This window comes from Vulpes lagopus, chromosome 14 (genome assembly GCF_018345385.1).
Source record: "Vulpes lagopus strain Blue_001 chromosome 14, ASM1834538v1, whole genome shotgun sequence".
In the NCBI taxonomy this organism is placed as follows: domain Eukaryota; kingdom Metazoa; phylum Chordata; class Mammalia; order Carnivora; family Canidae; genus Vulpes; species Vulpes lagopus.
In genome coordinates this window covers 18019238-18163416 of record NC_054837.1, presented here as the reverse complement: position 1 = coordinate 18163416, position 144179 = coordinate 18019238, and the positions used below count along the sequence as shown (strand labels likewise).

General features: G+C 49.3%; 1 protein-coding gene across 4 annotated transcripts; it reads right to left on the bottom strand.

The window, feature by feature from the left end:
- Window positions 1-23658: 23658 nt before the first annotated feature.
- WSCD2 (WSC domain containing 2) lies at window positions 23659-141057 on the bottom strand. 4 transcript variants are annotated; one of them, XM_041729365.1, is made up of 9 exons: window positions 140832-141057; window positions 76921-77854; window positions 65846-65960; window positions 61700-61884; window positions 48240-48361; window positions 45312-45486; window positions 38910-39074; window positions 31961-32161; window positions 23659-25669 (listed from the first exon to the last, which is right to left on the bottom strand). In XM_041729365.1, exons 2-9 carry the CDS (start codon window positions 77297-77299, stop codon window positions 25317-25319), a joined length of 1695 nt encoding a protein of 564 aa, XP_041585299.1. In that variant the 5' UTR covers window positions 77300-77854; window positions 140832-141057; the 3' UTR covers window positions 23659-25316. The 4 variants fall into 4 exon arrangements, with proteins under 4 accessions (XP_041585299.1, XP_041585301.1, XP_041585300.1 ...); XM_041729367.1 differs by lacking the exon at window positions 140832-141057 and adding an exon at window positions 139548-139592; XM_041729366.1 differs by lacking the exon at window positions 140832-141057 and adding an exon at window positions 122520-122622.
- Window positions 141058-144179: the final 3122 nt, after the last annotated feature.

Sequence of the window (144179 nt, the reverse complement as noted above, 5' to 3'; positions counted from 1 at the left end):
CACATCTTGAATAGCTAGAGGCCAGAGGGTTGATGGGGGCCAGCTTTGGGGTCAGTCTGACCTCAAAACCTGCCTTCTCTTGAGCCCAGCAGGAGGACGGAGAACAGGTATGTGGGGGCATCTGGCAGGGGAGGTGGGCCAGGGATGCTTGTAGTCTAGGAGCCTTCACTGGCATTTCTTTATTTTCTCTTTATTTTCTTTATTTTATCTTCTATGGCTGTTTTACATTTGACTCTGTGCTGCGATCGAGCCTCTTCTGGTATAAAAAGAACCATGCCCGATGTTTTTGCTGCAAGCATTTTTTTTTCCATGTAACTAATTGGCCATAGCACAATTTTGCCGTAAAAGATAAAATCACGAGAAATAAAAGAGGGCATTCATTAAAAAAGACATCATGAAACATAAAAAATGAATAACAAAATTAAAACTGCTCTATTGTGGAATAACAAAATATGTGAGTGCATTTCAAGTGTGTGTAGATTCGTGGCAATGCTATGGAAACGACGAATTTTATTTAAAGGGCTGTACCTAAGCACTTGACTTCAAAGTCTTTCATTAATAGTATTATACTTTTTTCCCCTGGGTTTGTCATGTTCCACATCATGCTTTTTCTTTTCTCACTAAAATTTCTTCCTTCGTTAAGAGAGGTATCACCTTCCAAATATCAGGATACGTATTTGTAACTGAGCTTTGTTTGCGTTGTAAAAGCCATCTACACCATTGTTTGTTTCTTGGCACATTGTCACATGTTCCTTGATAGATCTTTTAAAGTTCTGTGGGAAATGTGGGTTCCAAACTCAGTGCCAGTGTGTAGACCATTAGGAGAGCTGAGATTTACAGAATATACAAATGGGAGCACTGTGTCGGTGGAGAAACCAAGAAACTGTCCACCAACTATTTTTTTTTAATCTTTTACAGCAAAATTGCCTTACAGCTAATGAATTATGCAGCGAGAACATTTGTGGCAAAGATGCTGTTGGCAAAAGTACCTAGAACCAAAAATCACAGTCCCCTCCATGAAGATTCTTATATTTTAGTAAAATCGATGCTCCAGGAAGCAGCGACTCCACCATACAGTTCCTCTGATGAGTGATGGTCATGTGTGATTGCTGGGTAGGCACTTCTTTACTGGCTCTTCCTGGGCCTGTATGGTCTTCCCTGGGCCCCATCTCAGCCTGACTATATTAACTCCTAGAGGCATGTATCCTGAGACACATGTGGTAGGCTTTGTTAATTCAGGAATCTAGCATTGGGAGGATGTTCTATAGGAAAATCCCAGCACCATGCCTCTGATTGAAAATTTGTGTCTTTGTTTTTTTAGAGAGGGGAGGAGAGAGTGATGAGACATGGAAGTTGTGGAGAGAGGGAGGGAGAGAGGGAGACACTTAAGCAGACTCCTCGCTGGGAGAGGAGGTTGTGGGAGGAGTCTCACAACCCTGAGATCATGACCTGAGCCAAAATCAAGAGTAGGACATTTAACTCACTGAGCCACCCAGGTGCCCCACTGTGCCTTTGACCTTGTCAGTCAATTGGAGCTCTGTTATGAGGCCTAAGTGAAAAAGGGGGATGCAAGAATGAACATACACCTGCTCATTTTAAGTGTTCATTGAACATATTATCACAATTTGAACATAACTTTGTCAAAAGCCTCAGTGATAATATAAATAGTGATTCACACATTTGTATGTTATACGTATGATACTCTGTATCCTCACAATAAAGTAAGCTAGAGAAAAGAAAATGTTATTAGGGAAATCACAAGAGAAACTACATTTACTCTACTGTGCTATAAAAAAATCTATGCATAAGTGGACCCTTATAGTTCAAATCCATGTTGTTCAAGCATCAACTGTACAGTTTTATTGGCTGACAACCATACCCATTCCTTTATGTGCTGTCTGGTTGCTTCCATGCTACAAAGACTGAGGTGAGCAGTCTCAACAGAGACCTTATGGCCATAAGGCCTCATATATTTGCTATCTGACCCTTCACATAAAATGTTTACTGATCTACTCCAGTGCAGTGCAAACTCTAATTAGCTGATATAGGGGACATGTTCTGTTACACGTTGGGTTTTCACAAAAGCAGGCTCAGAGATGGAGCTGAATGTGCAGGACATTCTTTAAAGCATGCTTTTGGATCACCACTTGGGGAAGGTGGGGAAGGAAGCAGAAAGAGGTCAATCTGCATGCCAGGTTCAGTGACAGCCAGCTGACCCCATAGAAAGATCAGATAGCCTTTGGGGGTTGTCCCAAGTTGGGCTAAGGTGTTCAAACCTTTAAACCCAACATTAGTCAGTTTTGTTGGATGTGGGCTACCCCAGGAAGGGGATGTGTGGCCTTAGGCAAGGTGGCTCTCTGCAGCTGAATCAGTCCTTAAAGGGGCTAATAGCTGAGGTCATGGCCTTTACTGAAAGAGTGTATTGAAGGGAGGCAGCAGATTCCAGAGTCCTCCCTACCCCACAGCTGTTCTTGACCTCTTCCTTGTCTATAGACTCTTGATTTTGTTTGGGGCAGCAACACGTCCAGTCCCTGGGATGCTTCTTGACCCTATTAAGCCTCTCATCCCACTCCCTTTTTCCTGTACCACAAATTTACTCTTTTCAGCCTCCTTTACAGCCAGCAGTGGTTTACCTGAGTCTAGATCTGGCCAATAGAGGATAAGAGGAAGCCTGCAAGGACAGAGCAATGTGATCCTGGGAAAGATAGTTTGTTTTCTGATTAAAAGGAAAAGATATGAGAGAAAGAAGAGTTGGTTGGCAGCCCCTTTCCACCTTCCTCCTCCCCTAAATGCAGGCATTGATGCTTTGGGCTATGGCAGCCATCTTGAGGCCATGAGGCAACATACATGAGTTCATTAAAAGATGAGCACACTACGAATGGCAGAAGGAAGAAAGGAAAGAAAGAAAACAAAGAAATTCGAATCCTTGGTCTCATTGAAACATTGAATTGGACCTGAAACTCTCTACCTCCGGCCCTCTTGTTAAATGGGATAATAGTTATTGTATAAAGTATTGCAAGCCTAGGCTTTGGGGGTCAGAGCAAGGTTGAATTCCATGTACCTCCAAGCTGTGTGACTTTGGGCAAGTCACCCTCCTCCACCTGGGTATTAGGTTTTCGTTCCCAGTCTGTAAAATGGGATAAGAATAAAACTTTCCTTGTAGAGCTGCTGTGAATCATCAAATATCTTGGCATATTTGACGTGAACTATATGGGAAATAGTAAAGCTCAGAAGGATTCTATGGTAACTGAGCTAAAGAGAGAAATGAAAAATATAATAAAAGCCATCATTACCAATGAGAATCACCAAATTCCTAGAAATAAGTTAGTTGGCACCTCAAGGCAGTTAGCTCTATGAGATTTTTTTTTGCCTTTTAAATATATAATATATAATACAGATATGCATATAAAGATATGTGTTACTATATATATACACACACACATATGCTATGAGTTAGATATTCTAGTACTTACTGTCCAAAGCATTCCAAACAGATAAGGCAGGTAATTGTTTTGTCATATGAAACCCTGCACAAAACTTCAACACGTAAAAAGAAAACTAGCCCTATTCCAGTTAAATCCTCCTGATTTTAAGCACATGACCTTGAAAGCTCCATTAAACCCTACCTTAAAAAGATAGCTTTTTCTATTTCACTGGCTGGGCCACATGGTTTTGGGGGTTATTTCTTAGGGCTTGTGCTGCAAAAATTATGAGCTCTCAGATGCTCAGGCCAGCTAGTTGTTGATCAGTTCCCCTATTTGTATGACTATAAATATGACCTATTCACCATCTGTATCTCTAAGCAGAAGACTAGAAGCATTGCTCTAGGGAGATCAAAGAGCTTGTGACCTCTGTTCAAATTACCTCGAGTGGAGGGAGGCGACTTGTAGTTCAGACACATGGAAGGACTATCGAACATTCATGAAACCAGCCATATAAAATAGTGAAACTTAAGGCACAGTTCGACTTGTTCTGTGATGCATAATTTCATCAAGATGAAAAGGAAAACCCCAAGCATGCTTGTATAACTAACAGAGGCTGGCACAGCAATTATGCGCTCTTGGTGTGGGGCTTGGTTTACTTTCCTGCCCCCAGGGACTTCTTTGTGTGGCACCCACACAGCTTTGTGCCCCTGGGTGCATGTGTTCTTACTCTGCTTCATATACTTGATTTTCTAGTCCTGCTCCCATGTGGTTTCTTTCCTGGGAGCTGCTGCCACTTGAAAGATTTGTCCAAACAAAAATCTATCTTCCCTTCATTGGTCTTTTAAGGGAACTGTCTGCCTCTGTGCATTTATGGATCTTATTTTTATTCATGTCTCTCATTCTCTCTTTTACCTGGATTAAAATTCCCAGGAGGGTTGGCTTGAAGTTATGGGAGTCTTGAGAGGAACAGTTGTTACTTAGGCATAAATGATGTTTCAGAACCACGGACAGAGCACCGCCCACTCTAGATATGGTATGCCTACAATGCAGCCTGTAGAGAGCAAACCTGTTGTTTAATTTTCCTCTGTGTAGGGTACCATCTCATCCAAAGATTGTTCGGTGGTTAACAGCTTGAATCTGGGGTTAGAATATCTGAGTGTAATTCTGTCAGCATTCCCCTCTCTTCCTGTGTGACTCGGCAGTTGTTTCTCATCTGTAAAATAGAAATCATTAATGGTGTCAACTCCTCGAGTTGTCAGGATTAAATGGAATGGTACATTGAATTATTGGCCCCAATCCTTCATCCCTACTGGGTTGCAGGCTATGTAACTTGGCAGCTAATTCTGCAAGAGTCAAGAGTCAAAGCCTGCCACTTGACCTTGGCTGTATGGCTTGCTCAGCCTGTAGGATGTCTGCAGATGTGTTGTAAACAGTGACCACAAATATGCTTGGAAATACTCTCTTGTGCTTCTGTCATTACCATGGGCAAAGCTTCCCCCAGGGAGTTGCTGCCTCCTCAGCTTAGGCCCTGGAATACACATATGGGAACACATTTGAACTCAACCCTCAGTCTGGAGGATAGAGCCTGGAGTCCAGTCTATCCCTACCAAGTTTCAGCCCACACCTAAACTCAATGAGAATACATGATTGATAGACTGAATCACTGAGTTTTAGGGGTATCTTCTATGTGGTATTATTGAGGCAGTAGCTGACCAATAGAAGTAGAACAAATCATGTAAGACATTTAAAACTGCCTGTGTGAAGTACGGGTACCATTCCTTTTGGATCTCGAGGTCGTCATTGTCAGGAGGAGATGTGAAGATCAGTGGTATATTACTTAGATCTGGCTGTCTGAGCCTGGGCAGGTCATTTAACCACACTGGTCCTCACTCTGCTCATGTACAAAGTGAAGCTAGGAATCCCCCTTCTGAGTATGTCTGAAATCATCAAAAGAGGCATGAACCTAAAACAGTATTGGAAACTCTCCATTGGTCAACAATGAAGGCAATGTGATCAGGTGCTTCTAACACATCCTGTGTGTTAGAAACAACCCTCAGTTTGTGATATCCAGTCTGAAGACACAGTAGTAACAATGGAGCAACAGCCATGAAATCAAGAAGCTACTAGTTTTAAATTGTCAACACTACACTTTCTACTGATCTGACACTAATTCCCAAGTACAGTGTCAGGCCTCATCAGAAGGCCTGATGAGTAACCCACATTGTGTAACTTAGCATCAGGAGATGATCCAAGTAGCTCCCACCAGTGTCTTGTGATGGCTGGGCAAAAATGCTTCCATGAGCACCATTCTCTTGGAGTAAGGCACTTGCTTTTGCAGATCCCCTTGAAAAAGTGTTTAAGTTACTAGGAACAAAGACACAATGAGAGTTACACTTCCAGCAACAGATTAGCAAACTGTCTGCCAACTGGGAGAGGGAATGAGATGAGTGTAGATGTCTTTTGATGGTGGGCTGGAGGGACAAAACACAAAGCATGAAGTCAGGTCAAGGAGGAGGAACTGGAGGGAGAACGATGGAAGAAACAGTGGTGTTCGTGGAAGGTGGTAGGAATTAGGCCTCAATATGCCTGAGTTTGTATGTGAAATTTACACAAAGATTTCTTCAATAGGATACAAGAAGTACAAACTGAAACAGAAGAACTGATAAGTTGGGCTTTGTTAAAATGAACAATTCTTCCTCTTCAAAGATAATGTTGGGAAAATGAAAAGGAAAGTCGCAGACTTGCAGTAAAACCCTTATTCCTAGAATATATAAAGAATGCTCTAATTCATAAGAAGATAACACAATTTTTTAAGGGGTAGAATATTTTTATTTTAAATTCTAGTATAACACATAGTGTTACATTAGTTACAGGTGTACAATATAGTGATTCAACAAGTTCATACAGTACTCAATGCTCGTCATGATAAATCTACTCACAATCCCCTTTGTTTGTATCAACCATCTCCCCTCCTCCCCGCTGACAAACACCAGTTTATTCTCTATAGTTAAGGGTCTGCTTTTTATATGTTTTGTATCTTAAATTCCACATGAGTGATATCATATGGTATTTGTATTTCTCTGACTTATTTCACTTAGCATTATATCCTCTAGATCCATTCATGTTGGTGCAAATGACAAGATTTTATTCTTTTTATGGGTAATATTCGTGTGTGTGTGTGTGTGTGTGTGTGTGTGTGTGTGTGTGTGTATGTGGACGTACCATAACTTCTTTATCCATTGATCTATGAATGGCCATTTGAGTTGCTTTCATACCTTGGCTATTGTAAATAATGCTGCAATAAGCACAGGGGTGTATATATCTTTTTGAATTAGTATTTTCACTTTATTTGCTTAAATACCCAGTAGTGGAATTACTAGATCATACAGTGATACTTTTTTTTTTTTTGAGGAACCCCCATACTGTTTTCCTCAGTGGCTGCACCAGTTTGCGTTCCCACCAACAGTTAACAAGGATTCCTTTTTCTTCACATCCCCATCAAAACTTGTTGTTTCTTATGTTTTACATTTTAGCCATTCTGACACATGTGAGAATGTTTCATTGTGGTTTTGATTTGCATTTCTCTGATGATTAGTGATGTTGAACATCTTTTCATGTATCTGTTGGCCATCTGTAGGTCTTCTTTGGAGAAGTATATGTTCATGTCTTCTGTCCATTTTTAATTGATTTTTGGTGCTGAGTTGTATAAGTTCTTTATATATTTTGCATAATAACCCCTTCTCAGATACATCATTTGCAAATATCTTCTTCTATTCAGTAGGTTGTCATTTTATTTTGTTGATAGGTTTCCCTTGCTATGCAGAAGCTTTTTATTTTGATGTAGTCCCAATAGTTTATCTTTTGTTTCTCTTGCCTTAGGAGACCTATCTAGAAAAAAGTTTCTATGGCCAATTTCAGATAAATTATTGTCTGTGCTCTCTTTTAGGATTTTTATGGTTTCAGGTTACACATTTAGGTCTTTAATCTGTTTTGATTTTATTTTTGTGTATGGTATAAGAAAATGGTCCAGTTTCATTCTTTTGCATGTAGCTGACCCAACGCCATTTGTTGAAGAGACTTTAACCATTGCATATTCTTGTTACTTCTGTCGAAGATTAATTGACCATATAATTGTGGGTTCATTTCTGGACTCACTATTCTGTTCCATTGGTCTATGTGCCTATTTTTGTGCCAGTTCCATACTGTTTTGATTACTACAGCTTTGAAGTATATCTTGAAATCCGGTATTATGATGCTTCCAATTTTTGTTCTTTTTCAAGACTGCTTTGACTATTGGACATCTTTATAGTTCCATACAAATTTTAGGATTATTCTAATTCTGTGAAAAATTTTGTTAGAATTTTGATAGGGATTACATTAAATCTGTAGATTGTTTTCGGTAGTATAGACGTTTTAACAATATTTGTTCTCCCAATCCACGAGCATGAGATATCTTTCCATTTGTTTGTGTGATCTTCATTTTTTAAAAAAGATTTTGTTTACTTATTCCTGAGACACACACACACACACACACACACACACACACACACACACACACACACACAGGCAGAGATGCAGGCAGAGGGAGAAGCAGGATTACTGCAGGGAGCCCAATGTGGGACTTGATCCCAGGATCATGACCCGAGCCAACGGCAGATGCTCAACCACTGACCCACCCAGGTGTCCCATGTTTGTATCATCTTCAATTTCTTTTATCAGTGTTTTATAGTTTTCAGAGTATAGGTCTTTCACCTTGGTTAAGTTCATTCCATGGTATCTTATTTTTGGTGCAATTGTAGATGGGATTGTTAATTTCTTTTTCTGCTACTTCGTTATTAGCATATAGAAATACAACCAATTTCTGTGTATTCACTTTGTATCCTGCAACTTTACTGAATTCAGTTCTAGTACTTTTTTGGTGAAGTCTTGTATATATAGTATCATGTCCTCTGAAAATGGAGTTTTACTTCTTCCTTGACAATTTGGATGCCTTTTATTTCTTGTCTGATTGCTGTGGCTAAAAGCTCCAGTACCATGTTAAAGAAAAGTGGTAAGAGTGGACATCCTTGTCTTGTTCCTCATCTTAGGGAAAAGCTCTGTTTTTCACCATTGAATATCTGGATTTTTCATATATGACCTTTATTATGTTGAGATAGGTTTCCTCTAAACCTGTTTTGTTGAAGGTTTTTATCATGAATGTATATTATACTTCATCAAATTCTTTCTCTGCATCTATTAAAATAATCCTATGGTTTTTATCCTTGATGTGATGTATCACCTTGATTGATTTGTGGATATTGAGCCACACTTGCAGCCCAAGAATAAATCCCACTTGATTGTGATGAATGATTTTTTTTAATGTATTGTTGGATTTGGTTTGGTAATATTTTATGAGGATTTTTGTATCTATGTTCATCAGAGATATTGGCCTGTAGAGTGTGTATGTGTGTGTGTGTGTGTAATGTAGTGTAGTGTAGTGTATCTGATTTTTGGTATCAGGGTAATGCTGGCTTTGTTAGAATGAATTTGGAAGCTTTCATTCCTCTTCTATTTTTGGGACTAGTTTGAGAAGAATAGGTATAAAGTCTTTAATGTTTGGTGGAATTCACCGTGAAGTCGTCTGATCCTGAACTTTTGTTCATTGGGAGTTTTTATTATTATTATTACCCATTCAATATCATTGCTGGTAATCATCTGTTTAAATGGTCTGTTAATGATTCAGTTTGGGGACATATGTTTCTAGGAGTTTATTTCTTCTATTTTGCCCAATTTGTTGGTATATAATTTTTCATGATATTCTCTTATAACCCTTTATATTTCTTTGGTGTTGGTTGTTATTTCTCTGCTTTAATTTCTGATTTTGAGTTTTTTCTTTTGACTCTGGCTAGAGATTTATTAATTTTGTTTTCAAAGAATCAGCTCCTGGTTTCATTGTTCTATTATTCTTTTAGTTTCTATTTCATTTGTTTCTACTCAGATCTTTATTATTTTCTTCCTTCTACTGGCTTTGAGTTTTGTTTTTCTTTTCCTACCTCCTTTAGGTATAAGGTTAGGTTTACTTGAGCTGTTTCTTTTCTTTTCTTTTTTCTTTTGAGCTGTTTCTTCTTAAAGTAGGCCTGTATTACTCTCATCTCCATCTTAGAACAACTTTTGCTGTATCCCAAAGATTTTAGACTCTTGTGTTTTCATTTTCTTTTGTCTCCATGTACTTTTTATTTTCTCCTTGATTTCTTTCCTCCTCCTTTATTTTGTCCTTGATTTCTTAATCCATTAATTGTTTAATAGCATGTTATTTAGCCTCCATGTATTTGTGTTTTTTCCTGATTTTTTTTCTTGTGGTTGATTTCTAGTTTCATAGAAAGTAGTTTCTAGTCTCATAGTGTTGTGGTCAGAAGAGATACATGATATAATTTTAACCTTTTTTGAATTTGTTGAAATTTGTTTTGTGGCCTAATGTGATGTTTTCTGGAGAATGCTCCATGTGTACTTGAAAAGAATATATATTCCACTGTTTGGGGATGGAATGTTCTGAATATATCTGTTAGATCCATCTGGTCCAATTTGTCATTAAAAGCCACTGTTTGTTGATTTTTCTGTTTGGATTATCTATCTATTGGTGTAAGTGGGATGTCAAAGTCCCCTACTATTATAATATCCCTATGAGTTTCTTCCTTTATGTTTGTTAATAGCTGCGTTACGTTTTGGGTGCTCCCATGTCGAGTGCATAAATATTTACAATTGTTATATCTTTTCATTGGATTTTTCCCTTTATGAGTATGTAATGTCCTTCTTTGCTACAGTCTTTGTTTTAAAGTCTGTTTTGTCTGGGGCCCCTGGGTGGTGCAGTCAGTTGAGCATCCACTCTTGGTTTCGGCTCATGTTGTGATCTAAGAGTGGTGAGATCAAGCCCTGCATTGGGTTTCCTGCTTAGTGTGGAGTCTGCTTAGGGCTCTCTCTCCCTCACCCTCTGCCCCTACCCCCCAAAATAAACCAATAAATCTTTAAAAAACAATAAAGTCCATTTTGTCTGATAAAAGTGTTGCTACCCCAGCTTTCTTTTCACTTCCATTTGCATGATCAATGTTTTTCCATTCTCTCACTTTCAATCTGCATGTATCTTTAGTCTGATATGAGTCTTTTGTGGGTAGCGTAGAGATTGGGCTTCTTTTTTTTATCCATTCCACCACCCTACCTCTTTTGATTGGAGTGTTTAGTCCATTAACATTCAAAGTAATTATTGATGGGTATGTACTTGTTACCATCTTGTTATTTGTTTTATGGTTGTTTTTATAGTTCTTCTGTTTCTTCTCTTGCTTTTTTGTGCTTTGATGGTTCTCTTTAGTAATATGCTTAGATTCTTTTTATTTTTTTATATCTATCACAGGTTTTTAATTTGGTTACCATTAGGTTTATATATAATATCCTATGTATATAGGAATCTACATTAAATTGACGGTCACTTAGGTTTGAACCCATTCTCAAATCACTAAGTTTTAACTCTTCTCCCTCCTGTCCTCACAGCACACGTTTTATGTATATGGTACCATATTTTACATCCTTTTTTGGTGAATCTCTTGACAGATTTTTATAGCTATATTTAATTTTCCTGATTTTGTGCTTCCTACTTTTCTTATTCCTGCTTTTGGTCTTCCCACTCAGAGAGTTCCCCTTAACATTTATTGTAAGGCTGGTTTAGTGGTGATGAATTCCTTTCATTTTTGTTTGGGGAAACTCTTTCTCCTATTCTGTATGATAGTGTAGCTAGATAGAGTATTCTTGGTTGTGGGGTTGTTTTTCCTCTTAGCACTTTTAATATATCATGCCAGGCCCTTCTGGCCTGCAAAGTTTCTGCTGAGAAAGTGGCTGATAGCCTTATGGGGTCTCTTTTTATATGTAACTATTTACTTTTCTCTGGCTGTCTTTAAAATTCTCCATCACTGAGAAGGACAAACATTATATGGTCTCATTCATTTGGGGAATATAAAAAATAGTGGAAGGGAATAAAGGGGAAAGGAGAAAAAATGAGTGGGAAATATCAGAAAGGGAGACAGAATATGAGTGACTCCCAACTCTGGGAAACTAACAAGGAGTGGTGGAAAGGGAGATGGGCGGGGGGTGGGGGTGACTGGGTGATGGGCACTGAGGGGGGCACTTGATGGGATGAGCACTGGGTGTTATGCTATATGTTGGCAAATTGAACTCCAATTAAAAAAAAGGAAAAAAAATTCTCCATCACTACTTTTTTTGCTATTTTAATTATGTCTTGGAGTGGACTTCCTTGGATTGATTTTTGTTGGGAGTTCTTTGTGCCTCCTTGATCTGGATGTCTGCTTCCTGCCTCAGATTTGGGAATTTTTCAGTCACTTTTTATTTGAATAAATTTTCTGCCCCCTTTTCTCTCTCTTCTCCCTCTGGGATATAATACAAATGATAATTACACTTAATGGTGTCACTGAATTCTCTTAACCTATTTTTTATTTTTTACCCCCCCCCCTTTTTTTTCTTTTCAGCTTGGTTGCTTTCCATTACTGTCTTGCGGCTCACTGCTCTGTTCTTCTGCTTTCTCTTCTCTACTCTTTAGTCCCTCTAGTGTATTTTTTTTTTTTATGATAGTCACAGAGAGAGAGAGAGAGAGAGAGAGGCAGAGACACAGGCAGAGGGAGAAGCAGGCTCCATGCACCGGGAGCCCGATGTGGGATTCGATCCCGGGTCTCCAGGATCACGCCCTGGGCCAAAGACAGGCGCCAAACCGCTGCGCCACCCAGGGATCCCCCTCTAGTGTATTTTTAATTTCAGTTACTGTTTTAATCTCTGATTCTTTGTTATATATCTTATCTTTTTGTTGAGGGTTGCCCTAGGATGCTCCACTCTCAAGTCCAGTGGGTATCTTTAGGATCATTACTTTATATTCTCTATCAGGCATATTGCTTATCTCTGTTTGATTTAGCTCTACTGCTGTGACTTTTGTCCCATTCTTTCATTTGGGACTTATACCTGTCTCTTCATTTTGTCCAACTGTCTGTGTCTGTTTTTATGTGCTAGGAAAGTCAGCTATGTGTCCTTCTCTTGAAAGTAGTAGTTTTATGAGAAAGATGTCCTGAAGAAAAAAGAGCAGAGTATTTAATAGACCCTTCAAAGAAACTATAGAACTAATAAGTACATGAAAAGATGTGCAACACCATTCACCATTAGAGAGATGCAAATTCAAACCACAGTGAGACACCACTCACAGGTACTAGAATATCTAAAAGCAAAAAGGCAATACCAAGAGTTGGTGAGGATGTGAGCAATTGAACTCTCATACACTGCTAGTGGAAATACAAAATGAGGCAGCCCTTTTGGAAAATGGCTTGGCAGGTTTGTTTATTTTTTTAAATAAAGTTAAACATCCATTTGTGATCCAACAGCAATTCCACTCTTAGGTATTTATTCAAGAAAATGAAAACTAATGTCTGTACAAAAACTCATATGCCATTTATACCAACTTTTCTGATAATAACTCCATACTGGAAAGAAGCCAAATTGCTCTCAGTTGGTGAATGGGTTAAAAAAAAATGATGTAGTATGTCCATAAATGGCATACTACTCAGCAATGAAAAATAATGAACTACTGATACGGATCATGCAACATTTTGGATAAATCACAAAAGCATTAGTTAGGTGAAAGAAGAGAGACTTGTATGATTCCATTTATATGAAATTCTGGAAAATTATCATGATAGAAAGCAAACCAGTGGTTGCCAGGGGCCAAGGGGAGAGAATGCAGTGGAAGGAGGAAATTAACTGCAAATGGCTTGAAAGAACTTTTTTGAGGAAATGGTTATGTTCTATAGCATCATAGTGATGGTAGTCATATTATTATATCATGAGTATTAAAATTCATCAACTCATTATACCTGAAATTGGCAACTTTTGTCATATGTAAAATATATTTCAATAAAGCCGACCCAAAAGCAAAAGAAAACACTGAGCTAATGGTAAAAGAAATATTAATATTGATAATCAAATCCCTTTAGCGGATCAAATGATCCACATACATTTGTCTCCTTTTCTAGACTAGGAAGCAGATGCTCAAAGACATGGAGCAACATTCCTAATGACACACATCAGGGGAGTAAATGTCAAGGCTGAGACTTTAACCTGCAAGGATAAAGGCAGAGCCTATACGCTTTCCACAGGAGCCCTCATTTGAGCTTTCAGATGAACCAGCTTGCCGTCCTGTGGCTTGGAAAGTGGGTGAATTTCTGGGGAAAGAAGCAACCCTAACACTTGAGGGGCTCCTGGTTTCTTCTTGGGAATTAGCTAACAATTACCAAATCCATGCATTTAATGAGGTGGAAAGTGGCCTATGATAACAATAATTAGCACTTAAACATTGCTGCTTAACATTAGCTTGCTTTAAAGGTGTGTTTATTAATTAAACACTTTACACAGCCCTAGGAGGCAAGAGAAGGATAGCATGGCTGGCTGTCCAGGAGAGCCAACTGAGGCAAGGAAGTGGGTATGGTATCTTCCAGGTCATCTTTCCATCAGGAAATAGTGGCATTAGTTCATTCAGCCCATCAATGTGCAGAGAAGGGGCACATGGTGGGTGATAGCTCTCTGATTCATAGCTTTGACATCAGGGAAAGTAGGTATGAAATATGGTGTACCCTTGGAAAAGGCCCTTTCTTCTCTGGGTCTTGTTCCCCCAGTGGGTCAGTGTGTGTGATGCCAAGTCCTGCATATGCCCCTAGTCTTCTCACTACCAGGATGACTAAATCCTTAGGGGATTGCCCACTTCAGCACACTGGTTTTGCAGAGGGGGAGACTGAGACCTGGAGAAGGGAGAGCCTTGTTTAGGTGGTCTTTCTGAAGCAAACTTTAGTTCCATGATGAGGGAGAGTGGAATGAATTGATTTAGAATGAAGGAGGAGTCACTGAAAAAGCCACTCTGTGGTTCAGTCCTTGTGGGATAGCCTGGATCTGAGGGAGGGTTGAACTTGTTTGTGGGGTATGTTGGATAAATAGAATTCACTGGTGAGTGAGGATGTGGTGATGAGTAGTTTGTAAGCCAATGAATTTCCAAGGAGTGGGTAAACAAGCAAATAAAGGAATGGATGGGTGATGGCCCATACTTTCCTGTTTCTTTACATGCCTTGTAATTCTTTACAGGCAGCATTTTGAGTATTATAATGTAGTAACTCTGGAAATCAGATTCTTCCCCCCCCTCTAAGGTTTAAAGTTATTGATGGTTGGGGGCTGCAACTGTCTGTTTAGTGATTTTTTTTCATACCACCCCGCTTTGCCCCACCCCATAAAGATGGTATTCCTTGTCATGTGTGGTCACTGAAGTGTCTCCTTTGTTGTCCCCATAGGCAGAAACCCAAGTCCTGTCATTTCCTTAAAATGCAGAAATTCAGTCCTTAAATTGTTTTCTTCATTAAGCATTGCCCTGGTTGCCAGAAGTCTTGGATTAGGTTTCAAAGCTTTGATTTTGTCCAGAGTTTATTTTCTCAGTCTTTGCAAGTTAATGATGGTTTCAGTGAAGGGTGATTCTTTGAGTGGCTTACTCCATGATTTTCTGTGACACCAGTGGGATATAGAATTCCCATCCCCTCCCTATTGCTTCCCCAACACCAATGCCGAGTTGGCTGCTATGTAATAATGCACTGGTGTATTTTTCTTATAGTAGAGAATGCTTTCTCTGGACATGTCTCTAGTAAAAGTGTGAAAATTAAGTAAGGGATATGAGAGCCCTATGTTTCAAGAAAATAAAAGGAGAATATAATTCTTTATGGAAAAAGAATATTCTTTTGTATTCAGTATGTGTACTTACTGCACACTTAACTCATTTATGGCATTCAGCTGGCTCCCCTAGGCATCTGAATTTGAGACCTTCTACTGAAGCTGGTCTCATGGTTTTTCTATTTGGAAGAGTGGGAAAAGGAAGATTTTCATCCATTCTAGCTGAGCCAACATCAGCTGGAACCTGTTCCAGAAGTGAGCCACAGAAAAGGATTGAGGATGTGTCAAATGAGCTCCTCAGTGAAGACCATTATGGTGGCATTAATCCCCAAAGAGCCTCCTTGTGACTCACTCCCAACCCCTCCCTGCCAACCTGTCTTCCATTTCACCCTTTGTCTCAGAGTCCCTCAGAATCTCCCAATTTTGCTTCCTAGGAATTCATTCTGTGGCATAAATCATGTCAGACAGGTTCACAAAAGTGAGGCAGATTGCACAGCCAAGAAAAACTGCTTTCAGGTTGGGGCTGCTGCACAGGCAGAAAGGTGACTGTTCCTGTTTCCTGAGCACCTACTGTATGCTTTAAAAAAACATAAGCTCAGGGGCATCTGGGTGGCTCAGTAGGTTAAGCATCTGCCTTTGGCTCAGGTCATGATTCTGGGGTCCTGGGATCGAGTCCTATGTCACGCTCCCTCTGCCCGTCCCCACCCTCTTGCTCATGCTCTCTCTCTCTCCCCCCCTTCTCTCTCTCAAGTAAATGGATAAAATCTTAACAAAACAAAACAAAAACAAAAACATAAGCTCTGCCCACTCCCCCAGCAGCTCTATGAGATATAGGTACTATTATTCGTACCTTACAGAAGAGAACCCCGACACTCAAGAGTTTCATCATTGGCAGAGGTGAGACTTGAGCCCAGAAAGGGGACCTTATGTCCATCGTGCCATACCCTTGTTAGCTCACTTCAGATTTCAGTTGTGGCTGGTGTGGACAGTTCTGTGTAGGGGACCCCCATTCACATCCTCTTCCTACCTTGCCTCAAGTGTGCACCACACACCTTACTTGTGGTCCTGGGCCTCTCCAGTGCCATGAACTCCTGCTGCATCTCATGTGGGCCCATACAAGAGAGTTCAAAGCCCCACTGACAACCCCTGACCAGAGAAGGTGGAGAGCAGATGGGCAGATGCTCCTCTCAGTGCATGGTCTGGGAGGCATTCTGTATACTCTTCAGGAGTGGTGGAGTCGCCCCTTTCCTTCCCCACCATGGCTTACCGCTGAGACCTTCATAAGAGAACTAACATTGGCCTTTTCTTAAATTAAAATCATCCCAAGGATGGATGTTGGGATTCTAATTGGTGAATGTAGGAAGTAGAGGTAGGCAATTATAAGGTGGAGCTTTCTATAAACTGCCAGACCAGACATGCCCACAAGGGGATGTTTGTCTTAAGGCAGTCCTTGTGACAAGTGTCACATTTGACATTGATGAGAGACGTTCATATATTTCGGGGCTAGTTTATAAACTACACAGGGGAATACAGTTCCATGGTCACACTGTTGTGCTAGGTTTTCAGTTCAACAAGACCCCTCTTGGCTTAAACATGTCTGTGGATGCTGCTATAACAGTACATCACAGGGGCTTAAGAAGACATTTATTTCTCATGGTTCTGGAGGCTGGCAAGGATCCTCTTCCTGCCTTCTTGCTGGGCCCTCACACATAGTAGAGGGAGGGGAAGAGTAGTGGAGTGATCTTGATCTTGTGTCTTTTATAAGGCCTCTTTTTATAAGGGCATTAATACCATCGTGACTTAATCTAATCCTGATTACCTCCAAAGGCCCCACACCCTGATACCATCACCCTGGGGATTACAATGATACACTGTGGGAGGACACATTGAGTCCCTAGCAGTCCCTGGTCCCTCACATTAGCCAGGGAGAGATGCTTCTCTGAGTTATTACAGATTGGATCCCTCACTTGTGAAATCTTCCACAACACCATTAATAATATGACAATAAAGAGTACAACACCCTTGTTCTTTGCTTCCCGGGTGCATATGGTCCTGTGCTCAGTATAGCAAGCCTCATGGTTATATTTCATGATAACCTTCATTTTAGAGATGAAGAAACTAAAGCTCAGAGATGTTTAACAGTTGGCCCCAGGTCACAGCTGAGTCCAAATGGGAGTCAGGTGTGTCTGATGCCAGAGGAGCTCCATACCCCCACTCCTCATCTACTTCACTGAATGAATGAATGAATGAATGAATGAATGAATGAATGAATGAATAGCTCCCCTTTTTCGATATTACACCAAAGTTTATCAACCTTGGCACTACTAACCTTTTTGGTCAAATCCTTTCGTATTATGGTGGGAGCTGTTCTGTGCTGTGTAGGATGTTGAGCAGCATCCCCTGTCTCTACCCAGTAGGTGCCAGTAGAACCTCTCCCTCCCCCCAGTTGTGACAACCAAAAATATCTCCAGACATTGCTAAACGCCCCCTGGGGTGCAAGATTGCCCCTGATGGGAACCCACTATTAGAGGCATCACATTTGGCCTTGATTAAAGATAGGATTCCGTTGCCCTAATTTGGAAGCCACTAGATTAGATTATTTTTTAAATTTTCTACTTTAGGTCCCAAGGGACTTACACACTCCCTGAAACTACACAAAACTCTGTATGTGTGAGTATATGTGCATGGTCACATTTTTCAAGGGAGGTCATTCATGGTTTTCGTGAGATTTTTATGGTGGTCTGAAAACCCCCTTCTGCAATCGTTTTCCAATCTGATGATTGGACCTTTGGGGTCTTAAGCCCCTCTTTCTCTTTTCTTATGCCTCCCCCACCGCTCCACTCCAATGTCCCTTCTCCTGGGCCCATCCTTTCTTCTCCAGCACAGTTTCTCCTGGGGAAGAAGCTGTCACCTTGCCTCCGTGGGCTAGGGGGAGTGGCAGTGAAGGGAGGAGGAAAGAATTTCTAGAGAAGCACTGAGCTGTGGAGTAAGAGATTATTGCTTAGCAGTTGCCATGGGGATCTATAAATCAGCCTTGCTGCTTAGAACCCAGAGACGCCTGGCACACCACCTCCCTGCTTGCTTTCCGAGGGGGCAGCCTCACTTCCCCGCCCTACCCCGCAGGTCCTCGGCCCCAGGAAGGCCAACCCTTCACATAGTTTATTTCCCTCCGCCGTCTCCTGTGCTACAGCCTGTCTTCTCCCTGATGCCTTGCCAGACCTGCCCCTTCCTTCTTGGCTTGGGGCTCATCTGTCCTCCTAGGATGCAGTGTAGCTGCTAAATATACAGACTCTGAAGCTAGACTGCCTGAGTTCAAAGTCCAGTTCCATCATTTCCTAGCTGTGGGACCTTGGGCAAATTACTGACTTTCCCTGAGCCTCCATTACCTGATTGTAAAATGGGAAGACTGAGTCCTCTGCCTGCCAGGGTCCTGGTGATTCAGGCTCCTGGCTCCATATAATTTTATATATAATAAAAGCACCCCAGCACATAATTTCTCCTCAGTAAATATTAGCTACTCTCATCTCATGAGTAGTTTCCTATTTCCCTTATTGGCCATTGTTTGGGCAGGTGGATCCTGCTATTCATTCACTGCAAAGTTTGTAGCCCTGAGGTTGGTGGATGGTGTTAAATGTGATTAATTCTTTCATTGGCTGAGTATTTGCTTATTACCTAGTCTGTGCTGGGGGCCATGGAAATACAGAGGTGAAGATGTGGTTTCTGCCCTAAATAGAGCTCATGTCCTGGTGAGAGAGAGATTCCAAATTACTCAAGCGATAACAAAAAAAAAAAAAAAAAAGCCACATCCAAAGCTATGATCAAGGTTAGAAGAGTTACTGAATGTGGTCTTCATAATCCAGGGAGGCTGCCTGGAAGAGGAAGAGCCTGAGCCAAGTCCTAGGGAGGGGAAGACATTAACCAGATAAAAGCCTTTCCAGGAGGAGGGTGTGGTATGAATACAAGACAAGCACTAGCACAGCCTGTGCCTGTGTGCTTTGGGCAGCAGCGTGCTGGTAAATGCTTGACTGGCTATCCCCCATTCCCCATGAAAGACAAATCTGCCTGATTTGCCAATTTCCATGGTGTAAATATTCTCACCACAGCCTATCAGGCGATCGACACAGCATCACTAAATGTGAATTCGAGAAGAGATGCACATAACTGGTTCTCAAGAGCCAGTATGAGTGGGCTGTGCTGCATTATTGGCTTTGGGGATGCAAGAAAAGGGAGGGGGGCAGTCAGTAATTAATTCAGTATTACTGCAGATAAAATTCAGGGCAACAAGAGGAATAGTAACTTGGGTCTGTGTTGGCTGATGACTTGTGGCTTTTCTAAATATCCTTTAGTATTCCTGAATCCACATATTCAGAAAAATCCACATACATTTGCTTAGCACCTGCTATGTGCCAGGTCCTGAGCCAGTTCTCGGGGTCACCGAGATCATAATGTGCGAAGAGCTGGGATGCGTGGGTGATACCAGCAATCTTTTGCACGCTTCTGTGCAGTGATGCCCAGACCTGGGCCAGTGGTCATCAGTAAGACAACCATAAACACACCTTTGCCTCCCGGCAAGCACAGAGGATCCCAGTTTGGTCCCCATTGAAATGGACCCTCTCACTTGTGGTTGACTGTTCCCTGTAATTGTTTGGCAAATGACTCCAGAAGACACAAAAATCATCCCATTCCGTGAGGACTGTTCATTTCAATTAGCCGGCAGAGGCCCAGAGCAGAGATGTGCAGGCCCCTTCCAATCAGTCCCCACCTTTGTTTGAAATTGGATTTAAGGTGCCAGGGCGTGGGGGTGGAGTCGGGGGATAAATAGTTTATCATTTCTTCCTCCTCAATGTTCTGCTAGTTCTCATTTCCATGTTTCTCCTCCTGCACGCCGGCAGATTGCAGACTGTAAATTTGAGGGGAAATAGTAAACGTGCAAACATGATAAATAAACATGTTGCTTTTGCGAGGACGGATATTATCATCCAGATTTATAGCTCTCCTCGCCTGCACGTTTTATTGCATTTGGGGAAAAGCTGAGCGAGGTTTCCATGTTACATTGATCAACTTTCTGCCCTTTGCCCCTGTCACTCCCCTCCTCCCCCTCCCCCCAAGTCACTGAAATATCAACCTGGACCAGGGACACAATTGCTCTCCCAGGAAGGGAATGCATCTTGACAGGTGTTTTCTTTGGGGACAGTTATTTATAGCTACAACCACGATCCTTCTGCTGGGCACTGTTGTCTACTCCCTCCCCGTCCTCAATTCTCAAAAATGGAACATATTTTTGTTTTCCTGGTAGGGGAAAGCGTGGCAAATCAGTGATTTAAATCTCTCTCTGTTCTTCTGTTGCTGTCTCTCTGTCTCTTTCTCTGCCTTTCTTTCCATATTCTAGCCTCTCCGTCTTCCACTTTCCGGACAGGCTCTGGATCGTGCCCAGGTTCGAATCTACGTGTTGCCACCCAATTTTTGTGTCACCCGAGCAGTTTACTGACCTTCTCTGTTCCTTGTTGCCAATGTACAGGGACAATTGCATGAGATATTTCTGTGTCTGTCTTCACCTTCCCTCCCCCAGTCTCACCCCAACTAGACGGGGAAGGCTTGGGGACAGGGAGCTGTGTCAGCTTGCCATCTTCTCTCCGCCCTCACCTGCTCCTCAGCTCCAGTTCTCCATCTGTCACCCTCCCCCCCCCCAGCTACCCAGGCAGAGCCTTGGTGGCCTCCCTCCCCCCAACATCCAGTCCGTCACCCAGTCCTGCGGATTCCTCTACATGCTTCTCTCTGTCCCCACCCCTCCTATTTTTGAGTGTCCCCAAAATGGCAGGCACTGAGCCAGTCTCTGGCCACAGTCCCCTCTCAGGGTCACTACAGCAGTGTCTTTACAGACTCCTGTCTCCAGGCTTGGCGCCCCCTTCCCCCTCTGAGGACTTACTGGAACAGCTAAGGGACAGGGCAGTGGAGCACGTGCCTGCAGTTCAGTTGCTAAGGAAACCACTTCCTTGGTTACCGGCCTGGGTAGCATTTGTCTCCCTGAGTCTGCATCCCGCAGAGTCGCCCCCACTCTCCGGGAAGAGGAGGAGGAGGCAAGAGAGGACAAACAGGGGTGGGGAGGGGAGGTGGTAGGGAGCGAGCAAGAGACAGGCAGAGAGACAGAGATGAAGAGATGGAGAGATGCTGGCACAGACAGCAGAAATCAGGAAAGAGAGAAAGATGAATAGGGGGGATGAGGGGGGTGAGGACAAGAGAGAAGAGGTTTAATGAGCAGCTGGAGGAAATAAAAGCAGAAAGAGGGAGATGCAACCTGGGAGGCATATGAAGAAAAATGGGGAAGAACCAAAGCAAGAGAAAAGGGGTCTTGGCTCCTAGGAGATGGGTCCCCTTGGGACATGCCCCCTGGCAACCCCTTTTCCTCCCCATCCTTCTCCCCCTCCCACACTGTCCACCAGGGACATGTCTGTGGCAGTCTCCCCCGATTACCAGAACAATCCCAGCCTTCAGCAGATGCCCAGCGTGGCCTGTTCCCCTCTAGGGACGACAGCAGGATGAGCCAGGTGTCCCAGCTGCCCGCCAGGTACCATGCCCTGCACCGGGCGACCACTGTTCCCCAGCTTTCCCTCCTCTGCAGATGCACAGGTGCTGTCCCTCTGCATGCGGAGAGACTTTCTGGAGAAGTCCCTGACTGGCCCGGTTCTGCCGTGACCTCGGTGGGGCTCGGGCCAGTTCCGGCTAATCTCGGGCATCGGTGGGCCACACTCCTGTCTGTTGGGGTTGCTGACAACCTCCCGGGGTCGGCCAGGACCCACCGTGGGCCCCTGCCCTCTTTGCCCTGCCATCACATCCTCAGAAGCTTTCTGACCACTTACGGGTATATACTCAGCACTTGGTAAAGCATCAGCTGTGCAGAAACAGGGATTTTTGTCTGTTGTGTTCCTCTTTAAGTCTCTAGAAGCTAGAATAGTGCCGAGTACATAGTAGACGCCCAGTATTTGCTGAAGGAATGAGGGGATGCTACCTTGGTTCCTTCTGGGCCTGCAACACAGGTATGATTTGAGACGGTTGAAGTGCGGTAAAGATGGGCAGAGAAGAGGTTGCTAAACTGTCCATCTTGCCATACCCCACCCCTACCCTCAGCCTAAAGGGCTTATCTCTCCCTTCCTCCCCACCATCATCTGTGACGGGGAGAAGGACGCGGCACAGGATCCGTGAGATCTGAGCAGCAGTGTCTAGGGAGTGTGGGGCTGGATGCGCCCTGGCTTCCCTCACTTCTGGTCAGGGAGGAAGAGATCATGGAAAAGGTAAAAGAAATTGGCATAGGGCTTTAGGGCTCAACTTGAGACCAGAGACAAGGCTCGATCTAAGGTCAGATGAGGGCCCAGAGGCCAAGGAAAAGACTCCTCCAGGGCCAGGACTGGGGCTCAGTTTCCAACCAGAATCAGAGCTGTGGCAGATTCAGGCACAGTCCACACACAGGATCAACATTTGTTTGGGGGCAGGTCTGAGTTTAGCCTACGACCCAGGCTGGAGTGCCATCAGTGACTTGGGTCAAGACTTGGTACGGGTGGGGCCGAGGTTCGATGTGGGGATGGAATCGATGTGGGAATCTGTAGGAGACCAGGATCATGGATCAGCAGGTGTTTAGAATTAGGGCTCCACTGTCACCCAGGATCAAGACTCCAGGATTGAGGCTCCATCTGTGACCAGGTCAGACTTGGCTTGAGACTTTGGCCAGGGACTGGTGAGACCTCCTAGATTCCTGAAGCCAACACAAAATCCCAGAAGAGAAAGACCCTGCCCTTGGTCCTGGAGCAGCCTCCTGCTCTTCCCGCTTTCTGAGCTCTTCTTTCGCCCTTCCTACTTCAGAGAACCCGACTGGGGTGCGGGGGGTGGGGAGGTGTCCTCACCCACCCATCCTGAGCAATCCCCCATGATGGGGAGAAGTCTCTCCCTCCCCTTCCTCTGCCTGTCTGCACTTGGCTTCTCCCCTTCCTCCCCCTTTCTGTCCATAAGGCAGTATGGAAACGCTGGTCCCTCCCGGGAGACAAAGAAGCCTTCTCTTCTGCTCCCTCGTGCGCTTACTGGCTTCCCTTCTGCACATACAAATGCACAGCGCCCCACACCTAGGGATGTCCCTTGCACACGCACACAGAAGGGAACCCCCTCCATACACGCACACACCCACACAGGGGGCGTTTACACCACACCCCCGCACAGACGCACACTTGCCAAGGACAAGGCATAGGCAGGAGACATCCCTCCACAACAGGCGCCTTCCCTGGCACGGGGCTCAAGCCCTTTCCTCCTCTACAAGTGCACAATTCCACACACAGGAGCCCACACAACCCCTTAGAACTGGGGCAGTCATCACATCCACACGGGGGACACCGTCTCGAGACATAGGAGGGCGGGTGAGCATAGTTTCACACACACAGGCACGTTGTACTTCCCAGACACAAACACAACCACCTCCCCCCAGAGCAATTCTCTTACACTCACACAACGCTCTACCATGTGCTAGAATAAACAAAGTCTCTTTTTAATGATGGTGTTGACCTGAGGAATCTTCAGACAGAGGCCTGGGGCCTGAGGTGACCACCAACAGAACTGGCCCAGGTGGTGGACCTGGAGTCTGGGGGGGGGGGGGGGACGGACCTCGAAGTGGGAGGGGAGGCCACGCCCTGTACTGCTTCTCAAAAGACTAGAAATTAGCCTGGGGGGAAAGAAACATGGTACAAAATACATTCAGCAGCCCCTGGCTGGGCCCTGGGGGTGGCCTAAATCCCACAGCTGAGGGGATCAGGGAAGAGAGCCACAGGCCCAGGCCCTAAGCCCTTCCCTCTGCGTGGCCAGGCGCCAAAGGGCAGAATGTACTAGTTATATTCCTCTTAAAAAAATATATCTCTTTACACTCGCCTTCTCCGTAGTCTCTTGGGTATTTGGAAATGAGCGTTTACCTGCACCCCAAGCCTACTGGGGGGCTGCTCCAGACAGAATAGCAAAGATCTGTGACCTATGGCTTTTGCATCTACATGGTGGCAAAGGTGCAGGTGTGGGCCGGATGCGAAGCCACTGGTATCCAAGGTGGGGGTGGGGTGGGCAAAGATGTGATCCCCAATAAGTGCTTTCTAAGACAGAGGATTAGCGACCAAGGTCCTTGAGAATCCTTTGGTTTGAGGTCTTACCACCAAGGGAGCAGGGTTTGTGTAGAAATGGAAGAACCATTCCCTTCCTTAAAGAACCATCCCAAGGGAAGCTGGCCCCACTGGACTATGACCAAGGGAATGGTCCAGGAAGGTAGTGGGGGTCTCTTTTGGTCATGGTCCAACCTGATGTGGAGCACCCCTTCTCTCTCACCCGGATAGCAAAGGACCCATTGGTAGGGGTCAGAGGGCAGTGTAAGAACAATGCATCGGGCCCCACCATGGAGAGAGGTCACTGGGGCTGTCAATCTTAGGATTTGGCATGTGGCTGGCCATCCTGGAGTTAACCGTTGGGGCTTGAGGAACCCCTGGAAGTGGGATCGAAGATGCCAAGGTCCCCTCATGGCTGCAACGGGGGAAGAAGAGCACAGAATTCTGGCCCTCGAGGTGGTCAGGCAACCAGATGGTTTCTCAGGAGCGGTGTGACCCATGGTGGTGCCAGTTAGCATACTGGGAGCACCAGTGCCTCCGCACCCCACCCAGAACGTCAGAAGCCTTTCTTCAGACGGAAGTGTCCTGAGTCCACGTTGGTGCCAGTGCCTCCCCAGGGCAGAGGAGAGAAGGGCAGGCTGTGGACGCTCAGCCCAGGAGGGGACACAGGGTCCATTTCCTTCTGCAACAGTCCCCCTAGCTCTCGAATCAAGATCCTCGACCCCAGCAGTGGGGCTGCCTGGTCTTGGGGATGCCATGAGCCCTCCCTCCCACAGGGCGGGGGTGGGTAGGGACACGGGAGACAGAGAAGGGTCCATGTGGTTGCAACACCCCAAAGCAGCGGCCCCCTCCATCTCCAAGGGGGGCCTGTGAGTGGGGTGGGGAGAGCCCAGGCAGGCAGTCTCTTCCCTGGAGCTTCCTCTGTCATGCAGGAAACTCACTGAAGGCCCACAGCAGCTGGGGGACTGTCCTCAAAGTGGAGAGGACAGAGGGGTGGAGGTCCCCGGCCCCTCCCCACCGCCCCCCCCCCCACACCGACGCATCATCTGGGGTAGTAGTCATCAGGGACGCCCGTCAGGTTCCTCCCCTTGAGGGCCGCGTCCACCACCTTGATGTAGGCAGAGATGACCTTCTGCATGTCGGCCGTGTAGGGGTCGTACTCGAGCTTGCGGAGGCCCGAGCGCTTGAAGTTGCCGTCCTTCTGGCTCTCCACGCACAGCAGCCGGTCCTCCCTGACGGCCACGCCCAGCAGGCTGACCATGCGGCCCAGCTGCACGAACAGGTCCTGCTTCAGGTCCTCAAAGTGAACCACCAGCACCTTCTTACCGAACCTGAGCCAGTCCAGCGTGTGCGTGGCCCACCACGGGGCATAGTTCCTCACAAACTCAGGCCACTCTGCAGAGAAGAGGCAGGGCCCAGTCAGAGAGGGGAGGCACTCAAGGGGCCAGGGTCAGATGGTGGTGGGCACACAGGAAGTCAGTGACTGGCAACAGCCTTCACTCCTTCGAGGCCCTGGCCTGGCCCTGATTCCTCCCCACCTCCTGGCTGCTGCTTCTATCCGGAACATTCTGAGCCTTTCCTTCTCTTCAGGGAGAACAGTTAACACTTGTCAGGTGCTTACTGCATGCATGGCCCAGACTTCTCCAAAAATGCATATTACTGTATTTTTATATACATTTATATTAACCAAGTAATAGTAATACTAACCTAGTAATTCACTTCTCATGACCGGTATCATCATTTTCTTCACTTAATAGAAAAAGTGAGGCACAGAGAGGTCAAGTAATTTGCTCCAGGTCACACAGCTACTCAGGGACAGAGCCAGGATTAGAAACTGAGCAGTCTGGCTTCAGACTATCAAGCTACTCTGCGCAGTAATAGTTATCCTGCTTGGTAATGGGACCTACAGCACAGGATGGTAATAGGACATTTGTATAGAGAAGTGGATAAAAGCACAGGAGGTTTGGGTGGGGGGACGGGGTAACTGAGCGATGGGCATTAAATGCACGTACCTGATAGAAGTCATATGCAACTGATGACTCATTAAATTCTACCCTGAAACGAATAATATACTGTGCTAACTTGAATTTAAATTGAAAAAATAGTGACTTGCCCAGGAACAAACAAAATCCTATAAGGGTTTTAGCATGGCACCCTGTAGGGGTTTGCTGAGTAGGGGCTCAGCAAACGTTGCCAATTGTTATTCCTGCCATTACTCTGTTCTGAGACAGGACATCGTTTTCCCAGACTCAGGCAGGAGGCCAATCTTTGGGCTTCAGCGTTCCCCCTCTAAGCCCCCTCATGTCTGTTGAAGGTCTCTCCAGTATACTGGGCTGGGGGTACAGTTTAGGTCGGATTATCTAGATCGTCATCTTTGCCTTACTGTTCTACTTTTTATCACGTGTATTTATATTTTTGCAGTTTATTACCTTACCATGGTAAACTGGCAGGGGAATCATCACCAACATTGAGAAGGTGTGTTGGGATGCTCTGACTTGACAGGCAGGCTACAAAAGAATGTGGGTGATTCCTTAGGGGACCCCAGAGAGAACTTCAAAGAGACACCAGCCAGCCCTGGAGCTGCTGAAATGGACAGAATGGGGAGCTGGGGAGCTGCAGTGGATGGGGAGGTGGGGTGATCACTGATGACGACGGGAAGGGAGAAACGGATTCTGAGCCCCCGCTGGACAGTCACAGGGCAGGTGTTCTGAAATCCTGAAGCCAGACCCACTGCTTCTCACAGAAGCAACCCCACCCTGCATGGTCCAGAGGGATGTGCTTATTGAAGGAGGCTCTGTGAGTCTCCCAAGCTGGGTTAGGGGGTCCCCTCCTTTGCTGGGTGATGGGTACCCAAGATCTCTAATTGGGGGTCCCCTCCTTTGCTGGGTGATGGGTACCCAAGATCTCTAATTCTAAAGACTACCCTGAAAGGAAAGGGCTGCTGTTGACCCTATATCACCAGTGAGGAAATGAGAGGCTCAGAGAGGTGAGGTGACTGGCCCAAGGTCACACAGCCAGGCAGCAGCATCCAGATCAGACCTGATTCCAGGTCCTGATCTTTTCCTGGCAGCAGCAGCCTCACCCCCCTACATCCCACTGTTTTACCCCCAGCAGGGGCTCAATAAATGGTGGTTGAACTAAATTGGAATTCCCCACCGCCAAACTGTGACATGATAAAAGGCTCCTCTTTCTTTGCAGAACACATCAGACCCTGTGGCGAGGCTCCTGCTTCCCTGTGCGCCCCCAGAACACCACTGCTCCTTGCGAAACATTGATGTGGGTGACAAGGAGATCCTTCATGCTTACGGTAGATGATTTACAATGGTATCTGGCTAATTGGGCCCACACTGTTGTAATGGGTTAAGACCAGATGTATCTGAGTGATTAGAAGAACATATAGCATGTATATGTTCTGTTGTAATTTTTTTTTTTTTCAGAATCTGTGTCACCTCACCGCATTCCTGATGGCTCAGGACACCTGTTGCCTTTCTAGCAGAAGCCCAGGCGGATGAAGGCGGTACTGAGTCGCCTGGTAGCACATGGATTGGATTTTTAAGCTTGGCCATTTCTGACCAACCTCAGGTATTTGCTGGAGGGGTGAGGGTTGCAGCTTGGAGGTCATAAGGGAAAAGGAAGGGCCCGTCTGCATGGCAGTCAGGGTCCTACAGAGGGTAGCCCTAGCCTTGGGTGCAGATGGCTGCAGAGGGCACAGCCCCCTTGCTGACTGCACACCACCCTGGGATGGGAGTGTACGGTGCCTGAGTCACTTCACATTTTCTGCTCCCAAGCGGGAACTGTGCTCCCAAGAAGCTTGGAGAGTGGGGATTACCAGCAGTTTTACATACTGGGCGGTGGGGGGGGGGGGGGGAGCGGGGTATGGATAAAGGAGGCTGGGAGACCTGAAGCCAGTTGTTCCAGGCCACACTGTGCTTACCCAAGACAGGATTCCAACCCAGTTTATCCAGACTGAGCCTGGCTCCTGCCTCCTGGCAAGCCCTTCCAAAGCTCCTGTTCCAATCAGCTCCAGCTCCTAGTCGAGCACTGCTCGCTTTGGGTGTTAGTCTACGACTCAGGATCTGTTCATGGCTGACTTTGGGTCCTACAGAGGGTAGGTATTGACTAGCCGCATTCACAACCCCCTTCCTGTCTCCGTTAGCTGTGGCAGCTTGGGAACTCCAGTCTGTCTCGAGACTCAGTTTATCCATTGGCAAAATGTGCTAAGACCTGCATCCTGGCCATGCAGATAGAACGGAAGCAGAGGGGCAAGGACTGCGGCAGGGGGCCCCTGGGACCCAGGTGGTGCTCACTAAATGCCAGCTGCTGTAATGAGGATTCCTGATGGTGGCACCCTGGTGTCACAAAGATGCCCATCCCCACCAAACCCAACCCTACCCCATTATCACTGGGATCAGAGCTCCCCAGGCTGCTTTGGCAGCAGCTGTTCACCTACCTCACCGATCCCTCCCTGGAAGCTCCTGAACTTCGTGGAAAAGAAGGAAAAAAAAAAAAAAAAGAAACCCTCAGAAGTCCTGATTAGCACAGGATTCCTGGTCATTGATCGCTGCCTTCAAACTGGGTCATAAAGAAGCCAAGCCACAGACCACGGAGCACGAGCACTGGTTCCACCGGAAGGGTCACACAGGTGCGCCCAGCAGGGCACCCCCCAGTCTTCATGCTCCCTCTTCTTGTCCAGAGGAACCAGGGCCTGATTAATAGCTTAACTGCGCTTAATTCCCCACGGAATCATTAAACACCGTCTGTTTCATTAAACAGATCCAGGACAATTCACCTTGTGTAATCAGATCACATAAAACTTTGCTTTGGCCCCACTCCAGGGAGATTGTAAAATTAACGTTATAGAACCAAAAATGGGGGGAGGGGAAGGTTACAAGAGCCGTGCCCCAGCTCTAAATGGAAAGAGGGCACAGGTGGGGGTGGGGGTGGAGGCACTCAACTGCTAGGGGAACTCTGCTTTTTAGGGGGTGACCTTCACACACTAAGGCAAAGCGCACATGAGGCTTCGCTTCTCTGGGAATCTTGTTCAAATGCAGATTCCTGTTCAGAGAGCCCGAGGGCAGAGATGTGCTTTTCTAAAAAATCTTCCAGCTGATGTGGAAGCCACTGCTACACAGGCCTCGCTCTGTGAGCCGTGCAAGCAGCAGGGGTTGAAAGCAGTGGTTCTTAAACTGGAGCATGCATCAGAAACATCTGGAGGGATTGGTAAAACGCAGATGGCCCGGCCGCCCTCCCAGAGTTTCTGCAGGGTCTGGGGTACGGCCAGAGGATTTGCATTTCTAACCAGTTCCCAAGTGATACTGCTGTGGCCGTGGCTGGTGCGGGCAATCTAAAGCAAGGGGCTCAAACTCCAGTGTCTACAGGGCAAACAGAGAAATGGATTTTTGGGGGAAGGCTCCCAGGGGGCCCTTCAGACCTGGGTCAGTCCTGGGAGGGGATGCAGGGAGAAGGCTCCCCATCCCATACTACTGTGGGGCCCCCGGGGCCCCTGCTAGGAGATGCAGGTGCTGGAACCTTCTCTCTCCCGTCCCCTGCAGCCTCATGGTACAGCCTGTCCCAACACCTTCCTGATCTTTGATTTTAAAGCTCCCAGCTGCCTTGAGTAAGGAAAAAGAGGCAAGGTGGCTCCTGGTGATTAGAACCACCTGAACCTGAGACCAGATGCTAAGCCAGGAGAGAAGCTGTGAATTCATCACAAAGTCAGGGACATCCCCAAGCTAAGAGACAGCCTGGTAGCTAACGCCTGGGTTCAATCCCAGTTGGGTGAAGCCTGGCCGAGGGTGGGGGCAGGGGGGCAGCTTAGCCACATAATTGCTCCCTTCCTGGGATGGTTTTCTCACCTGTGCAATGGAATGCCACCAGGACTGGCACCCTTTCTCACCTCCCCAGGGACTTAGAAGGTTTAAATGTCCTCATGAATGCACAGTGCTAGGAGCTTCCCAAGTGATTTCCCTTCCCTTTTCTCTGGGGGCAGCAGGAGGTCTGGGAGGCAGAGAGCCAGATTCTACTCCTGCCACCATGTGCCCAAATGACCTGGGAAGGTTCCCTGCCTCTCTCTGGGCCTGAGTTTCCCTATTAATCCATAGAGGATTAATCAGTGGTTCTTGGTCCTACCTGCACCCTAGAAGCAGTGAGGAGCTTTAGAAAAATACCGATGCCCAGGTTCCACTGCACCAATGGTCCTGGTCCGGTAGGATTTCCCCACACCCCTCTGGGGATGCTGATACGTAGTTGGTACTGAGGACCACTGCAGTTGGTCACCCCCAGGTCCTTTCCAACTGGGCCAGAGAAGTCTCTGCTCTGAGCAGGCCTCTGCCACATGCACCTGTAGACTTCTCAGCCTGGCCCTGAGCAGTGGTCATTTTCAACTACAAATCTTCTGGGAATAAATGTCACCACCTAAGCTTCCACCCTCTGAGAGGGGGAGTAAAGCAAGGGGAGGAACAGAGGACCCCCTTGACTGAACTAGGAGCCCAGGGCACAGCTGGCCAAAGAGGCCCAAGGGTTGTGATGAATGAGGTCATTAAGTACTGGACTGCTGCATAACACCATGCTGCCAAGCTCCAGACCTCTCTGGGGTGGGGCCGGGGCTTCAAAGCAGCTTTAGGAGGGGTAAAGTGGAAAGCACCCCTCAAGGCTGAGCCTGGAGCAGCCTGGCTCCCGGAGGCTAAGGTGAAGAGAGCTCACACGTACAGAGCACTTATGGGACTGGGTGATCTTACTGATCCATCAACATTTTGTCCGATCCATTATCATAGGGCTGTGGTTAAGGGCAGGAGCAAGACTGTCTGGGGACAAACCCCAGGTCCACCACCTCCTTTTGGAAAAGCCTCTTCACCTCCCTGAATCTAGCTTGTCCCATCTATAAAACAAGGTTCATTATGGGGTTTAAAAACTCTCATTACAGTGGTGGAGATGTGGATGATAATAGATATGGGGTTCTGAGAGCCAGAGGGGTCAAAGATACTCAAGCTGATAGAAGTTGGGTCTGACTCCAGAGCTCTCACCATTATCATGGGCCACCGCTCTGGAGTGAGACATTCATCCCCAAGGCTGTCATCTACTAAGTGTTGGAAATGAGTCTCAAACCCCAATTGTATAAGATTCGCTGCTTAAAAAAAAAAAATGCAGCTTGTTAGCCAACACTGTCACTTCCCAGGTGTGGAACCTAGCACAAGTCACTGAACCTTACATCCCAGAGTTGTTAGGGATGGGTTCATGGAAATGATGCTCTGCGAGTTCTTAGGAGCTCCTGAGTGACCTGGCCATCAGCCCCTGACCGTGGGCTGGATTCAGGTCTCCTGATTCTCAGGAGAGGGCTCTAGAAACTGTTTCCATTTATCCCATATCAATTATGTGAGGGTCTCCATCTCCATAAGGAGTCACATTTACTGGATTTGTTTGTAAAGCGTTAAAAATTCTCACAATTATGGCTCCCGTTTTATAGATGGGACAAGCCTAAGTTCAGGAAGGTAGTGGTGGAGCTGGGGTTTGAACCCAGGGAGTCTTGCCCTTGAGCCCATGCCCTGGATGGCTGCAGCTATGGCATCCCAGCAGGAGCAGCTCTGTGGGGTGGCGCGCCACGGCAGGGGGCCCTTCTGGATCCCTGGCAGCAGACAGCACTGGCTGCTCTCCCACCTCCCCCACACCCGGACCCACCCCTCCCCCTACCTTTGCCCTTCCAGTGGGCATGAGCCGCAAAGCCCACGTGGCCGCCGTACTTGCGGTTGAACTCTGCCATGAGTGCCTTGTAGGGGTTACGGATGAGCAGGATGGCCGCATCGAAGGCCTCAATCTCCTTCTGGCCGCTCTCGTGCGTCTTGATGCAGATGGTCCTGCCGCTGCGCCAGTGGTCCCGCTCGCCTTTGAAGCCTTCCCAAAGTGGGGGGGAGGGGTACGGGACTGTCAGTGCAAGGAGGTCAGGAGTCCAGGGCACTCCCCTGGGCCACCCAGGAATCCTCCCACGTTTATGCATTTCCCCCCAGATGTGCGGAGCACCTACTGTGCGCCAGGCACTGTGCTGAGAGGTGGGGATAAAAATCTGCAAGAATATCCACGGCTCTTGCTGTCTTTGGGAGCCAGATTATGCAGATCATGACATAAATGAACATAACAAACCCCTAGTGCTGCAGAAGAGGCATAGATTTCTTGCTCAGGTGCCCCAAGAGGCGCCTGACAGCGATGCACTGGAGGAGTCCTCTTTGCACGGAATCTACACCCCTGGGCATGGCTGCATGACTCACTTTGGCCAGTGGAATGAGGACAGAAGCAGGTCTCTATTAAAGACCCAAGGTGCATCATGTTTGTTCTTGTGTGCGCCTGCCATCACTGTGAGAAGGACATGCGCTAGAAGGCTGTTGGTCCCAGATGGTGACTCGTGGAACAGACATGGGTGCCACAGGCAGGTGCTGAGCAGCCCAGCCAGCCTAGCCAAGATCACTGATCTGCTCAGAGTCATCCAGAAAGGTTTCCTGGAGGAAGAGGTGCTTAAGCTAACTTGTGAAGGATGAGGAATTTGCTAGCCCCAGAGACGAAGGAAAGGGTGCTGGGAACAACAGATGCAAAGGTCCTGGGGTGGGTCAGAAGAAATATGTCATGTGTGTGACTGCTGAGAGCAGAAAGAAGGGAGTGTAAAGCTGGATCAGATTTCAGCAGTTGTGATGGAGTGTTCAGTACTAAGACCACAAAGATTAGGCAGCCCTGAAAAGGATTTAAGCAAAAGAAAGCGGGACATGATCGGATTTTCATTTCATCAGCTGAGGAACTGACAGAAATTGTGGGTGGCCGCAGAATGTTTCTCTGGTGCCAGTCGTGTGCTGGACACTGGCCTAAGCCTTTTATGTAATTAGGCAACTCCACGCTTTCAGTGATCCTCAGAGATTTTATGGATAAGGAAACTGAGGCAGAGATCAAAGATTTTGCCCAAGTTACAGAGTGAGTGAGAGGCAGAGCCAAGATTCAAACCAAGCTACCCAGGCTCCTGAGACTGAGTTCTTGAGCTTCTCGCTCTCACAGGAGCTAAGGCACTTGGATGGCATCTTGAAAGCCAAGTAGAAATGTTCTGGGACTGGGCCTTCAAGATACTGGCTGTGTTTCAACTCACTGTTATTTCTTTGGGCCTCAGTTTCCTCCTCTATAAAATGGGACCATGCTGCTTTTACTTCACAGGGCTGTTTGAAAAGTCAGTGAGGCACCTAGGAGGACTTAGATCAATGGCTGCTTAACCAGAACAAGTCTTGGGGTGACACTGTGGACCAAGAAGCCACCGTGCTCACTTTTTCTCGCCTTACCCCTGTACAAAGATTTTTGAGGCTCTACACTTTGGCTTTTAAGGTGGATTAAAATGAGGCCAATATGGTACCTACTCCTGTCCCTGGAGATCAGGTTTCAGACAGGTATAGCACCCCCCACACCCACCCCACCAGGGTCACAAGGTAGAAGAGCCAGGAATGGACTGTCATTTCCAGAGCCAGATTCCATCCTGGCACTTGCCAAGTGAAGCTGCAGGAACCAGTCTAGCCCCGGCCCATGCCCACAAGGAAATATTAACCCACTGCCTTTGAGGCCCATGGACCATGCCGTGTCATGCGACAATGAGGGATGGGGTCTGGAAGCTTGAGAACAAGCCTGGGACACAGATGTTTACCCACAAGGTGGCACCGGATACGATTTCATGGCATGCAATCATGCATTCCATCGGCAAAGCTCCTCATGACGCAGACAAGGAACTTCCCATCTAGGATTGTGTTTTATCTTTGTCAAAATGCATTTCGCCATGAGCATAGCAACAGAAAAACACATGCGGGGGTTACAAAGAATGCATACAGGTTCTCAGAGAAGAAAAACAGAAACCTGGCAGAGTGGTCAAACTAGTCTAAGTCAAGCTCTCAGATCACATTTCTCTCTGTTATGTGATGGAGTCAGCCTAGCATGGTGTTTATCAAGATACAAAAACAATGCACATAAGAAAAGACCTGCTCTAGATTCCAGATTTGGGTCACCTAAGAAGTTAGTTTGTAGGGTCTGCTGGAGAAGTAGGGAGGTGGAGAAGATTTAGAACAATGCCTCCCAGAGAGAGGAGTTCTATGTCTAGGAAGAAGCCTTTAAGCCACATGGGATCCACCTGCCTGTGGAACTGGGGATGGTGGCTGGAGGATCCTCCAGGGAGGGCCATCTAGGTGATTACACAGTGACCAGGGATGCAAGCACAGGGCCAGAGCTGAATTGCTGGCCTCCACTGCCAGGGGGGCCCCCCTCCCCTCCTCCTGAAACAGGACCCAGCTCCTCCATTGCATCAAGGGGGATAATTTAAATCCCATTACTTTGAGGGATCATCACACTAGCAGTTTATCTGGGGCACCCACGTGAGCCTCAGAAACTCTCAGGAGCTGGACAACAGTCCCAGGCTTTGGAGAAACGAACTTGTGGATTCAGGGCCACAAGGAGAATAAGATATACATTCTCCTTCCCCCTTATCCTCCATATGACAGTTGTCAGTGCACTTTGCAGCTAAGGAAGCCAGCATGGAAAAGGGCAGGGGCAAAACCCCCACATTTCTGCATGCCCTGGTGTCTACTGGGCAGGAATGGCCTGCTCCTCGTTCTGCACATGGACACTCTGCAGGCTGGTGGTCCTCCAGGGGTAATGGGGTTGATTTGGGGGCCGTCCTCAGAAATCCTTTCCTGCGTCAGCAGGCCCGAGAGGCTGCCTCATCAATGTCCTGGGGCATCCAGGGCCCCCAGGAGCCTAGCAGGGCCTTGGTCAACTCCAGGCAGTCAACCCAGCCCCTCCTGCCACAGAGCTGGAGCCTGCACTCGGGGCAGCGGGGTCCCTGAGATGGGGAGGGGGACAGGGCAGGAGAAGAAGGGGATCCCGAGAGAAGTAGACACAGAAACAAAATAAGGAGAAAAAGATCAGAGGCACAAGGAAGGAAAAAGCAGGAGACGAGCCAGCAAGACCAAGAAAGAGACAGACACAGATAGATGGACAAAGACCCAAGTCACGTTTTACAAAGGGCCATCGTCTCTGAGTAAGCGGCAGGCAGAGCTCAAGTGGTACAGACGCTTGGCCTCCGGGAAGGGAGAAGCCACCCATCCAGACATGCCCTCTCCTTCCCCCCTCCCTCCCTCCCTTAGCAGTCCCTTGGAGGGGCAGCCTGCTCAGGTGCGAGGAGAGAAGGTTGCAGAGGAAGTGCCAGGCAGTCCATCAGACCTAGGAGGGCCCTGGGGGTCACCCACCCAACACCAGCTTGTTACAGAGGAGGAAATCGTTTCAAGCTGGGGGTGGGGTGGAGGAGGACACACCCCCCACTTATCCAGCTAGTTAGTGGCAGGGATGAGGGAAGAAACCCTAAAATACTCCAAACGGCAGGAGTCCCTGGAGCATGGGCTCATCCTACAGAAACCACCACCTCTGGGCCATCATTGAGGTCCCTCACCTCCAGTCAGTGGGCTCTTGATGTCATTGTCCCCCCCCCCCCCCCCCCGTCCCCTACTTCCCACCCCATCCCTGCAGCTGAACATCCATCTGAAGCTCTGCGGCCAGAGGGGTATTTCCCTGCCTGGCCCATGGCCCCAGGATAATGGGGTTCAGGGTCTTTGCCTACCCAGCTCAGGCTGCTCCTTCCTGCATCACTGCCACAGCCCTCACCCCTCCCACGGTCCAACACGCTGCCGCCAAACCCTGTTGTTGACCAACTGCTCTGTTTCCTCCTCCTGCTGCTCGTCACATCTCCACCTCTGCCTGGGGCTCCCTCCACGCCCTTCGGGTGAGTCCTGTCCACTTTGCACACCCCTGCCCCAGACCAAATCACAGAATATATAAAGCACCCACCCCGTTGCCTCCCTGGACTCATGATCCCATTGCAGACATTCAATAAAACACCCACGATGCTTAGCATGGCTAACTGTGACACGATATATTTATAACAAGGGCCATGACGCAGGAATGCCCTGGGTACAAGGAAGACAAAGCAGGAGGACACGTGAGTCTGCCAGCGACGCAGCGGAGGGGGTTTGGCCCGTGGCCTGGGGAGCAGGTTTCCAGGCAGATGGAATGGGATGGGATAGGGGAGGATCCTGACCTCCCAGGGAGATGAAACCCATGGGCACAGGGCTAGCCTGTTCTCGAACCCAGGACCCAGCAGGGATTAAGTCCTGCATTGGGCTCCCCAGAGGGAGTGGGCTTCTCCCTCTGCCTATGTCTATGCCTCTCTCTATGGGTCTTCCATGAGCAAACAAAATCTTAAAGAAAAAAAGCTCCGCAGGTAATTCTACTGTGTAGTCAAAGACCAACCCCCCGCCTTTGACTTTGCCTAATAGCTGATTGTCCCCCTTTCAGGTCATTAAAAAATAATGTATATTTTAACACTATAGCCTCATACACATGGTCTTATTACATATTTTCAAAGCTGCCATTGAGTTCAGTACTATAAATGAGGAAACTGAAACTCAGAGGAGTAAATCTTGTCCAAGGTCCCATACCTGATAAGCAAACAGGTCAGTCTAAAGATTCAACCTCCTGACTTCACCTTCTGTTTTTTTCTTTTTAAAGATTTTATTTATTTATTCATGAGAGACATACGGAGACAGGCAGGGACACAGGCAGAGGGAGAAACAGGCTCCCTTCAGGGAACCTGATGTGGGACTGGATCCCCTGACCCCAGGGATCATGCCCTGAGCCAAAGGCAGACAGACACTCAACCGCTGAGCCGCCCAGGTGTCCTCCCGACTCCATCTTAAGATTCATTTTCCCTCTGTTTGAAGTTAGGAGGTTGAGTTAGAGCAGAGGTGGTAAATATCTGGCACATAGTTCACCATTCCCCCTTTATACCCTCAACCAGGCATCACTACTAGATTAAGGCACTTTGTTTCTGAAAGACAAGAGAACCTCAGGATCCTCCTCTGGACCTCATCCTAAAACAGGGATTCACTGGAACAGACACATGAGATGAAACCACTCTGCATCCCTGGACTAACAATCCTGAGGATCCCTGTATTTGTAAATTCTAGAATTCCCTAAATAGGGTTGCTGCCCCAGCCCCAGGAAGGTTAGGATGTGGGCCAGCCATGGAATGCTTCCTGAGTCTGCTTTTCCCTGCCACTCTCCAGGACAAGCCAGAGAGATTCCAGACCGTGCCTGGGCTTCTCCAGAAACCCCCATAAAGGCTGCACAACACAGTGGTTAAGCGCGCAGATACCATTGACAACCAGACCTGGGTTCAAATCCTGGTAGAAAAACATGCAAAACCCCCAGCTGGGAGCCTTTTGCATATTTTGCGCTTGATAAATGATCGCTAAACCAAAACTAAAAATTAAACAATATATAGAATTTGGGATTCTTGCTAACTCTGTCCTCCAACCTGTCCCTCTTCATCCTTTTTGACCTTCCTCCCTCCCACTTCTTACCCTCAGATAGACACCCCCTGGCTCTCCCTGAGCTGGGATTCAGGGATGGCTCTCTGTCAACACCACGCTGTGCCTGGCCAGTGCCTGGCCCCCGGACCATAGTATTCACAGCCTACATTTATTGCACACTTATTCTATGCTAAGCGTATTACACGTCGCAACTCGTTAACTTTCACAATGACCCCACAAAGTACATACTGTGATCTCTGATTTGTGCATGATGACACGGGATCAGAGAGCAGCAGACACTTGTTCAACGTCACGCAGCCAGGAAGGGGTCTTCATCTGGTTGGCAGACACGAAGACCCACAGCCACGGGCTGCCCACATATGGACAAAACCTCTCCCAAACAGAGCTGCTTCCCTGATAACCCCTACCATGCTTGGGAGGGGGCTTCACACCCAATGGGGATTTCACCCATGATTTTCAGCTCCCCAGTAAGAGCCCCCTGGACTTTCTTGCCTGGGTGATGGAAGTCAGAACGCAGGCTTTGAAACTGGAACACACTAGGGTGTAAACCCTCAACAGCCCTTTGAAAACAATCTGTGTGACCTGGAGTAAGTTACTTCTCTCCAAGCCTCAGTGTTTGCATCTGGGAAATGGTACCACATCCTATGCCCCAGGTCTATTGTGCAGGGCTAAATAAAAATATAGCACCTAGCAGGCGGCCAAGAAAGTTTGTCCCTGGCCATCTGAACCTACATGAAGTGCCTGGCACACAGTCAGCACTGCATAAATGCCTGCTGGGAAACCAAGCTTGGAAGTACATCCAGAGCATAGCAGTGCTCAGTAAACATCTATGAATAAGATGAAAATAAAGCACCCACACCACAGATATCATTGTCTTCAGGGCAGCTAAGACACCTGATGCATAGAAGGTGCTCAATAAATGTCCCCCAAATGAACCTAGTTTTGTCCCTCTGTATATGGCATAGAGTTGCTGGAGAGGGCCTTGCACATAGTAGGTATGCAAAGAAGGTTTATGGTGCCCTAATCAGAGATGCACATAGTAGGCACTAGATAAGTGTCCATTACTGAACAGATGCCACTCAGGCAAGGTTTGTGGGGTATAAGCGAAGGCGGGGTGTATCAAGCACACAGTAGGTCTTCACAAACATGCCCTGGTGAGCTGAGAGGCACATACTAGGTACTCGGGAAGGGTATTCCCATGCCCTCCCCCAGGGGATCCTCTCCACTCCCCTCCGCCTCCTCACCTTTGTTGTAGAGAGAACCGTCAAAGTAGTAGCTGCCAGTATAGAAGCCCGTGGCCAGCTCGATGAGATGCCGAGCCCACGTGTTGCCTGCGCCTGGGAAGCTGGCCAGTGCGATGAGCTGCTTGGACTTGGCTGGGAGGAACCGTCTGTCCATGCAGCGGTTGTCTGCAAAAGGCAGGACGCAGTCAGGGGCGGGGGTGGACGGAGACCCACCCCCACCACTTCCCAACCATGCGGCCCAGGGCCTGTGATGGAAGTCCTTCTGGGCCCACATCCCCGTCACAGGGTTGACACGAAGGTTATATGAGATCACAGATGAGAAGGGATGGTCACACAGTAGGGATTCTGTGAACGTCAGCTAGAGGAAGAGTCTTCTCTCCTGCCTCAGTTTCTTCCTGGCATGGAAAATCACTCTCTCATCTTACCACCCCACACCCACCTTCCTTGCCTCTATCCATTTTCCTATCTTTACTCCTTTAACTCCTTAAATTTTAACACTAACACAACAGATCTGGCAACGTACTTATCAATTACATCTTTTGAATGTGAACTTCTCGTGGCAGGGCTTTTTCTCTTTTGTGCACTCATCGTCGATGTGCATTTCCCATCATGAAGAGTACCTGGACATGGGAGACTAGATGGCATCCACCTGCACGGCATCTAGTCCAGGGTTCTGACTCTGGCCTCCGAGCCCATGCGTGGCCTGGCTCTTGCCATCTCCCAGGCCCATCCCTCCCATGCACCTGTCAGCCTTTGGGGTCCCTTCATTTCCTATCCATGTTCCGCTCCTTCCAGCAGCACCTTGGGTAGCAGGAGCCTTCACCGCCTCCTGCATGCCTTTGCCAGGCAGAAGGCTTCTCTCCCTGCACTCTGCTGAATCAGCACTGCTCACCTTCCCTACTCTCTGGGCTATGGTTCGAGAACATGCTCCATCCCCTCCTAGTCGCTCAACTCAGTTGGTACTTAAAGGATTATTTGCTTATAATGCTATTTTGCAGATTCCCCGGCACTTTCCATATCATCTGGCACATAGTAGGGATAATCCAAACATCCTGAATGGATGACTGGACAGATTATGTGGATGGCTGGGTGGGTGGAAGGACGGACACAGTGGTGGGTAGATGGGACGGATGAGGAACAATGGTATTACGTGGCAGGGCTCTCATAAGGATTGTCATTATACACGTAATATGTTAATATGCTTCAGTGCTCAAAGGGGAGATTTTTTTTAGCCTTTGACTTTCTCATGTGTAAATGGGTGGAGACAGGTGGGTACCATTCTGATTCTCTAGATTCTCTGGCTTTACAGAGTCCTCAGGATGCCACTGTTGTCAGAGCCCCAACACCTCCCAACAGCAGCCCCCCCCCCCAGAGCTAAGAAGGCACCCCCCTGATTTCTTTTGATCCCTAGAGATGCAAGAGAAGCTGAGAGAAGGCCTGGCATGGGAGTCTCTGCAGCGGAAGAGAAAGAGGGGAGGATCCTAGGTTGGGGGGGTTCTGGCCTTACTTCCTCACTCTGGGCCAACGACCTCCATCCTTAGTTACAACAAAGGGACAGCAGACAACCCTGTCTTCACCCACGGTTCCCCTGCCCCTGAGCTCACCAGACTGCTCTGCATCCCACGCTCCCCGTCCCTCCTTCTCCTGGGGCGGAGAAGGGCTGCCTGTGCTCCCGTTCCTGGGTCTCATCTCCTCCATCCTCCCCCATCCTCCCCCCCTCCACTCACCGAGCTGGCTCCATCACATCAGCATTCACACAAAAACAAATTACTCCATCATTACAAAAATCTTTTTCAAGGAACCATGCTCTGTCCTCACCCCATTCCCATCCCACTTCTGGCAGAGCTTGGCCACACTCCCCATCCCACCTTCTCCTCCTGCTTGCTCCCAGCCAGGCCCCTCTGGGTTCCACCCGGCTCCTGCATAAAACCAGTCCCGCTGGAGGCACAGGTGGCCACCCAGCACTCCACGCAGTGTCTGGCACCACCCACCATACCACCCCCTGCACAGAATTCCTTTCAGGGTTTCACGTGGTCTTTCCTATCCTGCAGGACCAGTCAGTACCAAGATCTTACTATGAGCCACAGTGAGGTCTCCTAACAGCCCATCAAGGGAAAGCGCTGAAGTCCTCAACTGAGATTCCAATCTGCCACCTATTTGCTGGGTGCCCTGGGAAAAATGATGGATCTGAGTCTCAGTTTCCTCACCTCTAAAATGGGACTACTGACAACATGGTGCTCTCACAAGGGTGACATGGGGGAGCGTGTGTTAACAAAGGGCTCACGCACTAGGAGTACCAAGCAAATGCCCCTCAACGTGTTGGGGCTTCCGGCCAGGGAGCCAGCTCTCTTCTCCCACCCTGCCAGGTTCAATCTGTTCAGAACAGACTTTAGAAAAAATAAATCTGGTCTTTCTCTTTGCTGAAGCCAAGTAGGTGTCTAGGAACGGTTTTCCTGGAAATACACCGCAAAAAAAAAAAAAAAAAAAAAAGCTTAGGTGTGTACCTTTCTTGTTCAGGTCTCCTATTTTGATAGGAGTATGGATTATCCAGTTATCTTTGAATAGCACCCTTAAAATCTGTGCATTTCACACTATGTAAAAGGTCACTTAAAAATTCATTGGTAAATACTGAATTATAATTAATGAAGTGTAACAATGTTTGCAACTTACAGTTGACCCTCAAACAACATGGATTTGAACTGTGCAGTTCTACTCCATGCAGGTTTTTATAAATACAGTACACTACCTTAATAAAGGGTTTTCCTTAAAGTTTTCTTTTTTTTTTGTGTTTTTTTTTTAATTTTTATTTATTTATGATAGTCACACACAGAGAGAGAGAGAGATGCAGAGACACAGGCAGAGGGAGAAGCAGGCTCCATGCACCGGGAGCCCGATGTGGGATTCGATCCTGGGTCTCCAGGATCGCGCCCTGGGCCAAAGGCAGGCGCTAAACCGCTGCGCCACCCAGGGATCCCTCCTTAAAGTTTTCTTAATAGTATTTTCTTTTCCTCAGCTTATTGTGATACGGTGCATTATATATGTAGCACACAAAGTATAGGTTAACTGTTGACGTTGCCTGCATGGTTTCCAATCAACAGCAGCCTGTTAGGAGTTAACTTTGAACTCCACAGAAACTTAAATATAGGGGCACCCAGCTGGCTCAGTCAGAAGAGCATGCAACTCAGTCTCCAGCTTGTGAGTTCAAGCCTCCTGCTGGGCATAGAGATTACTTAAAAATAAACTTGTAAAAAAAGTTAAATATGGGGGCACCTGAGTGGCTTGGTGGTTGAGCTTCACACATACTTCACACGTATTCTCCATTTAATCCTGTAAGGTTATTAGCCCCATGTTATGGGAGGAAACAGGCTGGGAGGGGGGAGAGTGGTGGGCAAGAATCTTGCTCACACAGCTAGGCCATGACAGCCCTGGCATTAAGACCCAGCTCTGTCTGGTTCTAAAGCTCTGCACGCAGTATTGCCTCCAGCACCTGATTTGATTTACAGAGCTTAGACACCAAATAAACTTTCTTTTTAGGGCTGAGAACAACAGCTTTTACCTCGGGAGTGGGTCTTGGCCTCTCAGGCAGCGTTTGAATGGAGAATGTGGTTTTCTGGAGAAATTGAAGGGCCAGGTTCCCTCCCACCCTAACATTTCATGATGGGGGGGTGAACAATGTCAGGCCTCCAGAAAAAAATGGAATCACACCGTGAACATTCATAATTCATGGAAGATTTTACATTTGTCAACATTGTTATATTGACTTGATCCTCTTATACCTCTTCATTTTACCCCCCTCGATCCTATTTTTTTTTCCATGCATTTCAAAGTACAGTTGACCCTTGAATAGCACAGGGTTTAGGGGTTGTGATAATCCCCTGGCACGGTTGAAAATCCACACTTAACTTTTTTTTTTTTTAAAGATTTTATTTGTTCATGGGAGACACAAAGAGAGGCAGAGACATAGGCAGAGGGAGAAACAGGCTTCCTGTGGGGAGCCTGATGCGGGACTTGATCCCAGTACCCTGGGATCATGACCTCAGCTAAAGGCAGATGCTCAACCAATGAGCCACCCAGGCGCCCCGTGAAGCATTTTCAGCATATCCTGAGAATGCTGTGGCTCAGAGTGCAGCCCAGGATCCAGACCGCCTGGGTGTGAACCCCAGATCTGCCCTGTCCTAGCTGTGTGACTCTGGCCAAGCTACCCAACCTCCCTGTGCCAAGCTGCCTTGTTTGTACAGTAGTAGTAATAGCAGCCTTGTCATTGTGAGGACTGAAGGAGTTAATTCGGCCTAAAGGGCTTACGCAGTACCTGGCACATAGATGTTAAATAGTTTTGTTCATGGTAGGAATGTTAGGGTTTAGCAAACGGCAAATGCACAATAAATGGGAGCCATGATGCACCAGGCTCTCGGCCACCTAATAAGTCACAGGCCTCTCAAACCTCGCCAGTGTGAGGGACTGGAAGCCTGATGTGGAAAAAACTGAAGAACAATAATGGCCTGAGGACGCAGCCCAGGGAATGAGCAAAGTCATCAATTAGGGGCTCTTTATCTGCTATTGAAAAGGCTCCAATGTGTTCTGTCCACATCAAAGCCAGTCACAGTCATGGAATCTGTGCATGACTCTCCCTTAGGCTAGGACAACATGGCCCTGCACACACTAACCACCACTTCCTAAAAGCTAACAAATGTTCGTCCCTCCTCACTGGACTGTAAACAAAGCCAACAGCCACAATTTACTAGATTCCCACTCACCGGGCTCTTAGCAGGATTTCAGAGCCATGGAAGGAGCCACAGGTGGCTATCATCAGTACCTTCATCAGGCCAAAGAGGGGACAAGCTCTTCATGGGGCTGCCACTAGCTCTTTCAGCACCTTGGTGCCCATCAGAAAAAGGCACCCTCTCCTCCCTCTGGGCAGAGGCACTGCTATCCAGAATGCAGAGCAAGGGCTGGCTTTTAGGCACCACTTTTCCTACAGGTCATGACTGTACAGTGCCCAACCTGCCCAACCATACATGGATGCCTGGTTCCTGGGAGATGAAGAGGAGGTCTAGCCCAATAGTGTTTTATAGGGTCTCCAGGCTTCAGAGGGTATGGAGAATGTTCTCTGCCCTGTGAACAGAGTTTTCTAGCAAGGGCTTTGGAGTCTGAGACCTGAAAACAAGTCACTCTCATAGACGTGCAACCGTGGCCAGTTCCCAACCCCAGAGTCTGCTTCTCCCACCTGGAAAACAGGGATGATGTTGCCCAATCAGAGGCTGTGGGTTTTACATCATTCAATGAGCTGAGGCTTGGCATGTGACCAATGCATAGTAGGTGGTCAGTATATTCTGCAATTGGGGTAATCCTTGAAGGGTTTCCTTCGGACTGAGCACGGCACCCTTGTAAGCACCGCCCACCCTTCATGATGCCTGGGTCAGGGGAAATGGCTCTCAGCTAGAAATTTTACAAGTGGTGTGACCTCAGGCAAGGCCTGTGAACAGTTCGGAGCATCAGTTTCCCTCTCTGTAAAGTGGGCATAACTATTCCCACCTCCTGGAGCAGAGGGGATTCAGTGAGAAAGTTTAAGGAAGAACTCCACATGGACTCTGGCACCAAGACCGTCCTCGAGAGACCCTCAGCACTGCCACCACCACAGACTGGTGGCCCCAAGAACGGAACAGGAGCCAAGCAGAAAGCACTGGGAGGGGAACAGAAGCGAAAAGTGTGAGATGGAGAAAAAGAAGGTTTTATAAATAAATGGACAGAACTCTAGAATTGAAAGGGCTCTTGGAGGGACGCCTAAGTGGCTCAGTGGCTAAGCATCTGCCTTGGGCTGAGGGCGTGATCCCGGGCTTGGGGGAACGCCTAAGTGGCTCAGTGGCTAAGCATCTGCCTTGGGCTGAGGGCGTGATCCTGGGGACTTGGGATCGAGTCCCACATCGGGCTCCCTGCATGGAGCCTGCTTCTCCCTCTAAGTCTTTGCCTCTCTGTCTCTCATGAATAAAATCTTAAAAAAAGGGAGGGGGCTCTTGGAGGTCAGCACTCTACAGCTTCATATTGCAGATGGAGAAACCGAGGCCCAGAAGAGGAAGGGGCTTGCCCAGGATCCTGCTGCAGCTCCATGCTGGTTCCCTCAGTGTCCCCCACTCCCAGCCCAGGTGACTTCATACTCAATCTCACTGCCTCCATTACAGGAGAACCACCACCAAGGTGGGGCCCCCTAGGAGGAACAGAGAGGAGGGTCTCCAGAGCCCCACACCCCTTGCCTGGTGGCCCTGGCTCTGTGGCCCCTCGGGATTGCGGAGCCTGGACAAATTCCCCAGCCCTGCCCTTGTGTCCCGTGTGCAGATGGAAGCAGCTGGCCAGGGGCACCTCTGGGAGGGAAGCCACCGGGGGTCTGCTGGGGGAGCCCCGGCCTACCTTGGACCTGGGTCTGGTACACGATGAAGTAACGGGGAGTCCCGCAGCTCTCAAACTCCTCTGCGCTGCACTTCTGGGCACAGAGCTGCTCATCCTCCCGCTCGTGGAGGGGGAACCGCGTGGTGGGGAAGCCGCAGTGGCAGGCGGTGCCCGCCAGGGCCGCCAGCGGGTACTCCTGGAGGGGGGCAGAGAGAAACAGCCGCTGACCCCCCCCCCCCGGGGCTGCCCAGACTCCCCGGGGAGAGCAGGGCTGGACTTCCAAACGTCCTGCTCCACCACCCTCCCCGACCTGACACTCCTCAAACTTCACTTTTCCCAGTTTGGCCCCACTTGCGGACCTCGGACCCTCTCATTTCTTTCCAGCTTAATTAAGGTGTAATTGACAAATAAAACTGGCCCTTCGTACATTTCGGGCCGCAGAGGCAAGTAGCACAGAAAGAAAACACTGTAATTACTTTCTAAGGAGGCGCTGTGCCTGCCAAGACTCAGCCCCAGTGGGCTCTAGCTTTTCCTGCAGAGGGGAGATTAGTGGAGGGTTGAGAGGTGTCACAGACACCTGAGCACGGAGAAGTGGAGAAGGAGCTTTCCCCCGGAGGACTGGAAAGAAAACGGAGAAGAAAATGCCTTTCTCACTGTCCCGCGCCCTGGCACTGGAAACCCCCAGGCCTCAGAGCGACACGAAGCCCGCACTTTGGGAAAAGCTGTCTGAGCCCGTTCCTTTAAGCCAAGGAGGTTGCGGGTCCCCAGGTGTAGCTACGATCTTTGATCCTTGATCCTTGATCTTCGTGGGGACAGCTGCCCCCGGTTGCTCTAACTGTTCTGCGGAGCAGCTAAGGCGGAGCTAGGGGGGACTGGGGTTCAGGGGCGCAGGGGGCTGTCCTTTGTCCCATTCACCTCTGCTCCGGAATCCTCCCTGAGAGGAATACTCTAGTAATAAAGCAAAATCACGCGTCTGTGGCCAATCCAGCGAACTTTCCACAGTAGGTTTGGTTTCTTCCTAACATGTATTAAATAGGAACTTCACCTCTTAGCCGAAGAGCAGAGACAGAAAGGGAGGGAGGGAGGAGAGATGCTGGTACGCAGGTGGGTCTGCGTGGGCCCTGACTGACGGCATTTCTAACAGGTGATACATATCGAGCCTCCGCTGAGCTCCTGAGTCTCTTACACCCTCCACCCCGTGGCACAGGCAGCGCTACACCCCGCCCACATATTCCCTTCAATTTTTCTCCTGTGACCCCCTAAGGAGAGGAGAGAAAACTGGAAGGAGGCTTGCAGAGGGGCCTTCCTGTCCACCCACACATCCTTGTTTTTCTCCGGTCCTGCATACAGTCTGCCCCTTTGTTATACTGCTTTGCCCGTGACCTGATCATCTCACATGTTTGTGTGCCACCTGCAGCTGATCTGCAGCCTCCGGCGCCCTCAGGGACTGAGGAGTGTCCACCTAGAGGAGACACCATGGGGGAGGGCACTCCTGCCCAAGAGAGAAAGCTGGTCAAACCTCCTCATCTTACAAATGTCACCCTTGACCTTCCAGGATGCCCCTTCAGAGCAGAGCAAGCACTCAGGAGATGCTCGGTGACTTGAGGTTGCCTGGCTGCCCTTGAATGGCTCTGGAATCTTCTCTGGGGCGGCTCAGAAATTCAGAGCACAGATGTGGAGTCAGGCCCAGGTGTCAGCCCTATTCTCTTGTGCCCTGAGCTTGGGCAAATGACTTCACCTGTCTGGGTCTTGGTCTTGTCATCTGGGAGATGAGGGTGAAAATCCTCAACCCCAAGCCTCCGTGTGAGAGGTAAACTGAGGCCCATGGTGCAGAGGGCTGCATGGAGGACCTGCGAGGTGCTCCATAGATCAGAAGGCTCGCTGAGGGTTGAGTCAAGCAGGACAATTCAGAGCAGGCGGGGCATTCGGGAGTTGGGGTGCAGGCTTGAGCACCCAGCAGGAGCCACAAGCAGGCCCCCAGCAAATGCCAGCATCTTTGAGGAGAGACACCACTTCTGTGGATTCTGCATTCCCAGCACTGAGCACAGAGGCCTGGCACAAAGAAGCTTCTCGGCAGCTATCAGCCAAGCAAATGAATAAAATGGGCAACCACCTTTGTGTGGTGGGGAAGCGGTGGTTCTTTGGCCCCTCATGTAAAGAGTTCCTCTTAAAAGAAGGATGGAGGGGTGCCTGGGTGGCTCAGTGGTGAGCGTCTGCCTTCGGCTCAGGGCGTGATCCTGGGGTCCTGGGGTCCTGGGATCGAGTCCCACATCAGGTTGCCTGCAGGGAGCCTGCTTCTCCCTCTGCCTATGTCTGTGCCTCTCTCGGTGTGTCTCTCATAAATAAACAAATACAATCTTAAAAAAAAAAAAAAGATGGAGCTCCTCCGACATCACTGAGTGCCAATGATATACCTAGTCCTGCTCCGGGTATTGAGAAGGTACCAATGTTCAAGGCACAGCCCCTATTATTGTGGTGTTCACTGCCTGGTTAGGGACGAAGGATCTCAGGATCTCAGGTTGAGAAAGAACCCACAGGTCATCTAGTCCAACTTCAATCCAACGCCCAAAGTTCTGGATGCCATGCCTACCCTGACTCTACTTGCATGTCTCCAGTGATGGGGAGCTCACTCTGTCACAAAGTGGGGCTGCCCTTGCCTTTCCCTGACAATCTGCAACTCATGCTTGTGGGCCCATTTAAGAACATCACTCTCATTCCTGAACATTCCTGATGATTAGAACAAACCCACCTCCTCAAGAAATCGACCCCATGTCACTTCTACCCCTTAGATGCACATGAAACCATCATGTCCCTCTCCCGTGTCACAGATCACAAAAGTGACCCCCTCCTTATCCAGGCTGGGCCGCTGCCTCTCCAGCCAAGACCCCTTCCTGCAGCTGCTCCACACTGCCCCTCCTCAGAGTCCTGTGAACAGGACCCTGCGCTAACCTTCTCGGTGCAGAGGTCCACGCACTTGTCCACGGACATGTTCGGCATGGCAGCTGTCACGGGCAGGGCCAAGGAGAGGTTGTCGGGCCTGCGGAAGCAGCCTCGGAACACCGCACTTCCATCTGCAGGGACAGAGGGAGAAGCAGCGGTCAGATCTCGGCCGGAGAGCCACCTTCTGGAGAAAGCACTTTCAAATTAAAGCCCAGAGAAGGCAAGAGTCTTGCCCAAGATCACAGAGTGAACCAAAGTGGAAACTAATCAGCTAAATAACTCAGAGTGTCCTCCTGAACCCTGGGATCACTGTCAACAGCCCAGGTCACAGAGACGTTCTTTTGGGGCCACATCATTCTTTGTCAGGAGCCTGCTCCTTTCAGGCCAGGGGGCATTTTCACAAAAGGGGACAGGTGAGAACCACAGGCTGCCAACGTCACAGCAGGTAAAGGGGGTTAGGGTGGGAGCCTGTGGCACCCACCACGGGTGTACACAAAGATTTAGGAATAAGGATGTTCACCGTAGCATTTATTTAAAGTAACACATGAAAGTCTGGGAACAGCCTAGGAGTCCAACGATAAAGCACTAGACAAAGTACACAACAAGACAACGGGCTTCTGTGCCCCCATCAATCGTAAGTGGTATTCAGGGTTACTTTAGACAGATGAACATGTGTTCAAGAGGTTAAATATAAACTGAGACGACGAAACTCCACATATGATAAAATAGCAGTTTTATATAAAAATTCTCTCTCACTATTCATCTCTAGAAGGACCTGTACTAACACGTCGATACCCACTGTCATCTCTGAAGAGCAAGCATAATGGCCATCATACGTCAACGTGCCTAGGTGACGGCGCCCCGCTGTTTGGTCAAACATATGTCTAGGTGTGGCTGTGAAGGTATTTTGTAGATGAGACTACGATTTATTAAGTAGTGGACTTTAGGGAGACTTACGGGAGATGACCCTCGACGTGGGTGGGCCTGATCCAATCAGTTGAAGGCCTCCAGAGCAACCCGTGAGGTTTCCCAGAGAAGGCGGCATTCTGCCTCAAGGCTGCAGCATTAACTGCTATCTGAGTTCCCAGCCTCCTGGTCTGCCCTACAAATTTCAGGCCTGCCAGCTTCCACAACTCCATGAGCCAATTCCTTAAATAAATCCCCTAACATATATATATATCTCCTACAAATTCTGTTTCTCTGGAGAACGCTGACTAATGGAGCAGCATTATAGGCAATTTTTCTTTCCATCTTTTTAAAACCTTTCCTAGCTTTTTCTACAGTGAATATATATTTTTAATACAGTTAAGACAAATGTAAAAAAAATTTTAGGGGCACCTGGGTGGCTCAGTCAGTTGAGTGTTGGACTCTTGATTTCCACGCAGGTCGTGATCTCAGGGTCGTGAGAGCAAACCTGGCATGGGGCTCCGCACGCAGCATGGAGTCTGCTTAGGCTTCTCTCTGTCCCTCCCCCTCTAATCCTCCCCCTCCGCACACATGCTTGCTCTCTCTCTCTCTGAAATAAATAAATCTTAAAAAAAATTTTTTTTTAAATGCCCCTGTCAAACTTATCAAAAGGCTCATGATGCCCATTTAAAATTGAGGTCAGCTGTTCTCAAATTTGAGTTGCATGAACCTTTCCAGAACACAGCTGTCACGGAAAACCAAGGACACCGTTCATATGGTGCAGATCAAAACCCGGAGCACAGAAATAGGTGTCATTTACTGAGTGCCCACCACGTGTGATCTACTCTGCTGGGAACTTTACTAACATCATCTCATTGCACCTTCTGGAAAGCTCTCCAAGGTCTGGAGTAAACTCTCGCTCTGCAGCTGAGAGTAGCGGGACTTAGGTTAAGTGCCCATCACTGGCAAAATGTTACTGTGGATCATCTCTGAAACAGAATGTCAGCCCTTGGCAAAAAGGGAAGCAAGTTGCAAAAACCATATACCTCCATCTAGGTCTGTCTCCATGTCTGTCTGGAGTGTCAAACCACCCTGGTGGCATAGCCACATACGTTGATGCTTATGTGCAGGGGAGAAGACACGGAACTGCTCCCTGAGTGGGAGGGTGGTGGAGGAGGGGAAGGGAGGGAGGGAAGGAGGGAGTTGGGGAGCGATCGCTCTAAATGTCAGCTGTCACCCTAGTGATTATTTCTACCACCTGGCACCCAGTAGCCCAGAGTCGTTCCTGGCGGAGCAATCCAGCAAACTGAGAAGACATCTGGAATCTGGGTAAACAGCTCATTTCCAGAGCACGCCGCAGGCTTGCACCATCCCATCCTGTCTTCCCTGCTTTCCTCGGCCACTGCTCCAGGCTGGTGAGGGAGATGGTGGTGGCTGTGGTAGCTGGGGGTGCTCAGGGTGCCGCAGACCCACTCTGTGGTCCTACAGGCCACAGACCACACAAATTCTCTCCCTGTAGAGGATGGCACTCCACCCCCCAAGTGAGGAACTGTCACATCCCAAATGCCACTCGAGTCCCAACCCATGACCCAGAATGCTCAGAGGGAAGCCCCACGAACTGATCAGTCACCCTGAGGAAGATGCGATGATGCTCAGAGGATGTGCCATCCACAGTGAGGCCAGGGAGGGGAGTCAGGCATTTGAGCTAAAGACTCTCAGCAATGAGGTGGGAGGCCCAAAGCAGGTGTGCAGACCCTCACTTAACCAGAAAACTGTTAGCTGGCAGCCCGCTCAGCTCTGCCTTGCTTCCAGAAAGAAGGGAGCTCGCCTTCCCTCTTCAACTCTTGCTACCGCTGATTGAGCCCCTGCCAATGCCAGGCTCCATGCTGGGTGCCTGGCATCCCCTTCCTCTTCACAGCAGCCATCAGCCATCACAGTAGATGGCTCCTCCCATTCTACAGACAGAGAGTCAAAGACTTAAGGGGTCTCTCTGCCTTCCAGTGCCACGAAGCAGTCCAATGACAGTGAAATGATGCCACGTTGCTCTGTCTCCCAAGTCCATGCTTTATCCAGGTCCATTAGAATGATGCTGTTATGAATTAGGTGCTTAGAGGGGTATCGGGGTATCACTGTGGCTCCCGCGTCCTGGTCACGTGCTATCTGCCAGGAACGAGGCTGAGCCGCTCCCACACGTGGCCTTGTGGAACAGGCACATCACCTTGGTGGTAGGAGCAGCCGCGTTTTTACGGATACAGACACAAGGCTCAGAGGGCTGAACCCACCTGACCAAGTCAGCCAGCGCAGAGACGCAGAGCTGAGTCTGCAATCTAAGTGAGACACCTCCTCCCCTCTGGGTGGTATGATTGGCTGCTCTCTGGATGCCGGCCACTGTGTAAACACCTGACATACCTTACCCCCTGTTCCCTACCAGGAAGGCCTCACTCTTCCCATTATATAGATGGGGACACTGAGGCTCAGAGGGGGAGCGTGACTCGCCCAAGGCCACCCAGCTGACAAGTAGCAGCTTCTGGAGTCAGATCCAGGAATGTCTGAGCTCAGAGGTCTCACGCTTTCTGGGCCGTGCCTCTTTAAGAAGCCACCGTGGGGCCTCATATTAACATTTTCAAAAAACGCTGTGACACTCATTTTGCCTCTCCCGCCCTTCACACTCACTCTACTTTGACCTCTCGTCATTCACAAAGTCAAGGCTGTCACTCTAGGATATCTCGACGCTAGAGTCAGATTTTCTTTAAGTACCAAAGAACGCCCAGATCTTGACCCTGAGTTTCCAAAACCATATTCAAATTGTTAACCTTCCTCTTTCCAAGCAGGATCCTAGTCAAAAGATCATCCTATAATCCCCCTGGGTCATGGCTGAGGCTGGGAGGGTTGCTATGGGAAATGACCTGGGGGCTGAGGTCCCTTTGGGACTGGGGCAGGCCTGGGGATACTGGAGAGATCTGAAGCCCACCACCTCTTCCCCTCCAGGTGCTTCCTTCCTGAATGCCTCTGCCCCTCCCTTGAGATCATGAACAGGAAGACAGAGTTGTTAGATGGGGTCAAGGGTGTCAGGGCACCTGTGGGGTGAGTGGCACCTGTCTGAACATCAGTGGGGCAAGAGGTCAGACGGTTAGCCATGGGCCTAGTTGCAGTGAAGGTGTGTCTGAGAGGTGGGACAGGTGTGTATAATGCATGTGACAAGGAGGCAGAGTGTGTGTATGTGTGACTGTGGCAATGTGAGTGCAGATCTTCCTGTTCGGGCATTTGGATGCTCAGTGCCGAGGCTGCGAACATGGGCACCGCGGGCACGTGGGTCTGTGTTTGTGGGAAGGTAGGGCCGTGTGTGTGCAGGCTGTCTCTTGACAGTGGGCACCTGTATGTGGCCATGTGGCTGTGTGTGGGACCTCTACCATGGGGCGGAGAAATAACCCTATGTGATCTCTCTGGGTTGCCTGGCAACCACATAGCTGAGAGGAAGGCTCCCTCTCTCCTAGCAGAGGGCCTGGCTGAGCCTCAGCCAACCTCCCACCAGACAGGCTCAGTGCCACCAGGGGTTGGGCATTTCTCAAAAATCCCCAGAACAGTCAGCACCTAGGTTCCAGCAGAGATGTTTGTGCCCCCAGTGGAAGGCCACTGCTTGCACCATGCAAGAGAGAGGAATAGGAGGGGGCCGGTCCCTCTACTGGAGCCAAGCCCAGACTAAGTCTCTCTCTAGGATGCTGAGAGCAGAGGGACCCACAAGCCTGGAGCTCACAGAGAGGGGGGCACTGCTGGTTATCTGTCTGGGGTTCTGTGTATCACTGGACCTGACATGCCAGTCTCTGGACAGCAGTGTGTGTTTGCCCGTGGACATGTGAGAGCTGGAGTCCACCCAAGGTGGTCTTTGGGGTCACCACTGCTAGGGGGTCACCCCTGCATCCTCTTGCAAACATGACCTTGAGTAACTGAGGTTGCCAGGGCATCACTCAGGGTCCTTGAGCCTGCACATGCATCTGGACCTAGCTGGCCGAATGCCCTGCCCTCCACCACCCCTGGCCTGGTGCCTGTGTCTGGGGCTCCAACTGCTAATGAGTCCACATCACCAGCATGCATCTACAGGTGGCCTTGAGGGGCTTGGCCCTGACCCAAGGGCTCCAGAATAGGTTGTCCAGGCTAGCACCACAGTAGAAAGCCACAGTACTTCCCTGGGAGTGAAATGTTCAGGATGATCTGCCTGGCCAAGGAGCGGAAACCTAGCAGTCAGCTCGGTGCCCAGACATGAGCACTAGTGCCCATTTTGCTTCTCTTCCCTGGACCTTAGAGTCTTCACCTATCATACAGGCAGCTCTGCCCTTCCTTGATGTTTGCCCTTGGGTAAGTTTTCCCTCCTTCTGGAGCCTTGATGTTTTCATCTCTAAAGTGGAGGCACAGATACAGGGTGGATTTTGCATAGAGACAGAGATGCAGAAGTCTGGGGAGCTGGAAGTAGGGCAGGAGGGGCAGCAAAACTCTGTGGACCTGTCTCTTTGTCGTCTGCCCTTAGATTTAAATGGAAAGGCAGGGGGAGTAGTTGAATCTCTTCCCTGCCACCTCTCCGTGTGACTTCCTCCCACTGGCCTGGATGCTGAGATGCCAGGTCATCTTCAAGCAGCCAGACTCTGAGGGTGGGAAGGGTAAGGAAGACTGTCAGCCTAGCTCCACTGAGGTTGTCTCCCTTTGACATTTAAGCATCTGCTAATGAGTCCCTGACCCTCCCAGCTTAGAGAGGAGGGCTGAGTTGAATGCCCTGAATAGCAAATAAGGTGAGGTTTTCAGAGGAGGCAGGGAGCCAGCATGAGATCAGGAGGCACTGCTGTGAGTCTCTCTTTGGGCAAAGTGTGTGCTAGGGGTGGGGTGAGGAGGGGACTAGGGGTGGGAAGGCGCTTCCAGGAGCAGTTGATCTGTTGGATGAGGGGTCTTCCAACAGTCCTGCCCATTCTGCTTTCTGGGAAAACCACATGGTCACTGAGGGCTTCATGATGTCCAGCAGAAAGGTGGGGCTCCCAGGGATCTGGGAAATGCTCTGGAGGCCACTTCTCTCTGCAGGTTGCTCTCCATTGTGGCTTAGTGATCAGAACATGGAGAATATGCATGGTGGCCAAGACATTTAACTCTCCTGCTACTCTCATTTCCTCCATCTATAAAGTATGTCTGCAAATGAAGGAGAAGCCGCCAGCCTGGGTCCCTTGACCTTTTTTTTTTCCCCCCTTGACCTTTTAACACTCTGCTGTGATGGAAAGAATTTTTCACTTCCACAGCAGTGGGTAGACGTCTTCCTGTTTGCAAAAAACTCTGGTGCAGGGCGCCTGGGTGGCTCAGTCAGTTAAGTGTCTGTCTTCAGCTCAGGTCATGATCCCGGTCCTGGGATGGAGCCTGCATTGGGCTCCCTGCCTAGCATAGAGTCTGCTTCTCCGCCTGCCTCTGCACCCTCCACCTGCTCATGCTGTCTCACTCGGTTGCATTTAAATAAACAATCTTAAAACAAAAAAGCTCTGGTCTCCAGCAGAAAGGGAACCAGTTTTAAGTTCAGATAGACCTGGGTTACATACTAAGCTGTGTGTCTTTGGGCAGGGGTCTTCACCTCAGTTTTTCCCTATCTGTAAGCAGGGATAGTATCTGCACTGCACCACGAGAGTGGAAGTCCATGCAATGGTATTTACAGTGCCTGAGATCCAACCAGGACTCAGCGTCCTTCCCTGCTCCTTTCTCCTTCGCCTGACCATGATATGTGAAGGGTGGCTAGACCCCATGTAGTAGACACTGTCAGTGCCCCATTAACGAGCCTTTGGTACTCCCCATCCCGGTACAGACAGACGACGACTTACAATAAACACTCAGGATTCTGTCTTAGGGCCTAGAAGGAACGGGCTGGACCTGCCATCTCCCCATGGAGCCACCCTCAACCTGTGGGGAAGCGTGGGGGGGGGGGGAGTCAATACAGCAGCTTCCTGCTCTTCTGCTGGGATACCTCTGAAACACATTTGCCACCATCTCCCAGAGCTCCCCCTGGGATTAAGCTTTAGCTGTCCTCAGTGGTGTCTTGCTTTGTAAAGGACTTTGTAAGGGCTTCCTCCGTTTCTCATCTCACTTCTTCATTCCTCTCCCGGCACATCCTGGGCTGGCTTCCCAAACAAACCAAGGTTCACATCCTTGCCTCTCGGGAAACCCAACTTAAAATATCTTTGGATCTTGGAGCATTTTTAATCCACAAGGGAAATCCCATATGGAGTTGAGGGCTGTTGCTCTTCCCAGCTTACAGTCTGTGAGAATGGGGCTCTAAGTGTTGTGAATATCCAGCCCCTTGACAATGGCAGTGACCCCAGGTAGGGTCTTCCTCATGACCAACATGATGATGGTAAGGACATCAGCTGTTTGCTCTACGTCACTAGTGTTATGTGTTACACATGTTGCCTCCCAATTAATCCTCACAGCCACCTGTGAGGTGGACCATACTCTTACCCTGTTTTGTAGATGGGGACCCTGAGATCCAGTTGCTTTTCCAGGGCACACAGCTAGTGAGGAGCAGAGCTGGGATGTGACCCCAATCCTGCTTGACCTCTCATCTTGGTTTCCCATCCCTCTGCCATTCTGGAGGCCTGCCCAATTCTCACATGGCTGGGGGCTCCAGGGATCCCACGCCAGCCCCCTGAATTTCCCAGAAACCCTCTCATGCCCCATAGTAGGGGTCCAGGCATCACAAAAGCCCATGCCCCACATTCTGATAATGTCAGCTCTTCATTGCCAGGCCAGCTGGGATGGTGCGTGACCTCGGCAGCTTGAAGCTTTTACTAGCAAGAGGTGAGCAGAGCAACTGTTCAGCAACTCTCTTTGCTGGGGGCAGATGAAGAACAGCCCGGAACCGCTGCAAGTATCTCTGAAGTCCTATCATCTCTTTGTTCTGGGGCTTCACAAAAATGAGGTAAATGTCACCAGGCGTCAGCTTAAAGGCAGGCGTGGAAGAGTTCCCCTTGGTTTGAAAGAGGCCACCACCCCCTGGGTAATTAGGCCAGGCTCTACTGCATTAAAGATGCCAGCAAGGAGGAAAGGCAGTGAGCTGGGAGCTGTTAACGGCTACCTATAATCAGAGAGAGATTGAATTACACAAAGAGCCTAACTGTCCGAGAATTCAAACCAGCTATTTTTAGGCATCACCAAAGGCTCCTGCGGGCTGTTGCAAATTCAGATAGGATGAATTGGGTGCTGCTTGGAGTGCATTGAGGAGTTTTCATTTCAGGAAGAAAAGGGCATCACAACTGCCCAACAACACTGTGCTAGGTGCTTTCTCTATTTTCTCTCACTTGGTGGTCACAGCCATCTTTAAAGGTTGGAATTGTCCCCATTTTACTGATGGGGCACTTGAGGCTCAGAGAGCCAGTAGCCTGGCCAACGTCAACATGGCAAGTAAGTGACAAAGCTGGGATAGAAACAGTGTCTGCCTGATTTCAAAACCCACATTGTGGGCAGCCCCGGTGGCACAGTGGTTTAGCACTGCCTGCAGCCCAGGGCGTGATCCTGGAGACCCTGGATCAAGTCCCACGTCAGGCTCTCTGCTTCTCCCTCTGCCTGTGTCTCTGCCTCTCTCTCTCTCTGCATCTCTATGAATAAATAAATAAAATCTTTAAAAAAAACCCCACATTGTCCCCATGGCCTCTGTGGACTTTGCTGAGGGGGTGAGAGCAAACCAATTCTCCTCCATCACGATGCGAAAGAAAATTTTTCTAGCTATCATCTCCTTGACTCTACACAGCAGAACTATGAAGACCAATATAAATTGTAAAATTCAGGAGTCCAAGACACAAACAAGGGGGAAGGAGAGACCTCTAGAACTGGCAAAGGAGGAGCGAGGGATGTTCTGCCCATCCGTGGGACTTTCCACTATCATCTGTGGCTGCCCTTGAGAGAAGTGGCTGGAATGGAGTGATCAAAGAGCATGACAGGAGCCCTACACAAAACTCCCCTTCTAACTTTCAAAGGCAGCAAATTGCCAAAATTCACAGTACACAAAATATGCCACGTGAATTGTGAACTGTAAGTCAAGGATCTATTTTTTTCCATGATCACACATACACCCACCATAATAATACTTTGTAATACTTCATAATACTTCTACCAAGATAGAAAACAAAACACAGGAGGAAAAGCTGCTCTGTCTGCAGTCCTGGAGGTTTTAGGAAGCAATAAAGGATGGTCAGCACCACGGACAGCCACCCAACAGGGGTTCAATGTAGTTCTAAGAAAACCTTTAACACAAAATCTTGCAAGAATCTTCCAGGCAAATGAAATCTCCTGCAACATCCTGCAAAGCCTTAATATCCTCAAATCACTGGCAGGCCTCTGCCCCTGGGAGGAGAGCTACACTTGCTGACAGATTTAGCAAACTTCTGTGAAAAATGTAATCCAACCAAGAAGGAAGTCCATTTCTCGGTTCTTTTGTAATAAGAGCAAAGAGTCCATGTGCCTGAGAGTCTGTGTCAAGGAAGAATAGCAGGGTGCCTGCAGACATTTGCTCTGCCAACCTTTTAATGCTCTCACTACTGTAGGAGCATACCATCACTGCGGGAACACGTGGGCTGTCTCCCTACGCAAGGCATACGCCCAACCAGAGTGGTGCTTGGAGATAATAAGCCTCCTTTAGATCTTTCCAATTGTTAAGAATTCTGTGCCACTGCTCAGGGAAACACAATTAGGACACAGTGTTAATACCAACTAATAACTCTACAAATTAAGTCTGGTTTCCACCATACCTGTTTCCTGGTGTGTTTGCCCATTTCCCTGCCTAGTGTTGTGTGCCAGTGACTTGGAAGGCCTCCCTTTCTGATTTATTTGTGTATAAATCAGATCCAGAAATGGGAAGCCAAAGGTGCCACAGGGTCAGAGCAAAGATGCTGGCGATTCTGTTTTGCTTGGATTCAGCATACAGAGCAGGAGGAGAGGTCAGAGGTCAGGGAAAGGAGGAGGTAAGCTAGATACAAAGAATTCTCCCAAAAGAGAGGAGATGAGGTCCAGAATCCAATATGAGAGGTCAAGGTGTCCACAGCACCCAAACTAGGAGTCAGGGGCTGGGTTCCAGCCCATGCCCAGTCCCTAAGAAGCATTGTGGCCTCGGAAAAATCATGCTTGCTGATCATTTCCCCAAACTCACATTTAGGCTTTGGCATACTCATTCCCTCTGCCTAGATTTCTCTCCCACCCCTTGGCAACTTGAGTCTGGATATCCTCTCCTACTCCTGGCAAAATCCTATGCATCTTTCAAGGCCCTAATCAAACAGCTCGCATCTGTGAAGCCTCCCCCACAGCTGTTCAACTCAGGCCTTTGTGTTCTCTGGGCTTCAGTCTGTAAAGCTGTAAGATGGGACATCAGGAAGGAAGGTGTTTCCAACAGGGTACTCAACATATGATCTTTGCTGACCCTGTACTTTTTGTTCATAGGGCTCTCCCTTTTACCTGGGTATCTCCTTAGAATGAGATTCAGCTCAAATGGTGCTCCACTGGTTCCTGCTGACAGACCAACACATACCTGCAACCCCCTAACACATACCCCCAGGCTAGAACAGATCCCACTGGTGTTGGATCTGTTTCTCTACTGGATGGTGACATCCAGAGGACAGGGACTATGTTTCATTCTCCACTCAGCCTCGCCATGCCTAATTCATATGGGTGCTTGTCCAGTTTCTAGTTCAACAATGGTCCCCATGCTCTCTTCAGATACCATGTTGCCAACTGGGAGCCCACTGGAAGTGTCAATCTGACACATCATCAACCATCCATCTCCTTATCCAAGACACTTCCATTTTTGACTCAGTCTTGAGATTAATAAGGCTTCAATTTTCTTCTGGAGGCTCCAGCTGACGGTGCCCAAGCTTCAAACCTGGTAGAAGGACAACGTGTGGCCTTAGAGAATCCGCGACTCCACCTTCAGTAGACAGGACTATGTTCCCCTCCTGGACAGCAATACAAAAGACTCCTTTCTCACATGGAGCAAAACACCATCCAGGTAATTTTGCTACTGCAGAAGTGGATAAGCTAAGGGGTGCAGCAGCATCTGTGCTAGCCTCAGGGGCTGTCTCTCACAATCCACCCAACCCTACTATGGCTACAGGGGCAAGACACATCCTATTTTACAGAATCTAAGGTCTTTGTGTGCTGAGGCTTGTATATTTCAGCTGATTGAAAAATCTTGGGGATCCCTGGGTGGCTCAGTGGTTTGGTGCCTGCCTTTGGCCCCGGGCGTGATCCTAGAGTCCCAGGATCTAGTCCCGCGTCGGGCTCCCAGTATGGAGCCTGCTTCTCCCTTGCCTGTGTCTCTGCCTCTCTCTCTCTCTCTCTCTCTCTGTGTGTGTCTGTCTGTCTGTCTCTTTCTCTCTCGATGTCTATCATGAATAAATAAATAAATTGTTTAAAAAAGAAAAATCTTTGATGGCCTGTGACAGTGTCATTCATAACAGGTGAGCACAATAGTGTGTCTGTATGTGAGAGAGGGAGAGAGACCATGAGCGCCAGTGTTGGGGGGAGGAATATGTCCAGATTATCCAGCCAATCTGAACATTAACCAAAAGGAGGTCTGGCTAATATCTGGCTAATGACCTACATGGCCTAATTCTTGTTATCCAGCTCATCCTCATCCATGAGGATGTTGTAGTGGCAACAGCTTTCTCACTAAATACCCATGACTCTAAGGCCATCTCTTCAGATAGTCAAAGTCACCATCAAATAACATAAATATTGGCATAAAGGGATCTGTGTGAGCATGGTAAATCTGCCATCAAATTAAAACCTCATTACGCTAACGGCTAAACCAGAGACTCACTGTGTGGACATTCTCCAGCCTGGATTTCACACACCACCTGTGCCTGCTGCCAGCCAGGACTTTGGCCCCGGGTGAACTGAGATGACTCTGGGGCGGTAGACGGTGCAGCCACTTGCAGCAAATCAGCACTTTTGCAAATTGGCAGCACGCTCAACCCCACTGCAGAGCAAAACTTGAACGGGGCTTCCGAAGCACAGGATTTGGAAACCAGAACACATTACCAAGCAAACCAATAATGAATTTTTATAAACAATGGCACTCCCATGGCAGACAGGCAAATCCCGCCTGTGTGGGTGGGCGAACATTCTGGGCAGGCCGTGTCAGCTCCACTGAGGTCTGAGGCCTTATTATTCAAAGCGTGGTCCCTGGCCCCAGCCACCTAGCATCACCTGGGAGCTCCTCAGAAATGCAAAATCTTACCCTGACCCCCCCCCCCCAAACAGAATCTGCATAGTAACAACATCTCCACTGGGTTCACAGGCACATTTAAATTTGGGAAGCACTAGCCCAAGGGTCAGAGATGTGGTTGTGGGTTCCTGTCCCTGCCCTGGCGCTGCATGAGAAGGGTAACCGGGAGAAACCCTGCCCTCCATCTTTTGTCAAGGCCATTAGCAATTTTCATAGGTTTGTGGTCACCTTTCAATAGACTAGGTGACCTTGGGCAGGTTTAGTTAAACTCGGTAAGCCTCAGTTTCCCTACTGCAAAATTAACACTGATAACCACCTATAGAGGCTGTAGAGAAGGGATATGGAATCGAGCCCTAGCAGGCTTGGCACAGTGCCTGGCACATGGCAGATTCTTGCTCAACAGACATTAACTGTTACTAAGCACCCGGAGGGGGGACAGTGTGACAATGTCTGCAGAAGATGGGCCAGCGCTCATGCTCTCCTGCTCATCTCCCTCCCTCCATTTGAAAACTGGAGAGTTTTTACAACAAAACCGAAGCATTGACAAGCAAGAAAGAAATTCCATCCCTGGGAGCATTAAAGACGTAGGCTCAGGAGTTGGTTTAAATCCTCTGTGGCTAATATGACACAGACCTTCAGTTTCTCAGTCTATAAAAATGGGAGTGAGAGAATAACAGTGCCTACTTCTAGGGTCACTGTGAGGATGCACTACTCCTCATAAGGCAGTTAGAAAAAGGACCAAGTGGGGATGTCTAGGTGGCTCAGTGGTCGAGTGTCTACCTTTGGCTCAGTTCCTGATCCCACGGTCCTGGGATGGAGTCCCGCATAGCCTCCCATGGGGAGCCTGCTTCCCCCTCTGCTTTTGTCTCTGCCTCTCTCTCTGTCTCTCATGAATAAATAAATAAAATCTTAAAAAAAAAAAAAAAGACCAAGTGCCTGCTCTAGCCATCAGTATGGTCATCATCCTTGTCTGCATCACCGTTACAGCAATATGCTTTCAGAACATCACGAAGGCCCTCGGGCTCAGGCTCTAGCTCACTGTGTCAGGGAGGAAGACGGGAGGAGGAGGGACTTAGCTGGCACAGGAGGCAGCTCGGAGTGGGAGGGAGAGGACAAGGCCGGGGGTGGGGGAAACACTCAAAGTAGCTGGAACAGAGGACTCTGCAAGGGTTGTGGTGGAAGTTGGGGTGGGGCTGGGCTGCGGGGGTGCTGGGGAGCCATGGAAGGTGCAGGGCAGGGAGCAGCACACCGGAGAGGGCGCGGAGGGGGCGCGGCGGAGCGCGAGGGGGGTGGCAGGGGCAGGGGCGGGGGCAGGGGCAGACTCACGTACACCTGCGCGCAGACTCCTGGGCCAGTTGCAGCCGGTAGACGGAGAGGCGGTTGGCGCCGCCGCACACGCTGCCGCGCTCGCCTTTGCACCCCATGTCACACTCGGCCTCGCTCACATTTGTTGCCTGGATCTTGTGGCCGCAGTAGCACTCAGCACCGAACTCCAGCCCGGCGTACAGGTAACCCCTGGGGAAGGCTGCGGTCAGGCAGGGGCAGCTGCCACCATGCAGACCCCGGGACTGGGAGATTCAAAGGAGGTGGGAGGACTCTGGGGTTCAGGACCCCCCAGGGACCACCCCCGGCCTTCATCCCCGTACACCTACCCACGTGGCCACACTGTGTCCTACAGACACCCACCTTATACACTTCAACACATGGCACACTTGACAACACACACACCTCGGAGCTTGGGGTCCCTCTGTTCTAACCTATTCTCTTGCTCCATCAGTGTAGATCTGCACTAACTCTGTCTGTAGAGTCCAGCCCCTTTATTCCAGGAAACATCCCCTAGGGATGATGCCTCCATGCCCCTTGAGAAGAGCTGGAACAAAGGGAGGAGGCAGGAACTCTCAGATCCCCTTGGAAGATGGCAAAACCAAGGTCACATATCCAGCTAAGGAAAAAATTCCTTCCCCTAAAACAAAACAAACAAACAAAAATCCAGGCACTGCAAGGTTTTCAACATTTTTTTTTCCATAGCCATGGGACTGTTTCCTAAAGAGGATTCTCAGTGGACACCTATTCTATAAACAAATGAGACATCGCCTGCTCTGGCTACGGGGGCTGGGGACAGAAGGAGGGGGTTAGGACAAGCCTGGCTCAGCCCTCTTGCCTCTGAGGCATTCTCCAGAACCAGGAAGGCTCGTGGGACAGCAGCCTGCAGAACCCTGGCCATGCAGGGCAGGCCCAAGGGGGAGCAGTCAGCTCAAGTCTTCACTCTGGACACCCAAGGGACACGGGAGAGATGGACCAACAGACTGGCGCAGACTCATGCCTCCACATACTTCTGCAGCCCAGGTGCCACTTGCCATCCTCTGCTCAAGCTCAACCAGGCAGATGCAGCATGACCAGCTTAAACCAAATGGGCATCTTGGGTGCCTGAACCCCACTGAAACCCTGGAGCTGGGCCAGCCTGTCCTCCGCCTGTCTTGTCTCAGTTTTCCTGTCTCTCTGAATTCTGGGTTCTGGGGTGCCCTGGGCCCCTCTCATGATACAAGGAACATTTCCCAAGGAGAAAAGAAAAAATAAACCCTTCCAGTGGGTGTTCTGGTTCCAGAGCAAGTGGTAGCCTCCTCTTTGCTCCCTCCCTTGGATGGTGCACAGCGGGGAGGGCAGAGAACAGCTGCCATGGGAGGACACACAAGCAGGCCCTGTGGACACATCCATGCAGTGAGGATACGTCCATGCGGTGAGGACACATCCGTGGGGTAAGGACTCGTCCATTCAGTGAGGACCCACGGGTGCCAGCTGGGAGTGCCTGTCTCAGAAGGGGATCCTCCAGACATGTCCATACCCTCAGATGGCTACAGTCCCTGCCGTATTTTGGCCACGAGCTCCTGGGGACACTGAGGCAGAATCATCTGGCTAATCTTACTCTGGATCACAGTTTCTGGCACTCAAACACTCTGTGAGATGATAAATGTCTGCTGGTATAAGACGCTATATTTGGGGATAATTTATTGTCCAGCGATGGATGACTAACAGAATAGGAAGTGGAGTCAGCCTTGCTGTCGTTAGGGTCTCCAGTGGTCTCTGGGAGGGCTTCAGGCTGTTAATCCTGATGTCCCTGCTGTGGCCTTTGCCAGAAGAATCTTTCCAGAATTAAAACAGATCATACCTCTCCACTCTCTAAACCACCCCTGCCCCCAGGGGCTTCCACTGCACACAGAGAAGCTTCCAGATGGCTTGGTTCAACCTACAAAACCTCCTATCAGTGGTTCTTGAACATGGACAGCTATGAGGATCACCTGGGGAACATTTTTTAAATGCCACACCTGGTTCCCACTTCCAGAGAGTCTAATTCAATCGGCCCTGTGATTCTAATGTGTAGCTGCATGTGAAAATCAGGGCAGCAGCACTCCAACCATGCACCCAGAACCCACAGAGTCCGTATGGTCTCTGTTTCGGAACTCACGAAAAATGCAAATTCTCGCGGCCCCAACCTGCTCAATCAGAAAGTGGGAATGGGAAAAAAAAAAAGTGGGAATGGAATCCAGCAATCTATATAAGATTCCAGGTAACGCAGATATTCACCCTAGGCTGAAGACCTCTGGCCTAGATTATCTGGTCCCCCTCAACCTACCTCATCCTTTCAACACCTGGCAAAAAGTGTTTAATGAATATTTGTTGAATGAATGTCCACCAATCCCCTGATTAACGCCCTCCAGCAGTTCCCCCTTGTCCGTGGCCAGTCCAGATGCTTTAGATGGCATTCGAGACTCTGTGTCCGCGGGCATGAGCCAGCCCCGCAGCTTCCCCTCCCTCCCAACAACTCCCATTGGACTTTCTGTGCATCCCTACCCTGCCCACCTGAGATGCTGGGCGTTGAGGATGTTTCAGGAGTTCTGGTCTTCATACACACTGTTCTTTCTGTCCTTTGACTACCCAGAAAACTCCTATTCACCCTTCAAAACTCAACTCAAGATCTCACCTTTGTAACTCTTCTGGAGCCCTCCATTCCATCAACCTTCACAAGCCCCCTGTACTCTAGACAGCACACTCTGCCCAGCACCCGTCATCCTTGAGGTCTCTACACTCTGGTTTCCTCATCTGTGGAATGTGGATCATAACGTTTCTGCCCCTTGGGGGTCTTGTGGGGGCTAAGAGTTCATATTTGCAAAGTGCTGAGAATAGTGCCTGGCAGGGAGCAAACGGCCACCATGTGTAAGCTCCTGCTCTTCTACTGCTCAAGCCTGTTGCTGCCTCAGTCTTCCCAGCTGGCAGGGGAGCCCCCGGAAGGCAGGGCTGCGGGTGACTCATCTCTGCATCGCCAGCACCCAGACACCCTGTGGGCAGCAATAAATATTTGCTGAAGTGGATTACGTGAGTCCGTCTGACTCATCCTCTGAAGCTCACCTTGGCTATCCCCTCTTCTGAGTCTTTCCTGACACCCCAGGCAGGTCGGGGGCCTCTTCTACATTTCCACAGTCTGTGATTCATTACGTCTGGACTCTCATCCCACTACAAGGCCCTCTTCTGCTTACAGGTCTGTCTCCTCGTCAACGCTGTGACTCCACGGGGCCATGAACTCTGTGGACCTCACCTACGTCTCTCCACAGTTTGGTACATTAATGAATAGATATCATCAAGGACTCAGAGTCTTTCCCAAGTTGGAGAGGGCCCTGGGCTCGGGGAGAGAATTATAAAGAGGACGGTGTTTCTCCTAATTAAGGACACAGGGAGGAGTCCCTCGGGCACACACGTGGTCATTTCCATTACAGCCATGCAGCTGAGGTCTTCAGAGTTTGTGACCTCGGAGCCAGGCAGCTAGAGTCCTGAAGGTGGGCATGTTGGCAGGCCACCTTCACAAGCCACCCCAGGTCAAGGTGGCAATGCTGGGGCCCAAGCCTGAACTGAGGGTCCCGTCCCCACTTGCCAGTCCTCTGGGGCCTCGCCCACCCTTGGAAAGTCAGCTCCCTCCCCCAGTGTGTGTTCTAATCAGGAACATCACTGTCTCCTTCAACTGGAAAACACTGTAGATTCAGGTGACAGTTTCTCCCTGGGAGACATCCCATGGATGTCATACAAGCCTCCCTCACACAGAGTCACACCTAAAGGTCTTTCCCACACATGAGCCCAAGTATGGGCCCTTGCACACAGATTCAGAGTCTCCTGTACACACAACCACTATTACTTAAAGATTACGATATATGAACATTAAGCTTACAGACGTGACCTGCCGACGCTGCACATGGTACAAACACACTCACACCTAGGCCCAGGGGTCACATGAGGACACGATCACAAACTCCAGCAGGCCAACTCGAGAACCATCCTGCACTCGCATGTGCACATGCACACACAGCTACCTCACCCTCTCCTTGTGGCCACGTGCTCATTCTCCACTACGCCCTTCCGTGGAAAAGGGAAGAACACCACAGAAGGAAGGAGGCTGAAATGAATGGAGCGTGGGACGTCAGGGCCCTACCGTTCCGCACAGTTGTCCTGGCAACGGAAGATGGTCATCTTTTTGTAGTCGAAAAAGGACACGCCTCGCAGGGCTCGGCTCTGGGTGTCATCCAGGTAGCAGCCGATGTACTTGGCTTTGGGGAGAGGAGAAAAGTCAGATCTGGCTGAGGACAAAGCAGAAAAGGGTTTGCAAACCAGTGGCAACCACTGTCCCTCTGGCTGTGTGGCCTTCTTGACCTTTTGGTACCATCTCCAACAGCAAAGCAGAAACGAGAGACTGAAGGTCATGTGGGCTAGCAGACCCCAGACCCGTAAGGGCAGCGGAGGCCAACAGGGGAGGAAGGGACCCTTCTGTGGCCAAGGCTAAGGCCAAGCCCCTGGGCTCTATGGGGACAATGGAGCACTCAGGAAGCACCATGCAGATGCAACCCATATGAAGAGGGCTCTGAAGAGCTTACATAGCTAATAGCATGTTATTTCTACAAGCTGCCTTAAGATACTTACCTTTCCTTGGAAATGTGGTCTTGGATACCTCAAAGGCTAGATTCTCTTCCTACTTTGGTTACTTCTAGGCACTGGCCTAGTGAGTTTGGGCTGGTGTTATCTCTCCAGGGTTTAGTTTCCTTCACAGTGGGCATGAAAACACTAACCCAGTGAGATCAGAATGGAATGATCGGTGTAAATGTTTCTACCATAGCGTCTTGCACATGATTGGCACAAAGGTAAAATGAGTGCAACATGAATCCGGCCATTCACAGCACCTGCAGGTGCTTTACAGTTTGCCTATATATATGGGCCAGGGTGAGTGCTTTCATCCAAAAATTTTTGAATTATTTATAAAAACCAATTGTAGGGACGCCTGGGCAGCTGAGTGGTTGAGCGTCTGCCTTTGGCTCAGGGCATGATCCCAGAGTCCCAGGATCGAGTCCCACATCGGGCTTCCTGCATGGAGCTTGCTTCTCCCTCTGCCTGTGTCTCTGCCTCTCTATGTCTCTCATGAATAAATAAATAAAATCTTTAAAAAAAAAACAATTGTAAACCATACACAAAGTTTTCTTAAAGTAGTAAACATGTTCCTGTACTTCATGGTAAAGAGTACTTCTCACACGTGATGACCATGCTTTACGGTTTATGCAAGTGTTTTTTCCCTCTGTAGGTTCTTATAATTGGGACATGTGCTTTGCTAAGCAGTTTGCACATACTGTCTCACCTGAATCCTTACAATGACCTTACAAGTACTAATATTCCCACTCTATAGAGAAGAGGAAGCTGAGGGCCAGAGGCGTCAAGTCACTTGCCCAAGGAAACACAGCTGGTCCACGGGGAGCCAGGGTGGACCCCAGGTGATGTGGCTGCAGAGCCAATGTTCTGAATCAGCACTTACTTCTTCTGAATTCCAGAGATCCTTGCAAGGACCAAGTGAAGCGGGGAGCATCGGCAAGTTCATGCTCTCGGATAACCGAACAGGCCCACAGAGGTCAAGTGGCTGGCCTAAAGCCAGGGGCTCACTGGGGGCAGAGAAAGATTTAAACCCAGGTCTAGGGGATCCCCCAAACCAGCGCCCTTTCCATTTCTCCCCTTGGAAGTATCTGGAGGGTGTAGCCAGCAGTTGCAGAGAATAATTGAGGAAGATACTACAGGCCACTTGGTCACGTTCCCTGGCGGACCTGCCGTCTGTTTCAGCCGTGGGCTTGGGCCCCCCTCGCTTGCAGTGAACAGGGTCTAAAAGTGAGCGTAGGCTCCTTCCCAAGCATCGTGCCCCCCAGTGCCAGCCCACTAAGTGCAGAATCTGTCAGCCCCTATCAGGAGATAGGCCTTGTCCTGATCACTCTGAGTTTCTTTTATAAGACTAAGAGCTGTCCTTTAAAAGAAAGATTGTTTCCCTGGAGCAGGCGCATCACATGGTGACTGCTCTGGAGAAGCCCACATCCTGTCGCTGCTTGTTCTACAACGCGGGTCCTTCCTGTCACAGAGGGAGTCCTGGCCTCATGACCAGGGCGTCGGTGCCGTTCGCACCCGAGCCGGGAGAGGCAGACTCTCTGGCAAGGGCATCACACCAACTCGGCCTCGATAGTTCCCTGAGGGACAGTGTCCTGGGATGTATTGTACGGGGAGCAAGGCAGGAGGGGAAAAAAGGGGGGTGGGAGGAGGGAGAGAGGAAGGGGGAAAAGGTTATTTTGGCAGCAGGAAGTCTTTGTTGTCAGATCAAAAGATTGCGTAGGGGGGCATGTACTGAGCACCTACTATATGCTATCTACGATGGGCCTTTTCTTTAAGTTTTTTAAACTTTTTAAAACTTTTAAGTCCAGAGGCACCTGGGTGGCTCAGTGGTTGAGCGTCTGCCTTCCGCTCAGGTTGTGATCCTGGAGTCCCGGGATCGAGTCCCACATCGGGCTACCTGCAGGGAGCCTGCTTCTCCCTCTGCCTATGTCTCTGCCTCTCTGTGTGTCTCTCATGAATAAACAAACTTAAAAAAATTTTTTTTCCAGTATAGTTAACGTACAGTGTTATATTAGTTTCTGGTATACAATACAGTGATTCAGCAATTCTGTACATTACTCAGTGCTCATCAAGAGTGTACTCTTAATCCTCATCACCAATTTCCCCCATCTATCCCCCCCCCATCCCCTCTGGTCACCATCAGTTTGTTCTCTATAGCTAAGGGTTGGTTTTTGGCTTTTCTCACCTTTTTTCATTTGTTTTGTTTCTGAAATTCTACGTAGGAGTGAAATCATACGTATAGGTCTTTCTCTGGCTAATTTTGCTTAGCATTTTTTTTAATTCACACCCTCAGACGCTTCTCATTAACCCATTTTATAGGTGAGGAAACTGATCCTAATGACAATTACACCTGCCTGCCCTAGAAGGGAGTGCATTTTGGCATCTGGTATATGTTCTGACTGGTCACCACTTCTGTTTTTCATCTTTTCTAAGTAGAATTAGAAGCTTTGAAATCTGCCCAAGTTCCTACATCCTGTAAGTTTCTCTCGTAAATTTTAAACCCAGGTCTGTCCTCACTTGTTTTATTTGTGGAGAGGGACCTCTTCCTCTTGGCCCAGGATCATTAAGAGCCACATTGAGACGTGATGGGGAGAAACGCTAATGCTCCGATATGCTGGGCTTGAAGTTTCATGTGCTGTGGCTCTGGATGGTCTCACCTAAGGGTGAGGGCAGGGGCATTTGGCTATATCTGAGATAGTGGATCGTGCTAGATGAAATTAAACAACGGTGAGAGTGTACATGTATATGTACGTACACGTGCCCTCTTTGGAGTGAAGTGATGGGCTGTCATGATACTGTTTGCACCTTCAAAGCACCACATTTTTTAAAAATTATTATTATTAACCGACCTTACTCACCCTAACCTCGGCAGGGCCAATTACATCATCCCTCCCACCAGCCAGTGATGTCTTGACCACTCCAGGGAAGGGCACATGGCCCACTCCTACAGATCAAAGCTAGGACAAAGAAATCTATTTTCCTTAGGTGATGGCGCTGGCAGTCTGTAAGCCCAGAGCCACCAAGAGCCAGGATCCCTGGCATCAGAGTCAGCCGGTTTGGGAGAATGAAGCCAACACAGAGGCAACCAGAGAGGACAGTCACAGAGAAACAGAGGACACAAATCACTCCTCTGAAATGCCAGTCCCTTCCGCAGTTGGGTGACAAGACACAATGCATTTTCTCTTTGGCTTAAGCTGGATTGAGATGGGCTTTTGTCTCCTGCCACCAGAGTAGCACTGAGTCACATGTCAGTCCTCCAGCTAAGCTGATGAATCCACCCAGCTGTGAGGGTCTAGACCAAATCCATACCCAGGCCTGTCTGTTCCCAAAGCTGTCCCTTCCTGTGTACCACAGCGAGTCTTGGCTTGGGAGGACATCTCTGTCCCTGCTAGTGAGACCACCCAGGGAAGGGCAGGGGAAGAGGGTCCCCTAGAAGAGAGCTGGGAATTGACCTTAGGTCCATCTGCCCCAAAGCCTGGGCTTTTAAATGCTGGGCCACCTCCTCTCTGTCCCTCCCACCAGGCCAGACATCAGGCTGCGATGTCTCCTACAGCACGTGCTCAGAGGTTTGTTAGAGGAACAGAAGTTGCTCAGTTTCCTCATCAGCGGGACGGAGAGAAGATAAATGGTCCCTCATTAACGCCCTGGAGAGGGGATCCCTGGGTGGCTCAGTGGTTTAGTGCCTGCCTTTGGCCCAGGGCGCAATCCTGGAGTCCCCAGATCAAGTCCTGCGTCGGGCTCCTGGCATGGAGCCTGTTTCTCCAACCCCCCTTCCCCTGTCTATCATGAATGAATAAATAAATCTTTTTTAAAAAATGCCCTGGAGAAACATGGGCGTGCTACACTGACCCGATGGACGGGCTAACGTCTGTGGGTCAGGAAACAAATACTGAATCAGTTACCTCCCTATCCCGGGCAAGTGCTGGTGTGTCCCTCCCCACTGACGCTTCCGTGCAGGCTGTAGCCAGCATGAACATCATCCCCCGCCCCAGCCACCCACCCAGCGCCTGCCACCTGCTGACCTTGTCAGTGTGGTTCCTGCCAACCCGCTTCAGTGTTTTCCCCAGCACCCTGCCTTCATATCCTGCTGTGATATGAATGAGGGGGACGTGACGTATGTAAAACGGACAAAATCACGGGCCAAGGGTGCCTGGGTGGCTCAGTGGTTGAGGTCTGCCTTTGGTTCAGGGCGTGATTCCCGGGTCCTAGGATCGAGTCCCGCATCGGGCTCCCTGCAGGGAGCCTGCTTCTCCTCTCCCTCTGCCTCTGCCTGTCTCTCATGAATAAATAAATAAAATCTTTAAAAAAAATCATGGGCCACTTGAGGGGGGATAAATGGCCGAGTTCACACAATCTATCAGCTCATCTCGGTGGCTATCCAAATATTGCTGAAATGGCAGAGTTGCCCCAGATGTACTATTCATCTCCAGCACAGGACCCAGTGAGGGGTAAGCCCGGGAGAGCGGAGGCATCTGGAAAAAGAGTCCTCCTGACTGTGGTTTGGCATTTTCCCCCCTCTTTCCTTTTTTCTTTGGCTTCAATTAATCTTCAAGAAATTCTGCTCTCTTCAATAAAGGTAATTTGTTAAAAGGATAACTAAATATGAACTGATCTGTATTCCTCTGATTTACTGTCCATGAGTCGATTCACAAACAGGAGGCCTTACGATGTGCTAGAAGAAGCCCAGGTCTGAGTCAACCAAATCTGGGGTCTGGACCTGACCTCGCAGTAGCCTTGCAATGGGACTTAAGCTGTTGGAGGTATTGTTCTCCTGCGTGGAAATTGGGAAGGAAGAAGGGAGATGGACTGAACTGTGTCCCACCCCCAACCAAAAGAAAGGCTGAGCCCCTGAGCTCAGAACCTAAGGACATGATCTTATTTGGAAACAGGGTCATTGTCGATGTGATTCTCGAAGGTATGAGGGCATTATCAGAGTGGGGACAGGGCAACCAATAGGACCGGTGTCCTCATAAAAAGATGGCCATCTGAAGACAGCTACAAGGAGAAGGCATGTGAAGAGAGGCAGAGGCTGGAGTTGTGCAGACGCAAGCCAAGGAATGTTAAGGGTTGCTGGTGATGACAGAAGCTAAGAGAAAGGCAGGTTCCCCTGCTGGTGTCTTTAAGAGTGCACGCCCCTGCTGACATCCTGATTTTGTTCTGGCCTCCCGAACTGCAAGAGAATACATTTCTGTTGCTTTAAGCCACCCAGTTCCTGCTCCTTTGTTACAGTAGATCCAGAGCAGTAATACAACGGGTACTGTTCAAACCGATTGTCAGTAGGATTAACCTGTACACTGAGCCTTGGCACAGAACAGAGACTCAAGAGTCATTTTCTCTGCCACCCTGGATTCTCCATCCTTCAAGATGACCACTCCAGCACTGTCTGGGTTTCCCAGTGCAGAGAATGAAATTTTCTGCTCACACCCAGGCTTCCATGGGGCAGAAGGGAGGCATCCTTCACTCCCGTCAAAGCCTACAAGTCCTATAGCCTCAGCTCAACAATTTCTTCCTCCAAGAAGGCAGCCATGATACACCCCATGGCTGAACAGGATCCTTCCCTTAGGATGCCACATCCCCTGGCCCACCCCACCGTAACACTTTTCTAAGCAATTCTCCAGGTACTGTCCACTACTTTTTCAAATTAGAAGTAATTGAGGTGCAATGTAGAAGGATTTTTAACACCAGGAAAAGGTGCTAGCACGGGGAAAAGCAAGATACAATGCTATATAAATACAACATGTGCCTGGGAAATTCGCACGTGAAGGAAAAGACAGTAGGATACAACACCAAGTGTTGGCTGTGGCTGCAGGTAGATGAAGCTCTGGGCCATTTTTATTTTCATCTCTCTGCGCATTTTGATTTTTCTACAATAACCACGTGTGATTTTGAGAGTCAGGGCAAAGCTATTTTTTAAACATACAAATGTATCATTTTACTTGAGTAGGTTGTGATAAATACGGGATGGAGGGATGGATAGGTGGAGGGGTAGATGGGTGGAGGGAGGGAGGAAGGGAGGGAGATTGGAATGTATAGCTCAGCGGTTAAGAATAAGAGCTATAGACAGACTTGGATTGGGAGTCACCTCTGCCTCTTAGCAGCTGTGTGACACTGAGTAAGTCACTTAACCTTTCTGAGCTTCTGTTTTTTTATCTGTGATGGGGCTTCAATTGCTGCCTGGTATAAAGCTGAGGGTTCTGATGCAGTTTCTGATGTAGACTAGACCCTCGACAGGCTGCAGAGATTGTATCTTCAGCTGAAGATGACGAGGAATGGGTGCTCTGCTGTTCCTCCCAGAAGTGCAGACCAATTCTCCCCATGCCCGGGCTTCAAAATCAAATTGGATTTGGTTTCTGTATGGGCTCTGCACATGGCTAGCTGTGTCACCTGAGGCAAGTCACATCTGCTTCTCTGTTTTCTTCTGCAGAATTACAGTATTGATAGTAATAACTGGCATGTATTAAGTGCTTACTGAATGCCAGCCTCTGTGCTGAGCACTTCCTGTACACCGAGAAGCGAGCTGCTATGATGGTTAAGGTTCAGGTGTTAAGACTCAGACCAGCAAGGTTCAAATTGCTAGTTTACTCCCTTTTCCTACTGGACAACCTTGGGCAAATTACTCAACCTCTCTGCGCCTTAGTTTCCTCCCCCCTAAGATGAAGTTAGTAACAGTGTCCACCTCACTGGGTTGCTGTGAAGATTATGTGATGTAATAGGTACAAAGTGCTTGGAAGAGTGCCCAGCACTTAGCACACAATCAATTTATCTTTTAGAATCATCTGATAGCCGTCTACTGTTATGCACTTCTCATCCCCAAAAGAAAAACAGAGGCTCAGAGAGGTGAAGTGACCTGCCCAAAGCTGCAGTCAGCAAGCTGCAGAACTGGAAGCTGGGCCCTAATTTGGCTGCTCAGGCTCTCCCGGGTGGCAGTTACGTAAAGGACCCGGCAAGGTGCATGGCATACTGTAGGCCCCAGCTCCACTCACGAAGTCAGACTTCTCCTTCTCACCCAGCCCCAGGCCAGCCAGGGAGCAGGGCCTCCCTCCCCTCCCACCCCGTGAAGGGTTCTGAATCCTTCACAGCTGAAGTCCCGCATCACTGCATCAAGCAGAGCCCTTGCTAGCTTCAGAGAAAAACCAAATGTGTTCAGCGTCAGGTCAGAGAAGCGTCTTGTTTTTATTAGCGTTAATCTAATACGTTGTCTTTCCTCGCTGAACTCCGAATAAGTTAATCAAGGACAGGCCGGATTTGTGTTTTCTTAATAACGCTGCCTGATTCCAAAGGCTGCCTGCTGTGAGCTCTAGGCTCCAGGCTTCTTTCTTATTTTCTCTTCCTTCTCTCTTTACATTTTGTAAAATATATACGATTTCCAGGGGGCACAGGGGTTAGTGTGGTATAGGAAAAGGCTCGCCAGCTTTGGAATTCAATGAACCTTGTTTCAAATCTTAGTTTCTCACTTCCCCGTGTAACCTGGGTTTCTGAGTTTAAAATTTTCCCCATTTGTGAAACAGAATAACAGTGGTCTCTAACATTCTGAATTGCTGAAATTAAATTGGTGAAATTAAATAAGGCAATTTACAACATGGTCTAGCCCACAATGATCACTCAATAGACAGTAGCTATTATTACTACTACTGAGAGGAACAACAACTATTAAGTGACCTATTATCATGAACCAGGAGATGTGATTAGCATTTTACGTATATCATTTCACTCAAATAATATGTGAAAAACAGGGCACCTGGGTGGCTCAGTTGGTTAAGCATCTGTCTTTGGCTCAGGTCATGATCTCAGGGTCCTGGGAGTGAGCCCTGTGTCAGGCTCCCTGCTCCACAGGGAGTCTGCTTCTCCCTCTCTCGCTCCCCCTCTCCCCCTGCTCATCTCTCTCTCTCTCTCTCTCTCTCTCTCTCTCTCTCTCAAATAAATAAAAAATTTTAAAATCTTTAATACGTCAAAAACAAACAGGACAGGGGCTGGGGTGATGCTGGTATTTAAGAAATGGTAGTAATTGCTAGTAGTGGTGGCAGTGAGAGCTCATTCTCACAACAACTGGGAGGTGTTGTGAGTGTTGTTTGAATCAACTACACCAGAAGGAATTCATATTCTATTCAGAACCTTGACAAGCACAGGTAATTAGATTCACCTAAGGACCCTGACAAGGACCAGAGAGGAAGGAGGATCATTTGATCAAGCCTGGTGGGAGATCAGGAACAATTTCCTGGAAGTGAGCAAAGATGAGAGCTGGAGAAAGAGTGGAGTTGACCTTTGGAGGCACTCCAGACTGAGGGATGCTCATTCATTCATGGGTCCATCCAATCTTCCATTCATTCAAGAAGTATGAGCACCATGTCAGTGTCGGGCGCTGTCCCAGGTGCTGAACAAACAGCCTGGGGTGGGGGTGGGGAATAGGGCTCTGCCCCCATGGAGCTGGTAGTGGACTAAAGTAGGGGAAGCAGACTACAAACAAGGAAGCAAACATATCAACAGGATGCTCTGGATGGTGGTAAGTGCTGTCACAAAAATAAAACCAGGGGATATGGTTGTGACCAGATACAAAGTGGGGCCATTTTACTTAGGAAGGCCTCTATGGAAAAGCAAGGTTAGACTGGGGATGCAAAGGAAGGAAGAAGGGCTCCATAGAAAGATACAGAGGAAGAGCATCCCACACAAAAAGAACTGGCCAAAGACCCTGCATTAGGAATGGGCTTGGTGCATTCAGTGAAGAAGAGGAAGGACAGTAGGGCAGGGTGGGGTGGTGAGGGGCAGTGGAGAGTGTTCCAAGATAAGGTTGAAGAGGTGACCACGATAGGAGACTCTGGAATCTATCCTAAGTGGGATTACAGTATATCCTAAGATGTGGGCTTCTAACAAACTTTGGAGCTTGCAAATTACTGAAAGGAGTTGAGAGTGGTGGGGGAAAGTCAGGTGTGTGGAGAAGGAAAGAGAAGCCACTTCATGACTTCTCCGTCAATGCAGCACCTCACACCTCATCCATGCCTACAAAGTGGGGTCCCTTCTGCAGGTAGATCCACAGGAATTTCCTGATCACCTTTAAGAACCTAGTATGTGCCAAGTGCTTTTATAACCACTGTCTCAGTGAGCTTTCAGGAAAAGCCCTGGACAGGAGGGGCTGCTGTCCCTAGTTTACAAATGACAAAACTACAGGCACCTGGGTGACTCAGTGGTTGAGCATCTACCTTCAGCTCAGGTCGTGATCCTGGGGGTCCTGGGATTATGTTCTGCATCAGGCTCTTCACAGGGAACCTGCTTCTCCCTCTGCCTGTGTCTCTGCCCACCCCCCGCCACACAAATAAATACATAAAATCTAAAAAAAAAAAAAAATGACAAAAGCATGGGAAGGTAAAGCCGTTTGCCTAGCCACACAGCTGGCAGGGATGGAACTGGACTATGAATCCAAGTTCCCCAGTCTCTTCTGGCACCACCCCCAACTTCTCCTCCACCTCCCTGTGAATGCTGGGGTCTTAAAGAGGCAGATTCTAGGAAATCCCCGAGGGTGGGAAGGTGGGATCTCCTGGATGGCCTCGGAGCCAGGTATAGGGTGGGACCGAAGCAGGGGAATGTGCTCCCCTGGAGTGAGTCCCTACCACCAATCCTGCTTCCCTCCAAGGCAAGGGAAGGGGTTTTCTAGGAGTTGAATCACCACGGAAGTGTGACATGTGGCAGGGAACACAGAGGCTGGGGAGGTTTTCCTCTTGTCCTGATTCGTGGTGGATCTTCCCAAACCATCTGGCCCGGATTCCCAAAACATGCATTTGTGTTCATCTCAAGAACTGCAGGGTTGTGGGCTCCTCCCCCACATGCTGGTAGACGATGGGCAGACCTCAGCGGACTCTGGGAGACCATCAGGGGGCAAGGGTCTCCCTTCACCAAGCCTCAGTCTCCAGAGGTGTGACCTGGGCATAGGATCACACTCCTTGCTCAAGTCCATGGGGGCACAGTGGAAATCAGAGAAGGTACCACACTCTCAAAGAGCTTTGTGACTGAAAGGGTAAGAAAATGCACGGAAATGTGACCACGGTAGTGACACCCTCCAAGTGCCATCCCCTAAGCCATCCAGCAAGCCGGACCGACAGGTGGCATAGTAGAACAGAAGCTCTGCCCCTTACTAGTTATGCAGCCTTGGGATCCTGGTACCTCGGTTTCCTCATCCCTAAAATGGGTACCACAGCACCTTCCACACGGAATTGTGGTAACAATTCAATGCACGCAGAGTGCTTAAAAACGTGCCTGGCACATAGTAAGTGCTCAGGAGGTGCTGCTTTCATCCTCATGTGTATTTATCTAACGAGACTAAAAAGGCTGCGAGGAAGTATCAGGCTTTGAACTCTTGACAAAGGTAGGGTTCAAATCCATGCTTGGCTGTTTACAAGCTGCATGACCTTGGTTGGGTAAGTTACTTAATCTGAGCTTCGAATTTCTCCTCTGCAATGGGGGTGACAGTGAACCCCCTGGCATGCTGGTAGCTCTAGCTGTATGGCAGCTGGTTCCTATTAAACACTGAGACCTGGGAGCTGTTACTGTATTTTTCTCAGCCCCCCCACTCTCCTTGGCCACTGTCCCTTCTACCGCTCTTACCTCGCTCCTCCTCCTTCTCCCGGACGATCCTCCCCTTGAGGGCTCGGCTCCAGGCTCCACCGTAGTCACCCAGCTTGGCCCTCTCACTCCCGTCCTTGCCCTTAAACCAGGGTCCGTACCTGCGGGCGATGCTTGAGGTGTCGCCCGCGTCCCGGAAGCCTCTGCCCAGATGCAGGTCACCCAAGAAGGGCAGCTCGGCGCCCTCGGCCGGCACCCCCACGGCGGGGCTGGCCTGGCCCTGGGAGACGGCAGGCTGGCCCACAAAGCCCGAGTGCAGGAAGACCAGGCTCCCGGCCGTCAGATAGAGCACCAGGAAGGTAAAGAATCGCACGGGCTTTCTGCGGAAGTACCGCTGGAATCTGAGCCAGAGCTTGGCCATAGCAGGATCATTCCGGACTGGCTCACTGGGGCTCGGCTGGCGGGGTTGGGGTGCAGTGGGAGGGGAGTGTTCCACAAGGGGAGCGAGGGGGCTGCGTTTCCCAAGCTTCCCTTAGAGATGGAACCCCTGGGGGTCTGCAGTCTTCTTCCCTCTGTGAAGGTGATGTCCCAAAACCAGAACAGGAGGCCAAGTCTAGCACTTGGTTGAGGCCAAGTGAATGAAGCCCTCCTCGGGTCAAGGTGAGATTCCCTGGGCCACAAAAGGGGCCCAACGCCCAGGAGTTGGTCTTATTTTCCTACATCTTGTTCTTTGTATCACAGAGTTCCTGAAGAATTCTGACCACAGCAATCATAGGAGAACTCGGTCGGCCACCAGGACTGCAGCTCACTTCTCGCCTTTTTTCTCAGCTCCTCGGGACCGTGAGGGCTGGATGAGTTCACCCAAAGCAGTTTTCTGGCTCCTTCTGAAGCTGGGGGTCAAGCTCAGTGTCCACCTCATGAAAACAGAAGCTGGCCACCTTCCATCAGCTCAAGCTCTAAGCCTCACAGCTGCCACCTGCAAAACAGCACAGACACAGGCTTAAGAAGCCCCCTCACAGAGGCCAGAGCTCAAAGGGTTTCTGAACCTTCCCAAGGGGGAAGCAGAGGCCCAAGAGAAGGGAGGCAACCAAAGTCCTGAAGCATCCAGCAATGCCAGGTCTTCCAGCATACCACCTTTTTCTTTAAACCAAACTGGGAATTTGGGGCCTTGACTCCAACTGGGCCCATGTTTGGAGACAAGCTTTATCTTGGACAAACGCAAGTTCTTATGCCCCGCACTTCCTACATATGTGTCAAATATACACTAATTCGCAAATTATTTTAAGTCCAAAAAGTACTTCCTAGAGTTGCCTGCTGGACCTTGCTGATTCTAAACCAGATCAAATTCATTTTCTCCCCCACAGCAAATACATAGCAAGTACCTACTATGTAGCAGGTGCTGTGCTAAGTTCTGGAGATAAAGCCGTGAACCAGAGACATCAAGTTCTCTCCCCGCACAGGGCTCACATTCTAAAGGGGGGAGATCAAATTTGTAGCCTCTCTCTTCTATCCAAGGAAGAAAAGGAAAAGAAATCAGGATTATTTAGCAACATGGTCATTCCCTCTGCATTTACTCAGCATCTACAGTATGTCCAGCTTTGTGCCAAGCCCTCTACATGTGTCACCCATTCATTCTTCCGAGTGTTCCCATGGGAGGTAGCAATTTCCCCACTTCATAGATTAGGAAATTGAGGCCACATAGCCAGTGAGTGGTGGGGTTGGGATTTCAACCCAGGACAGTCCAAATCCAAAAACCACAGTTCTCAACCACTGCCTTTGTGACTCGGCTTTTGTCCCACATGGACTGGGTATCACCTGGGGATTCAGAGAGAGGCCCTGAAGCAGCAGCCCATCTCCACTGTCTCCCAGTCACCCAGTGGCTCACTCTTTAACAGGGGGCCCCTCAGAGTGTGGTCCAAGGAGCATCTGATTCACAATCACCTGAGGAAAAAAAAAATCACTTGAGAGCCTGGTAACATATGGAGATCTGAACCTCTCAAACCAGACGTTCTGGTAGAAGGGAAAACCTACAGGTGTAACAAGGTGCCCTCAGGTAATGGTGATGGGCTCAGAGGCCCAAGGGCACTGCTTTATGAGTAAACATTAAGGATCATTAGCCAGGAGGAAAACAATGTAAATTAGGAAACAGAATACACCTTCAGGCCAATGTGATCTCATATGGTCACCAGCAGGGGGCCTTGTGACAATCTTGGCACAGGATTAACTGGCAGCCTTTGGAGGTCCTGAATGGTAACAGCCCCTCCCAACCAGAGCAGCATGGGAGTTTTAACTGTGGTTCAAGGTAGAATTCATCAGTCCTCCATATGCCACTCTGTTCATTCTGGGACGAAGTACTAAGCTCCTACTATGCACCAGTTATTGTTCTAGGCACTTGAAACAGATCCAATAGCCCCATATCCATGCTTTTGTGGAATCAAACCACCTGTTCATCCATCAAGCCATCTATCTATCCATCATCCTTTAATCCATCCATCAGTCCTCTTACTCATCCATCCATTAAGTCACAATCTATCCATCCATCATCCTTTAATCCATCCATCAATCCACCTACTCATCTATCCATTAAGCCACAATCTATCCATCCATTGTCCATTCCTTTCCTTCATCCATCCATCAGTCCTCCTACTCATCCATCCATTAAGTCACAATCTATCCATCCATCCATCGTTCATCCCTTAATCCATCTATCCATCAATCCACCTACCCATCCATCCAACCACCCACCATTCATCTGTTCATTAACCCATCCATTCACCTCTCCATCCATCTGAACTATACCCACCCATTCATCCATACAGCTCTCCCTCTTCTTCCATGTATTCAAAACTGTGTGATGCTTGCCTACTGTGTGTGCTTGGGATGCAGGAATAAAGAATCCAGGGTCCTACTTCCAGAGAATTCAGTCTACTGAGGGAGGCAGCAATTTAATCAACCACCATACTGAATCACTATACTAGATAGTGATAAATCCTGTAGTAGACATAGAGCAGCAAATTAATATTAATAGCTAATGTTTCCTGAGCACTTATTATGTGCCAGACACTTCTCTGAACACATAACGTACTCTGACTTAATCCTTAAAACAATTATATGAGGGAGATCTATAGCCACTTTACAGAAGACAGAAATGAGGCTCAGAGAGATTAGGTAATCTATCCAGGGCCACACAGCTGTGGGGGGCCTTGAACACCAAGCTCAGGAGTCTGGACTATGTTCTTACTGTATGCGTGTGGATCCACTTAAGTTTCATGGTCACATCGACACTTTAGAAAGCTCAATTTCTTATCAGCTTTGAAAACTGCTAGGCAGTGGGTAGTGACCCATCGTATTCCATGCAGATTACACACCTGCCAGATGTTTCTGCAGCTGGGCCAGGCTGAGAAAGAGCCAGCAGCCATCATGGGGATGGAGACAGGGGAACACTAGCCCTTTCAGAAGCAGACAGCCGAGAGCATGGGCTCCGGAGGTGGACAGATCTGGGTTCAGATCCTACCTCTTCCACCCACCAGGTATGTGACTGGGTCAACACCTGTTCTTGCCCACCGAAGTGCCTCGCCTGGAGAGTGGGCATAAGAATCTTGACACCTCCCAAAAGATACGACTTCTGGGAGGACTGTATTTTAAAAGGTAGGAAGGCACTGCCTGGCACACAGTAGGTGCTCCAGGAAAGCACACACACCCCTCCCCCGCCCCACTCCTCTCAAGGGCACATGTGAGCAGCCTTCAAAGGCATTTGCCTCAGCAGCACATTTGCTGCCGTGGAGACGGCAGAGATTCTGGCTGTTACGTTCCCTGTGGCTTTTTGTCTCTCTGAGGATATTTCTGGGTCTAGTCCTTTTTTGTTGTTCCCTTCTCGTTCTTTTCTATTTCAACACATCTTTTCTCTAAGTGGGTGCCAAATGGGTTTTAAGAGGATAATGAGCTCATTAGAAGCTGGCAGGGAACAGGAAGAGACGAAGGCATGGGTGATGTGGGGAGTGAAGGGGCCCCACCCGGGAAGGGGCTGCGATGAGGAGGGGCTCCTCCAGGGAACCGGGGGCAGGGCTGACTTGAGCCATGCATGGCCCCCTGCCAGGGCCGGGAGGGAGGGTCCCAGAGGGAGAGCCCCCCGGAACCTGGGATCCACAGAGGTGGGGGGGCCCTGTCTGTTCTCTCCTCATGTGAGCCCCAGCATCTGAAGTACAGTAGGTCCCCAAGAGGTACCGGAAATTCTTGAAAAAGAGTCAGGGCTCTGACCTCCCCTGGGAGCTTAAACCGAAACCCTGACATCAGGACACGGTGACAGCCTCAGAGGACAATGTTCAGGGCTCTGTGGAGATGGTGGCTTCCATTTCTCAGCTCTGGGTGGTCCTGGGGTTCAGGGTTCCCCACTCAGCTGCAGCCCCACCTCCCCAAGGGAACCCTCAAAGACTACTCTGTCTCTTTCCCTCTGTCTCTCTCTCCAGACAGAAATTCTAACCTCAAAGGGAATGGGGCAACAAAACCAAGTGCCATTTGTTGAACACCTACTACATGCTGGACACTGCATTCAAAGACTTTGCGAACATTCTCACAAACCCCTCCCTCCCAGCAACCCCCGAGGCAGGTGATGGTTCTCCCCAGCCCACAGACCGCACATCTACATCCCTGAGCTGGGGGCACATGCTGGCCTTCACCTCTCCGTCTCCGTGTGCCCATTACATGTTGGAAACCACAATCCCGGCAACATTCTCACCTGTCACTAACCGGTGTGAGACCCCGGCAGGTGCCCTCCCCTCCGTGAGTTGCAGATTTCTATGAAATGGGCCAACCAGAGAGTCTTCTTCTTGGGATCTTGGGAGGGTCGGAAGTGGCAGCCCACGGGGCTGGAGTTGGTGCTCACGATGAGCTCTCAGGCTCCATCCCTCTCCATTCTGCATAAGAATCCTCTGAGCTCAGTTTCCCCACTGAATGTGGCGGATGAACTGATCCCTAGCCTGCCTCCCTCCCAGGGCTGGCGTGAGTCTCCACAAGGGTGAGGGCTAGAGGCCCCCTTTGCAAGAATGGTAGCATTTGGTTACTTACTGCAGTTCGTGTTTCCAGCTGGAGCCTCAGAGTGTCTAAACACAGCCTATTTTTAGCACCGAATGAACCGCTGGTGCTGAGCTGCCAAGAAAATGACTGGCGGGGCAGAGCTGCCCTGCAGGGAGGGAAAATAGGAGGTACAGCCTGCCCCATGGCTCTCTCCCCTGGGGGGGCCATGGAGCTGTCCTTCCAGATTGTGGGGGCAGGTAGGTCTGGCTGGAAGCCCGTGAGTCTGGGCAGGGGTGCCCCCCCCCTCTGGCCCTTAGAAATTGACTTGAGGGCACCAGCCCCAGGAACCAGCTGACCCCTCTGACATCCGAGCTTGGATGGGAGCCATGAGAGAGCTCCCAATAAATCAGGTTTGTGAAGTTTTGATATCTTTGCACTCTGGGTAGGAGACACACTCGGGGCTCTCCAGAAAACCGGGAGCCCAGACCAGAGATGAAATTTTAGTATTGGCCTAATGATAAGAATATCATCAGACAGAAATCACCAGTATTTGTTGAGCATTTACTATGTGCCAGGCACTGTGCCGAGCATCATATCCCCATTGGGCCATTTAATCCCTTTGAGAACCTTTGAGGTGATTATTAACCTCTTTGTACCTCAGTTTCTCCATCTGTAGAATGGGAGAAATCATAGTACTTTTCTCACAGGATTTGTGTGAGGACCAAATGAGTTCATGTGGGCAAGTGTCACCTACCCACTACTGCTTATCAGAATAATTTGTAGGTAATGCATGTGGTTTTGCCTGCCCAGCGCCCTTTTTTTTCCTCTGGTAGAAGGACCCTATTTTCCTGCAGAGAGTTTCTCTGTCAATTCTTAACTTGTATGGCTGGGGTAGAATAAATTCCCCTCACCAGCTGCTGCAAACACTGGAACCTGTGGTCTCCTAATACCCGACTACAAGAATGAAGGACGTACGTATACCCAGGAGTGGAATTCCTAGAGCCTACTGTGTGAGCATCTCAAGACAACCCAAAGAAATGCTGATTGGTTTTCCAAAAGGCTATACCGACAATTCCCCCCCCCCCCCCCCGCCCAGTTGGTGTACGGGTCTTCCTGTTGCTCCAAACTGGCATCAACAGTTAACGTTGTCAGCCTATTGCAGTTTTGCCAATCTCAGAGATCTTTTCTTCTTTAAGATCTGACTTATTTATTCATGAGAGAGACAGACATAGGCAGACACAGGCAGAGGGAGAAGCAGGTTCCCTGTGAGGAGACTGATGCAGGACTCGATCCCAGGACTGAGGTATCACGACCTGAGATGAAGGCAGACGCTCAACCACTCAGTGGGGAAGGAAAGACAGGGAGTCCCACCAATCTGAGAGATCTTTAACAGATTTCGTATGTGCCCGACCCAGAGAGTTAACTCCCAAATGCCATTTGGAAGCAATGATGGGAGCTGCGGTGTAAATGCCCCAGTTCCCTCATCCCTGTGATAGGGTAACTGTCAGGCTGAGTTAAAGAGACTTCCTCATCTCCCTGGAGGGACTCTGCCTCAGTTTCCCTCCGTAATGGCTGACTTGACAGCACACCCTGTTGGTTTCTTCCCTTCCCTGTCTTTCCTTCCCCACTCAGGGAAGGAAAAGAGTCAGGATGCTGTAGACATAGTTATGATTATACCCATTTTATAGATGGGGAAGCCAAGGCTCACAGAGATGAAGTGATTGGCCCAAGAACACAGCTCGCAAGACACGGAGCATGAATTCAAGTGCATAACTGTCTAAACCTCTGTGTCGTGATACACTGGCACACACCAAGTAGAGCACCAGAACAATTAACTCCCCCCTTACCCATTCCCTCTCAGTGGAATCTCAGCCTCATGGAAGGATCCTTCCTGAGCTTGGAGACATGGGAAACCATCCCTCAAACAATTCTCTGGTAGTCTAATCAAAGTTCTTTTGGCAAGTGTAAAAAGTAATGAAATAGCTCCAAATATACCATTATAAATTACTTGCCAGTCTCATGATTTCCACTCATGGTCTTTAGGAATATAGAATTCTCTTAACCCAACTAACCCTGGGGAAGAACTTCACACCCCTATATGGTCCATGGACTCCCCCCCCCCCACCCCCGGGATATATCCTTCCTTCATGGGTGTCCACAGTGTAATGATGACACTGTGTCCACAGTGGACCTGCTGGGTTGCCTCCCCCCAGTTTTTGGCCACTCTGTGCAAAGGGCAATGAGTGCTTTGGTACATACAGACTTGCTTTGGGGGCCCTAGAAGTGGGATTACAGTGTCCAAGATTCTGCACGTTTGTGTCTGTGCCCACAGGCAAAACCTTGCTCCAGGCTCACACAGGCACCAAGAAGAGTCTCAGAGCCCCCACACTTCCTTCCTTCCGTTCCTAGGACGAGACTCACCCACCACCACCCAGCATCCACAGCTCACCATCCGCGTCCATTATCATTCATCTTTCCCAAAACTCAGGAAAATAAATGAGAAGGCAAAGTGCCATTAGCTTAATGGCCTTTAACACCCAGCCATCTGCCATGATGTAATTAAATAAAAAAATCAAAAGGAGCATATGGTGCCCATTAAAAATAAATATTAAAATTTAGTTTCCCTGGGTAATGACTCCAGTGCCTCTTGCTCTGCGGGCAAACTTTATGGCCATCTTCACTTGTTGTGGAGAACTTGCTGGGCCACAGTGAATAGAAACGAGCAGGGGAGAACTGATCGAGAGGCAGACATTTCTGGTTTGAACCTGCTTCAGCCATACGGTGGTTGTGTGATCTTCAACAAGCAGTCTGCCTCTTTGAGACTCAGTTTCCTCACCTACCAAAATATGGCCAATCTCCACTGCCTCACTGGAAGGGTATAAAAGTACGAGCTAATGTGTGTAAAATACATAGCACCGTATAATAGGATGTACTTACATTCACTGAGCACCTAGTGTGTCGGGCACTTTTAACCATCCTAAAAGAAAGGTCTAATTAATCAGCCCCATTTTACAGATGAGAAAACTAAGGTTTTAGAGAGGCTAAGGCATCTGTGTAACATTACACGGCTAGGAAGTGGTGGAGCAGAGTTCACACTCCAGCAGCCTGGCTCCAAATCCTGCATTCCACTGAGCGTTACGTAACAATTTCTCAGTACGTGGTCATACTCTGCCCCAACTTTGGCCAACTCAACAAAGCATCTCCCCACTTCTCATGATCAACACCATTTGCCCAGACTTCACAGAAAAAGATGAAGATTCAGTGAGTTATTTTGATCAATCTTGACCACCCAAGGTAGGTGTGGAGGACACATTTTGGGGGGTGAGTCTGTCTAGTGAGTGATTTCCAACCCCCTGTTCATGGGGGCAGGCTCCAGCGGCCATGATTATACCATAAAACATGCCCACTGGCATTGCAGGTGACCATAAGTGGACTCAGATATAAAACTGGCCCATCAATTCTTGCCCTCTCTCCCGCAGAATGTGGAGCTGGGATTTGAGACGGGAACAATCTCTGCCTGTCACTTGGACTAGAAGCTGTCATCACATGGCCAAAGAAGAGCTAAAGTTAGTCTGCAGAGAGAGGAAGAAGAAAACAGACTGAGACAGAGGAGCCAAGAAAGCTTTGGGTCCCTGACTCACGGAGGGCTAAGTGCCAGCCTCCCAGGCCTGGAGACAGCGCCGGATGAGAAAATGTGGGTACTTTTCTTACTATGGAGCTAGGTATATAGCAGGGACTCGATAAGAGTTAGCTGGAGGTAGTGTTCAAAGGGCAGCCATACAAAACTAAACATATCTTACCATCGTAAGAAATTGTGCTCCTTCGCATCCATCCAAAGGAGTTGAACCCTGAGGTCCACACAAAAACCTACATACAGATGCTTACAGCAGCTTTGTTCATCACTGTAATAACGTGGAGTCAGCCGAGATGTCCTTCAGTGGGTGAACAGGTAAATAAGCTGCCGTCCATCTGGACAATGGAATATTACTCGGTGCTAAAAAGAAATGAGCTCTCAACCCATTAAAAGACACGGAGGAACCTTACTTAAATGCATCTTAGTAAGTGGAAGAAGCCAACCTGAAGAGGCTATGTTCTGTATGATTCCAACTACAGGACATTCTAGAAAAGGCAAAACCAGAGAGACAGTAAAAAGACCAGTGGTTGCCAAGGGTTGGGGGAAAGGAAGAATGGAGGGGAGCACAGAGGATTCTGAGGGCAGGGAAGTATTCTGTGTAATACCGCTTGGTGGATGCAGGTCATTATGGGTTTGTCCAAACTCATAGAAGGTACACCAACCACCGTGAGTGAACCCCGATGTAAACTATGGGCTCCAAGTGACAGGGCCATGCTGGTGTAGGTCCACCAATCGTAACACATGTTCTACCGTGGGTGTGGGATGTCGATGGTGAGGGAGGCCGTGCAGATGTAGGGCAGGAGGCATCCTGTACTTTCTGCTCAATTTTGCTGTAAACCTAAAATTGCCTTACAAAGTAAAAATCTGGGGTGCCTGGGTGGCTCAGCTGGTGAAGCAAACATCTGCCTTCAGCTCAGGTCATGATCTCAGAGTCCAGGGATTGAGCCCTACATTGGGCTTCCTGCTCAGTGGAGGGTCTGTTTCTCCCCCTCCCTCTGCCTGCCACTCCCCTTGCTTGTGCGCACTCTCTCTGTCAAATAAATAAATAAAATCTCTAAAAAAGTCTATTCCCTCTTTTAAGAGGGAATGCAATCTTACACCTGAAAAGGTGAGACCCACTAGAGTAGCAGCAAGAAGGGATAGAGCAGGGAGGAGGGTTAAGAGGTGAAGGGACTGCTCCCCTCGTCCAATGGTTCAATGAAAGGGACCCAAAGGTGCAACTCACTCCATCCCCTGGCCTCCCCTGTCAGACTGGCAGCTGGCAGCCCTTCTCAGAGCCCAGATCACTTTCCTCCCCAAGTGGGACTTCTAAAGAAAGGCCCTAAATTCCTATCATTAAGCCATCTGGAGTCATCCTTCTCCAGGAGCTGCTCTGTCGTGGGTCAATTAGTGTGCATTTGCATAGAGTTCCTTAATAGGTTGCTAATTGTCTGGGGGAGATAATGGATGGCTCTGGTGGTTCTGGGCAGAATGTTTACCCACAGGGGCAGACCTACAGGGGGTATCAGAGAACAGAGAGGAAGGAGGGAGGAAGGGAGGGAGGGGAGAGGATGGGAGAGGAGGGAACAGTGAACTGTTACTGCCTCATGTGCAGCAAAGGAGATGTATTATTTTGTGAACCTTTTGCTGTGTGTGTGTGTGTGTGTGTGTGTGTGTGTGTGTGTGTGTGCGTGCGCATGCATGCATGCGTGTACATTCTGGATCCTAACCTACAGTGCTGTTCTCGCTGTACGTCCATTAAAATGATCTGAAAGCCCTAGTGATGGAGAATAGCAGGGGAGAGCCACTCCAGGTAGAACAGTTGCAGGAGAACCCACTGAGAAGGCATTTGAGTGGAAACCCGATCAATGAGAAAGGTGAGACCCTGGGAAGATATGGGGCGAGAATGTCACAGGCAGAGAGGACACAGTGTGGAGTGGGAAGTGGGAAAGAGCCGTAGCACATCCCAAAAGCAGGTAGGCAGGGTCAGAGGGCAGAGGACCGCTTGGGGAGAGCGTGCACCCCATTCCACCAGGTCAGAACTGCACACCTGTTTCCTACCATGTACAGTGAGGAGGTGCGGAGGAGGCCTCCAAGGAACCCCTCCTGTCCCAGGAGACGATGGCCAGGACTTTGGCTCTCAAAGGCTGAGCTGGGGTCAAGAAATGTTGGTTGACTGGCAGGGCTGAGGGCAGGCTGAGGTCCTGGCCCTTTATTGGATCGGTGGTGGCTCTAGAATTTCTTTCTAGGTGGGGCTCAGGGAAAACTCTGGCCAGAAGGGCAGGCTCTGGTCTTGACCTGACCATATGGGACGTCAAGCACTTAGATGAAGTGAGAACATTTGTCGCTATTAGGGGTCAGCAAACTGTGACCTCGGCCAAACTGTCTCTTGGCTTTTGTCAGCCCTAGAGCTAAGAATGGCACATAAATATAGATTTTTAAAAGATTTTATTTATTTATTCATGAGAGTCAGAGAGAGAGAAAGAGGCAGAGACATAGGCAGAGGGAGAAGCAGGCTCCTTGCAGGGAGCCCAATGTGGGACTGGATCCCAGGACCCCAGAATCACGACCAGAGCCAAAAGCAGATGCTCAACTACTGAGCCACCCAGGCATTCCTGGCTTTTGTTTTTAAAGGGTTGCAAAGATGCAAAGATGAGATGAGCACTGGGTGTTATACTGTATGTTGGCAAATCAAACTTAAATAAAAACAAATTAAAAGAAGAAGAAGAAGAGGAAGAGGAAGAAGAAGAAGAAGAAGAAGAAGAAGAAGAAGAAGAAGAAGTGGAGGAGGAGGAGGAGGAGGAGGAGGAAGGAGGAGGAGGAGGAGGAGGGGGAGGAGGAAGGAAGGAAGGAAGGAAGAAGGAGGAAGAAGGAAGAAGGAAGAAGGAAGAAGAAAGAAGAAGGAGGATAAGCAGCAGCAGACAGCACGTGACCCCCAAAGCCTAAATTATTTCCTATCTGGCCCTTTATCAGCAATGGAGGCTGGGGGTGGAGATCACAGGGGGAAAGGCATAGATAGGGCTGTCAGTCCTCAGAGCTCAAAGACCCCCCTCTGGTCTTTAAGCAAGTTCCTTAGCGCAGGTGACAAACAGCTGGAAGAAGTCTGGAGATCATTGGCCTCAGGGAAACAGTCTCCTTTTACAGAAGGGGAAACTGAAGCCCAGAGACAGTCAGATGAAATCTACCCCATCCGTGGGCAACGCCTCCCGTGGACCTGGACCCCAGTAAGGGTTCAGTAAGTTTCCGCTATTCCCATCATTATTACTATTGTTATTATGCTACCATAGAATCGTAGAAGAAAAAAGCTCCTTTGAAGCCTGTTAGAGCAAGTCTGAGGGTTGACAGATGAGGAACCTGAGGCTCAGAGAGGTTCAAGGGTTGTCCGGGGTTCCACAGCCAGGCCAGTGGGGCGCCAGTTCCCAAACCAAGCCCGCTGCCCTACAACTTTCCTCCTCCTGCTCGTGCCTCTCTCCCTGCCAGCCCCCTCACCTCCGCGCCACCTCCCCCCACCCGTCCTCACCACAAGTCAATCCCACCCTTTCGACACTTGCTGGCCCCCCGCCGCTGGCCAAGGCGGATTAAAATCTAATTTAGGACCAGTGACAGCTCCTATTAGCAGCTGGACCACAGAAGGGTTTTCACCAGCGGTTTCCCCAGCAAGAACCCTCGCTCCCACCCTCAAACGTCCAGCCCAGTCCTTCTGCCCAAGCTAGTGTGTATGTGTGTGAGAATGTGTGCTTGTGTCTATGTAGGTGTGCATGTGTGTCTGTGTATGTCTGGGTGTATGTACGTGTGTGTGTATCTATATAGATGTCTGTACCTCTGTATCTATGTGTACGTGTGTATGTCTGTGTAGGTGCGTGTATGTTTGCATGTCTGTATCTGTGTGGGGACATGGGTGTGTATGCATGTAGGTGTATGCATGTTTGTATGTATGTATCTGTGTGTAGGTGTGGAGGTCTAGTATGCACGTGCAAATGTATATGGAGGTGTGCGTCTGTGTCTGTTGTAGGACAGGGTCTCTGAGCCCCCAGCCCAGCTGTGCGTGCTAAGCTCTCTCCCCTTCCAGAGCACCCCACCCACCCCAGTCTTAGAGCAGAACTAAGAAGTGGGCTCTCAGCCCAACAGAACTGGGGGGAAGACCCTTCACAATCCCCAGGCCACTTTCCCCATTGACCCAAAGGGGAAGGTGGAGTCAGCCGGTGACTCTTAACCCAGGTCTCCTGGACCACAGGGGAAAGCCTTGACACCCTCCCTAGGGAAAAAGGACAATGTATAAACTGCTGACTGCACACCTACTAGGTGCTGGGGCCTTCTGCTTACACCGTGTCACTGATTCTCCGCAGCGGCTCTATCGGCAGGTTGGCTTTAACCTCACTTTACAGATGAAGCAATGAAGGTTGGGGAGGCCAGTCAACTGGCCAGAAGGCAGAGCTGGTGAGTGGCGGAGCTAGACTCGACCCTGGGCCTGTCTGACTCCAGAACCTCAATCACAACGTCCCCGTGACATTGCCTCTGGCTACAGCAGTGTGCTTCAACCTCTGCAGGGCGAGTGGGCTGATTCTGAAGGCCCAGAAGGCCTTTCTCCGGAGGGTCTGCTCATCAGGCTGGTGCCACCCCTGAGGCTCCTCAGCTGGGAATGAGGGCTTACAGAAGGTACGGGGGTCCTCAGACCCCTGTGGTATCTTCACCATGGCCTTTAGTGGCCCAAGGAGATCTGCTGGCACCCAACACAGAGACATCCCCTCCATGAGGGTAACCACTGCTGGAAACTGCCCCGTACCTCAGCTGCCTGGTTCGCCATCTGGACACCATCCAGAAGGTAGCATGTGAGCATACATACCACCAGAGACGCACGCATGCATGAAGTCATACATCCCCATGCCTGTCGCCTCCCCTCACAGCACATGTACATATGCACCCACCTCTGTTTCTCCATCCCCCGTTCAGAGCACATGGCAGGAAACCTCCATCCTGACTCACAAATGACAAAGAGCAGACATCATGTAATGATTAGTCCAGACATGTTTAGGGTCGCACCTAAAGCCAGAAACCAGAGCTTCTCATTCGGACCAAGCATGGCTTCTTACCCCCTGGAATTGCCAAAAGAACAGAGATACGGACCCGAAGACCACCCTTGAACCCTCTGATTCCAGATTTACAGAGTTTAGTCTCTGTTTCTAGAGCTTACTTCTAGGATTTTACCCCAAAATTGTCTGTCATGAGATTTTAGTATATGTGCTGCCGAAGCGAGCACATGTCGTGAGATTGATTATAAGGTTCCACGCCAGGATCCCTGACACCCAGCATTCTGTGCTGGGGTACTGGGGTCAGCTTCAATGTTGGCAGGTTCTCAGATTACGAAATTCTGTTCTGAGCCCCTAAGATCCCATCTCCTCCCGTGTCAAGGTTGAAATTCTCCCTGGGAGACAGCCATGCCTCACTGCCTTCCAGTGACCAGGATGAAAGATGTGCACATAAATTATATATTTCCAGGCATCTCTAAATTGCTCAGCAATTACAGAACACCAAAGGTCAGCTGCCTGGAGCAAGACTGTCCCCTTCGGCAGAGAAAAACAGCTGGACGGAAACTCACCAATGTACATAAAGACATTACCTCTTGCAGGGTAGGTGTAGAGGTGATTTTTTTTTTTTTTTTTGGTCATTTTTGCCTGTCTTTCCTTTTTTCCCTCTGACTGGCTGTGGTCTAAAGAAAGAGATGGAGGGGATGCCTGGGTGGCTCAGCAGTTGAGTGTCTGCCTTTGGCTCAGGGTGTGATCCCGGGATCTGGGATCGAGTCCCTCATCGAGGCTCCTCGCAGGGAGCCTGCTTCTCCCTCTGCCTGTGTCTCTGCCTCTCTCTCTGTGTCTCTCATGAATAAATAAATACAAATCTTTAAAAAAAAATTTTAAAAGAAAGAGATGGAGGGGCACCCTCTGAGTGACTCAATGGTTGAGCGTCTGCCTTTGGTTCAGGGCATGATCCTGAGGTCCTGGGATTGAGTCCCACATCAGGTTTCCCGCAGGGAGCCCACTTCTCCCTCTGTCTGTGTCTCTGCCTCTCTGGGTGTCTCTCATGAATAAATAAATAAAATCTTTAAAAAAAAAAAAAGGAAAGAAAGAAAGATGGAGAACCCATGACTTCTGGGGTTAGTGAGACATGACCTGGGATCTTGGCTTCATCACTAGCACTGAAAAGATAAGCAAGCCTCTTATCTCCCCAAGCTGCAGGCTCCTCATCCATAAAACAGGATGAATGGTGGTCCCTGCTGCATGGGTTGTTTTAAAGATTTTTTTTTTTTTGAGAGAAAGAGAGAGAGTGTGTGTGTGAGCAGGAGGGAGAGGGAGAGAGAATCTGAAGTAGACTCCATGCTAAGTGTAGAGGTGGATGTAGGACTCCATCTCACAACCCTGAGATCATGACCAGAGCCGAAACCAAGAGTCGGACGCCTGACTGAACCACCCAGGCACCCTTGCATGGGTTGTTTTAAAGGTTTTGCTCAAGGGGCACCTGGGTGGCTCAATCCAAGCATCCGACTCTTGATCTCAGCTCAGGTCTTGGTCTCAGGGTTGTGAGTTCAGGTCCTCCACCCAGCGTGGAGCCTACTGGATAAAGCAAATAAATAAAAGAAATACAGGGTTTGCCCAAGTAACACACATAAAATGCTTATTAGCACAGGGCTGGGCACATTGCTGGGTCTCAACACAATCAAAACTATTGCTAACTTTGTTTGAACCAACACAGGCAGCCAAGGCTTGGCTGAGGGTACTGGGGTTCTGGAATGTAAGGGACTCCCTGAAACCCTACGTCAGCTGTCAATTCGTAACTCAAGACCTATAAAATGGGCACAAACAGGCCACTTTTTCGGGTGTATGATAAGGTGATTCAACACTTGCATACATCAACAAGGGCTCACCATAACCAGTGATCTCCCCATCACCCCCCCCCACGCCCCTATTATTACCCCCTGCTGCCAGGGGGCCCGGCAGGCACAGAGCTGGAGCTGGGAGGGGCGGGCCTGGGGCAGAAGTTAGAACCGGGGCGGCACCTGCTCTGTCAGCTTGTTCGTGATTCTTCTAAAGGAGAGACTCCCCAGTCTCAACATTAATAGGCTGTTGCTGTCATGATGTCTTTAAATTTAGACAAACATCCCCCACACAAACACGCATCCGCCCACACACCCCCAGGAATAAATCTGCCCCGGGAAGGAAGGAGGGAGGTCTGTCTCCTTACATCCTGAGAGGGAAAGGGAGGCAGGGGGCGGGCTGGGTGCTCAACCTGCAGCAATAGGGCCCCTAGGGGCAGGGAAGCTCCTCTCCTCCCTGCCCAGAGTCCTGGGAAGCAAGTAGGGCACTTAGATTCTCAGTCTCAGCAGGGGGTGGGGGGCAGGCTCAGGGGCAGGTTAGCACAATGAAGGACTGGACTAGATGACCACTAAGGTCCATGGGTTCAAATCCGGACACCGGAGGACAAGTGGGGTGTCCTGGGTGAAATCTGCAGCCTGTCTGAGCTGGGGTTTCCTTGCCTGCAAACCAAGTGGTTGCAGGGCGCTTTCCCTGGGTGTGCGGTCCCCTGGGACCTTGTACTTGGTTTATTGCTCTGCTGCTGCCGTCTTGAAATTCTTAACAATTATCCAACAGGGAAGCATCTGCATTTTGCACGAGGCCCTGCCAATTGTGTACTGGTCCTGGGTGGCTGTGAAAATGGAAGGAGGCTCAGCACTGAAGCTCCTAGCCCAGTGCAGGCACCAGGTGAAGATTCAGATTCAAGTCTGGTCTCTCACTCCCCATCCTCCTCCTTCTCCCCAACTTTTCAAGCCCCTTCTATGCTTATGTGTTCCAGGCAAGTGGATTATCCTCTCTGGGCCTTCAATTTCTCCTTTGGAAGACACAAAAACCACCTAAAATGTCTTCTGGCTCCTACTTCCGGCCCTCCTCCCATTCAAACTACAATTCACTCATTGACTTATCCAACACTCACTGAGCCACAGCCACCTGCCAAACCAAGGTTTGCCCCACAGGCCTGACCCAAACCAGGGGATCTATCTATGGTGAGACCTTCTCCTGCAGGAACTTCACAAGTGCATCATCTCTGGGGAAAGGTTCTTCTTCCTCACCTCAAAACACCTCTGCTCTGATCCACGGGAGTCCAATATTCTCCCCTAAACCTCCCTAAATTCTCCCCTAAAAATCACAACATGATTTTATTTCTTCATTCAACAAGCATTTATTACACACCTGTAACATGCCAAGCGCTGTGGTGCCCTCCACCCCACAAAGAAGATGGGGCCTCTGCCAATAGGGAGAGGACAACTTGATTTTCCAGCTTTTAAAATCTTGGGGTCCAGGGTAGGGGGGAGGCATGAAATAGGTGATGAGGATTGAAGAGCACACTTGCCACCAGTGAGCGCAGAGTAATGTATAGAATTATCAAATCGCTGTATTGTACACCTGAAACTAATGCTGTACGTTAACTCTACTGGAATTAAAATTTTAAAAAATAAAATAAAATCTTGGGATCTGGGTTGGTTTCAAGCACTAATAATGACACTTGGTTAGCTTCCAGACCTTGTAATGTGTAAATTCAAATGCTCATAACTTTGTAAGGTAGGTACTATTCTCTCCATTATACAGATGAGAAACTGAGGCTCGAATAGGTCAAGGGACTCACTCAGGGTCACCCAGCTCACAAGAAGCAAAGCCAGGATTTCAGCCCAGGGCTCTGTGGCTCCCAAGGGCTTTTGATGATACTGCTGCCTCTTGGATTGAAGTTTATCTCACCAAAGGGAACATGCACTCCTCAGGGCTGGGGACTCTGACTTAGAGTCTTTTCATCTCCATGGCTAATTTGTAGTTTGAGGCATGGAATCTTCCAGCAAGTTCTGGTTGAGTGTCTGGAGCACACCACTTCTGAAGGAATCCCAAACACTAAAGCCAGCCCCATCAGCCAAAGCTTTTCTGCTACTGCTCAAACAGCACGCTGGTTCCTGAAGTTTTCCGAATCAGAGAGAGGATGACATTCAAGGCCAGAGAGCCACGGGCTGTAAGCCACCTGGGGCTGAAGCTTTAGGTTCCGTCTGGGATCTGATGTGGCCTTTTGATCTGATTCACTTAGGCAACTCAGTGCTTCCAGGTGATCCTCAGGGTACAAAGCAGGGGTTCTCAAACTGGAACGAGCACAGGAATCCTCTGGAGGGCACTGGGCTCTGCTCCCAGAGTTCCTGATTCAGCAGGTCCTGGGCAGAGAGCCTGACAACATGCGTTTCCTTCCTTCCTTCTTTCTTTTTCCTTTCTTTTCTTTTCTTTTTTTAAAGATTTTGTTTTTATTATTTACTTATCTAAGAGAAAGGGAGAGAACGAGCAAACAGGGGGCGGGGCGAGAGGGAGAGGGACAAGTAGACTCTGCACTGAGCAGGGGGCCCAACTTGGGGACTCGATCCTAGGACCCTGAGATCATGACCCAAGCCGAAATCAAGAGTCAGACGCTCAACAACTGGGCCACCCAGGTGCCCGACATGTGCATTCCTAACAAGCTCCCAGGGAGGCAGCGGCTGCTGCTGCTGATCCAGAGACCAGACTTTACAAACTTCCTGTCTAAGTACTTTGTAATTACAAGAGGCTGGGACAAATCAGGATTTGATCCTCTGGCAGGGAGCACAGACTCTGGGGACAAGCAGACCTGGATTCACATCGCAGCCCCCACATGGGGACCCAGGAGTCACAGGGTATATCAAGAGGCTGTTCTGAGCCTCAGTTTCTTCATGTCTGAGTGGACATCTGTTAACAGTCCTCAGAGAGTGCTTTCTACGTACAGTGATGGGTTGAACTGCGCCCACCACCACCAGCCCTGCCCCAAATGTGGATGTTGAAGTCCTAACCCCCACACCTCAGAATGTGATCTTATCTGCAAACAGGGTCTTTACAGAGGTAAACAAGTTAAAATGAAGTCAGTAGGGTAGGCCCTAACCCAGGATGACCCGTGTTCCTAAAAGCAGACATTGCACACAGACAGGTACGGAGGGAAGCCGGTGCGAAGCCACCGGCAGAAAGAGGCTTCGCAGGAGCCAAGGAGACAGGTCTGGGACAGAAGCTCCCCTCTCACCGCCCTCACAAGGAACCAACCCTTCTGACACCTTGACTGTGGATTTCCAGCCTCCAGTACTAGGAGACAATACGTTTCTGTAGTTTGAGCCACTAGAACACCTCAGACTTTTTCTTAAATGAGAATCTGCGAACAGTACAGTAGAAACCATGCATCTTAATTGCACAGGAATCTACAGAATCATTTGTCCACATATGTCCGCATTCATGTGACCCTACCCATATCAAGACCTAGAACATTCCCCACACTGCATAGAGGATCCTGGTGCCATCTCTCTAGCAGCAGTCGCCTGCTCTGTCACTAGACATCAGTTTGGCATGTTCTTGAGCCTCATAAAAGCTGAACAATGTTGAACGGAGGAAACCAGCCCTTCACATTTAAACCCACTTGACCCTCATACAAATCCATTCCCCCCCGCCCCCCCCGCAAAAGGTGGTATGATGATCTCCATGGTACAGAGGAAGAATCAGAGGCCCAGAGAGGTCCTGTAACTTGCTCAAGATCACACAGCAGCAGAGCCAGGATGGGAACCCAGGTAGTCTGGCTCCACTTCCTGTATTTACTGCTGTTATAATACACAGTGAGTGCCCAGCAAATATAACCGCAATGACTTCCATCAAGCCAGGTACGCTATATTATAGAATACACGTACATACACACATATACACTATATAACACAGCCAGGAGTAAGTAAATATTAGCACTGTCCCCTTTTACAGAGGGAAAACAGAGACTCAGAGCAGCTGAGAACGCATGTCCAAGGTCACAGGGCTGGTCAGTGGCACAGCAAGGATGGAGTACACCTATTTGCAAACTTTGTGCTCCTCACCATGGACTTCACAGGCAGGGGTGCAAGCTTCCCCTAAGTGGTAGCACCAGGACTATGGCACCCAACAAACTGCACTTCCATTAAAACCGCAATGAGCTACCACAGCACATCCACTAGAAGGGCTCAAGCATGCAACCCAACAATCCAAGTGCTAGAAAGGCTACAGAGCAACTGGAAGGCTCATGCATCTACAGGGCAATGCAAAAGGGAATGTGGACCCTCTGGCAGGCAGTCTGATGGGTTTCTTATAAAATTAAATGTCCATTTACCATATGACCCAGCAATCCCACCCCTGGGTACTGACCCAAGAGAAAGGAGAACCCAGCCTCACACAGAAACCTGTATGCCAGTGTCAATAGCAGCTTGTCACTGCTGAAAATAAAAACCACCCAAATGTCCTCCAAGGATAAAGGGACAAACTCTGTGGCTTTTACACAAACAGGAGTACTATTTGGCCATTAAAAGGGATAAACTACTGATACACACAATGGCATTGATGAATCTCAAGGCATTATGCTGAGCGGAAGAACCCAGGCTCAAAAAGCTGTACGATTCCATTTATAGGACATTCTAGAATAGGCCAAAGGCAAAGAGATTGGTAGTTGCCAGGGGCTAGGATGGGGGGGGGGATGGATTGACTACAAAGGGGCACAGAGGAATTTTGAGGGTAACGAACACCTTTATTCTGGAGGTGGTTATGGGGCCAATTGCATTTGTGAAAACTTGCAGAACTATAAACTACCATGGGTGGGTTTTACTGTAGGTAAATTATACTCAAAAACTGTGCTTTTTCCTGTGCTGGCTGAGCTCCGAAGGAAGGGAGGCTTCCAAGAGAATCAACACCTGCTCTCTTCCCATCCCAGGCCCCTGGGATGCTCACCTGGAGCGAAGGGATGGCTCAGCAGGGGCAGGGACAGCTCCCATGAGCACCTGGCTGCCCACGTGACCCTAGTCTCATGCCTGCTCTGCTCCAAGAGCAGGAACAGGCAGGGTTATTTTTGCTCTGAGAAGTACCAGCCATAGGGTACTTTCTCCACAGGCAGCAGCCACCCCCTGCTGTGTTTACATAAAAACACATTTGCCCAGGGTTTTGTTTTTACATTTGCCTTAGCGGCCTGGATTCTACGCAATGTGGGGAGGCCTGATTATCAGGCTGCAGGCAGCTGACGGGAGAGGGCACAGGCTGAAGGCAGGTGGTTCAGGCTCGAGCTTCCTCCCAGTCCCACAGCACCTTGGGGCCTCTGCGCAGAGGTGACAAAGTGCTTGCCACGCTCCCTCCGGCACACACCAGCATTTCTCAACCTTGGTGTTCTTACCGAGATCTGGGGCTGGATGCTTTGCTGTTGGGGGGCGGGGGGGGCCGTCCCAGGCATCGCAGGATGTTTACAGCATCCTGGCTTCTGCCTACCAGCGCCCCTCTGCTAATTGTGACAATCAAAAAGGTCTCTAGATGTTGCCAAATGTATCCTGGGAGGGGGAGCAGCAAAATCGCCCCCAGTTAAGAGTCACCCGTGCACACACAAAGACTCACACACAAGCTCAGTTCAGCATCCCTCTACTTTCCAAGGCCCACCTAAAGAGAGAACTGTCTCTTTCTTTTTCACGTCTGTATCCCCAACTCCTTCCACAGCGTGTGACACGTTCGTATTTTAGAGGCTTGAAGCCATCTGTGGGACGGGCTAACCATCACAGCAGGAGTGACATCCTTGGTCACTACCAGCTGTGCCTTGGTTTGGAGGACGTCATCACCCAGTGGTCAGATTCTGGCTGCCGGGTGTGGATCAGAACCATGTGCCAGGTGGTTCCCACATGACCGCACCTGGCCCCAGGACTGAGGTCCATGACTGTCCCCGTGTGACAAGTCAGGAACCCGAGGCACGCGGCTAGTGGGCGACAGAGCTGGGGTTTGGGCCTAGAATCATGTGACACCAGAGCCCAATCTCTTCAGATCATCAAACTCCACTCAAGGCAACTGAAGCCTTCAATATTTAAGGGCAAGATGGGGAATAAATAGTGACTGTCTGCTTAGCGACGTTCCACTCAGCCTTCCTTGAACTTGTCTTCAAGTAGGCATCTCTGCACTGTCCAATTTTAGCAAGAATCCTGTCATGTCAGCTTAGCAGAAGCCCCACCCTCCATATCTGATCACCTTCAATGCCTCCCCAGGGCTCCTTCTCTCCCGCCAGCCCTCAGGTAATGTCTGATCACCCGGCCCACCGTGCAGCACAAATCCTGTTGGGTTGGTTTACCCAGAAGCCTGAAGTTTCCTATCTTCCACCTGCTGACCGCCCCCCACCCTGGTTTTAGCTCTAAGTTCCCATTTACCTCTGCGGGATTCAGAGTTAAGCTGGTTCTATCCATGCGTCTCTTTCCCCTTTCTTGCTACAGTCCTGAATAAAATCTGTGTTTATCCGTTCAACTACTGTCCAGCTCTGGGAAGAGAATGTGGTCAAAAGGCAGAGATCCTCCCAGGATTACTGCAGTCAGGAAGTGTGGACTTTGGTGCAAGACAGACCAGCACCCAAACTCCACTCGGCCATTTACCAGCTCTATAAACTTGGGCCAGGGACCGAGCCTTGATTTTGTCATCTGTAAAATGGGGGCAGTGACAATAATACAGCTCAGGTTTCTGCAATGATTAAATGAGATGATGCTACAAAGGGCTCTCCTAGGGTCCAGAAAACAGCCTGTACACGAGAATACTGGTTGGATGGATGTGCAGATAGGCGTAGAAGAGAATGGCCCTAGCTGAGGTGGAAACCAGAGGTACCAGAGGTAGAAGTGAGTGTATCACATCAATCAGCAGGGTGAGGGTGTTCAAATCCCAGAGTCCCCTACACACACACACACACACACACACACACACACACAGAGGGAGCCAGAAGCCAGCCACTCCTCAATGGCCTCCTGCTCATTTGATTGGACCAAATGAAGGTCCACTGTGTGTGCTGACCAAGGACAGGCTGCCAAGCTGGGTCAGAGGCCTACACCAGCCCCTCTGTATGGGCATCAGAAAGGTGATGACCCTTTGAAAACTATGGAGCCTAATTCAGCACCCTTTGACTCCTCCTAAACAGACATACCAAACATCGGAGACATGGACCTGCTCTCAGCTCTTCTGGGGAGCACGGAGAGGTGCCATGGTCCCTCCCAGGCCTGACCACAGGACAGGACAAAGGCGTACAGGGGTGGGGGCGGGTGCTCCAGGCCAGCGGTCATGGAAGGTTCTGCTTCTCCTCGTTAATTCAAGAGCTTCCACGGCTCCCGCTGAGCAGCTGAAGAGCTCTCTGGAACCTCTTTTCAACTGAAAACAGTAATTTGCAAGAGCTCACAATGCAAGCAGCAGACGAGATGCACAGTTGAACGGTAGCCGCAGCCAGCCTTTCTCCCAGCCCGGGGTCTGTGGAGCCACTCAGAGGCTGGGCAGCTGCCCCAGGCTGGTGGGAGAGTCCTGGGATGCAGGACGAGAGCCCACGTCAACGGCTTCCTAGAACAAGCTGGGGTGTTTACCGTGAGGCTCAGCAAGCCCACCCTCCCCCCAAGTATTGGTTTCCTAGAGCTGCCGTAATAAACGACCAAACTGGAGGGCTTAAGACAACAGAAATGCATCCTCTCCCAGATCTGGAGGTCAAAGTCCAAAATCAAGGTGTCGACCAGGGCTGGTTCCTTCTGGAGGTTCTGAGGGAACATCCATTCTGTGCCTGCCTCCTAACCTCTCGGGGCTTCTGGCAATCTCTGGCATTTGCTGGCTTGTAGATGCATCAATCCAACCTCTGTCTCCATCTTCATGTGTGTTCCCTCTGAGTGTCTGTCTCTGTTTCCTCTTCTTATAAGAACACCAGTCATTGGGTTGGGGCCCACTCAATTCCAGTAGGGCTTCATCTTAACTCATTATACCTATTTCCACATAAGGTCCAATTCTGAGGTTCCTGATGGACATGAATTTTGGGGAGACACTGTTTAACCCAGTATATGCTGTACTGAATTCCACTTCGGCTACTTGCTGCTGTGGTGATGGTAGGCAAGTGACTCAACCTCTCTGATCCTGTTTCCTCATCTTTAAATAGGAAGGATTTTAAGACTGCCATGATGATTAGGTGCCATGACACAGTACAGTAAGTGGTCACGAGCAAAGACTGTGAAGCCGGATGACGTGCCACCAACTTGCTGTGTGACCTTGGATAGGTTGCCTAACCTCTCTGGTCATCTGCCCCCCTGGCTTTAAATTGAGGAGATTAAAAGACATCATGGTCATCCTCCCCCTCCCATAGTCTCAAATTCTTAAAGATCCTTAAAGGTACCACAGAGGTCCATGGGGCCTCTTAGGATTTCCAAGACCCTAGAAACTACACATTAACCATCAACAATAATACAACTCTGCTTGGGAGCTGGAATCGGATTGACTTAGCACTACACTCCATCTTTTCTCAAGACAAGCAGAATTCCTCACCAAGAGTTATCAGTGTAGGGGCGCCTCGGTGGCACAGTTGGTCAAACGTCCGACTCTTGGTCTCAGCTCAGGTCGTGATCTCAGGGTCATGAGATCAAACCCCAAGACGGACGCTCAGTTATGGAGTCTGCTTATAACTCTTCTTTCCCCTCTCCCTCTGACCCTCCCCTGCTCTCTTTCTCTCTCTCTGTAAGATAAATAAATCTTAAAAAAAAATTAGCAGTATCTCTGATAGGTTTTAATTTACTGAAAAAAAATTCTTACTTAAAATCGTGCAATTTGTTTAAGAAACAAAAATATTTCTGGTCACAGAAGAGACAGATAATAAGAACATTCTTAGGGCTGGAGAGGTAGGGGCTCAACAGGATTAGCGCATATCAGCTCATAATAAATGACCACATCAGCTCCCAGTTATGGATCGCTCACTGGATGCCAGATGTTATTTTCACTACCACCCACTTTGTCTCTCATTTACCCACAAGACAACCCTGTGAGGTAGGTATTCTTACCTTTATTTTACAGTTGAAGAAACTAAGGCTGAGAGGGACAGTGAATCACCCAAGGTCACACAGCTGGTTAGGATAGGAGCTAGGTGGAAATCTGAATTCAGGTCTGAAACTCTCTTAAGTAAGCTGTTCAGCTGTGAAACTGTTAACTGTCTCAGCTAACTGTAAGCTCTAGAGCAGAGAAACACAACGTCAGCGGTATGCATAACCTAAAATGTTCAAGCAGCCACATGAAAAAGGAAAAACAGAAGAAATTAGCTTTAATCGTATACTTTAATGTAACCCCCAAATCTAGAATATTGCCGTTCCAGGTTGAAATAAATTCAAATATTATTATTAACAACATATTTTACATTCTTTTCTTCACATGAAGACCTCAAAATCTGGTGTGTATTTTACACTTATGGCACACCTAGGATCAGACTGGCCCCATCTCAATTGCTCAACAGGCACGAGGGGCCACCGGCTGGTGTAGCTCAGCAGATCTGGAAATCTGTCTGCAGATTTGCAGAGCTGGGAAAATTATGTGCATCTAGACTGACTCCAAATCAAGACACATCCCTGCTGCCAGTCCATGGCCTCCTTAGGCAGGAAGCAAGGGAACTGGGAAACTATGTCTCTGGCATCCAGACTATCCAGGTACCAGGTGACTCACTCCGCGTGCCCCAGAGCTCCAGCCTCTCCTGCGTTACCCGCTCTGACCCTGTGGGCAGCCCCAAGCCTCTCAGCTGAGGGCCCGCGGGGTGCTGAGTCCAGTGTGCCCTGGGGCTGATCTGGGCTCACGTGCACCTAGAGTGGGCACCCCGTGGATCCGAAAGCACCCTGCAAGGACAACCGAAACTGCTTCCATAGGCCAACAGGACTGGCAGTCCATGCCTGGCTTCAGACCCCAACTCAGTCACTCCTGCCTAGGAGAGTTGCGCCATTCTGTAAAATTGGGGTCATATGACACCTCTTCCTTCACAGGGTTGATAGGAGGGCCCAATGAAGAACTCTAAGAATTGCCTGTATCTGGGGCGCCTGAGTGGCTCAGCCAGTTAAGCATCTGGGTCTTGATTTCTGCTCAGGTCATGATCTCAGGGTCATGAGATTGAGCCCCGCATGGGGCTCCACCTTCAGCCTCTGAATCTGCTTGAGAGTCTCTCTCCCTCTCTCTCTGCCCCTCCCCTTCTCCAGCTTGCTCGGTCTCAAATAGACAAACCTATAAAAAAAAAAAAGAATCATTTTATCTCTTCAACACTTAAGTCAAATACTGAGCATGTTCCAAAGACATGCCATTTTATGGATAGGGAAACTGAGGCTCTGAGAGATGAAATCACTTGCCCAGCATTACACAGCTAGCAGATGATGGATTGCTCATATTGTGGCTGTGAGGGTTAAATCTATTAGTACGCTAAATGAAAGCACTTCAAAGAGAACTTGGCACCTAGTGAGCTCAATAAGGTTTTGTTCCTGCCATCATCACTGTCACCATCACCACCATCATCATCATTGACATCATATCACCATTTACATCATTGTCCTCACCATCACCATCACAGTCATCATTGTCATTGTCATCATCATTATCACCATCACTGTCATCATGTCATCATGTCAACATCATCACTATTGTCAGCCATCACCATCACTGTCATCACCATCAGTCATCGTCACCGCCATCATCAGTCATCACCATCATCTTCATCACCATCGTCATGTCACCACTGTCAGCATCGTCATCATCACCATTGTCAGCATCACCATCATTGTCATTATCATTGTCCCCAGAACCATCATCATCTGACGTTCACATCATCACCGTCACTCTAATCATCACCACTGATGTTATTACTGAAATCCTCATCCTCTGCCTCCCCATATATGCTGTGAGCACAAAGCAGCACTGGGCACATAGGTGCAGGGCCCACATTGAGCAAGCTTCTTAACCTAAGTAATAAATAGACCTGAATCCAATCAATAACACAAGATAAAGATAAAGCTGAAAGATGATTCCTGTTTAGGATGGACGGACGGACGGACACACACACACACACACACACACACCCCCAGGACATTTTCTTTGGCCAAAGAACACTGCCAGCACACAGCTCTGTGCTTGCCTTGGGGGAGAGAAAAAGAAGCCAGCCACCACAGGTCCTGTGCAGTTTTTTTCCTTCCCAGTACAAGAAGTCTCAAGGAGCACAGCCTCCATCTTCAGCTTCTTGGCCAACCAGGGGGTAAGCTGCCAAGTGAAATAACCTCCCTCGGGCCCTTAATGGTCTGTGCAACAGAAGGGGCCTTGTTTGGGGCACTCTATTTATTTACCATCAGCACTGCTGCCAGCCCACTTTATATAGAGTCACTGCAGGTCAAGCTCTGGGCAGAACCAGAGATGCCCTCTCTGGCTGACCTTCCCCTCGGCCAGGGAGGTAGCCTCTCGGTGACTCCCTCATATTCCTCCATCCCTGACCCTGCAAAATTTACCAGCTGAGTGTCCTACCTCCACCACACACTGCTCTTCTCATTAACTCTTTCAAGTCAGTGACACCCTGGTGACTGTGGATTTATGTCCAGGTGTTTGGGTGTTAGCAGAGCCTTCCTAAAAGTCAAGGCTTTGGGTGGGTGAAGCCTGGAAAGAACAGAGGCTGGAATGTAAGAGAAGGGAAACAATTTTAGCACCACTCTGACCGTTCTAGGGAAGCCTCCTGCTCTCAGTTTATACCAGCCTTTCAAGCTTGACATTTCTGGTAAGACCTGTGGACAAACCCAACTGCATGATTTTGGGCTCTCAGCAAAAGCTAGGGGAATTCCCTAGAATATGGAACCTGGGGCATTTATAGTCCACAAGTTTTATTGAGCACATACTATATGCCAGAAAGGATGCTAGGTGATAAGGGAGAAGAGAGAATGATATAAAAACCCCAGTTTCATGTATCTTACATGATAGGAGACTAGAAGCTTGATTTCCTTACTTAATATTTCCCCTGGATGTCAAAATCATCTCTATTTCTTAATTATTTTTTAAAGATTTTATTTATTTGAGAGAGAGAATGTGTGAGTGTGAGCAAGGGGAGGGGCAGAGGGAGAGTTAGAGGGAGAATCTTAAGCAGACTCCCCACTGAACAGGGAGCCCAACATGGGGTTCAATCTCATGACCCTGAGATCATGACCTGAGCTGAAATCAAGAGTCGGATGCTTAACCAACTGAGCTACCCAAGTGCCCTAGAATCATTACTATTTTAAACTAGTGTTTACCGAGACCAGCTCCTAAATGTTTACATAAAATTACACAAGTTCATTACGGCACCATTATCCCCACTTGACAGATGAGAAAACTGAGGCACTATGCGGTTGACAGACTTACCCCAACTCATTCATTGAGAAACTGGGAGAAATGGGACTTCCACCCGAAAGCCTAAGGCTCTGGAAGCACACGGAGGGGCAACCAACCCAGTCCTGGGATAAATCTGGCAGTGACCCAAGATGTGAAGGAGGTGGGGTCAGAAGGAAAGGAGAGCTGGAAGAGCTGGGGAGATGCTAGCCCAGGGAGGGTAGATCACTGACCTGAAGGCTCCGAGTCAAAAGTACCAGAGTATGATTAGGCCCCAAGACTTCTGCTTCAGTCCCATGTTTTTGCTCCCTTTTTATACCCTTGACCTCATGAGCCCTGCTCTAACCAGCTAAGCTAAACCAGGGCTCAGCAGGGACCCAAAATAGCTACAGCTTCCAGGCAAAATTAGTGCCGAGTCAATCTTGCCCCATTCATCACTCTGGCTCCAACCTTGTTATTTTCAGGCCACACAGCACTGGGAATGAGAGAGAGAGAGAGAGAGAGAGAGAGAGAGAGAGAGATGTTCCTTTAATCCTACTGCATTGCTAGATCCCTAACAGAAAATCTCTCATTGCTTTGTTTCAGAAAAGTGTCAAGACACTGGCTGATTGCAACCCATCCCAGCATCCTTTTCTACCCCACACTCTCTTCTTCCAGCATCAACTTCCTACAGAATCCACATGTCTTCCAACCGGTGTCGTTTGAGTAGGGCTAACTCTAGATTCAGCTCCAAAAATGGGTCCTGTACTGGCTGAAGCCAATCACCATGGCCCATCTCCCACTTTTTTTTTTTTTTTTTTTTTTTTTTTTACCACTGGCTGGTTCAGAAACAGGCAAGTAATCTAATTAGAACCAACAAGACTGGGTGGCAGAGGTCCTGGTTCCCAGTGGATTCAGGCATCTAGGAGAAGTGATCTTGGGCTCCCAAGGACATCTTGTTACTATCAGAAAGCCAAAGACTAGGGAAAGGTAGAGAAACAAAGAAACTAAGATCTGATGGTCTTTGTTTGAGCCTAGATCAAGCCACACCTGAAGCATAGAAACATATTTGTGGATTTTGGTGTCTATGAGCCAAAATAAGTTACTCTTTTCTTAGTAAGTCATCTGAGTTGTGTTTTTGCCACTCCTACATTAAAAAGTCTTACCTGAGTCAGAGCTGTTTGCAGAATTTCCACCCAGGTTTGTGAAAATCTGTGGTCTAGGCTGTGGGAAGCAGAAATCTAGGATAGAATTACAATAGAAAGGGAGAGCTTTCTAAAACAAAGATTTGGGATGATCAGGAGTCCAAGAGGCAGAAGAGGCTCTGCAGAGAATTTAAATGCAACCCAGGGTTTCCTTGAGAAAGAATAATTATAATAGCAGTTTGTCTCTCAAATATCTGGCTGTTGGGATCCCTGGGTGGCGCAGCGGTTTGGCGCCTGCCTTTGGCCCAGGGCGCGATCCTGGAGACCCGGGATCGAATCCCACATCAGGCTCCCGGTGCATGGAGCCTGCTTCTTCCTCTGCCTATGTCTCTGCCTCTCTCTCTCTCTCTGTGTGACTATCATAAATAAATAAAAATTTAAAAAAATTTTTAAAAAATATCTGGCTGTTATATTTTGTACATTATCTTATCTGGTCATTCTTTTTTTTAAATTTATTTATTCATGAGAGACAGAGGCAGAGACATAGGCAGAGAGAGAAGCAGGCTCCTTGCGGGGAGCCTGATGCAGGACTCTATCCCAGGGCCCTGGGATTATGAGCCAAAGGCAGGCACTCAACCCCGGAGCCACCCAGGTACCCCTAATCTGGTAATCCTTATCTCCTGATGAGGTAGGGGTGAATGTTTCCATTTGCAGAAGAGCAAACTGAGACCCAGAGAGAAGTGGCTACCTAAGGGAGAGAGTGAGTAGACAGTGGAACTGGGCTTGGAACCCTAGATGGGTCTGATAGGGACACCTCCTCCCAACATCACAACCTCCCTGATAGCAGGTGCATGCGGAGGTCCTGTTTACCCTCCAGTGGATGGGATTTAATGCCTGTGCCTGTGAACAAATGACAAATGTGAATTTCACCAGGACCGTATTCTCCACTTAACCTTGGCAGGATCCCAAGGGCAGTAAACACTCCCCCAGAATGGCAGAGGACTTTGCTGAAGCGAACAGGTGACTTTGCTTCAGCACAAGGGCCCTAAGAGAATTGTAATGCTGGGCTGTCCTGGGTGCTCATTCCCGCTGCCAGCCACAAGATTCATGAGATGTCCAACATCGTGATAACACCAAGACCAGGGTCACTCAATGGGAACCCACAGGCCTCCGAGTCAGAAGTCGTGATGCTCCCGTTGCACAAATGAGGCAGCTGAGAGGTGAAGCCACTGATTCAATATTACAGAGCTGGTGTAGGATCCAAATAGAGACCACGTTCCGGGACTCCAGTGTTTCTCCAGTGTTCACCAGGCCCAGTGTGGACCCCGGCCTGGGCGTGAGAGAAGATTCCAGCACTATGTAACATTCAATCACAAAGTGAGAAAGTTATTCTTTTTTTTCTTTCAATGCATCTGATTACATCAAAAACAGAGCCTCACTTCCGTGCTAATAATTCTTTAATGCTTCGCCTCCCCGATATTCACCAATCTGCAGTGAAGATACAGGGAAGCCTCAGGGGTGTGGCCCCAGGCTGGCAACAGTATCTGCCCAGAATTGATCAACTTTGTTTTGCTTTTATAGCGTTTGTAGTGGTTAACCTCTGCTTAGGGAAAGTCCTATTGATTTCATATTTGCAGGTAAGTTAACTCCTTCAATAAGTAGTTTTTAAAAAAAAAAAAAACAAAAAAGAAAGAAAAAGAAAGATAAATCAATACAAAGAAAAGCATGTAGGTGTGGCAAAAATCTCAAAGGTGGTGTGCTGGTAACTTTAGGAGGAATCACCACACATTCAGCTGACCCCAAACTTCCACCTTACCAACTCACCAAACGGGGTAGAGAGGTCTCCAACATAGAAAGAATCACCCTGAGTGAAAAGGAGAGTGGTCCCCACCCCCTTTCTCTCCACTTGCACCCATGTCCTACCTACCCTAAACCACCAGGTCAGATGATGCTTTTCTGGCCAGGAAGAGAGGGACCCTTGCACCTCCTTGTCTCATAATTCTAGTTCCTGGTCTCATAATCCCCATTACCAGCATAATACCAGTTTCCAGAGATAGAAAATGGATATTCTCAAAACAAAGCTGATGCGAGCAGAGAAGGCATTCCTGAGGCTCCCTCCAGGACAGAGAATTTTTTTTTTAAGATTTTATTTCTTTATTCATAAGAGACACAGAGAGGCAGAGGCACAGGCAGAGGAAGAAGCAGGCTCCCTGTGGGGAGCCTGATGCAGGACTCAATCCCAAGACTCCAGGATCATGACCTGAGCCAAAGGCAGATGCTCAACCACTGAGCCATCCAGGTGCCCCTGAGAACCAGGGTATCTACTGAAGCTAAACACCCACCTGCCCTATGATCCACAATGCCACTGCCAGGCACACACCTAAGAGAAATAAGTGCTTCTATCGACCACAAGACTTGTGCAAGAACATTCCTAGCGGACCTGTTCATTATGGCCCCAAGCTGGAGAAACACCCCAACTGTCCTTCAACAGGAAAGCAGACGAACTTGAACTGCTGATAACATGGAACAACGTGGGTAAATCTCACAGACATAATGTGGAGCTAAGGGAGCGTGTGCAAGAGAACAGACACCACGTGATGCTATTTATATGAAGTTCAAGGACAGGCAAAGTAATCTCTGGTGACAGAAATCAGAGAGACGGGTCACCCCTGAAGGGTATCAGTTAGGAAGGGGTGCCAAAGAACTTCCTGGGCGATGAGAATATTCTTCATCCTGACCTTGGTGATGGTGATACAGTTCCATAAGATTTGTAACATGTATCAACATTTTACTTTTACTGTATGCAGGTTGTACCTCCATACAAAGTTCCCAATCTCCACCCCCCCATCCCCCACCAAAAGTCAAGGGTTAAACACTAAAAGAATGAAAGAGGGGCGCCTGGGTGACTCAGTGGTTGAGCGTCTGTCTTCAGGTCAGGTCTTGATCCCAGGGTCCTGGGATCGAGTCCTGCCTCAGGCTCCCCTTGAGGAGCCTGGTTCTCCCTCTGCCTCTCTCTGTGTCTCTTGTGAATAAATAAATCAAAAAAAAAAAAAATGAAAGACTCAGATCACAATGGGAATGCCAACTGCTCCCTCACTGGGCCCAGGGGGCTGGGAGAAGACCGTGAGCCCACTGGGGTGTCCCACAGGCCAGCATTAATGTCACCATGTATTATTCAATCATCTAATAAGCTGGGAAACCACGCGCCTACATTCACGAGCTCTCAAGACATCCTTTATGCTGTAGTTAGTACCTTTTATTTTTTTCTCTCTCTCTGCTTAGTGAATTCATTTCCTATGACCGCAGTAACAAACAGCAGCTTCAAACAACACACATTTATTCTATTAGCATCTGGTGATCAGAAATCTAAAATCAAGGCATCGGTTGGCCGGGCTGGTTCCTCTGGAGGCTCTAGGGGAGAATTTGCTTCCTTGCTTCCCAGCCCCCAGAGGGGCACCTGCAGTCTTTGGCTCGTGGTCCCTTCCTGCCATCTGTCTGGCCTCTGGCAAATGTCATTGCATCTCCTTCCCTGACTTTGACGGCCCCCCAATCCAGCCCCCTCTTCCAGTCCCCCCTTAAGGACCCTTAAGAGGACATTGGGCCCTTCCAGATAATCCGGGATAATGTCCCCATCTCGAGATATTTAACCTAATCACCTCTGCAAAGTCCCTTTTACATGTCATGTAGCATATTCATGGGCTCAAGAGACCAGAACATGGATTGGTTGGCAGGTGGGGGTGGGGGTGGGGGCATGCCTTATTCAGTTGACTTCACTTAGAACAGCACAGACTTTTTAAGAGCATAGATTTTGGAATAGGGTCAGACTCATCTGGGTTCAGTTGCCTGCCCTACCACTTATTATCTTCATGTTCTTTGGGGCATCTGCCTGCCTATACAATTGGATGTGACTACACTTCCCTTGGGTTGCTGGGAGGACAGGTGATGAGGGAAGCAGTTGGCATGGAGTCCGGTTCACTGAAAGCGCCTGGTAAGTAGCCTGTGCATCTTCAGTGATGTTCAATGAATGAATTTTTTTTTTCTCAATACTCAACCGCGGTAAATGTAGTCACCATCTGTCACCATACAACGGTATTATGGTTTCACTGGCTGTATTTCCTGTGCTGTAACTCTTCATCTCTGTGACTCCGTTTATAATTCAAGTTTGTGTGCCTTAGTACCCTTTACCTATTTCCCTCAACCCCCCGCCCACCCCCCCTCTGGCAACTGCCAGTCTCATCTCCGTATTTATGAGTGTGTCTCTGTTTTTCATTTTGTTTTGTTGTTTAAATTCCGCATGTAGGGATGCCCAGGTGGCTCAGTGGTTGAGCATCTGCCTTCGACTCAGGGCATGATCCCAGGGTCCTGAGATCGAGTTCCACATCAGGCTCTCCACAGGGAGCCTGCTTCTCTATATTTCTGCCTCTCTCTCTGTATCTGTCATGAATAAATAAAATCTTTTTTTAAAAGAGTTTAAATTTCACATGGAAGTGAATTACATAGTATTTGTCTTTCTCCCACTGACTTCACTTAGCCTAATACCCTGTAGGTCCATCCGTGTTGCATATGGGAAGATCTCAGTCTTTTTTAATGGCTGAAAAATATTCCACTGTGGTGTGTGCACACGTGTATGTGTGTACACGTGTTTGTGCACGCACGCATGCCACACTTTTTTTAATTTTTATTTATTTATGATAGTCACAGAGAGAGAGAGAGGCAGAGACACAGGCAGAGGGAGAAGCAGGCTCCATGCACCGGGAGCCCGACGTGGGACTTGATTCCGGGTCCCCAGGATTGCGCCCTGGGCCAAAGGCAGGCGCCAAACCGCTGCGCCACCCAGGGATCCCCATGCCACATTTTCTTTATCTGTTCACCTACTGATGGACATTTACGTTGCTTCCATATCTTAGCAATTTTAAATATACTGCAATAAACACAGGGGTGCATATATTTTTTCAAATGGGTGTTTCTGTTTTCTTTGGGTAGATGCCCAGTAGTGGAATTCCTGGATTCTATGGTATCTCCAGCTGCAATTTATTTAAGGAACCTCCATACTGTTTTCCACAGTGGCTACACCAATTTACATTCCCACCAACGTGCACAAGGGTCTCTCTTTCTCTGCATCCTCACCAACACTGGGTATGTCTTGTTTTCTTGATATGAGCCATTCTGATGTAAGGTGATCTCATTGTGGTTTTGATTTGCATTTCCCTGATGATGAGTGATGTTGAGCATCTTTTTATGTGTCTGTTGGCTGCCTGGTTGTCTTCTTTGTAAGAATGTCTTTTTAGTTCCTCTACCCATTTTTAAATCCGATTATTTGGGTTTTTTTGGTGTTGAGTTGGTTGCGTTCTTCATATATCTTAGGTATTAACCCTTTATTAGAGAGGTCATTTGCAAATATATTCTACCATTCAGTAGGTTGCCTTTTCATTTTGTTGATGGTTTTTGCTGTGTAATGAATGAATGGTATTGATGAAAAAAAAAGCCACCTACTAAGGTCTAGGCACTTCTCTCTCCAGCCTGTCTGACTCTAGAATTCTTCAGAAATGTTACTGAAGTCCCTGAGTCTGGGCAGAGCTTATCTGGGTATAGGAAAGGGAAGGACTAACTCCCAGCCCTTCCAGAAAATGGATGGAATGTGTTCTTCAGAATGCTGGGGGGAGGGTCTGAGCCGAATTCCTCCCCTAGCAGGGAATACACATCTTAGCTTTTCTGGCGGGTGCCTATTGTTTATCAGAAGTGGAATTTCCTTGGTACTTTGGGGGACACAGATGCCCAGGCACAGAACAAAATAGCTTTTCTTTTTCTTTCCCCCAAAAACCGGAACTTGGTTCATACATGTGCAGGGCACGTTCATAAAGTTGAAATGAGAAAGCTTCGTGAGCCTGGGGACCAAAGATGTGGCTCTTATCTGTGTGCGAAGCAGGTTAGAAGGGCTGAAGTTCCCCCCATTCCCTTTGCAAGGTGAATCCAGGTGATTATTTCATGTGTGAATCTGAAGAGGGATCTGTGACTCTCCCTGCACCCTACCCACCACTTTATCTTCCCCAGTGAATGGACAGGACTCCAAGAGCTTGGGGAGAAATGGGGGCTGTGAGGGAGACATGGGATAAGCCCAAAGGAGGAAATGACAGAAACAGGGCCAATCCCATCCTGACCCCTGGAGGGAATTGGAGATCATCCTCTCTCTTTACTGCCCTCACCAGAGCTCCATGGCCAAAGGACATAGCATGGACAGTCTGTGTCTGACCCCACTTGGCCTCAGCATGACCTTGGGCAGGTAACTTCTTCCCTCTGTAAGCATCAGTGTCCTCATCTATCAAATGTGGAAGGCAGCAATGATAGGGGTCACTGGAGAGTCTGGGAAGACAGGGCCCAGGGAGAGCCGGAGTGCACTCTGCATGCAAGCAGTCCCATTATTCTAATCACGTAGAGCATCCACTTTACACTTTAGGGAACTGAGAGGCCCAGAGAGGGAACGTGACTTACCTAAGTCACACAGCCTCACTGATAAGGGGCCATCTCCTAGCTCTGACCAGTCCTTGATCTGCAGTGAGCTGCACAGGAACTGCACTGCAGAACATACTAGTAATAGAAGCAACGGCAGGCACCGTTATTGCAGTGGGCTCTCACTCTGAGCCAGGCTCTGTGCTAAGGGCCCTGGATTCATTTGCTAGGGCTGTTGACAAATTACCACGGACTGGGTGGCTTCCACAACATGGACTTATTCTCTCACAGTTCTGAGGCTAGAAATCCAAGATCAGGGCCGGTTCCTTCTGAGGCTCTGAGGGAAAATCTTTTCCATGCCTCTCGCCGGTTCCAAGCCCAGCTTCTGGTGGACTGCTGGCAATCTTTAGCATTCCTTGGAGTATAGAAGCACCACCCCAACCTCTGCCTTCACGTCCACATGGCGTCCTGCCTGTATGTGTGTCCGTGTCCAAATGTCCTCTTTTTATGAACACTACTCATAGTGGATTAGGACCCACCCTACCCCAGTATGACCTCGTCCTCATTTAATGGATTATATCTACAATGAACCTTTTCCAAATAAAGTCACATTCTGAGGTTACTGAGGGGTTAGGATTTCAATTTATGAATTCGGGGGGTGGGGCACAACACAACACAGCCTGTCACAGCCCCAAAATGCATTCTGACATTTTCCTACAACGGCTCTACCAAGGTAGATTGGAAATAATATTTCCACTTTACAGATGGGGAGACTGAGGCTCAGAGAGGCAATGGGACAAAGCTGAGGATCGCACAGCTCATCAAGGGGCAGACCTGGGATTTGAAACCAGACATCTACCTCCCAAGTTTGTGTGATCACTTTACCATTCTGTTTTTGAAAAATCCTGGGTTTATTACATGGCATAGTACACACAGTATAGTACAGTATAGCATAGTATAGAATAGATAACACAGTACTGTATAGTTTAATATATAGTATAGTATGGATAGTTTAGTATCAATAGTGTGGCACAGATGGCATAGAACAGGACAGGTCGGCTCAGCGGTTTAGCGCCTGCCTTTGGCCCAGGGCACGATCCTGGAGTCCCGGGATCGAGTCCCGCATCGGGCTCCGGCATGGAGCCTGCTTCTCCCTCCTGCTGTGTCTCTGCCTCTCTCTCTCTCTATGTCTATCATAAATAAATAAATAAATAAATAAATAAATAAATAAATAAATATTTTTTTAAAAAAAGAACAGTACAGGTCGTATAGAACAGTATAGGCGGTACACTATAGAATAGAGAGCACAGCACAGAGAGTACAGTAAAGGTAGCATACTGCATAGTACAGATGGTTCAGTATATGGTATGGATAGGATAGTACAGTACAGGTAGTATAGTATATAGTATAATATAAATAGTTTAGTACACTATAATATAATAAGATAGTGTAACGTGGTATAGCACAGATAGGATAGCACTGATGGGATAGCATACAGCATACTAAAGTTTAGCATAAATAGTGCAGTGTAGTGTAGACAGTATAGCACAGATAGCATAGTATTAATAATAAAGTGGAAAATATTGTATTACACATCATATCACATCATCTCTAGCTACAGCATAACCAGGAAAGGATTTAAAGCAATTGTGTGCACGCCAGACCTCAGGCTCTGAAGAGCGTCCTTCCAACATCCCTACCCCCCTGCCTGCCCTATCAGCCATCCTCCTGCAGAACTCGCAGTGGTTCATCTTCACTCAGGGTCCTGAAAACAGCCTAACGCTCAGCAGCCTCCAAAGACCCAGTAACCCTCATGCCTGGTCCAGCAAGCTCCTAAATTAACGATGAGGTTTGTAATGAGCTGCGGCTCTTACGCTGCCATGCCCGCGTCTGATACCCCCATTAGGGCCCAGCAGAGCCACCGCCAAGCAAATTCCCTGTGTCTCAGTGCAAAGGGGAAACCTTAGGAGTCCCTGTAGGCAGAGATCTCCCCAACGATATCATATCTCTGGACTCCACTGCCTGCCAGACGCAGTCTATATTGCAAAATAGTCTGAGGAAAACAAATGATGGCAAGGACCTTCCTCCCACACCCACATTTCCTGGCGAGAGATGCTTCAGTGGCCGCCAGGGCCTCTCTGGAGCAAGGAGACGGGATTCCTCCCCTTGGCTGAACCAACTCACAGTCCAAGTGGAATTATAAGAACCCCTTAGAGCAGGCAGTCCCAAGCAATTCAAGTAGGGCTTTGACCATGATGAGCTCATTTGTTTATCAATACAGTCATTCATCCTATAAGGAGAGTTTATTGAGCACCTACTGTGTGCCGGGTCCTGTGTGCTGCAGATGCAAAGACAAGCAAGACAGAGTCTCTGCTCCAAGGGACTCTTGATGGAGTGGCCAGAGGTGACTGGGATATTGTGGGAGCCCAGCAAAGACATTTTCCTCTCTGTACCTTGCTTCTCTCATCTGTAAAATGGACACAGAGCCTGATACACAGAAAGCACAGTGTGTGTGTTGGCTATTATTCTCATCAGGGCTGTGATGGGTAAACAGAGAGGGCTAAGGAGGGCTGGCTGGACAATAAGGTGCCAAGAGCGACACCCGAAAAGAAGACAATATCATATTAAGAACAGGAAACCAAGTGGAGGGAGACAGCAAGGACAAACATTCAGAGGTGTGGAGGGGAATCCATCAGTTTCAGGGACAGAAAGGAGACTAAGAAGACTGTAAGTTTCCATTTTATTCTAGGGGCAGCAGGGAGCCCTGGATTCATCAGATCTGCAATTCAGGAAAAACTCTGGCTGCAGTGCGGAGAATGTTCCAGGAATCCAGGCAAGAAACAGGGGTGGCCCGGGTCAGGGTACTTCGAAGTGAGGATAAAGACACTGAGAAGGTCACTGATGAGACACTGGTTCTCCAAGGCCAGGGACAGGGTCTATCTTGTTCACCACTGTGTCCTGGAGCCTAGGACAGTGCCTGGCATACAGTACGTGCTCAGTAAATATCTGTGGATTGAATGAACATGGAGGGAGAGGAGCAGAATGTCAGTGCTGTGGGGAGGGATGCAGGCCTGCGGCAGAAGACGGAAGACCCCCTGAGATATGACAACCCCATTTACGCTCCCCTGACACAGTATTGCCACCTTCTTTTTTTCCATCCAGAGACAGATATGAAGACTCAAAGAGACAAAGCAATTTAGCTAAGATGACAGAGCGCAAAGGGAGCAGACACTGGACTCTACATCAAGTGCTCTTTTGACCACTCCTCGACCTGTCCTGGAGGCTCAGAGCATAAGGATCACAGAGGGCCTTGCTGTGGGGAGAGAAGGGAACACACTCCCATCACGCCAACCCACGTTTCACTGCTCAGAAATGCAGGTTTTCCTCCAAAGTGAAACTGGGTTAAAAGGCTGTCTTCATCTCTGTGTCTCAGAGACGCTCTGGCCTTGATGCTTCCAGAGTCTCCCCAGGCACCCACCACCTCCACTCTCCCACCTGCCACTCCCCGGAGCAACTTTATCTCTGGGTGTCCAGTTCCCCAACACACTCCAGGAAAGCAGGTCAGTAGGTTGAATTGCAGCATTAGCATAAATAATTGACCCAGTGTGGTGGCCACCACTAAAGGACTTTGTGCAAAGCCCACACCAGAGTCCACAGCCCCAGACAACCAGCCGTTTCAGGTTGTACAGAGAACACAGAAAAAAAAAAAAAAAACCAATACACCAATCTGCTGAGTGTAGGATGTTGGCCAATTTGGTTCTGGCCTCAGCTGGGTATTTGCATGGCTTCAGATGAGCCTCCCACAGGTTACAAGATAATTTCCAGGGGAATAAATTTGTGTTTTACTTCCCTATGTTCTTCTCTTCCCAATTTCAAGCAGGTATCCAGGCTGTTGCGAGACCTGGCCTCAAGGATGCATTTGCAGGGCAGGAGAACAGAAGCCACCCACAAACCAGAGGCTGTTCTGGTCTTCCATAGGGGGCCAGGGCAGGGTGGCAAACTCAAATGCCAAGATGGGCCACCAAAAGGAGAGGGGACCACACGTACAAGGACACGGAGGAAAGAACGGGAGGGCCACTCAATCCCTTCTGAAAGGGCAGCTACTTGTATTCAGCTCCAGCCTGAAGTTACTGAGGATACCCCAATTCTTCACGAGCTATTGGACATCTGGGTTTTTATGTAAAGTATTCCGCTTTTTTTTTTTTCATCTTGGAAGCTAAACTAATTAATTTAAACAACACAGAAACGGCAAGCCTATGGAGATAGTAAAAAGATCAGTGGTTGCTAGGGGATGGGGGGAGGGAGGGAACACAGCGGATTTTTAGGGCATGAAGCTACTCTGTATGAGACAGTAATGGTGGATACAGGTCATTACACACTTGTCAAAACCCACGGGATGTACAACACACAGTGAACTCTAACATAAACTATGGACTTTAGATAATAGCAACGTACCAGTATTGGCTCATCAGCTGTAACAAATAAGCACACTAATATAAGATATTTATCAGAGGAAGCCCAGGGCAGGGGTGTGTGTGGGGGGGGAGCAGGGTTGAAAGGGTATATGGGAACTCTGTACTGCCTGGTCAATTTTTCTATAAGCCTAAAAATCCCTACTCCTACATAAAGTCTATTAATAATGCAAATAAGCACACAAACCGAGCAAGCAAAAGTGAAATACCTCGGGGATGGGGGCTCTCATCCAATCTTAACAACTGCCCATCTGCAAAGTCACAGCAGTGCCAGAGGAAAGTGGGGAGACCCCTGATACCAGAAATACCAATCTGGGCACAGGTCCCCTCCCGTCTCCAGGGCTGGCTCAGAAATTGGCCAAGTTTCCAGATTTGGAGAAAACCTGCAAGACTAGTGCATGCTTTGGTGGTGACAGGTGGACAGGGTAAGTCCCTGGGGGATATCTACCCACCTTCAGTGAAGGAGCCCCAGCAAGGATGAAAATTAGGTTCCTCGCAAGTCAGTAGAGACTCCACATCTAACTTGAATTCGCTTAACAGAGATTTAAGAAAGTTGGTATTTCTGGTAAACCTGGATTTGTTGGCTTCAACCGATTCCTTGATACCCGCCACCCACACCTGTCTGCCTCACTGGAACGCAGCGCTTTGTCAAACCTGACTCTTAAATGTGCTGGTTCTTGAAATATACAGATGGGGTGGATTTCAACCCATTCTTGGAAAGGCATTGCTCAAATCCAACTAAAATTCATCCACTGATCCCTCTGCTACTGGGTCCGGTTTACAGGGAAACTAACCAATAGTCAGCCAGTTGTTGAAAAACCAATTGACTGATGGAACAAAAGGCATGACAGTCCCAAGAGGTCAACGCTTCCAGAAAAGCCCTTCGTGAGATCAGAAGCCCCTAGAAATCTCGGCGGTGAGCATATGGGTTCTGTGAATCAGACAGACCTGGGTTCAAATCCCAGAGCCACCACTTAGGAGCTCCCTACTGTGTGCCAACCGCTTCACCAGTATTGTTTAAACACTCTAACAGCTACTGTTGGTTGCGTTTACTAGGTACCAAGCTACCTCAACTAGGCAACGTGGGAGTGACCCATTGCAAAGAGGGGACAACAGTTCAGAGACACTAAGTGGCTGTCCTGAGTCACCGCGTCATAAGCAGCAGAGTGAGGTATGTACCCAGCACACGGCCTTCCTCCTCTTTTTGACGATCTGAATCTACTGCCTCCGTTTCCTCTCCATCCCCAATCTATTCGTGCAACATAGAGCCAATTAACAATGATATTTTTTGTTCATGGGGGATTTTTAGTTTTGGCAGGCATTTAAGAACCGTCTTAAATACAGTTTCAGAATATTACATCCGAACACTATTTGAGCTGCAGCGAGAAGCTGTTGGTGCAGAATGATGGGGGGGTCGGCACACATTTCGGAGACCCCAACACGCCTCCTTACATACAGAGTCTCCACAGAAGTTCCCCCACTTACCCCGTGTGGCCCAGGAGAGGCGTGGGCTCTCATCGGATCATCAACGTCTTCCCCAGACAACGTGGGTGGCAAGGGTAATAATAGCAGTTTTAGTTGTTATTTCTACAGCACGAACTATGTGCCAGGTGCTGGGCTGGGTGCTCTGTGTAGATTATCTCATATAAATCTCAGCACATGGGGACGCCTGGGTGGCTCAGTTAGTTAAGCAGCTGCCTTCAGCTCAGGTCAGGATACTGGGGTCCTGGGATTGAGCCCCTGCATCACAGGAAGCCTGCTTGTCCCTCTCTCCACTCCTCCCCCTGGCTTGTACTCTCTTGCTGTCAAATAAATCAATAAAATAGATTTTTAAAAAATTTCAGCACACACTTAGGAACTCGCTTCTATTGGCATCCTTACTGTACATCAGAACACCGAGGCTCAGGTGAAGTAACTTGCCCAAGGCCAGGCAGCTCCTCGGTGGTAGCTCTGGGATGTGAACCCAGGTCCGTCGGATTCACAGAGGCTACATGCTCACCACTGAGTTTTCTGGGGGCTTCCAGTCAGTGTTGACTTCTTGGAACTGTCGTGCCAGTCAACTGGTCTTTCAACAAGTTGTAAATATGTTGCCTGCCTATTCCAGGGCTGGTGTGATGGCCACAAGGCTGAATAAAGCTGGGTCTCCCTGCTACGAGCCATGATGGATGTGTGCCTATGGTGCGAGCTGAGGGCCAGGAACAACACGCTGGCCCTGGAATGGGGTGGCTCCCTACAGTGCCTCTGAATAACCTCTACACTAGCTGTCCAGGTCAAAGCTGGCCTGCCCCACACTCTGCTCTCCCATAATTAAGATACCAAGCAGCTAACAGCAGAAGCTTTACATGTCTGAACTAGAGAGCACCTAAGGAATGATCCCCATCACACAGATGAGGAAACGGACACTCCCTGGAATGGACTGAGACTTGCCCAATGATTCAGAGTAGACCCAGAACCCAAACCCAGGTCCCTTCACTCCCCACTCTGAGTTCTTTTCACAACGTCCCTGTGATGGCTAATTTTACGGGTCAACTTGACCCGGCCATAGGGTGCCCAGACATTTGGTCAAACGTTACCCTTGGGGTGTCTATGGGGGTGAGATAAACACTTGAATTGGTAGATGGAGGAAAACAGATTGCCCTCCCCAGGGTGGGTGGGTCTCAGCCCATCCTTTGAAGGCAACAGTAGAACACAAAGGTGGAGGACAGGTACATTCACTCGCCCCCTGGTTCCTTCTGCCTTCAGACTCGGACTCACACTGGAACTTACACCGTGGGCTCTCCTGGGTCTCCAGCTTGCCCATCGCAAATTGGGGGACTTCTCGGCTTCCATAATGGCATGAGCCAATTTCTTACAATAAATTTCTCAGTGTTTCTGCCTCTGTCATATATATATATATGTGGACACACACACACACACACACACACACACACATTCTGTCTCTCTAAGAAGAACCCTGCCTAATGCAATCACAGTGCAGCCAGCAGGCTGGGATTCAGGGTATATTTGCCATTCGGGCAACACATTTGCTTTTAATATGGTCATCCAGAGTTCCCCACTGTGCGGTATACATATACTCATAGTACTCCACAAGGCACTTTTAGGTGGCTCACATATCAACTGTCCTTAAAGTGCTAAGAATCATGTAATTGTTTTAATGGGAATTGTTAGAAAAATTAGAATTGAGCATCAGACTTCGACTTTACATGTACTGTCACTTAAGGATGACACGGAGCAAAATAGTGAGTGGATATAAGATCCATTTAAAGACAAATGTGCAGCTCTGGGAAAATTCTTGAGGGCAGATTAAGAAGTATTGGAGTTTGAGGACATCATTAGTCCAAAAAAGAGACACTAATGGAGGAGATTTGGGATTTCTGAGCATGGCAGTGGGAATATATTTTCCATCTGAGAAGCTTCTAGAACCCTTTAGTAGTGGGCAGAACAGTGGCCCTCAAAGATTTCCTAATCCCCAGAACCTGTGACCCTGTCACCTCAAGGGCTAAAGGCACATTGCAAATGGATTAAATTAAGGGTCTTGAGGTTAGGGAGGTTATCTTAGATCATCCAGCAGGCAGATGTCATCATAAAGGTCCTCAGAAGAGGGAAGCATGAAAGTCAGAGTCAGGGCGCAGATACAACAACAGAAGCAGACACAGAGCATCATGATCAATTACTGGTTTTCAAGATGGAAAGGGATCATGCACTAAGGAACATGGGCAGCTTCTAGAAGCAGGAAGGGGTGAGGAAATGACCTCCTCCGAGAGCCCCCCAAAGGCACCTGCCCTGCCAACATCTTGATTTTAACCCAGTGAGACCCATTTTGGCCTTCTGACCTTCAGAACTGTAAGGAAATAAACGTATGCTGCTCTAAGGCATCGAGCTGGTGGTAATTTGTTATGGCCACAATAGGAAATACACCTTCCAACACCGGGGGTGGGGGGCCATCTGCTCCCCCCTGAAGTGCACCAGCCTTCCCTCCTTCATTACAACAGGAGTACCTTCAAGCTCTTGCTACCACCATGTGCTGGGCATCGCACTTCCCCTAGACCAAGGAAAGCCTTCCAGAGCTGAGGCTGCCAGGGACATCACCTGTCTTCTCCCTTCTCTGCCAGGATCTCTGCCTGGGGAGTGGTCTGCATGGACCACATCCACAGGCCCTCCAGGTTCTTTGGCTTCCCCTTAACAATGATTAGTAGGAGAGCAGGAGGGGAGATGGCGGGTTGCGAATGACCAGGGCACTCCTTCCTCCAGCATCTCTCTCTCTCTCTGTCTGTGGGGCCACGAGGACGGGCTGAGCCCCTCTACTGAAGACTCCAGCTCCCGTAGGTGATGCTTTCTACACAGCTGACTTCCCATCACTACTCAGAATAGCTCCCTCTGCTAACTCTGGAGTGCTGCCCCACCCCTTGTGATTTCCCCACATCGTGCCCCCCTCCCATTAAACTCTCACCCACTGCCCAACGTGAGTGAGTGATCACTTCTGCTAAGCTCGCGACTGATGCCCCAGACAATGGGAACATGGCAGAGACAAATTAAGTCACTTGTCCAGGCTCCAGAACCAGGCAAGGGAAGAGCCAGTGCTGGAGCCTAGGTCTGTCCAAAACCCCTGGCCACAGTTCGCCAGGGTGGCCTGCAGGCCGTCAGCTGCAGACAGCCAGAGGACAAACTGTATCTAGCTTTCTTTTTCTTTCTTTCTTTTCTTTTCTTTTCTTTCTTCTTTTTTCTACCTATTTTTCTATTTGAATTCATTACTAACAGTTAATGATCTGGAGCTCTTGAATACAAACCCGAGCTCCTGTTTGTTTTTTAAGATTTTATTTCTTTATTTAAGAGAGAGAGAGAGAGAGCACAAGCAGAAGGAGCAGCAGAGGGAGAAGGAAAAGCAGGCTTCCCATTGAGCAGGGAGCCCGATGTGGGGCTCAATCCCAGGACCCCGGAATCATGACCTGAGCCAAAGGAAATACTTAACTGACTGAACCACCCAGGGACCCTGTCCCCACTTATCTTAAAATTTGAGAAAATTAACCAGCACTGTGCTAAGTGCTTTTGTGTGTTAAATGGTTTAACCCTCCCAAGTGCTGGCACTGACCCAAAGTTCGAGGTAGGGAAACTGAGGCACAAGATTAAACTGCTTGCCTGAGGCTGCCTAGCCAGCAGGTGGAAGAGCTGGCATCTGAACCTAGCTCTCTGATCGGCCATAGGAAACGGAGCCATCGGACGTGGCACAGGATCCCCGCACTGCCAGGTCTGCCACAAACCGGCCTTCACCTCACCTGCCTGGCACCTAAGGGCATTAGAGTTGCCACCCCTTCCCTGGGCTTTTCGTTGTCTCCAGGGGAAGAAAGCCCAAGCCCCCTCCTCCCCCTCCAGGTTCCTGAGATGGAATCATTTTTACCCCAGGGCAGGCCTGGCCATCCAGAACTCTTCATCCCAAACGCAGCTCACCGAGGAAACTCGCGCGCACCTAGATCACACAGCCCTGGTGCCGCCCAAGCCCGTGCTCCTCCAGCCACACCACGGATTTCTAATTGCGTCCAGTGCGGGCTGGAGCCGGGAAGCATGTGCTCCCCAGCCCTGTGCCCAGAAACACAGAGCCCTTGTTCCCCGGCCCCCATGCCGCCCTGCACGGGCTGGACCCTTGCCTCGGCTGGTCTGAATGGGGCTTCTGACTCTGCTCCTCCTTGGGCACTGTGCCCTATCAGCCCAGCAGTGGAGAAAACAAGCCATGCAGAGGCACTTCCTTAAAAAAAAAAAAAAATCTCTGAAATCTAACCTGGCAAGGCCTCCTTCTCCCAGCGCATGGCCTTTGGAATGGGCAGTTTTGCCGGGTTCTGTTTCCTCTCTTTCTCCTCCCGGCTATTCCTCTGGTTTCTGCCTCTGAGCATCCCAGGATGGGCGAGTCCAGCTCAATGCCCTCATTGTCGGGGGAAACCAAAGCTCCCAGACGCCTTGAGATGGGTCCAGGAGGCCAGCGCCACCCGGGAAAGGGGATCTGCGGCCCTCTTATCACTGAGCAGCTCTCCCAGTCGGGCTCCAGTGTGGGCAGAGCGAGGGCGGCAACAGAGGGATGGGAACTATCAGAAAGTGCTGGTCAGACCTCAGGGGAGACAGACAAAATTTCTAGAAAAAAAAGAAAAAAGAAAAAGAGAAGTGTTATCTGGCCAAAGAGAGCAGTTAACTGGCCATTAGTCTATGGAGTAGGTTTTCCTCTCCAAAACTCTCGGAAATTAAGAAGGGAACTGGATGAGTCCTGGGGAGTCCCCAGAGGCCACACAGTCACTCGGGATACACATGGTGCCCAGGGGTGCAAGGCATTGTGGGAGGTGTCTGGGAGAGACACCCAGGAGGGCCCGCCAGGCACAGGGAGGCCTGGATGTGACCCCGGAATTTGGTTCTAACTGGCTGCGTACCTGGGCAAGTCCCTCCCAACAGAGATGATCTTGGTTCATCCACCTCTGAGCAAGAACCTCTCACAAAAGAGTTCTGGAGCTGGATGGCAGTGATGGTACATTACGAATGTACAGCTGATCCCTGAACAACACAGTTTCGTAAATCCACAGAATTTTTTTTTCAATACAATATACAATACGGTATATATATGTACTTTCTTTTCCCAATGATTTCATTAATAACAATTTTTTCCTCTAGCTCACTTTATTGGAAGATTACCGTATATGATATACATAACACACAAAGTATGTGCTAACCAGCTGTTGACTTTTAATCGTTAAGAATTCCAGTTAAAAGGGGCACCTGGGTGGCTCAGTCGGCTGAGCATCCAACTCTTAATTTTGGCTCAAGTCATGGTCTTGGTGGTTTGGGATGGAGCCCCACATCAGGCTCTGAACTCGGTGTGGAGTCTGCTTGTCTCTCTCCCTCTGTTCCTCCCCCCACACTTTCTCTCTAAAATAAATAAAGTTTTAAAGGAATTTATTGCAGGGACATCTGGGTGGTTCAGCGGTTGAGGGTCTGCCTTTGGCTCAGGGCATGATCCCAGGATCCAGGGATTAAGTCCCACGTCAGGCTCCCTGCAAGTAGCCTGCTTCTCCCTCTGCCTATGTCTCTGCTTCTCTCTGTGTGTCTCTCATGAATAAACAAAATCTTAAAAAAAATTGAATTTAAATTAAAAAAATAAAAAAATTATTGCAAGGGGGTCAGTACCCCTAACCTCAGAACTGTTCAAGGTCATCTGTTTTAATACCACTGAACTATATGCTTAAAAATGGCTCAGATGGCAAATGTTAGGTTATGTGTACAGCTATCCCTTGAACACAGGTCAAAGGAGGGCTTGAAAGGCGGGGACGGAGGGCCACGCTGCAAACTTCTAGCGGTTACACTGGAAGGCTGGTTTGTGGCTCCGACAAAGGGGCTTTTCTTTCAGAGCTCAGGGAGGTCTGCTCAGAGTATATGCCTGGCCTGGCCACACTCAGGACAGGTCACCATCCACGTAAAGTACTGAGGACAGTCCCTGGCACACAGTAGGTGACTAATAAGTACTTGTTCGCTGAATTTCCACATAAGGAGTGTACAGCCTAATGGGGAGGATACATAAATGGAAACACCGTCTAGCTGGGGCTATACAAAGAGACATGCAACATACTTGGGCACCCATCTGTCTCTCAGGAAGGCTGGACCTCAGCTTCCTCATCTGTAAAATGGGCTGTGAAAAAAAAAATGGGCTGTGAACATGGCTTGGGGGCTAGCTGGCAAAAGCTCAAGCAATGTGGGTGCCTCTTACATGCTTCCACTCCAGGACCCTGGGAAAGCTTCCACAGAGAGGAAGAGAGAAGGAGATTAAAATCTGGGGGAATTGAAAAACAAAACAAAACCTGCAAAGCCATTGTTATCATCTTCTTCCATCCCAGTACTGAATTAAGCCAATATTGGGTCCTACTGTCTTTGGCCAAAAAAAGAAATAAAAGACCCTCTATTTGCTCAGGGGTTTGCTGACTTGACCTCGCCTGCAGGTCTGCTGTAACCCCCTAGCCCCATTCAGCCCAGTCCCCACCCCTAACCACTGGGCTTATTGAGATCAAGGCTAAGGAGGGAGAGGTTTCTCACGGCTGGGGGGCCTGGTGAATTTTACAGGGTCTCCAGCAGGACGCTTGGAACTGCAGTCTTGATAATTAATGTGTCAGTGGGAGCCCTTTGATCATTTGTCCTCAGCAGACAAAAGGCAAAGGAAAGACTCTCAGGGGTGAGGCTATTATCTGAAGTGGGGTGGGGAGGGCTTGTGCCTCCTTGTCCCCTGCTTAGAAGTCAGCCTCAGACTCCAGAATCACATGGGTCCACTCCACCCTGGCTGTGTGACTCCAGGCAACTCACTCCACCTCTCTGATCCTCAGAGTCCCCACTGGCAAGAGCAGGATGATGACAGTAATCCATGATGTTGTCAGAGGCACTCATAAGGTGATCCATCCAAAACATAGTGGCTGGCCCGTAGCAAATGCTCAATAATGGCAGTTAATGCCCTATGAGGGTATCTGATGCTTGAAAAAACTCTGAATATGGTTTCTAAGACCCAAGTTTGAGCCTGGTTCCATCACCATTACCATGAGATTTTTACTCACATCACTTAACCTCTCTGACCCTCCTCTGTTATATGATGGAAGGAGTACAAGCCCTGGAGAGGATTATGAAGAGGACCAGGATCGTCACTGTAACAAACACAACGGCAGCTCTATTTATCGATCAAGTCTACTACTTAACTGTTTCCCAATCCTTGCTTTCCCTACTCGCTCAGGCCACCACCTCCCACGCATTCATTCATCCAACGGCTGTTCAGTGATCCACAGCACACCTGATTTACCTCTTCAACACACCAGGCTCTCACCTATCCCGCCTGTCAATGCCAGGCTCGGCATTCCAGCCCCCTCAGAGACAACAGTGAAGGACCCCAACGTGGAACTGGCATTCCAGTGCCTCAGTTCTCCATGGGGCAGTTTTGCCCCCTTCCCCTCCTGGGGACATCTGCCTGTATCTGGAGATGTGTCTTCAACTGTCAGCACCTGGGGAGGGGTACTACTGGCATCCAACAACGTACAGGACGGCTCCCTTCAATGAAGAAGTACCTGGTCCGAAAGGTCAATAGCCTCAAGGTTGAGAAACGCTGTTCTCAAAGGAAGCAGTAGAGAGTAAGCAAAATAAAGAAGTCAACCACAGGGCAGACCGGAGGGTGGAAAGGGCTATGGAGGAAGAGCTCAACTGGGCCGGGGAGACCAGGATGGGGATGGAGAAGGTGAGAGCAGCTGGATTTACTGAAGTTCTTTTGCTGGTGAGGAGAGGAAGTGAGGAGTCAGAGATGAGGCTTTGAGCCTGAGCGTCTGGAAGTATTAATAAGCAGTCCGACCTGGTGGTCTCTTAATACCCATTTTTAACTCTTCTCTCCAACCAAACCAATCTCCTCCCTTCTCAGCACAGCAGCCAGGACAATCTTTCTAAGAGGGAGAGCAAAAGAGCCAGGTGGAGCGAGGAAGAGCAGAGGGAGAGGGGGAGAGAGAATCCCAAGCAGGCTCCACACTCAGCATAGAGGCCCATGTGGGGCTGGGTCTCACGACCCTGAAATCAGGACCTGAGCCAAAATCAAGAGTCGGATGCTTAACTGATTGAGCCAGCCAGGCACCCCCAGGACAATTTTAAATAGAAACTTGGTGCACTCAGTTCTCTTCTCTATTCTCCCCCCACCAGACTTCCCAGATGCCCAGTGGATGCCAACCTTGACCCCAAAGGTATACCATGTCACGAGCTCTCTAGATCCCCTTGCCTCACCCCTAATCCTACTCACCTCCACCCTCCAGCCACAGCACACCTGATTTACCTCTTCAACACACCAGGCTCTCACCTCTCTCGCCTGTCAAGAATCCCATCTTTCACTCCCCCACCCACCCACCTTTCACTCCTGCCTGACCCTGTTCCTCTTGAAGGCTTCCGTTTAGATGTTACCTCCTCCAGGAAGCCTTCCTAGACACCCTCTGCTGGGTAAGGGGCCTCCTCTGGGCTTTCACACCACCCTCTACTTCCTCCACTGAAACACTGATCTCCTGGTTTGTAACTCCCTGCCTCCTCTACCAGGCCATGAACTCTGTGACAGTGGGCATGAGAAGCATCTCTCTTACCATGGGCCAACCATCTAGGTTTGCCTGGGACTGAGGGGTCCCCAGGATGCTTAGACTGGAAAATCCAGACAAACCAAACCCAGCTGATCGCTCAAACTGTATTCTTGAGGCTTTACAGAGTCTAGTCCAAGGTAAGCCCAATTCTCATTTGTTGATAGAATGGGGAGTAAGAGATTTACATATGTTTCGTAAATGGATGGATGAAGTTCATCATCAAAGAGTTAATAATCCAAAACCATCAGCCAGACTTCTGGAAGACCCTGGAAGACCTCAACCCCATTGCATTCTGCTCCAAGCTCCAAGCTCCTATAAAATTCATAGTGTTTCTGCTCTCTAGCAAGGGCCCAGATTCAAGATCAGAATCCAGGCCCACCCTCCTGTCTGTAAAGAAAGGGAGGTCAAGGCCATGGGCAAACAGCCAGGATGGCAAGTCCAAAGACCTAATTCTTCTGGACCGAAAGGCCAGCCCACCCTGGGCAGCACTCAGCTGCCCCACCTCAGGGCCCCAGTTCCTTATTCTTACACTGCCCCAGCCCTGTTATCTGACCCTCCATCCAGGACAGCTTATCTCCCTGTCTTTGGGTAGCCTGCAAAACTAGAAACTTGAAAATGCTTCTCGGGTGTTATTTTTCTCTTTCTTTCGTATTTTCTTTCTTTCTTTTTTTTTTTTTTTAAACTTTTTCTGGGGCAATCAACCCTCCATCCTTATCACATTCTGAAAAAAGGGGCTAATCGTGTCCTCTAGCCAGGTGGCCTCTGTGCCAAGACAAAAGCTGTTTGGGCTGTTCCTGCACCTGTAAATTTGGAGCTCTAAGAGGCTTCTGGGACACACAGGGGGCACACTCCACACCAGAAGTAATCTGTTGCACTGGAAGGGGAGGCTTAAAAGAAGATAGCAGAGGGGGTCCTCTGTAGATTAAGGGCAAAGGGGTATATTTCAGGTGGGAAACCCCCCAGATATAATTATCAGGGAGAGCACAGGGGATCTTCTCGTGGGACCCATGAAAACAAAACAAAGATGAACAGTTTGGTGAACTGTTACACAATGAACACACGCTCACCTTCAGGGCAGGATATAGAACAAGCCCCTTCCAGGCCCCTTCCCACCCCACCCCCCAAAGTAACTGCCCCCTGACTACTGCAACCATTTTTCCCTTGCTTCACTTTACATGTTGACCTAAAGCAAGTAGGCATTCCTAAACACTCACGTTTAGCTTCTATTTCAAGCTTTTTCTAATGAGAATTAGATACTGTATGATTTTGTATGTCTGCTTTGTTTGCTTGGCATTATTTTGTGCACGATCCATCCTTCTCCGGCATGTAGCTGCAGCTTGTTCCTTTTTACTGCTGTCTGCTACTCCACGGTGTGTTGGAACTTCCTTTTACTTGTCTATTCTATCATAAGGGACATCCAGGTAGTTTTTGGTTTTCTCACTAGTGTGTTATTATAGAAGTAGACACATATTACGTACATACAGTCATATAGTAGTCCTACCAGTCGAAGAAAGAGAGAATACCTACGCAGATCCTGGTTATTGTTGAGTCTGTATCTCAGAGTAGAAGAGCAGATTAGAGGTGGTCTTAAGCCACTTCAGTAAATACCACCAGATGGTTTTCCAAAGCAGTTGTGCTAATTCATGCTCCCGCTGGCAGTGCATGAGGGTCCTCAGACCTCCTTTTACATTTCAGTTATTAATCACAACCTTTTGCTGCACCATGTGGCAGGTTTGGAGTGTGAGCACCGGAAGGGAGCTCAATAGCTCCCTGACCCCACCCCGCCCCACCCCCACCCCGAGCAGGCAGCCTGGTAGGGGCAATACAGGGTAGTTAAAATCATGAACTCTGAAGAAATGATCTGGAGTTTGTAGCGCTCATGGCATGAGAGATGTGACCTGGTCTAAGGGAGCTCCAGAGGAATTCTCAGAAGCGGTACTTCAGCCAAAATACAAAGGAGGAGTTGCAAATAATCCGGTGAAGGAAGGGTAGAGATGGAGAGGGAAATACATGCTGGCCAAGTGGCACAGCATGTGCAAAGGCCTAGAGGTAGAGGCAATAGAGTGAGTTCAAGGAGCTAGGGAGAGGTGCCTGGATGGCTCTCTCAGTTAAGCATCTGACTTTTGATTTTTGGCTCAGGTCATGATCTCAGGGTCGTGAGATCAAGCCCTGCATAGGGCCCCATGTGTGTGGAGTCTGCTTATGGTTCTCCCTCTCTGTGGCATTTGAGTGGCTCAGTTGGTTAAGCATCCAGCTCTTGTGGTTTCAGCTCAGGTTATAATCCCAGGGTCATGACAGCAAGCCCTGCATCAGACTGTGTGCTCAGCACAGAGTCAGCTTGAGGTCCTCTTGCTTTCCCTCTATCCCTCTCCCCACTCACACATTCTAAAATAAATAAAACCTTTAAAAATATACAAAAAAAAATTTTAAAAAGATTCTGTCTTGAAAGAAAGAAAAAAAGAAAAAGAAAGAGAGAGCTAGGGAAAAAAGGCCAAGAGAGCTAGATCTAGACTCCATGTTGCTAAGGGGCCCTGGCACAGAGTGGGTACTCAGTACGTATAAGGAGCATGACCATCTCCCCAGGTTGCTAGGGCTATAGTTTTGCAGGAGAAGCTAAGCTTGGCTGAGTACCTACTATGTGCCCGACACCTCCTTAGGAGGCAGGAGCTACGGGGACACCTATGTTGCCAGTGAGAACACGGAGACTCAGAGAGGTACAGTGACCTGCCCTTAGTCACACAGCAGAGGGTGGGAGCCAGGATTGAATTCTCCCTCACCTGGAGGGATGGCCACTGAATTATCTTCTTAGCCTCTGCATATAAATTTTTATACCAGGAAATCAATAGTGTGAAGCAGGAAATCAGAGAGAACATTAATAATCTCAGGCAGCAAAATGAACTCCTTCTAAAGTGGTCACTCTCACCAAATTCCGTCCAATCCACAGAGCCTGTTACAAATGGTGCAGCTCAGAGTGAAAAGGTCCCTCCGTGGCCAACCACAGCGATGCCAAAAGCACACTGCCCATGACCCAGGTTTCTAGAATAATGGGCCGGTATGTCTTCTGAGGTTATCCACAACATGAGCTCTGTTCGGTGAGGCCAGAACCAGCTCCACATCCCCCTCCCTGGTGACACCTGATGTTACAACATTGGCCTGAACGAACCCACAGATAAGCCTGCTTGGTCTGTCCTGTGTTTTAAGATCATCTGAATTAGGGGATCCCTGGGTGGCTCAGTGGTTTGGTGCCTGCCTTTGGCTCAGGGCGCGATCCTGAAGACCCGGGATCAAGTGCCGCGTCGGGCTCCCGGCATGGAGCCTACTTCTCCCTCCTCCTCTATCTCTCTATCATAAATAAATAAATAAATAAATAAATAAATATTAATTAATTAATTAATTAAATCTTAAAAAAAAAAAGATCACCTGAATTGGTGGCCAACATTTATAAGGGGGTGAATTTTGCATAAAACCCTGGAATCCTATTGGAAACAATAATCGAAAAAGATGCGGGTACCCAGGACTCAGCACTCCCTGGTGACAGGGGCCAGGAATTAGAAGCAAGAGCCCTTGTAGTCAAGGCACCTGGTCTCTGGTTCACTGAGGTCCCTCTGCTCAGTTTCCCTCCCATGGAAGGGTCCAGATATACAACCTCTCCCTGCCTCCTTTGAGGCATTACAGCTTTTAAAGCTGGTGTGGTGACACATGAGGTGGGGCTTGTTTGGGGACAGTGGCTTTCAGCAACCAAAGCTGGAAGGGAAGTGACAGGTCCAAGGCTCACAGCAGGCAACAGGATATCCAGGCTAAGCATTCTGGTCAGAGGTGTCTCCCGTCGCCCCAACTACTTGAGGAGCCCCAGCCTGGCTTCTATTAGCCGGTAACAATCACCAGCGTGGCAGTACTGAGGAGTCAGCACATCCTGAGCACCTGGCACACCTGGTCTCATTTCAGCCCCGCAGCACTGGTGCCTACTGGACAGCCTGCCAAGAGGTCATTTTAGTATGACCAGCATTTGCTTCCCCTTCTTCAGTTAACTGGGTCCTGAGTTTCCTTTGAGGACCAATCCCTCTCCCACTGTGGGTCTTGTGGCTCAGGAAGCTGCAGAGAGTATTCACCTGTCACAGGGCCCCAGGGATCATGTGACTTAGATTGGGTCCATAATGAGTGGTTCCAAGAGGCCTGAAGGCTCAATTCCAGCACTTGCTGGAACTGGGCATGCAGTTGGCATGATGGAGACATGGAGCTACTGATGGGCATCTGTGCCCAGAAAGAAAACAGCCAGAGCCAGTCTGAGTAGGAAGCCCACACAGAGAAAAGGAGAGTCAAAAAGCTATGAGGAAAGAAGAGAGAGCTTGAACACTGTCGAGCTCCTGGATCCAGCTACTCCTGAAGCCAGACTGCTAGTTACATGAGACAATACATTGAGAATAAGAGTGTAATGATATTTAAGGTGGATTTTGTGTGTCTTACAATCCAAAGAATCCTGTTGAATATAAATACTGTCATTAATTTCCATTTTACATACGTAACTGGAGGCTAAGGGGACTGACATAAATTACCCAAAGTCACACAGCTGTGAATCGGTAGCACATGAATTGAGATTCACCCTAAACCTAAAGCAGTTAAGTCAGAAATCTTATAGGTCTCTTAACGGGCTGTCCCTGTGCCTGTAGGAGCTAAAAGTTGGGGGTTTTCGGAACAGCACATGTTCAGAGCTGCTGGTAGTATGTTGGGGAGGCCGGAAAGGAGGCTGCACTGAGATGAAATATATAATTATTATTTAAATCAGTTCAGATGCCATAAGGAGAAAAATCAAAGCTTTCCGTGGCATTTCCCCAGTGCCATTTTTAATTCTATCTTATCAAAACACGGCTGGGATTTGTTTTTCAAAAAGAAAAAAACTCCTTTAATTTAAAAAAAATTCTCTAATAAAAGTTAAAATAGCCCACAGGCCATCAGGTGACAATGGAAGGAAGACGGGGGAAGACGGGGCACTTCAGCAACTTAAAGCAGATTAAAAAACTAATTTGTTGACTCTTTTTTCCAAAGCTCACCTCTCCCTTGGAAGGCCATGTGTTTTGCATAATGAGCCTGAATTCCTGAAATCACTGCTGTCTGCTCAGCTCCCTCTTTGTTGGGATTTCAATGGGCTCCCACCTCACGTGGGGGTGCGGGGTATTTTTCTTGTTGCTCCAACCAGGGTTTAATGGAATCATTTCACTCTCTTGCTTAAAATCTTTACAAGGTTTTCCACTGCCAGAAGGATAAAGGCCAGAACACATATGAGGCCCACGAGGCCCTGGGAATCGTCCATCTTCATTGTGTACCAGTTTCCTCCCACCCACCCAAAAGCCCTAGTGTCCCTGTCCTTGGTTCATGCCATTCTCCTTCCCACCCCAGGGCCTTTGCACATGCTGCTTCTGCTGTCTTCCCATTCTTCACCTGGGTAATCCTGCTCATCCTTCAAATACCAGCTGAATTTTTCTCTGTCTCAAGGCAGCCTTCCTTTCAAATGCCCTAACTTGTACCCTCCCAGTGTCAGACACTTCCCTTCCTGACAGTTACCCTGAGTTGCAATTATATGCAGGAGAGCATCTTGGTTTTTTTCTCCATTGTCTTCACAGGGCTTGCATGCAGTAAGTGCTCGGTAAGAATTTTTTAAGCAAACAAATGGGTGAACCTTGATGGATGTGAGGGCCTAATATCAGCATGCCATGGCTTCTCTCAACACCTGGACTTCCTTTACTACACCCTAAGCCCCAACCCATTCTCTCCCAGCTTGTGTAAAAATCTGCTTGCACATTCACCTTTGGGTGTGCATGACACCCTAAGCATTAGACCATGCTGTGCAGAGAACGGAGTATGGGCTCTAGGGTGGGACCCATGTTCAAATCCCAGCTCTGCTACTTTAGACTGTGCCTCTCTAGATGTTCTTTCTTTTCTTTTCTTTTCTTTTTTCTCTTTCTTTCTTTCTTTCTTTCCTTCCTTCCTTCCTTCCTTTTTCTTTCTTTCTTTCTTTTCTTTCTCGTTCTTTCTTCTGGTTAGATGGCTTGTCAGTTGGGAGTCTCCTTCCAGGGCCAAGCACAGAACCTGGAAGCTCTGGTAGGAGGTAGGCACCCAATAAAGGAGTGCTGGCATAAATGAATGGATACCCAAGAATACTTCTGAATGGAAGAGAAAGCTCAAGTTCAAAGAGAAAACTGCCCAGAGATGCCCTGGCTGGTTTGAGGACGATGAAGAAATTGGCAAATTCATCCCTGGTCCCGACCAGAGGCCTATGGATACTTTGATGATGCTGGAAGGAATCTAAGTTATGCCCATTCGAGAAAACGTCTTCTGGCTTGGATGATCATCACTGTGTACTTAATATACGCAGGGCATTTCCTCACTGAGTCCCTATAACCCACCACGGCAAGCATCATTGTTCCTGTTTTATAGGTGGGGAAATGGAGGCACAGTGAGCTCAAACAACTTCCTGAGGCTCACTCAGCTTGTGAGTGAGAGAGCTGCGGTGCGAACACAAGCCTATTCAACTGTGCAAGCCAAGGTCCCCACTCCTGAGTCAGACTGGAGTCAGGCAGGCCACTGGGCACGTATGAAGATGTCGCTGTACTTCTTGGAGGCTGTGGCACCTTCGAAGCTGGCTCGCCACTCAAGTCCATCCCAGCGCCCGGTGCTGGCGGGCCTTCCTGTGCACTAGCCACCCGATAGCCAGACCCCGCGTCCTAGTGCTCGCGCCAGCCTGGTTTCTGCAGGTGGCTGGTTCCCAGATGAGATCAACAAGATGGGAAGCAAACATCCCAGACACCAAGCGCGGACAGAGTGCTCTGGTGTTCGGCAGCCGCTTAGGTCCTCCGTGGGTGTCCCCATTTTACAGATGAGAACACTGAGGCGAGAGAGGGGACCACTCGCTGTTGGCAAGTGGCTGGCATCTGAACCCAGATTTGCCTGCCTGCAAAGAATGTTTATTTCTTGAGTGCCTACCATGCGCCAGATACTTTTCTAGGTAGAGCAGGGTATCACTTACCTGACACCATAAGAAACAGAGTTCTACGTAAGTGAATCTTCAGACACCTGAGGCATCAGACACAGAAACGCTGACCAGCTTAACCACGGGGATGGAAATATTTTATACAATGAATTATTCTTGACCCTTCGCCCTGCCTACTGAATGGGGTTCACCGGTTCTTAGAGCCATCACAGAGCCCACATTGTTGCCATCCTCTAATACCGCACCCTGCATCACACTGTTCTAGAACTGGTTGCACGGTTCTGTCATATTGAGAGGAGCAGAAGCTACTGGGATGAGGGGGGCACTTGATCCCTGTGTTAAATCCCCCCTGGGCTGTGATTCTTTTGTTTTCATGCTTATTTTCAAGATTTTTCCTTTTTTTTTAAAGTAAACTCTACCCCCAATGTGGGGCTTGAACCTATGACCCCAAGATCAAGAGTTGCCACGTTCTACCAAGTGAGCCAGCCGGGTGCCCCTCGTGCTTATTTTGATAACCTCTTCATCTGTACCCTTGTTCTCAGGCTGTCAGCTGTCGCTCCTGGCTGTAGTCACCATGCTTTCTCTACCATCCCATATAGGTCTGATTTGCTCGTTCTGCAGGCTATAAAAGCCCAGGCTGTAAGTCAGGTTCCTGAGCTTATCAGAATAGTGTGCAAACTAAGAGTAAATAGGCTCTGAGGGAGAAATATTGGCTCTTTCCTGATATGGACACTGTGGCAATTACATGGGATGACTTTTTTGTTCCATTTTATGTATAGTTGAGTTTCTAGGACAAAGGGCCTGCAATCATGATGGTGATATGCTTAAAGCTTTACAGAAATGAAAGCAAGTCAGATTGATCCAGAAATTCTGGATTTTCTCCCTTTCCAAGAGGTAGGCATTCAAACTACAAAGAATCCAGGCCAGCGGCTTGTTGACTGACACCTTGTCAGGGAGACACTGGGGCCATCTTGGGGACAGTCTAAGGGAAGGAGAAACACGAGTGGTCTGCCATCCCCAGAAACTTCTCCATGGGTCATCATGGCAAATGTTGTGTGGCCCCAGCTTCCTGGAGGTTCCGGGACTGAATCCACAAAGCCAGAGCCCAGTGCACACTGCCCTTGTGCCCCAGACCCATGTGAGCTGGCTGCTGTTCACAGGCCTAGAAGGGGATTCTCTGGCCATCCGCAGTCATTCATGCCCACCCAGACTGCGGGCTCGCCCACAGACCCACACTGGCCATCCTGAGTGGGGAAGGAAAGGTACTTGCTCATGGCCACAAAGTCAATGGGTAGCAGAGTGGAGACCCAGATGCCTCACTTCCCATCCAGAGGCTCTTCTCTTCTCTTCCCTTCTCTGGGTCTCCATCTCCGCATCTCAGAATTCTCCTGGTTCACCAAGTCAGAGAGTCTCTGGAGGTGCTACCCTCTTCCTAACCCCCTGGATCCAAGCCTCACGCACCACCTGACCCACAGTGATTCAGCCAAGCGCACGAACTGTTCGCTTCATCACTCTTGGCCAATGCCCAGGACCCTGGCTGGGCTTTCTAAGCTCAGAGGTCAGCAATTTTTTTTTCTGTAAAGGATATGATAGTAAATATTGTAGGTTGTGCAGGCCGTATGGACTCTGTCACAACTACTCAACTCTGCAGTTGTAACTGGAAAGCAGTCATAGACAATACATGAATGAATGGCTATCCCCATGTCCCAATAAAACTTTATTTATAAGAGCAGACAGGGGACTAGACTTGGCCTGTGGGCCATAGTTTACCAAGCCCTGTTCTAAATCATTCCCAGCGGGGTCCAGCACCTCCTCTAGGACAAAGGTAACTAACTTTTCCTGGTTTGCATGGGACTCTCCTGGTTTTAGCACTAAATCCTACAACCTGGGGCGCCTGGGTGGCTCAGTGGTTGAGCACCTGCCTTTGGCTCAGGTCGTGATCCTGGGGTCCTGGAATTGAGTCCCACATCGGGCTCCCCGCAGGGAACCTGCTTCTCTGTCTGCCTATGTCTCTGCCTCTCTGTGTGTGTCTCCCATGAATAAATAAAAATATTTTTTAAAAAATTCCTGCATCTTGAAAAACCTCACAGTTTCAGACAAAACAAAATGGTTATCACCCTATCTGGGATCCCGTGACCCCTAGTTTCTCCCGTCTCAGTGTTAGTCTAGCTATGACATTCAACTGTCTCCTCCATAAGGAAGAGGAGAAAGAAAAAGAATAGGAGGCAAAAGGGCTCCTATGTGACTTCCCATGTCCCAGGCACCGTGTGAAGGGCTTGGTCAACAGGACCCCCTTTGATCCTCCAACAGTCCAGGATGGTAGGGGTGAAGCCGCTCTCAGGAAGGGGTCAAGATTGGACTGGATCCCAGTCTAATCTGCCTCCTTCTTTCTCTCCAAACTGTAAGCTCCTGAGGACAGAATTGGGATCTCTCACCTGAATAGCCTTAGTGCCCAGCACACGGTGTGATAATTAGAAGGTTCTGAGCAAATACTGATCATCAGCGATCACTCATGTTGAATGAATGAGCACGCCCATGAATGAATGAGTGAATGAATGAATCATCCCTCAATCTGGACAAACACTTCCCATTTCTATGACATGATTATCTCCTGCCTATCCAAACTCCAGGCAAGGTAAGCAGAAAATGTCAAATATAGGTTATGCTGTCATTTCTGTCAAAATACACCTGCTGGCACTGGGGAGGCAGCATGACAACATATTTAAAATGTGGTCTCTGAAGTCGGGTGATCCGGGTGCAAACCCCAGGTATGCCTCTTCTGGGCCGTGTGATGAGACCGGCCAACTCACCTATCTGAGCCTCACAGCTTACAACAGAAGACGGTGCCCACCTCTGAGGGCATGGGGCACGGAGTCAGCTAAGGCCTCCGAAAACATGTATACATTATCATCATCACCACTGCTGATGTTGGGATGAGCAGAAACAAGGTAGCGACAGCGGATATCCGGACTGAGAAGTTTAAGTGTTCATTATGCAGCTCTGAACAAGCACCTGGGCCAAGCAGGGGATACATACGCATGCTGGTAACTGCACAAGCTAGCTAGAACCACAGCAATGGTGCGTAACAGACGCCCATTAAACCCCAGGAACGTACAAGAAGGAGCATTTCTCTCACTAAGCTGTTTGTGGCCAGCAGGAGCCTGACTGAGCTAGGCTGTTTATTGAGGTTTGGGCTCAGGGTGGTTGGACACATGTTCATTCTGGGGCCATGCTGAGTGGGTGGCAGCTGCCGTGGGGAAGCCCCTCCCCAACTCATGGCAGAAACAGGGCGCCCTCGAGACCTAAGCTGGGAACGAACCCACCGTCACTTCCACCTCACACTAAAGACCAAAGCCAGTCAACATGGCCAAACCCAACATGAAGGAGCAGGGGCATAAACCCGGCCACCCCTTGAGTGAGGGAAATGGCAAAGTCTCCCAGCTAAGCGCAGGGGGGCATGCAGGAGGGAGGAACTGGGTTCAGTGGCGTCTCCACCACAATCACCAAACACCAGCCAACCCTTGGAAAGCCAACCCTTGGAAAGGGGGCCCCACTGGACCTACCCCCCTCACCAGGTTCCTCTTCGGCCCCTCTGCCTCATCAGCGTGTGGTTCAAATCTACAAAAGACCCTGAGTGCTAGCAATGGCACTCCTTGGGGACCCCATCCCCATCTTCCCAACATCTGGACCTGCTCCGGGGAGCCATTAATCTCGGGCAATTTCTTTCCTCACTTGATTTGTTTATTTAAGGAAAACAAGTTGCTCCTAATTAGAAGCACTGCTGTCGAGATGTTCGGTGCGTCCTGGGCTGTCTATTTTCAGACCTTCTGCCTAAAATTATACCTGTGCTCTTAACATCTGTGAGCTTGCTCAGCAACTGTCCTGCGTGCAGGCTTTCGATGAGAGAGGCTAGAGGTGCTGTGGGAGCCCAGGAGCCGGGCCATGGGGGACACGGGCTTCAGAGCAAAGGCACTTGGAAAAATGCACACACAACATCCCCACCACCTATTCGGAGCTGGCACAGATCACCGAGTCAACACTTGGCGTGTGCACAGCACAAACACAGTCCTGACCCGAGCAGCGGGGTGAAGAGTGGCTTCAAAGGTTCCGAGAGGTTTTCTGTTGGGAAGCTCTCAGCTTACATCCACCCCACACGCTCTTACACCTCTGCTAAGGATACACAGACACTCCTGTGGAAATGCACACACACACACACACACACACGAGACACGCACAGAAGTTGCACTGCCCCACAGACAGGCAAACATGCTGCAGGCACATACACACTCAGAAACACACTCATGTGTAGGAGACATGCACAGAAGTTATACTGCAACTCCCAGAGACGTTCAGAGACACACGTACATGGAGACACCCTCCAATGCGCACAGCAACCAACACACCAGATACCCATACTCAGAAACATGCACAATGAGACCCAAGCAAGCATGCAGTGCTACACACAGGAATGCACACTCAGGGACACAGGCATGTATACAGAGATGCACAGGAAGTTTACCCTGCCATACACACAGGGATACACCCACAGAAGCACACATATATGTGGAGGTACTCACAGGGGTTACAAACATGTACACACACGTACACAGAGATAAGGAGGTGTGCAATGCTATACATATGTGGGCACAAAGGTACACTGAAAAACCTGGAGGCTGTAAGCACATACCACAGGTTCACGCTCACAGCATTGCACACGCATGCAGGCACTCACACACACCCAGACACGTGCACACAGCACACACGGCTGCTCATGCAGGCACCCAGACAGGCTTGCCCAGCCTCTCAAACGGGTTTTGCCACCCAGACCGCCTCCCCCACCAGACACATGTGTGCCATAGTGCAGCCACGCACCTACCTGGTCACAGACACACATCCAACTCATATTCACCCGACTGTTCAACACTCGCAAGCGTGTATGCGTACCCACACTTGCTGTGACTCACACAGGCACACATTCCCTTGCAGACATGCACACGCACACACTCAGAAATCCACAGAGAAGCAATGCCACAAGTACCCACCCAGATCGACACTCTTCACATGTGTACACACACACGCATAAGGTTTCTATGTTCTGTCAGACATATGAACACGTGGGCACAGACCTGCGTGAGAATGCACTCATTTACACACAGGCACCTACACACGTCCACATCGTACGCCACCAAGAAAGCAAACCGTTCATGTTCTCAGAGTCCTAAAAGTCAAGCCCACAGGCCGAGCCAGCACCTGGCCTACTGCTTCTGCCCCAGTCCCTACCGCAAGCCCAGGAACTCACTCCGTGGCAGCCAAGATGAGGTCTGCCCTCCCCACCGGTGGGTTACGCATGGACCCAGGGGACCCCTAGCTTGGGGAAGGACACAGAGGTCCCAAGCCTCAGAACCACTCAGAAATAAACAAGACCGACCAAAACTGCTGCCTTTCCCCATAATCTCAGCAACCATACTCCCTTACCCCAAACACGCACGCTCATGCATGCACACATATACCCAGGCACACATGCACGCACAGGCGCGCGTGTGTGCACACACGGCACTTTCCCTAGCGCAGCTGTTCCTCTAGGGAACAACAGCTTCGCCCGTTCCAACAGCCTCAGCAGGCTGGGCGCCTGACGCCCAGACATACTGAACTTCTGGGCCCTGGGTCCCTGCACAGCTGCAAAGTTGAAGCCATGGAGACAGCTTACCTCCACCTTCTGTTGTCATGGCGACGCAGCAGCTGGGCGCATCAGGCCCTCCCTGACTGCCCTGAGCTCCTCTCTAGGAGCTGCTGGCCCAGCAGAGCTTTTATGAGGAAGCAGCAAGGGGGTGGGGACTGCAGGTGTCAGCTGATTGGAGAGAACAAGGGCCCCCGCGGCTCCCCCCAAGGATCACCTGGTGCTCAGGTGGGACCCGGAGAGCTTCCCTGGGGAAACAGCACCGCCTGCTCATACACAACACCCAAAAACACAGCCCTGCTGCTGCATGCCTGAGCCGGCGGAGATCCAATCTTCACCAGACTCTACGGTAAGCACTTCCCATGCACCATCCCAGTCGGTACCCCCCGCCCCAACACTCTTCCTCCCAGGAACTGTGAGTTCCCCATCTTATGGAGGCCCACCGAGGTCTGGAGGGTGAAGTGACTGGTCAACCTCAGACGCATCCGAGTCCCAAGCCTCTCAAGCGCTACACCACTTTACAGGATTTTGAAGATCTCGTCAGTGATTATTGCTCTGTGTCTGAGAAGTGCCTGAACTGGGACCTCTGAAGACACGTGAAATCTCTTCATTTTGCAGAAGCAGCCACCAGAGCCCAGAGAGGTCTAGTGATTCACACAGCAGTCTCAAAGCTCAGTCTTCTGCCCCAGAGATGAGGTTTCCCCAGGACCTCACCAGCCTCTGACCTCAGGTCTCGGCAGCCTAGGGAAGCAGCTCCTAGCATGGCCCTACCCTCACACCCCAAAAACTGGCCCAGGACCACACAGCAATGCTAGTCCCCAGGGGCAGATGCTCAGCCCCAGCAGGACCAGCACAGTATTTTCAAACTTCAAGTCACAGTCAGAAGCACTTTCACCGCCTGCCTTACTGACCAAGCAGTCCATCCAGATGACCCCAACCCTAGGCTGTAACCTCCCCGAGGCAGCACGATGCTATCTAGGAGGCTGTGGCCACAGGGGTGACTCCAAAATGCTCCTCAGAGACCAGGTGGCTCTTTGGAGCCTGCTTTTCATTAGGAAGAAGAATTCAGCCAAACTCATGAGCTATGTGCTGGGCTCTGCAGAGCCTCTAGGGACCTGGACTGGGTGAGGACTATCCACGCCCTGAGCCACAGACCAAGACGCCCAGAGCCTCTATCCAACTGTCCACTGCAGCCCCTCTTTCCGCACAAAGTTTGTGCCTCCCCAGTGAATGATCTCCTCGAGTGGCCCAGGTAACTTCCCCCAAATCTTTTGCTCATCTCAGGAGCTGCAGGTGATGGGAGGTGATGCCCACCTCTGCTGCCGTCTCTGCCCAAGAAGTGAGTCGGCTCCTGTGATGACACCTGGGGCTGTGGGCAGGGCTTGGCCAGAGGCAGTGTGAGTGGGGGCCGGCTCCGGTCGTCTCTCCTGGTCCTGACACACGCAGAGACACACGCGGAATGGGCTGAAGCAAGCCTGCGAAGCGGTCCCCACAAAGCCCATCCCCTGGGCAGCCCTGGGAGCCGCCTCCAGACGCAGGACAACGCATGCACCCGAGGATCACCGCAGCAAGCACCTCCTAAGGCCAACTCGAAAATAGGAGCGGCCCCTTCTCCTCGGGAACTCTGCCCTGGCGGAACAGGGGGAAGTCGAGAATTACAGGGGCCCGGCGCCTCGCCCCCGGCCCAGCTCAGCCTCGGGCGCCCAGTGGGAAGCCCGCAGGAAGGACGCTTGGGTGAGCCGCCGCATCCCCTCCTGCGCCCGAGGAGAGAAAGTTTGTCATCCACCGGCGCTGGGCTGTCCCCGCTGCGGGCTCCGTCCTCCCCGGGCTCTGCGCGCCGAGCCCCAGCCTGCGGGAGGCGGCGGGACCCGGGAGCCCGGGCCGGGCAGCGATCTCCGGGCAGCGCCTCCGCGCCCGCTCCCCGGCGGCCCGCGCCCGGCCCCGCGCCTCCGCCCTCACCTGGTCCGCGGCCGCTCGCCAACTCCGCACGCCGGGCCCGGGGGCGCCGGGGGCTCCGGGGCGCCTGCCCGGCCGCCGGGCTGCAGCGGCATCCAGCGCCGCGGAGCCCGGGCTTCCCTTCCCGCCGCCCAGCGCCTCCGCCGGGCCGGGCGCGCTCTCCGGGTGGTGCAGGGGGCGCCCCGCGCGCCGCCGGCGGCAAAGTGCAGGAGTGTGCGCCCCGGGCTGCAGCGGGCGGCGGCGGCCGGGCCGGGGACGCGGTGGCGACGCCAGCCGGCGAGCCGGGGAGCGGGCGGCGGCGCCGAGGGGAAGCCCGGCTCCCGCGAGCCCGGCGCCCGGGCGGGGGCACTGCGGGGGCCCCGCCGCCAAGCCGAGGCCCCGCGGCCAGCCGGCCCGGGGGTCGAGGCCCGGGGGCGCGGGCGCCGGGCTCCGCGCCTCGCCTCCCGCTCGCCTCCCGCGCCGCCTCGCTCCGCGCCGACCTCGCTCTCCGGCCGAGCTCCCCGCGCCGCCGCCGCCGCCGCCGCCGCCGCCGCCGCCGCCGCCGCCGCCGCCGCCGCCAGCAGCGCGCCTCGACCGGGCGCGCTCCTCGCGCGGAGCCACAGCGCGGCCGCCGCTTAACTCCTTGCGTGCCACCCGGCCCTCCCGCAGCCGCCCGCGCAGCCAGCCGCCCGGCGTCAGGCCCCGGGCCTCGCCTTGCCCGTCTCTACAATGGGCTCGCAGACCCGCGTGCGGGGCAGGGGGGCGGCCTGCACGATTGCCGGAGCCAACCGATTAGGCAAAGTGCCACGCCGCAGGCGCTGAGGAAGCGCCCAGTAAACCGCAGAGCATTTGCCGCCGCCGCTGCTGCTGCTGCTGCCGCCGAGTTCAAGACACTGAGCGCACGTTACCTTGCAAAGAGCAAACCCCCTTCGAGGGCAGTTTGGTTTGTTGGTGTTGAGTTTGTCGTTTAAACAGGAAGTAGGTTTAAGCTGTGTAGCCTCGGGCTAGTCACTTACCCTCTCTCGCAGCCTGTTGCAGAAGATTCCTCCTGAGCTCGGTGACCTTGGATCTCAGCATCCCCTTGAACTTCTGCATCCTCATCTGTAAAGTGGGGTCGAGGGATCCCTGGGTGGCGCAGTGGTTTGGCGCCTTGCCTTTGGCCCGGGGCGCGATCCTGGAGACCCGGGATCGAATCCCACATCAGGCTCCCGGTGCATGGAGCCTGCTTCTCCCTCTGCCTGTGTCTCTGCCTCTCCCTCTCTCTCTGTGACTATCATAAATAAATAAAAATTAAAAAAATAAAAAATAAATAAAGTGGGGTCGATAGATATTGCCCACCTTGAGAGGATCTCCAGCAAACGTCGGGGAAGGGAGCTGCTCTCATGAGAGCCCCCATTGAGGGAGGGTGTCTCCCAAATGCCAGGCACCCATCCAGTGTAGTTTCAAATACATCATCTCGTTAAGTCATGGAAACAACTCTAGAAGGCAGCTAGTTCCAATTCCATTTTACAGATGAGAGATTTAGGGCCCCAGGAGGTGAAGTTCACCCGAGTTAGCACAGCTAAAAAGTATGGGAGCTAGACCCTGGGCCATCTGACTCCAAAACCTGTATCTGTTAAGCTTGGAGCTGAAGAAGAAACCCTAATGTGGCCTGATCTTTTTTTTAGGATGAACAACATGAATTCACATCTGCATTTCTTTACTTAGAGCATGTTATTTTCCCAATTATAAAAGACTTACCGAGGAGCACCTGAGTGGCTCAGTGGTTGAGAGTCTGCCTTTGGTTCACCCCTGATTCCAGGGTCCTGGGATCGAGTCCCACCTTGGGCTCCCCACAGGGAGCCTGCCTCTCCCTTTGCCTATGTCTCTGCCTCTTTCTCTGTGTCTCCTGAATAAACAAAATCTTAAAAAAAAAAAAAAAAAAACTCTTGTCGGACGTAGGTATTTCAGAAAATACTGAAACATATGAAGGAAAGCAAATCAACTCTATTTCCATCACCCAGAAGTAATGATGATTAATTGATGTAATTTCCCCAATCTTTTTTCTATACCTACATGTAAAGGCAGTTGGCACAAACGGAATCATCCCTGGACACCATTCTGTATCAGGAGATGGGGAGGGTCTGGCACCCTTGCTAAGGCTGGACCCCCAGCTCCCCAGACCCCCAACAACCCCAGATCAGTCACCACACTGGTCCAATAGAGAGCCAACCAGGCTGCACATCTGTGCATCTCACCCAGTTATCATTGGACAAACCCTGCTCTGATGCTTTCCCTTCTCCCACTGTTTTTGTGTCTCCCTCTTAGAAAACCAAATCATTCCTTTGCTTGGGATACAGAGACCACTGATATCACACACATACCTTCCAGCCTGCCCAAACCCATCAGGAACAAGGCATTCCCAATGTGCCAGCCCCAGAGGGACAAAGGCAGTACCAGATCTTAAAGGTGCAGGCAATCTAGGTTCAAATCTGGGCTCTGTCCCAAGCAGCTGTCACCTCTCTGAGCCTCTGTTTCACGTCTATAACATGCGGCATAAAGAACACCAACCCTCTGCAGTCGTTGTGAGGATTACATGAGATAAAGACAAGTAAATGCTGAATTAATGGCAGCTGTTGCTTTTTATCAGTGAGGAGAAGTGATCTGAATGACCCTAATACTGGTTGCCAATAATCGAGTTGAGTTCTTGCTAAGTGCCAGGCACGGTGTGCATGAATTCTTAACAAT

Coding starts and splice junctions, on each gene's coding strand:
- WSCD2 (XM_041729365.1), bottom strand. CDS start 77,299: ATGGCCAAGCTCTGGCTCAGATTCCAGCGGTACTTCCGCAGAAAGCCC. Junction 45,487..48,239: donor TGGACCTCTGCACCGAGAAG/GTTAGCGCAGGG, acceptor GCCCCCCTCCAG/GAGTACCCGCTGGCGGCCCT. Junction 39,075..45,311: donor GTACCAGACCCAGGTCCAAG/GTAGGCCGGGGC, acceptor TGCCTTTTGCAG/ACAACCGCTGCATGGACAGA.